Below are 144,179 nucleotides of genomic sequence, written 5' to 3' on the forward strand. Positions count from 1 at the left end.
ACTGCAACAGTCCGCATTGTTTGTTAGTTACAGACTGTCCCGCTCGGAGGACAAGTTGTATCAGCCACACCGACTGGTAGTGACAGACTGTCCTACTCGGAGGACAAGTTGTACCAGCCCGCACTGTCTGGTAGTAACATACTGTACCAGCCCGCACTTTCGTATAGGACAGATTGTTCTAATAGGAGGACAGGCTGTGTTATAATTATATTTGTATATATATATAATTGTTTTGTTGTTCATTGTTACTTTGTATCGGCAATGAGCTAGTGTATATATTTTGGTTCATTGTGCAAAGCATAGATAGTTATAGTTTTTTATACTGCAATCAGCTACTTTACTATAAAGATAAAGCTATACGTATAAACGTTAGCTTTATACGTCAATAACCTCAACTAACCTATAAGCCCCGCCTACTAACCGGAACTACTGTATTTCATCAACAACGTCACGTCACAACCATGACAACGTGTAGTAACAATGGTCAAACTTTTATGTATTTAAACTTGTTATATCTTCAAATTGTTAATTTATATACCATGTGTATCAAATGTTATTATTTAAGTTCATTTTCCTTTTCTTATTTCTTAAAATTTCAATGTCTTACCGTCTGGACTACGCTCATAGGGAAATATCCCAAAACGGTACCCCCAAGAGGGAAATTCCAAAACACTTTTTTTTAACAATATTTGTTACATATTTTTTTATTTTTTTTAATTTTTTTATCGATTTCAGTATAAAAACAATATACGTATAGTGTCTTGAAATATGACATTTATTTGTATTCGGCACGAAACGGGAAAATGCTCGGTAGAACCTCGCATTTTCCCCGTTTCTAAGCCTCATACAAATAAATTACATATTTCAAGACACTATACGTATATTGTCTAATGGTATTGACATATTGTTTGTGGACAACTTGGATCCAAGTATTTACTGGAATGTTCGTTTAAGATGTAAACGCCTGGTTACACGTTACATATTTGGTGGCTAGCGGTTGGGATTCAAGTTGTCTATATACTATTTGATTTATTGATTGATTGTCATTTAATTTATTGTCAGTTGACATTAGTGTTTACGTCAAAGATATCAGTGATTGAACCGTGAGGCATAGTTGTTAGTCACGGCTGAGTTGTAACACGAGTGTATTATTTAATATAAATTGTTTCATTTTGATTACACCAGAGACATATATACATGTGTATATATGTCTCTGATTACACTTTTCTGCAATAAATATGTCAAATATTGACGATCAGATTGCTGAAAAAAGTAGACAAATACAGTCTCTTAGCGAAAGCACAATACAATATGGACAAGGTTTTATATCTTCTACACCTAGAGGTCAGGGTGTACGTCCAAAAGTTGTTGAAAACAAAGAACATGGTTCAGGCGTAGTGACGACAGGGCCGTCTCTATGATATCAACACCTGTAGGATTAGCCGTGGTTGATACCTTTGCCAGATAGGGATATCATGACAAATCCTCAGGTAAATAATAGAAAATCCATAGGGCAAGACAAAATTCAAAATATAAATCCGAAGCAGGAATCAACAAAAAATCGAAGCACTGCTCATACTGTAAGCTCTGGATCAAATGTTGTTAAAATCAAACCTTCAAAATATGATGGCCTTACTCCTTGGATGGATTATTTATCACACTTTGAGATGTGCACCCTTGTTAATATGTGGTCTGAACATCAAAAAGGTTTGTACTTGACCGTGTCACTGATTGGAGAGGCCCAAGCAGTCCTTGGTGATTTACCAAAGGAAAAGAGACAGATATTTACATACCTAGTATTTGCACTGGAGGAACGCTTTGCTCCATCCAGTCAAACGGAACTTTATCGCGTTCAATTCAAAGAACGACGCCAGAAAGCAAGTGAAACTCTACCTGAGTTAGGACAGTCAGTTAGACTACTGTCTAATCTGGCATGGCCTACTGCCCCATTAAAATTAAGAGACACGCTTGCCAAGGAACAATTTTTTAACGCATTAGTAGACTCTGAAATGAGACATAGAATTAAACAGTCCCGTCCTAAAGGTCTCAATGATACTATACGATTGGCAGTTGAGCTTGAAGCTTACAACAAAGCTGAGAGTAGAACAATGAAAAGCATGGGTCACTTACGACAGACTACGAGTGACGAACGCACAGAAGCATCTAATAGTCCGGATACCGTTGTATCAATGGAGAATATTGCGACATGGATGCAGACAATGGAGAATAATTTACAATCTTTAACGAAAGACATGATGACGCTTAATGATTTAAATTCTAAAAAGAAGTTCCAACCACGTGGGAAGACCTATAACACTCAAAGCAACAGAAAAGGGGTGGTCCTTGTTTTAGTTGTGAAATAGGACACTTTGCAAGAAATTGTCACATCAGTATTAAGAAACAAAATGCTCTGGGAGGATATACGAAAGGACCTGATACGGACGGATCGGTCAGGACACAGAGGATGCAGGAATGTATGTCGAGTTACTTATTCATGATATACTTGTCAAGTTTGTAGTGGATACTGGAGCTACATTAACTCTTGTTTCTAACAAAGTGTACGATCTTATTCCTGACTTGTATAGGCCACATCTGAGTGCTACTAAGTCACAAATTAAGTCCGCATGTGGAAACTATTTGAACCTTAGAGGTAAAGGCAATTTTAAACTAAATTTTGGTACAGAAAGGTTTACTTCCAGAGGCCGTTGTAACTGAGCTACAAGTAGATGGCATTCTGGGTTTAGACTTCATGAAGAAAAACAAGTGTCTGGTTGATGTGTCTGAAAACATATTTAACATCGATAACCTAGTAAGTGTTCCTTTAATTTTTCAAGGTAAATTAGGATGTTTCAGGGTGGTTTCTACAGAATCTGTTACGATACCAGCTCGATCAGAGATCGTTGTTTCTGCGAAAGTTTGCTTGTCCGAAGGTCAGACATTGCCAAAAAAAATAAGTTTTAGTAGAAGCAAGTGAAAGTAAAGGGAAAGATTACATTTTGACGGCACGTTCCTTAGTAAAATCAAATGACAGTATACCAGTCAGACTCATGAACGTAGAGAACGAGGCTAAGGCTATATTTCCGGGCACAACTATTGCACAGATGTGAGAAATCAGCCACGTAGCAAAATCCTTGCCTTTTCAGAATGATGGACAAAATAAAAAGGGGTTGAGGTCAGACTTGCATGATCTTTTGAACAGAACATCTGACAAATTATTGAGGTAAGAAAAACAGAAGGTCAAACGTTTAGTGCAGGAATATGAAAGTCTGTTTGCTGGAACAGATTCAGACCTAGGTAAGACTAGTTTAGTCAAACATGAAATAGAAACTGGTAATGTTAGGCCTTTCAAAGAACCTCCTCGCCGTTCACCTTTTCATTTATCGAAGGTTGTTAATGACAATATAGATAAAATGTTAGAGAATAGAGTTATAGAGCCTTCACACAGCCCATGGGCTGCAGGTAGAGTTTTGGTCAAGAAAATGAACGACACGTACCGTTTTTGTGTGGATGCGCGTCTGGCGTATATACTAAATTTAGTCCTGGTATCTATGATGAGTTTATTTACAACCACTGGGTCGATCTCACTGCTGGTGGAGATTTATTTCCCCGAGGGTATCACAAGCCCAGTAGACAGCACTTTTTTTGCTGACATGAATTGTCATTGATATGGTTATATTTATAAATTTACTGTTTACAAATTTTTGGATTTTTGAAATACTAAAGATTTTCTACCTGAGGCATGATTACCTTAGCTGTATTTGGCAAAACTTTTAAGAATTTTGGTCCTCAATGCTCTTCAACTTCGTACTTTATTTGGCCTTTTAAACTTTTTTGGATTCGATCGTCACTGATTAGTCTTTTGTAGACGAAACGCGCGTCTGGTGTATATACTAAATTTAGTCCTGGTATCTATGATGAGTTTATTTACAGGAAACTGAATAGCGTGACTATCAATAAAGACACATATCCACTGCCTACAATAGATGAACCACTTGACCATCTTGCAGGCAACAGCTGGTTTAGTACTCTTGACTGTTGTTCTGGATATTGGCAAGTTGAACTGGTCGAGAAAGACAAATATTAGACGGCATTTGCGACTAGAAAAAATGGAAACTGTTCTAGCAGGGCTCCAATGGGAGGTATGTCTAGCACGTCTACATGACATTATTGTTTTTGGCAAGACATTAGACGATATGTTGGTTAATTTAAGAACAGTTTTTGACAGATTAAAATCAGCAGGCTTGAAGCTAAAGGCTTAAAAGTGTAACTTGTGTGTTACTATGGTTCGTTATATAATGCATATAATTTCAAAAGATGGAATAGCCACTGATCCTGAGAAAATTAAAGTTGTACAAAATTGGCCTATTCCAACAAACCCTATTGAAGTTCGTTCATTTTTAGGTCTGTGCAGCTATTATAGAAAGTTCATTAAAAACTTTGCCTCAATTGCTAAATGTCTGCATCTTTTGACTGAAAAAGGCATAAGGTTTGAATGGATATCTGATAGTCAGCATGCATTTGATCTACTTAAAAAAAGTTGACAAACGCCCCAATGTTAACACATTCTGATTTTAACAAAGAGTTCATCTTAGATATAGATGCTAGTAATGTCGCATTAGGGGTGTCTTATCACAACGTCATGAAGACGGTAAGGAAAAGGTTATAGCATATGCCAGTCGCTCATTGTCTAAATCCGAGCGTAGATATTGCGTGACGCGCAAAGAGTTGCTAGCTGTGGTATACTTTGTGACTATTTCAAAAAATATTTATATGGGAGAAAATTTACGATCAGAACGGATCATAGCTCACTCCGGTGGTTGATCAACTAAAAAACCCAGAAGGTCAAGTGACTAGATGGATTGAGACACTGAGTGCTTATGATATTCACAATCAACACCGACTAGGTACCCAACACAGGAATGCTGACGCACTGAGTCGTATTCCCTGTAAACAATGTGGATATACGTTAGACTGGCAGTCAAAAACGAGCAATGTTTTTCACAAGACTGAAGAAAGTCAGGTTAAAATAGTTACTAGTCAGATGTCCGACCATGATACAGACTGGTCGTTGACAGATATACAATCAAACGACCCAGACCTTAAACTAGTTAAGCAGTGACTGACAGATGGTCAAAAGCCACTATACAATGAGGTATCTGGTAAATGTTTCTTTATAAGGTCATTATGGAGTCAGTTTTTATTAAAATAGTTAAGAACTTCATGACGATTTGTTATTCAGACACTTTTACGACAACGAACGGAAAGTTGCGAAATTGCAAGCTGTAATTCCATTGTCTGAACGAAAACAGGTTTTACACTACTGTCATGATGCAAAGTATGCAGGCCACTTAGGTATGCGTAAAACTTCAGAGAAAATACGCCAGTCTTACTATTGGCCAGGGTTGCAAGCTGACGTTAGATCATGTGTCGCTGGTTGCGATAAGTGTGCTATGAGGAAAACCCTAATGAAAAAGAAACGTGCTCCAATGGCCATTGAAGAGACAAGTAGTCCTATGGAAAGATTAGCTACTGATATTCTTGGGGGAACTTCCAGAAACTGAAAATGGCAATCGGTATATTTTAGTTGTTTCAGACTACTATACTAAATGGACAGAGTCATTCCCTATGTCCAATATGGAAGCAAGTACTGTTGTCAAAATAATTGTAGAGGAGGTTATAGTTCGATTCGGTGTCCCGTCCTCGATTCACTCTGACCAGGGACGACAATATGAAAGTAGGTTGTTTCAAGTGGTCTGTAAAGTACTTGATATCAAGAAAACCAGGACTACACCATACATCATCCTTAATCGGATGGTATGGTAAAAAGATTCAACAAGACATCAGTGACAATGCTTATAGTGCATATGTCCAAGAACATCAAAGAGATTGGGATAAAAATATCCCCTTTGTTATGATGGCGTATAGGGCTTCCGAACATCACACAACTGGACAGACTCCAAACCGTCTCATGTTCGGTAGGGAAAATACAACTCCGTTAGATATATTGTATGAGATGCCGCCATCTATTAAAGGTATACCACAACATAAATGGGCTTGGGAACTAAAAGAAAGATTAGAGGATGCACATTCTTTTGTTAGGCAAAAAATGCCCGGAGAAATGAGGAAACAAAAGAGGTATCATGATCTCAAATTATGATATGAAAGTTTTGTATCTGGAGATCAAGTATATGTATACTTCCCTGTAAGGAAAACGGGAAAATCTCCAAAACTGACTTGTTTTTGGAGAGGACCTTTCACAATTTTAGAGAAAAGTGGTAACCTTACATATAAGGTTGACTGTGGTATCCGAGGGACCCCGCAGATCATTCATGTGGATAGGATAAAACTCAAGCACAAGCAGGTATTGAGAGGGGAAATGTATGAAGGCATTGATAATCCCCAAGTGACAGAACTACGTAAAATTGATGTATTGGATAATGTAATAGATCAGGATGACAGAATAGGATTAGAAGAAGAAAGTGGTCGCCGTGAAAGAAAAAGACCAGCCTGGATGGCCTATTACGTAGTGGAGTGAATTTCAGTTTGTGTATTTTGTTTTGTAATTGTAAATAAATCATGCGGGACGCATGTAGATTGGGACGTGGGCTATGTAATGTTTATTGGTTGTTAAGGTAACAAACAAGAAGAATTTTGTTGTACATATGTATATTTCATGCAGAAGGAAGCGTTGTGTGGATTTAGACGTTTGGCGGCAGAGTCAGTGGTTGGGTCCATTGGTATGGGGGTGTTTGAGAGGTACTCTTGTGTTTGGTATCGGGAATATTTAGAGAACACCCCTATCCAGTAAATAGTGAATTCGCCCTCGAGTATATAAGTGGGTAAGGAAAACAAATCGGGCTCTACCGACCGTGCGAGGGCTGTATAGCCAGTCAAGGTCGTTAAACACTTCCATATATAATCGGGCTCTATCGATGTTCTTACAGAAGAAGACTGGCTTACAATAGAGAGTACGTGACATAGATGTAAGATTGATAGGAGGACAACTTGTACTGGGGACAACTTGTACAGGGTACAAGTTGGTCTAACATTGAAAGTCGGTAGAGCAGATTGTCCCACTGGGAGGACAGACTGCAACAGTCTGCATTGCTTGTTAGTTACAGACTGTCCCGCTCGGAGGACAAGTTGTATCAGCCACACTGACTGGTAGTGACAGACTGTCCTACTCGGAGGACAAGTTGTACCAGCCCGCACTGTCTGGTAGTAACATACTGTACCAGACGCACTGTTGTATAGGACAGATTGTTCTAATAGGAGGACAGGCTGTGTTATAATTATATTTGTATATGTATAATTGTTTTATTGTTCATTGTTACTTTGTATCGGCAAGGAGCTAGTGTATATATTTTGGTTCATTGTGCATAGCATAGGTAGTTATAGGTTTTGGTATTGACATATTGTTTGTGGACAACTTCGATCCAAGTATTTACTGGAACGTTCGTTTAAGATATAAACGCCTGGTTACACGTTACACATTATCACAGTAAACAATTGTTTGAATTACAGACAACAGTTCTTATATCCTCAATGTGTGTTCTTCGATTTACTCGTTCAGTGTATGTTCACTTCTGTTAATATGTCTTTTGATTGAGTGAAGCCATTTCAATTGATATTTTATATTGTGTCTTTCTATGTTGTGATATTACAATATTGTTTTAGATAAGGGTGAAGTTTGGTACATATTAAAACGTTACTACCCGCTTCATTTGTTTGCACCTGTCCTAAGTCAGGAACCTGATGTTTAGTGGTTGTCGTATGTTGATGTGGTACATAAATGTTTCTCGTTTTTTTTTTTATATAGATTAGACTGTTGGTTTTCCTGTTTGAATGGTTTTACACTAGTCATTTTTGGGGCCCTTTATAGCTTGCTGTTTTGTGTTAGCCAGGACCGTACTTTTACCTAACTTGAATGTTTTACTATTAAAAATTGTGAAATGAATGGAGAGTTGTCTCATTCGCTTTCATATCAATTCTTATATCTATGAGCTGGTCATGTACTGAAACTAGCTGATCAAGAAAATTCATTCATATCGCTAAATAATTTTCTTCCCCTTTTAAGTTTGAATATTCTTTATGGTATTTCCTGTTATCCTCTGTAAGGGGCATTATATCAATACAGATCAATAAGTTTGGCCCACATGTTAGTTTAAAATGATACACGAGGGTCTAACTAATTAACTGTACCTTATATGATTTTAACCGGGTTTAAACGTGATGACATTGTAAGCAAAATCTGCTTACCCATCCGGAGCAAAAGAGAGCATCTCCGGTTTTTGATAGGGTTGCTTAGTCTTTGGTTTTCTATGTTGTACTTTGTGTACTTTTCTTTTACTCTTTGTCGTTTTTTGTTTTATTTTTTTCCATGGAATTGTCAGTTTGCTTATAATATTTTCAAGAATCATGAGATATGTATTAAGCACATAATGTCTAGAACTGCAATGTAGATACATTTTTCAAACCTTCAGGATTTATTACAATAATTGAATCTAAAAAAGGACTATAAAAATCAGTTGAAATGAGCTTAACTCATCAGATCGACACACTGTACAAGTAAAGGTACTAATCACAGAAAAAAAATGACACAAAGTACAATTCTGAGAATACTCGCAGTTACTGACAACTAGTACAAAGCAAAAATAACAACCGTAATAAAACATGTAACTTACGTAGATTAAAATATCAAACAGTACACACCCACCATCCAATGGATTTAGTGCAAAGTTGAAACACGTCATTAACCAAAAACATGACCTTATCCAATGCCAAAATACTGTGAATATGTTAGGTTTTTTTTAGTTTCTTTTTTTACTGATAACCAAAACAATATTTGTACCGATAAAACGATATTCAAAGATATACTTACAGTATTGAATTGGTAACATTGTAAAATAAGTTAATTTAAAGGATCGATTAGTTAACCCGGCTTATATCTAAAGTTATTGGCTCGGTAAACAACATCACCGTAAAATTAAGAATGTGCTTTTCGGTTTGAAGCCTTTAGGTAACTTCTAAACCAAGTCTGTGTATTTGGAAGAATTTATTAAAGGTTATAAGTATCTTGTGTTAACGAAAGCGTTGACTTAATATGATTTACCAGTAATATCAAAGACATTTGTTTATAGTAATATATAGCCAGTTAAGATGGCGTTTCGACTATATGAAATCAAGAAGAAATATTTTGCTCTTTAAATTTGTATTTCACGGTAGTCCGGCAAGACCGAACAACAAACTCCACACCAAATGTAATGGTACAAAAGTATATGTTGGTAGACTAATACATCCAGGCACTTCAGTACTTCAGTGCAAGCAGGGTACTCTCAAATAAGTACAAGAGCAAATACAAGGAATAATGAACAAAAAAAATAATAAGCTAATAATAATGGAAACTGGGAATGTGTTAGATAACAGCACAGCCAAAGAGCAGAAACAGGCCAAGGTCACCAATTGGTCTTCAACGCAGCGATGTTATCCCACATGGGAGGCCGGCTTTGGTAGACCCCTAGACAATCATGTATTAGGGTATCGATTAGTGGTACTTCATTTCTGTTTGCTTTGATTTTTTCGCTCATGATTCTTTAACTTTAAAAATAAGGGATATTCTGTAATTACAAGATAACTGTATTTTGGACACTGTTCTCCAAAGTTTCTGTAATCAGTATACTTTGTATTTGGTCTAAGACTACACTTTGCAAAAAGCAGTCGAATTCCGTATCTTCGTCTTTTTCAACAGTATAAATGGGTACTTTTATATTTGGATGCTCGAAATACCGTTTTTAATAATAATAAAAAAAATAATGATTTCATGCTAAAAATGAATAAAAGTATACACTACGGGTTCGTGTCGCTCAGTCTTTAGTTTTCCATGTTGTGTTTTGTGTACTATTGTTTGTCTGTTTGTCCTTTTCACTTTAGCCATGGCGTTGTGAGTTTATTTTTGACTTATGAGTTTGAATGTCCCTTTGGTATCTTTCGCCTCTCTTCTACACAACCCTTTGAAAATTCCTCTCTATCCAACCAAGTAAAAATAATTAATTGTATCTTCTAAATTAAAAGATTTGAAAACTTTGATTTGAAAATTAAAATTTTCAAACTTTGGAAATCTGAATAACCATTTTATATAAAATTATGGAAGTAAAACTTCTATATAGACACCATACAACCACTCATCTTTAATGTCATATAGGTTTTATATTAGAAATAAATGAGCAATCCTAATATGAGTTAAATAGTCCCCAAACACAGAAAATTACAGGTATTTTTAGCTGTACAGTGATATTGAAAACAATATAAGTTGCAAGCCCTTTTATCTATGGGGTAAGGATGGGATTAACAGATTAGATAACAAGGGAGGTGTTGAAAAGAAAAAAAAAGTCCAAATAATAAAGAATACAATGGTAAATAATGGGGTGCCCAAAGTCTCAGACCCTTATATTGGTTCAAGACTTAAAGTTGGGACTAGAATATTAAAATATAGTATTCCTATGATCACGTACACATGAATTCGATCTCGTTAAACAAGACATATGTGTGAGTCCACACTTTCTTCTTAGTTGCAATTATATATATATTCTAATTCTTTTCATACACACTATAAATGTCTCACATATGTTATTTAAAAGATTTGATAGTTACATTTTTATTTCAATATGTACTCTTAACCGCAGTTCGTCGCTAAAGTTTCGATGTCATGACCTACTTGTGTTGAATGTGTGTCAATGGTGTGTACTCAACCGAAGAAGTTCGTTGTGTATTGCTTTTGGAGACTTAACGCATGCGTGGATCTATATTGTAAACAAAATGGCGACGGTGAAGGGAAAGTCGCAACCCCACGGGGGAATCGTTAGAATAGGATGTTACGAAATTGATAGAACCATTGGAAAAGGAAATTTCGCCGTCGTCAAATTGGCTACTCATATGTACACTAAAACGAAGGTAAGATAAGGCGTTACTCAGTAAACAATATATTGATACACATAAAACAGTTAGAATAACATCACTGGTCAGTCATTGGAGAAGGTTCATATAAACACGTTTTGATGCGTTGTTAAGTGTCATTTGGCGAATTTTACAATTGATAAGCCTAGCATTTATAAAGAAAACTCTACGAAGTACAACAAAGATATTACATATTTTATAACCAGAACACGAAGACTTCAAAATCTAAAAAGGTCGACAACCCACATGCCATGGGGCCGAGACAGAATATTGTTTACTTATGATTGACAACTGAAACAATTGTTCATGTTGTAGTCTTATTTTTTTGCAGTATGAAGAAGACATAGACATATATGTCATATTGATTTGAATGGAAACTATTAAATGTTGATACATGTATAATAGGCTAATTTCCCTAAACAATGTAGACCACAAGTTTAGGGAAATTGACCATGTAAGTTTCAACATGTTGATGTTCAAGGGGTAGTGTTTTTTCACAATCTGAATATTTTCTATCACCAAATCAAATTTTCTTTGTCATATCAGGGGTTAAGAAATCTACTAGCCCGACGCCCGGGACTACAACATTTAGACCTCGGGCAACCAAAACTTGTAACCCAAAATGCCCCGACGGACTAGTAACAAAAAATTCTTGGCGTTTCTAAAATTCTCAGATCTGCAGTGACATCACAACATGTAACTGACCAATCAATGATTAGCATTTTTGTTATGTAAACAATGTTGAGAGGTGATGCGGATAAGATTCCTCTAGATTTTCCATAGACTTATTGCAAATTAATTTAATTGATATATATCGTAACCAGTTGAATATAGTAATTTTACTCTTTTAATACTGTTAAAGACACTATATAATATCTCTATTTTGATTTTTAACATACTATAACCTCTCGTTAAAAAATTATCGGCAATATAAATAATCAGTAATCCCCTTCAAATAGATGAAAAATCTAGAGGATTCCGGATGGCATCACCTCCTGACAAATGTAAATGCCAGGATGTCCGGATCTGAGAATTGAAAGGGGAAAATCCCATCATCACTTTTCTATCTTATCCAATCAGATTCAACTACGTCATCCTGGATTCCCAGAATTTGAACTGATTTTGTACAAGTTTTAAAATAGAACAAATAACTCTGGATGGATCTTGTACTTTCAATATCGATGTGTCAGTACAGGGGGTGGTATTGTACATTGCTAATGCAACCTGATTTTACCTCCTTCTGATTGATTTATTGCAATATAAATGTGAATCCCTTTTGACAGCAGAAACCTAACTTTTGTCAGATATAAATTTGAAACATGTGCTGATAATTCTTTTACACAAATGTGATGATGCTATTGTATCTGATAAACCCCCCTCCAATCCTTTTACATACACACGTATATCAGTGGTCAAGACGTGTATCATCCCCAGATTTGGTAAACTCAATATATCAGAATTTTCAGTGAATATTCAATTATCGATTCAATTATCGATTAATTGAATATATATATGCTAATGGAATATTTTTTTGCTAATATAAGTTTTGAATATCCAATTTGCAAAAATCTACTGTACAATGCCGTGAATGGATAAAAATTGTTACGTTTATAGAATTCACTGTTATTGCAGCACACTCTGAATTTGTAAGGCATACTAGGGCTAGCAGGTCAGTTTTGTTGGGCTAGTAGTTCTTCCAACAGGGCTAGTAAAATCTTGCAACCAATTAGCCCTGGGCTCTTGCAACCAATTAGCCCTGGGCTAGTGAGCTATAACAAAATTTCTTAACCCCTGCATATGAAGCATGAGAATTAGTGGTAAAAACTTTCAACAAAAATTTATTATCTTTTCCCCTGATTTTTTCTTAAAATTTGAGAATTGTTGTAGGTTTTTATTTGTGGTACATGTACATGTATTGTCAGAAATTATTTCATTCTATTGTAAATATTATTCAATGAATGACAACTGCAGTGTCATTAAATTTCTCACCAAGTTCTGGGACCCGTTTTGGAACCTGACTGCCTAACAAGTATTGTTACCTGTCCCCAGCTGATGGATTTTTGTTGTTTACTTCAACTTTAAGCACTCATGTCCTCTTATCATGACATGACTGTGAGTGTCCTTTTTAATCAAGAAAGAAGCCAACGTAACTAGACACTACAAGCTTCATGTGCATGTACCACTGGCTATTTTATTCAATTAAGATCAGAGTTGGACACACCTGTAAAAAGTGTAGGATCAAGCTCTCAATATCAGTATAATTTTTCTGGCTAGTGATCACTGCAGTAGATCTTCATGATCAATTGTTCAAAGACAACTTGACCCCAACGGGCTGAGTAAATTGACCAGCAGATTTATTCAGATTCCAAAGTTGGACGAAAGGAATTCAAATATATCTCTTTGCTAAACAGGATATTATTAGTAATGTGCATACTTTTGTATATATACTTTGACAAATAAAAAAGAAGATGTGGTATGATTGCTAATGAGACAACTCTTCATAAGATACCAAATGACACAAAAATTAACAAATGCATGTACATGTATAGGTCACGGTCACCTTACATCCTTATACAATGAACAAAGCCCATATCACATAGTCAGCTATAGAAATCCCCGAAATAACATGTAAAACAATTCAAATGAGAAGACTAACAGCCTAATTTATGTACAAGATAATGAACGAAATACAAATATATAACACAGCAACAAATGATAACTACTGAATAACAGGCTCCTAACTTGGCACAGGCACGTACAGAATGTGGCAGGGTAAAACATGTAAGTGGGTGCCAAACCCTCCCCCTAATCTTTGGAGAGAGGTGCAGCCATATACATTGAGCAAAGGCACCAACCCTTACACCCCTAAGAAATATAGTAACTTGGTCTTCTTCCACCCAGTAGTAAAACAGTTGTCAAAGTTGGGGGTCTGTTTGGCTCTGCAGGATGTACAAATTTGCAGCCACATCCAGTCAGAATGGTGAAGTTTAATTTGGATGCATCATGTGAAGAGAGTGCCAAGCTCATTGCACGTTAAAAACTTTTGCAACAACTCCATGAGGGGTCCCTAGGTGGCCTGTTGCAGGGCAAAATTTCTGTGTCTATTCACTATATTCTCATTTTCAAGTGGCAGTCCAAATTTCCCAGACCATCATCCTTGATGGTCTAGGCCTCTCTATTAACTTGTTCTCAACCTGAACATGCATGAAACATTTGCCACTGGACATAAATCAACCAACAATAAATCATCAATAATTATTCCCCAGAAATATTAAGAAAATAAAAATATTGTGCCTGATATTCATATGATGAAGACATAATTATGCCAGAGGAGACCGGTTGTCATCTATACAAATTAATTTTTTGCTAGTTTTAGAAAGTCCTCTGCAAAGCTTCATGATAAAGACAATTTTTTTTCATACTAAAAACAGTCAAACCTGATTAAACCGGACCCTGAATAAACCGGTTTCCTGTCCATTCCGGCCGAAAATGAAAGTCCCATATTTTTCCATTCAAAGTCTTTGTTAAAGTACCCTTTGTAAACCGGACCCTGTGTATTCCGAATTCCGGTCTTATTATGAAGTCCCAATACTCTTAATTACATTAATTATTACCTGTCAAAACCGGTTTGTCTAATTAATTTCAATGATCGATATGCAATCAAAACATATTTGTTGATACAATATAACTTTTCGTGATAATCAATTAGTCAGGTGTCAAACTGTGAACCTACAATCGTACAGTAGTGAGCTGTATTATTTATTAAAACATTATAAACGTGTCAATTAAACGAAAAGACACACCGAATATATATATCTCGGATTGAACTTACGTTTTAACTTGGATAAACAAATTAAAATCGCGAAGTAAAAAGTTCACATCGTAATTTCGAAATCCTTGGTTCCTTGTTGTGAACCCCTAAACAAATGACCTTGATAATGAAAAACACCCGGATGACAACAATCAATGGATATTGTACACTGTACGACAACGTTTCGAAAGTGATGACATTACGTTTGATAATATTCTGGCTTTTTAATCGGCCATTCCAACATTTCAAATTATTGATCATGGGAGTAAATCGAAACTCTCGTCTTACAATCCAAACAACGCGAGCATTATGATGCAAATGCAAACAATGAAAAACGAAGTGAAAGTATTTTAATTTATCAGATATAATTTACAATCAGAGAGAATTTTTTCATGCAAAATGTCGGACGTCACAAGTCATTAACTTCCGGTCAAAACAGAAACCTGAATAAACCAGCTCACTGTCCAAACCGGCCCTTTTTCATGGTCCCGTAGCCGGCCGGTTTATACAGGTTTTACTGTATAGAAATTATAACTAAAAGATTAGTTCTTCAATGTATTCTTATAATGTACTCCCCAATTGTCATACAAGGCAACTGTATTGCCACATATAATGGCTTATTTAATGTAACAATAAGTTAACACCATGTTAAACAGGCATTTATCATGATTATGATGGGCTTATACAAAACTTTCTTTTTGCAGTTGTTTGATTTGATCTTGATGTATCTGTATCTGTATATAATGTAGCTGTGTTTTACTTGCAGGTTGCCATTAAGATTATAGATAAAACACAGCTTGACGATGATAACATGAAGAAAATTTACAGAGAAATACAAATTATGAAAATGTTGAAACATCCTCACATCATCAGACTTTATCAGGTAAACTACATCATGTACATATGTAAATGATTCCAATTATCAGGTATACGTAAACTATATTTCTAATGCAATTATTTTGTATCAATGATTCTGATTGGATGACAATTAGCGTAAAATTCTCTGTCTCCTTGTCTGTAACTAAGGAAGCCGACATTTTGAATTGCTGAATGTATTGACATGTGTAATACGACAAAAAACTCACATGTTGCATCTAAAAATTTTCTTTTTATCAAATTTTATTATATTCTGAAGGGATGCCAGGTAAACTAAATTTGCGACAGTAAAACTACCGATGGACGTCCTTAAAGCTTCAAATACAATACAGTTATCTCTTAGATATATGCATCCAACAAATACATCCCTGTACTATTGCTCTGTGTTGTTGTTGAGTCACTGTTACTGTTAGGGCCTTAAATATAAGGCACTGTGTCACCCTGGTGCTATATTTTCTACCATGGTGCTACATGTACAATGTATCTTGGATGATTTTATAATAGAATTTATAGTGGCCATTGTTCTATATTTTTTTTGGAAAACCAGTGCTATGTTAATTTCCATGGTGCTACATTTGTATTTGAAAATTCTGGGGAGAACACTGGATGGGTGAATGTTATATTTTTATAAATAACAACTCTACATCTCCTTATACTGGTATAAGAATTTAGAAAAAGAAATAAATGTCAGAACTTCAAAAGACTTTTAATATAACTGGAAAATTATATAATTATATTAGGTGGAGAACTTATTGAACTAGCAAAGCAGTTGGTTACTTGGCATAGAAGTGTCCTATTTTAGCAAGGTTTCATGTGCCAGAAGTTCTGGGTTAAAAGCTAAAGAATTCTGCAAGCTGGGCATATCCTGGCTTTAATTTTCACTTTTGAAGACCCTTTTTTTTAGCTCCTAATTATTGAGTTTTTACACATAAAATTTGTTACTAATTGAGAAATTGTGCTAACAACAACAGACACATATATTCCATACAGCTGCAATTGTTAGAAACACTGTTACAGTGTATTTACAAATTGTTTTCCTGTTAACATGGTTGCTGTAACAGGATTACAGTAGAAGTAGTTATTAGGACATAGGCTTTGTGATAATCAGAGTACAAATTTCAAAATGAATGAGAGCTGACTTAATAATGCGGTATGGGCTTTGCTTATTGTTGAAAGCCGTACAGTGACCAATAGTTGTTAATTTCTGTGTCATTTTGGTGGAGCGTTGTCTCATTAGATATCATACCACATCTTCTTTTTTATATCAGCATAGGTCATAACATGTAAAACATTTTAAACATATTGTTCCATGATCAAGTCGAAGAAATGGTGAAGTAGGTCATATATCCTTTCAATTGGGTCTCGTGAATTTATTATGTCACTGTATCAATTGTTAACTATTTCACATTTTCATCCTCTCAATAAACCAAGTGCAGCATGTTACATTTTATGTAACTCAATTTACTGGTCATGCAAATGGATTTTCATAGTTTAGAGTCAATGACTTTAATAGTAAATGTGTCATGTGCATAACAAAGCTGTTTTAAGCTTATTGCATGGGTTAATTACCAGTTAATTTAATTGTTTTCTTCATAAGGACCAGTTTAGATTTAGGTAACCATGGTAACAGGTTCTTCTCACTCACAGATTTCTTACAGTCCGGTTTGGTATTGTTACAAGTTACAACACACCAGTTCCTAGAAAATTGCCTCTGCTTCATAGTTCTGCTGTCCCTTAAATGAATATATATATATATATGAATGATACAATCATTCAAACAAGCAAACATATTGTTTAAAAACACATTTACATATGTACTTGGACAATATTGGACTCCTTTTGAGTTCAGAGAATACATTGTATATGCATTTGTATTGATATGATTTTTTCAAAACTTGTAGGTTTAAATTAAAGCCCCTTAACAGTTAAAATGTAGTGTAGAATTTGATGTCATATCTGTTGTCTGGTTTTAAATGACAAGACCTTAGTATTTACACGTTCATTGTGCTGATGGTCTATCAGTAGAGTGGACATGATTATCACATACTTTTTGTCTGAAAGTGTAAATTTATACAAATTACATATCTTTACACTTTACAGAGGCTAATGGTCTTTTATTTAAAAGCTAGTTATGTACACCGTGTATGTGTAAATTGCTTCTCTAGTTTTCTTATTTGCCAATGCATGTATAAGTAGTAATATAATATCATAAAAATGATTCTAGATCTGACACGAATATGTGTCATTTGGTCTGGAAAATTGTCTCATTGGCAATAATACATCTACTTGCTATTTTTTAATCGGTATTAAAGCAAAAAAAATAATCTAGACTTTAGTTATACTTATTGGTTTAAATTTGTTTCTCTAACTTGTTAAAGAGTATTATTGCTATTTTACATCGAATGTGATGCTATCTGAAATGATTTTCTGATAGATTTTTTTATAGATATGTGATGCTATACTTTCTAGAAACAAGATGGTATTGCAAAATTCCCTGTGTACATGTACCACGGCCAGGATGCATATGCTTTAATAAAATTTGTATAGAGAAAACTGCAGTCAGTGCCAAACTTGGACAGCAATGATTTTTTGTCACCAATAAATGTATATTTGCAAGGAAAATTATAAGCACAAAACACATTTGGATAAACTTCCTTTTTGTCATGTTCCTGAATTATATTACAGGTGATTAATTTCTAAAAAGATTAATTGATTATTTCATGCAGAAATTTGAGGAATTTTAGCCTTTTTCACTGAGATTTCAATTTTAATTTTTTTTATCCAATTTTGAGTGTACATGATGACTAGCAAATGACATGTGCTACAAATATATATAATTTGAAGCATTAAATCCTTTGTGGATAAAATAAACAAAAGATTCATTTGGGAGCATTTGTCGATAGTTGCACTTGATTTGATGGCCATAAAACTTTATCATGATCATAGATTATCCATGTAATGTCCTTCATCATTGTTCATACAAAAATGTGAGGGAAGAAATTGATTGATTTTTGTTTGCTTAATATCAAGTGGCAAATATCTCCTTAATTATCAGGATGAGTACAAAGTAATAAATTAGGTATGTTCTCCCGTCAGTGGGTTAACATGGTTAATAAACAGGAATTTGAAATGCCATTTAGAATTAGAGACCTGGCTTGTAACATGTAACATACACTCAGATCGATGTTTCAATGATCCTGGAACTTACAGATGGCAAAGGTTCTAGATCTCTTCCAATGAATTAGATATGTTCTGCTGTCAGTGGGTTAACATGGTTAATGAACAGGAATTTGAAATGCCATTTAGAATTAGAGATCTGCCTTGTAACATGTCACATACACTCAGATTGGTGTTTCAAGGATTCTTGAACTTACAGATGGCAAGGTTCTAGATATTGTCTTGTCCTGAACATGCATGAAATATTTGCCGCTGGACCTTAAGCAACCAACAATCAATCTAAATATTTTTCAATACATGTACTGAACACCAGATTAAATATTTACACGTTACTGATACTTACTTGCTTCAACTTGCACAGATAAACTAACTTCCCCTCATCAGCATTCATCTTACCACATGAGTTAAGTCTGGAAGACCCATGTTTACTTTAGGCACCAGGGGTTATAAAAAAAAAGTTTGAATGTTAGACATACAATTTCCAGCTCATGAGCTATGAAATCAGTCAACATAGTATTAAAATTAAACATTTTATGGATAAAACTGCTTCTTTGAAATGTGACATTGACATTTTCAGCTGATATGTTTCTTCTTTTTCTTTCAATACAGAGTCAGACTCTTCATGAGTGTATAATGACTCTTGCTCTTAGGCCTTTCTTCCTCCATTATAAATATTATTAGATATGCACCATTGTTTTTAGTAGAAAATTTGATTTTTTGACAGTCTTATTTTCTTATTTCCATAGGTAATAGAAACAGAGAGAATGTTATACTTAGTAACAGAATATGCCAGTGGTGGTGAAATATTTGGTAAGTCATACATATATATTGGTGTGTTGTTAACTCATAAATTTGTCCACAATATTATCATGATTATATGTTTGTGTGAACCTACAGTTTTGTCCTTCAATGTTTTCCTTAGAAACGTTTTACAGGGCAAGACTTCAAGCATGGTGTTGATTCTTAAGCTCTGGCGGTAAAGTAAGGAAAACAGTGATCAATTATATACTAACATGACCAAATTAATCGTTTAGTGATTATAATTCTGGTATCTATATGATGAGTTTATTTACAACCACTTGGTCGATGCCACTGCTGGTGGAGTTTTAATTCCCCGAGGACATCACCATTCCAGTAGCACAACACTGTTGTGCTCCAGTAGCACAACACTGTTGTGCTGACATGAATTATCATTGATATGGTCATATTTATAAATTACCTGTTAACAAAACTTTTGAATTTTAATATACAAAGGCTTTTCTACCTCAGGAATAGATTACCTTAGCTGTATTTGGCCAAACTTTAAGGAATTTTGGTCCTCAATGCTCTTCAACTTAGTACTAGTCTATAGTTGGCCTTTTTAACTTTTTTGGATTCGACTGTCTCTAATGAGTCTTTTGTAGACAAAACATGCATCTTGGCGTAAATACAAAATTTAATCCTGGTTTCTATGATGAGTTAATTTATATCACAACACATCTTTTTAAAGAGCCTTAGACCTTCTACCTTAGTCACATTCAATGAGAATATTTTCTATACATAAATAGGGAAATTTTAACTTTTTTTCTTAAAAGGAATTGAAAAGGATCAATTTGGAAATGGTATATGTGGCATAAACTAAATGTTCTTTTCAAACCACAGAGATATACAAAAAGAAGAAAAAGTAAAAAAAACAACAGTGGCAACCTCATGAAAATTTAAAGTAAGGGGATGTAATATGATTATGATGAGACAACTATATATCCATGATAGTCCAACAAAGGTTGATGTAAGTAGTTTTAGGTCACTGTATGACTTTCAACAATGAGCAAAACCTGTACCATACATTTAGTTTTAATAATGCACTGACATAACACAATGTAAAATTCAATTGATAAAAGTGGAAGTCTGATTATTGACAAAACAATTGAACAAATATGACAGACTTGAATTAATGTTCACACTCACTGAATTAAAGTCCCCAGACTTGGGACAGGTATTTTAAGAATGTAGTGGGGTTTAACATGTTTATGAGGGCTCAACCTTCCCCTAAACTGGCAAAGTGGGGAATTAGAACAAAGCATTAAAATCAGTTGGAAATGACTTGACTCATCAGAAAGGTAAAAATTACCAAAAAAAGCTCTAAAATGAAGACAAAGGACACATCGTACCGATCTAAGAAATACAAAGGACTCAATGTAAGAGTACTTATCACCATCCAATACTATTAATAGAAAGTACAGTCTGAGGTCCCATGGGTCAAATTTTTATCAGGACCGCTTTTACAATTTTGCAGATCATTTGGTGGCACATGGTAGAATGAATGAAAGAGAAGCAAGAAAGAAATTTAAACAAATCATTGCAGCAGTATCATATTGCCATAGTCGTCAAATTGTGCATCGGGATTTAAAAGCAGAAAATTTATTGCTGGATGCCAGTCTTAACATAAAAATAGCTGGTAAGTTAATAACATTGTTTTGAAAAACATGTTTAAGAATGCCATTGAAAGTGCAAAATTGTTCTACAAAGTATATGATCTAAATGTACAAATAAGTCAACATTGAAAAATCATCAATTATCCCATTATAGGAGTAATTGCCCTTTATTTTTTTGTATGTTCTACAAAGTATATGATCTAAATGTACAAATAAGTCAACATTGAAAAATCATCAATTATCCCATTATAGGAGTAATTGCCCTTTATTTTTTTTGTATGTTCTACAAAGTATATGATCTAAATGTACAAATAAGTCAACATTGAAAAATCATCAATTATCCTGGTATAGGAGTAATTGCCCTTGAATTTTTTTGTTATGATTTTGAAAGTGTTGATGAATTATTCTTATTATTCATGATCAACTTGATGAACAAATGAAAGATGATTGTTATACATTCACTATTACAAATTCTTTTATTTTGTTAAGATTGTATTAAGTCCTTTTCTAAGGCCTTGTCCTCTTCCACTAAGATGTAACCAGGTTGACCACTAAATCTCTACACACTGAAATATAGTTCCCAATACTTCTCGTGTCTATGTAAATATGCATTGTCAGATGAAGGTCTTGTTATATCGTTAATTTAGAGCAGTTATATGAATGTCATTAGTTTGGACTAGTTTGATTAAGTACTAATACAATATCATTATGATTGACTCATCTATCAGAACTCATTTAATCATCTTGCATTTTTGTAATTTCAACATATAGAAAAGTACAAAACCCTTACTAAGGCCAAACAAAAATATATGTCTGTTTCCTGCTGCCAAGGCAAAAAAATCAGGGTCGGTAGGTCGGGATTCTTTTTTTTTTTTTTTTTTTTTGCACTCCCTGTCAGATTTGCAGATGGTTAAATGTCATGTTTGGTTAGGGTCCTGTACCCTAAAATCATTTATTCTCTTTAAAGAAGCTTTAATTGAATAATCCTCCCAATTTTTAAACCTTAATTGTATCACATTTGTGCTGGTAGCAGCCATTTTGATTGTTTGGTTATAGTAAAATACGGATCTGGTTGGACCGGAAACGAATTTTTCCAGACCTGAAACAAATTTTTCCGGACCTGAAACGATTTTTAAAGCAATTGCTTTTATGCCGTCGCGTATGGCCATCTTTGTGACCCAGATCAGAGACTCCGCCCAGATCAAGCCATAGTATTTTGTTAAACAGGCTCCTGGTCAGTCATTCTTTAACACCTATGTATGTTTTCTAATGCAATACATAGCTTGAAACTTAAAAAAAAAGTTAGTGGATTTAAGAAGTTTCAGAATATGTTCTTGTAGATGTATTTTTGTATTTAAAGGGTCAACCGTTTGACTATCAAATAACATAGAAGTCCGAGTGAAAAAAAGTACATTTTTATAAATGACCATAAATGCGATTCCGTTTTCCGCCGTTCGTACGAAGTTTCAACAAAATATGGATTCATTTCAGTTGTTGATTTAGTATTGAAAATTTAACTGAATTATCTCCTAATAAATACGGTTTTTTATGTTTAATTTGTGTTTCTTTAAGAGGTCAGGTGCTCTTGTTCATTCATAAAATTATCGTTCATTCATACATTTATCGTAAAATCAAAATCACTACACAGGTTAATGCGTAGTGTCAAATTATTACCTGTAATCTAAAAATAGACAAACTTTATTTGCGCAAATAATTTAGCGGAACGAAACCCTTGTTGAAAACACATAACAATAAGTTCGTTTTCCTTTTCTGTCAAAACTCCGTAATATTTATCGATCACCTTACTAATGAAATGGACCCGTCCAAACGTAGTAGATGCCAAGTCGGTCCAGATGAAGAGATATTTACAATTTGGAATTTTCTAGTTTATTAATACATAGATTGAAAAAAAGTACGTCTTTTTAAATATCATGATCAAAACTGGGTTTGCATAACAAATGTCAGATGAAACCATTATCCTCGTCTTTTCAGTGAACAAGTCTACTACGTTTGTTGACACTCGACGGTCCACCGTGTTAGCAATTTTATTTCACATGTTTTCGAAATATATATTGAAGATCATTTTTCGCAATGTTTCCTAAAAATTGATAAATATCAAAGCAACGTAGAGCTGTTTGTTCTTGTTCATATAATAAAATTGAGAATGGAAATGGGGAATTTGTCAAAGAGACAACAACCCGACCATAAAAAAACATACAACAGCAGAATTAAGGTCACCAACAGGTCTTCAATGCAGCGAAAAATTCCCGCACCCGGAGGCGTCCTTCACCTGGCCCCTATACAATATATATACTAGTTCAGTGATAACGATTTCATGTCATGTTTGTCTGTGATGACCCCCCTTTTCGGGATTGCATGAGAATTGTAGTTATCTCGTACCCACATGCACTTGTTTCTATCCATAGGAAGGTCGACTATCCATATAAAACTATTTATATGGATAATCGACCTTCCTATGGATAGAAACAAGTGCCTGTGCTCGTACCGCATCAGAAGGACACGTATCAACTGAGCAATAATGTTTGGAACTTAGTTTTAAAAATGATGACAAAGTAACATTATGAAAATATTTTTATTAAGCTGAAATATACATTTATTCTTTACATGTTTATGTCTTGTAAGATATTTTATTTCTTTCCCGTTTTTTAACATTTGCGTCTGGAAAGTTGAAATGTTTTAACTTAATCATTTGTGTTAATGGTTAAATATAAATTAATAATGAAAATTGTTAAAATTAAATCAATAAAGGAAATTATTGCCCAGTTACAAACACTACCAGGGGATAATCCATGATGATTTCTTTTTGAGTTATATGTTTCAGCACATGTATATTTGACCCCAACTTTAGCCTGGTAAACGTGCTGTCTCCTTGTGAAATATAAAACATATTAAAAATGACTTTCTGCTAAAGTCTTTTATTTATATAAAGTTAAAACCTTCTTACTTTTAACTAGACAACACTCATGTCAGGTTTAATTCTTGTATATATGTGGATGAAAAATAAAAGTCCCCAAACATTAACATGGCAGCAATTGCTTTTACAGCCTTTAAGGCTTTGATTTTTTTCGGAATTGAATAAAAAGATCTAGGGTCGGGGGCTTTGAGTCAGTCGGGAAACAGGAAGCAGACATATTTTTTTTTTTGGCCTAAAAACTATGCAATCATCTCCATTTTAAGTACATAATTTGAAAGTAATGTTTTCCTTTGTGTCTTTATACCAAAGTTGATATGGACAATGATTAGAAATATATTACGGACAGATCACCTTATTCAGGTTATATAATTACTTTATCTGGATAATAGAAATTCTCTTTTTTTTTTTTTTTTTTTTACTAGCAGATGTAGATTTGACACATTGAGTTGACAGACAAGTTTATTAGTGATTTGGTGGGTGATAACTGGACACCATTAATTAACACATGGCATTGCCAGCTTTCATCCTACAAATCAATAGTGCTTAATGCTAAATTGTTTTCCTGAAAAAATGATAGGAGTTGATGATGACTTTTTATTTTTATACGACCCCAAAAATTTTTTGGGATCATATAATGGTATGATGTTGTCGTCTGTGTCATCTGTGTCGTCTGCGTCATCGTTTGAAAACACATTGGTTTCCGGATAATAATTTTAGTTTAAGTTAATAGATCTTCATGAAATTTTTCAGAAGGTTCAGTACCACAAAACGAAGGTTGGGATTGATTTTGGGGATGATGGTCCCAACTAATTAGGAATTAGGGGCCCGAAAGGGGCCCAAAACAAGTATTTTTCTAGTTTCAGGATAAAAACTTGTGTAGAAGTATTTCATTTGCTCTGAAATCATACCGCAATGTTTAAAACCACAAGTGGAATGTTTGGATTCATTTTAGGGGTTATGGGGCCAAAGTTTAGGAATTAAGGACCAAAAAGGGGTCAAAACAAGCATTTTTCTAGTTTCAAGACAATAACTTATGTGTAATTGTATGGATCTCTCTGAAATTGTACCACAATATACCATATAACAAAGGGGAGGCTGGGATTAAGTTTTGGGTAAATTGTCCAAAATATGTAGGAATTAGGGGCCAAAAAGAAGCATGTTTCTAGTTTCCAAACAATCATGACAATAACTTGTGTTTAAGTGTATGGATCTCTCTGAAATTGAACTACAAGGTTCAGTACTGCAATGCAAAGCATGGGATTGAGTTTAAGGGTTATTGCTCCAAGGGGGTTTCAAAAAGTTTGGAGGGGGGGGGATTTTTTGTTTACCATTTTTTGAAGAGCTTCCTTTTTTTTCAAAATTTTTCAAATTTCGAATTGTGAAAAGTTTCAAGAAGAAATCTCCAATTGCACAAATAGATTTGTTAGATCTTTGACCACATTAATTTTGTGACAAAAAACTATATTATGTCAAAAATTTGATCACAATCGAAATTCAGACAGAATCAAGCTTGAATATTGTGACTAAATTTGCCCCAACTGTTCAGGGTTCAACCACTGGGGTCGTATAAAGCTGCACCCTGCGGAGCACCTTGTTTTATATAAATATCATAGAATTGTCAATATTTTCTTACGTCGATATTTCTTAGGAGTCATTTTGGGGTTTTTCGTTGATCTTACTACAAATGTAGCACCCATTATATTTAATATTTGTATATCTTTAGAAAAGAGAAGAGTTAACATGTAGATATAAGATACACTTTTTTAATACATAAACCCTGCATATTTTCACTGATCTGCTGAAATATTTCTTTTAGATTTGCCTTCATTTTATGCCCTCATTTACAGTGGAGGGGGAAGGAAAAGTTACCCTTGTCTGTCCCAAAATTGATTTCTGTTTTTTTAACTCATTGTTGCCCAAACCAATTGTTTAAAAACTTATACACGATGCTTATAACCATAAAACACATACATGTATCAAGTTTGAATTTTGATTGCGTCACTTTCACCGTTCTGAAGTTATACCCCTTTCTATCTTTATACGCATGCATGGGGCATCATCTGTTTTTCTGATTGATTAAGTAATGCCTTTAGTCATGAATAAAATAACTAACATCAGTTTTCTTAAATTTGAAAAAATAGAACTGTTGGAGATGACATGATAAACCTTTGGCTTTGATAGAAAAAAGTTGAGTGAGATATTGAATCCATTCCTTTATATTCTATTATCTGTGTTCAATAAATAACAACAGTTTATCTTCTGTTGACATATTGTATAGTCAAAGAAGACAAGTATTGGTGTTATACATGTATAGATCGTTTTATTAAATCTCTATTAGTAGCTGGTATATAAACACATAAGTACAAAAAAGTAATAAGATATTTCAGACATATATAAGATAACTCCTTTACAGCTCAATATCTCTTTGGCAATTTAAAGATATCTCTTGGCTCTTGGATAGTTGCAAGTTTGAAATAATAATTATTAGGGAAATTCCCTCCCTCGTCTGACTAACTGGGTAGGGAAAATCTGTTAAGTTTTTTTTATGGACGTTAAACTTGTCCTACTGTAGTTTGGGTTTCAAAAAATAAACAAATAATATTTGAACTAAATGTAATAAAACTATCTGTCTACCAATTGAACGGGAATTTTTCAGAAACTTCTACATGTTCAAGTTGCCCACAACACAATATTATCTGTCTACCAATTGAATGGGAATTTTTCAGAAACTTCTACATGTTCAAGTTGCCCACAACACAATATTGACTTTGCCAATTTCTTCATCTATAGAAGATTAAAATTATGTAGGCAATCCCATATGAAATTTTAAAATATGTAATATGATTACATTCATTTTGTTCATCATTGTTTATTGGGCTTCTGTTGCCTAATTTGGTAAATATAAGAGTTGGCAACCCAAAACACACCTACCCAGAGTGGCACTTTTATAACTCCTAAACTATTGAATTAATTCCCATGTTTATCTTACACATTATACAGTGAAAAATGATATTGTGTACTTTCTTATTTATTTGTGACCAAATGTTTCATTGGTTGGTTTCTTAAGCTAGATTACTTGATGGAAATTTTGTAATTTATATGTACTGAATCTTGTTTTTCCCAGTTTCTTCTCGACTAGTCTTTATCTATATAAAATGCTGTAGTATATAATCATGTTCTGTGCTATAGTCCTTGAAGGTGGAATAGAATTTGCATAGTTTAGAACTGAAGACTTAAATGTCAAACGATCATTGGAATAAATTATTTCCACAACAGGAAGAGTCTTCTTTGACAAATCAATCCCAAGGCTCTTAAAATACAACAAACATTCTAGGAAGTATTTATTCTTCCTTAAGACAAATGAATTATGAAAAGAATTATCAAAGCTGGTAGCTTTCCTACACATAACTTTTATTAACAATGGGCAAATCTAAGAAAGAACAGACCGTAGAGTTGCTTAATATTCCAAATACAAATTGCAAATTTTTGTGAGGGGTGTAATAAAGGTTTCAATTCAAATCAAGATAGAAACTTGAAAATAATATTTTCCCAAAAAATTATCCATACTTAAATGGAAGATGAAATCAGAGACAAGAAAAATGCAAAAAACAAAAATCTTTGTGAGGGGTGTAATAAAGGTTTCAATTCATATTAAGATAGAAACTTGGAAATAATATTTTCCAAAAAATAGATCTATACTTTAATGGAAGATGAAAATCAGAGACAAGAAAAATGCAAAAAACAAAAATCTTGCGAGCTGTTTTGACCCTAAAAATCGTGAAATTAAAACTCTTCAAAGAATAAGCAACTTTACAAAAATCCTAAATGTTTCCTGGCAAAATGAAATCTCTCTTCATTTGACCCTAACCAGAAACAATCAGCAAGCCTCAACTTGACAATACAATTGTCATTTCCATATGACCCTTGATGTTTGGACATTTAGTTATTTGATATTCTGAACAATGTTTAGTTTTGGCTGAATCAATATTGAATAAAGTTTTTTCTCTCTACAATTGATGGATTGTTGAATGTCCGATATTTTATAAATATCAGTTGTAGGAGGTGATGTAAATTAATTATTATGTGGTGTTTAAGACCGATAGAACAATCCACTACAAATCAAGTTTAATATTTGTGATAGAAGGAGAAGTTAGTTTCCATCTATACATCCGATGTTTATAATCAATAGAATTACATCATCTACCAACCTTGATATTTCAGATAAGTTAGAAGTAACACAGTCTTGTGTAAATTTCATTTTACAAATACAATATTCAAATGGATTCCAAGTGTTTTTTGGTTTAGAAAGTCCCAAGCTTGTAAAAAAGTTAAATCTAATCAAGTCGCGTCACACAGTTTTGCCGTAAACTTTCATTTGTCAATATTCTAAAGGCATTTGGGAGTTTAAACATTTATAATAGACATTTTATAAACAAATTACTTTTTCTATTTACAATTATGTCTCCGAAAATCAAATTTTCAAGCTCTTTTAACTGGTTGACATTTCTGGTGATAAAATCTCAACGTTGTTCTAAATTTTGATGATTGTGTTGAAGAACTTTCTAAGAGGCAATTAGTTCTTGGCATTTCATTGATGAATTTATTAAAAAAAAAGGTATATATGTCCTTCAAAAAAACAAACAAGACAAAGAAATCTTTCATAAGATTGACAAAAGTTTGTCAATTTCAATGATTATAAATTGGTACACAATTTAACTGGGGTAAAAACAGGGAAAAGATACCAAGATATAATTAATAACCAAGAAAAATGTCCCCAGAAAAATATACCAACCCAATTACAGGAAAAAATAAAACTAACAACAGCAGCCCCCAAAACTTATGTATATTTTTAAGAGCTTCAAAGTTCTTTCAATGTATAATTCAAAATTGCAAAATGTTGAAAAGCCTTGTTATGAGATTCTGGATAAATATTCAGATAAAAGTAAAATCTGTAAACCAAAAAAGATATAATTCTACTTTCTATCTCTTATATTGACCTACATATGTACATATGATATAATTCTACTTTCTATCTCTTATATTGACCTACATATGTACATATGATATAATTCTACTTTCTATCTCTTATATTGACATACATATGTACATATAACAACATCTTTCAAAGGTGTTAATTTGGTATACTGTGAATTCATTTATTTTCGTGGATACCAACTTTCGTTGTTGTGGCAAAGTCTGCATTAATTCCTTTAGAAAGTGTGTTATCCATTGAACATCTAAATTCGTGGTTCTTTCGTTCCCACAAAATTAACAAAAATTGGTATCCAACAAATATTGATGAATCTACAGTAATATCTTTTTTTGTCGCTCAAAACTAACTTTGTGAAAAAGGATGTGTGGAACAGTCAGGTTTAGGTCAAACATGTTCACATCCGCATGTTCATGACATCTTGGACCATCTCACTGACCTTTTACTCTAAAGTGTCTAAAGATCATCAAAAAGAAATAGCATGCATTGAAAACATGTGCTATTTTTGTAATTTCAGGGGAGCCATTCAAAATTAAATCATAGTTCCTACTTTGCCCCTCACTTTCCTCAAGATGAAGCAAGTTTTTTTGGGGAAAGACGGCTTGAAGCCGTCAATCTCCTATGGGGTTGACCAGAGTGACATCCCCTCACATCATTCATTTTTTTTTTATAGTGTGGAAACACCCCCCCCCCCCCCCACAAATCTTACTTAGATTGGTGATAAGGAGACACACAAATGAATAGATTGACTATAAACACTTTTTTACTCATTTCCCTTCTGTTTCTCATGAAATTATCGTATATTAAGCACTCCTTTACACTATTTACGTTTCTTTTACAATCCGGAAAAATCAGTATGACGAGATATTCGAAACAGTCTGCACCAAAAACTTTTGAAGGTACTAGTCCAGTGGACTAGTAATTATTTAAATTTACTAGTCCTGAATAATTTCCACTAGTCCGACACCGGTGAGGGTCGCAAAGCGACCCGAACCAGCTAGGGGGGTTTGGGGGCATGCCCCCCCAAAAAATTGTTGAAATGTTAGATACAAAATCCTGCATTTTAAGCACACCTGAAAGGGTTTAAGCTGGTTGAAAATTATTTTTGTTTAGCTAATTTTAAGGATTTTACATTTGCATAAAATTATTAAACAAGGAAAACTTCCTACACTATTTATTTTTAGTCATCATAAGTTCATAACAAAAACAATGTCAGAGTTTCCAAGTAATTTATAGTTTTTTTTATTCCTCATAGTCTTTTAATAATTGCTTCAGTTTTAATTTAAACATCCCTTTAAATAGCAAAATTGGTTTTGTTATTTTCTTTGCAGTACATTCAAAACATTAGGAATTCAGTTCAATTCAAAGTTTTATTGCCATATAAACTTTACAGTTTGTGACATATAACAACAAAAATAAATAAAGACAATAACTAAGTAACTCAATATATATATACAAATTCAGGTAAATATTAAAGGGTCCCCTGTCCTCAGTTCCATTGACTTTTTTATAAAGGATAATAGTTTTTTCACTTGGGTTAAAAGTTAAAGTATATTTATAAATATGTCATTGTCAGTGAGATTAGCAAATGAATTATTTTCTCTGTTAATGCAATTAAAATATGTTAGTCTAATATTTGAATTGTAAGAACAATTTATTAATAAATGTTTTTCATCATCAAGTACTTTGAATTTTTTGCAAAGTGAGGAATTTGAAAATGCCTTCCTTTTTCAATTAATAAATGTATGGTCACTGATTCTAAGTTTTGTAATTAATTTTCTAAATTTAAAGTTTGAGTTAGAGAGGTAAGGTTTGATCAATAGATTTGGATCAAGTCCTTTATACAAATTTAATTTACTTTTATCATCAATATATCTCAACTTATCCATCAACAGGTTGTTGTAGTATGAGTTTATTTATTAAGGATGACGGTTATTCTTCCAACTACAGGAGATCCGAAACCCTCTGGTCCTGGTTACCTCGGATTTTTTGCTTGTTCAGAAACGTCATCATTTGATCTCTTTCGTTTTATAGCCTTTCCTGGCTTTGCCCCGTCGGTACATTGAAGAATGTTTACGTTCTCCGGTCTTTCTAATTACCAAAAAAATCGAAGTGTACCAACACGATGTTGTTAAGATAACTCATAATGACATAAATCTATTTTAATAACTTTATCGATGATGTGAAGTAAACTAGAACATTTTTATAACATTAAAGATATATAATTAATCGGGGGAAAACTTGTTAGTCTTTTCGTTTATAAACAATTGCCGTCATTATTAGAAAATTTAATGTGTCCGTGTTGGTCCACTTTCTACTGGTTATAAGACAGATCGAGTTACCGGAACTATTGCGACTGGTTTTCGTTTCTGTTTCACTTCCTAGGGAAATGTACAATTATCGATCTCGATAGTTTAGACTTCGTTACTTGTCAATTTTAACTTCCAATATGTTCAAATTTCAAATAACATAGAAAGGACGTTATATTTCTTACTAGTCCGGTCGGGCTAGCGATAAATAAAATTTACTAGTCCGAGCTGAAAATTACTAGTCTGGGGCATCGGGCTAGTGGTTAACGACGCAGACTGCGAAATATATCCAACCTACATTATATTATAGTGACATCATTGTTGGAATGCCACACTACGCAGAAGCAAGTATATCCTTCACTGGTTATTTAAATCATTCTCAGAGATCGTGCACTAATTAAAAATTGGTATTTGTTAAATTTAAACATAATTTTGTGTGCTGTAGATGATTCAAACTTCAACATGCAATACTTTAATTAGTAGGTCAACAACTTTTAAAGTAAACAAAGTACGTGGGTATACATGAGAGTGGGGAGAGAAACTATTTTTTTCATTTTTTGTTTGTAAAATGCTGTTTTGAGAATCTTCCTCCAAGTCTGGAGCGCTTTAATTGATGAGTAATTATCCACTAAAATAAAAGTAAATGTATCTGAACAATTAAAATGTGACATTTAGTATATGATTATATGTAGTAGTCTTCCATCAAAACTAAATTTGTGTACCAACATAATCATTGTAATGGTAAAAAAATAATTAGATTTAAAATGTTTCATTTCGTAGTTTAACATGTTTAAACCTATTTATTCATGAAATTTACAAATATTTCAAAATGTAGGATCTGGAAACAAGCTTCTCACAGTTTACATCAATCATATTGGTTTTTTTAAAGCAATTGCTTTTATGCCGTCGCGTATGGCCATCTTTGTGACCCAGATCAGAGACTCCGCCCAGATCAAGCCATAGTATTTTGTTAAACAGGCTCCTGGTCAGTCATTCTTTAACACCTATGTATGTTTTCTAATGCAATACATAGCTTGAAACTTTAAAAAAAAGTTAGTGGATTTAAGAAGTTTCAGAATATGTTCTTGTAGATGTATTTTTGTATTTAAAGGGTCAACCGTTTGACTATCAAATAACATAGAAGTCCGAGTGAAAAAAAGTACATTTTTATAAATGCGATTCCGTTTTCCGCCGTTCGTACGATGTTTCAACAAAATATGGATTTATTTCAGTTGTTGATTTAGTATTGAAAATTTAACTGAATTATCTCCTAATAAATACGGTTTTTTATGTTTAATTTGTGTTTCTTTAAGAGGTCAGGTGCTCTTGTTCATTCATAAAATTATCGTTCATTCATACATTTATCGTAAAATCAAAATCACTACACAGGTTAATGCGTAGTGTCAAATTATTACCTGTAATCTAAAAATAGACAAACTTTATTTGCGCAAATAATTTAGCGGAACGAAACCCTTGTTGAAAACACATAACAATAAGTTCGTTTTCCTTTTCTGTCAAAGCTCCGTAATATTTATCGATCACCTTACTAATGAAATGGACCCGTCCAAACGTAATAGATGCCAAGTCGGTCCAGATGAAGAGATATTTACAAATTGGAATTTTCTAGTTTATTAATACATAGATTGAAAAAAAGTACGTCTTTTTAAATATCATGATCAAAAACTGGGTTTGCATAACAAATGTCAGATGAAACCATTATCCTCGTCTTTTCAGTGAACAAGTCTACTACGTTTGTTGACACTCGACGGTCCACCGTGTTAGCAATTTTATTTCACATGTTTTCGAAATATTGAAGATCATTTTTCGCAATGTTTCCTGAAAATTGATAAATATCAAAGCAACGTAGAGCTGTTTGTTCTTGTTCGTATAATAAAATTGAGAATGGAAATGGGGAATTTGTCAAAGAGACAACAACCCGACCATAGAAAAACATACAACAGCAGAATTAAGGTCACCAACAGGTCTTCAATGCAGCGAAAAATTCCTGCACCCGGAGGCGTCCTTCAGCTGGCCCCTATACAATATATATACTAGTTCAGTGATAACGATTTAATGTCATGTTTGTCTGTGATGACCCCCCTTTTCGGGATTGCATGAGAATTGTAGTTATCTCGTACCCACATGCACTTGTTTCTATCCATAGGAAGGTCGACTATCCATATAAAACTATTTATATGGATAATCGACCTTCCTATGGATAGAAACAAGTGCCTGTGCTCGTACCGCATCAGAAGGACACATATTAAGTGAGCAATAATGTTTGGAACTTAGTTTTAAAAATGATGACAAAGTAACATTATGAAAATATTTTTATTAAGCTGAAATATACATTTATTCTTTACATGTTTATGTCTTGTAAGATATTTTATTTCTTTCCCGTTTTTTAACATTTGCGTCTGGAAAGTTGAAATGTTTTAACTTAATCATTTGTGTTAATGGTTAAATATAAATTAATAATAAAAATTGTTAAAATTAAATCAATAAAGGAAATTATTGCCAAGGAAGTTACAAACACTACCAGGGGATAATCCATGATGATTTCTTTTTATTCCCCACCTACGGTAGTAGGGGGGCATTATGTTTTCTGGTCTTTGCGTCCGTCCGTTCGTCCGTCCGTCCGTCTGTCCCGCTTCAGGTTAAAGTTTTTGGTCAAGGTAGTTTTTGATGAAGTTGAAGTCCAATCAACTTCAAACTTGGTACACATGTTCCCTATGATATGATCTTTCTAATTTTAATGCCAAATTAGAGTTTTTACCCAAATGTCACGGTCCACTGAACATGGAAAATGATAGTGCAAGTGGGGCATTCGTGTACTGGGGACACATTCTTGTTGAGTTATATGTTTCAGCACATGTATATTTGACCCCAACTTTAGCCTGGTAAACGTGTTGTCTCCTTGTGAAATATAAAACATATTAAAAATGACTTTCTGCTAAAGTCTTTTATTTATATAAAGTTAAAACCTTCTTACTTTTAACTAGACAACACTCATGTCAGGTTTAATTCTTGTATATATGTGGATGAAAAATAAAAGTCCCCAAACATTAACATGGCAGCAATTGCTTTTACAGCCTTTAAGGCTTTGATTTTATTAGTACCTGTATTCCTGTTATAAGAGTTGTAACTGGGAACTTAATCATTGGAAATTTAAAACTGAATAGATTTTTCGGTCCCAACTTTCTTGAAAAAAAAATTCAAATCTTAGAGTACTGTCACAAAAAATGGCAAAATCGCCCTAGCCTGCATTTAAGATTTCAAAAAATTGTAGTTGTTGTTAAATGACAGAATTCAGTTGAATTTTAGATAATTAACTATCAACTTAATTGAATATTTAGATTTAGAAGATGTAGATCTCTTCCTTTGGTCCAAATTGAATCCTAAAATAAGGAAAGGAAATTACATTAAACAACAATTGATTTCAATAATGGCTCAACCTGTTCTTTTTTTCATTCTTACCCTCCCCCCCCCCCCCAAAAAAAAAAAAAAAAAAAAGAAATTAAATAATACGGAAACAAGGGCAGTCTTTCCCCTCAGAGCTATTCAGCTCTTTGATTTTTATTGTTTTTGCAAATGGCAATGTTCACTTTTGGCAAAATATGGCCTTGAAACTCTATCATAAAATATAAAAAAAAGTCACAATCTGGTTCTTAAAGGGAAAATTAGTGATTTTTCACTTATCATCTTATTATGTTCATAATACCATAAAAAACATATTCGACAAGTTTTATTTTTATATGAAAACTAATAAAGAAGAAAATTTGGAATTATTAATTTTATTTCTTCAAACTTCCTGACTTATGTGAAGTAGTTTAAGTCCTTTTGCATGCCGGGATTGAAATTAATCTTATTTAAGTCTTGTTCGTTAACCATCTAATAACGCGATTTAAAGCGCATCGTCGACTTTTGGTATAGCTATTAACCAACTAAAAACAAGTGATAGCCATGCGACTTTTAAAATTAGATTGTAGGATTTTTGTGTGGATTTTTTTATACAAATTTTAGTTAAAGTAAATCATACAATAGAACTTTTTAGCTCACCTGGCCTAAAAGGCCAAGTGAGCTTTTCTCATCACTTGGCGTCCGGCGTCGTCCGTCGTCCGTCGTCGTCGTTAACTTTTACAAAAATCTTCTCCTCTGAAACTACTAGGCCAAATTAAACCAAACTTGGCCACAATCATCATTGGGGTATCTTGTTTAGAAAATGTGTCCGGTGACCCGGCCAACCATCCAAGATGGCCACCATGGCTAAAAATAGAACATAGGGGTAAAATGCAGTTTTTGGCTTATAACTCAAAAACCAAAGCATTTAGAGCAAATCTGACATGGGGTAAAATTGTTTATCAGTTCAAGATCTATCTGCCCTGAAATTTTCAGATGAATCGGACAACCCGTTGTTGGGTTGCTGGCCTTGAATTAGTAATTTTAAGGAAATTTTGCTCTTTTTGGTTATTATCTTGAATATTATTATAGATAGAGATAAACTATAAACAGCAATAATGTTCACCAAAGTAAGATTTACAAATAAGTCAACATGACTGAAATGGTCAGTTGACCCCTTTAGGAGTTATTGCCCTTTATAGTCAATTTTTAACCATTTTTCGTAAATCTTAGTAATCTTTTACAAAAATCTTCTCCTCTGAAACTACTTGGCCAAATTAATCCAAACTTGGCCACAATCATCTTTTGGGTTAGTAGTTTGAAAAATGTGTCCGGTGACCCGGCCATCCAACCAAGATGGCCGCCATGGCTAAAAATAGAACATGAGGTAAAATGCAGTTTTTGGCTTATAACTCAAAACCCAAAGCATTTAGAGCAAATCTGACATGGAGTAAAATTGTTTATCAGGTCAACATTTATCTGCTCTGAAATTTTTAGATGAATCGGACAACCCGTTGTTGGGTTGCTGACCCTGGATTGTTAGTTTTAAGGAAATTTTGCTGTTTTTGGTCATTATCTTGAATATTATTATTGATAGAGATAAACTGTAAACAACAATAATGTTCAGCAAAGTAAGATTTACAAATAAGTCAACATGACCGAAATGGTCAATTGACCCCCTTAGGAGTTATTGTTCTTTATAGTCAATTTTTAACAATTTTCATAAAATTTGTAAATTTTTACTAACATTTTCCACTGAAACTAATGGGCCAAGTTCATTATAGATAGAGATAATTTTAAGCAGCAAGAATGTTCAGTAAAGTAAGATGTACAAACACATCACCATCACCAAAACACAATTTTGTCATGAATCCATCTGCTTCCTTTAATATTCACATAGACCAAGGTGAGCGACACAGGCTCTTTAGAGCCTCTAGTTATGATTTTTTTGTTTCTACAAATACTTTAAACAAACATATGAAACTGACATGATTGAGAGTGTATTAAAAATACATGTTTGTATTCTGACCTTTTTGCTTCAGTCCAGCAAACATTTTCTGCTTGTACTGGAAATACAATGTGTACTGTTATGTGACACTTAGTGAATGTTGAATGAGTGGTTAAACTCAAGGTAATTAAAAGATTAGCATTATGTCATTCTGATCTTTTGATCTTCATTCAGTGAATTCTAGCTGTCATGGTTCACCATTCCAGGCAACATTTTGTATGAATGGTAAACAGTAGTCATAATTTTAGACACAGAAATGTAAAAAAAGAATTAAAATTAATTTAGGGGAGTGATAAGGTCGCATAATAACTGGATAGCCGTTGTATATTTTTATATTTTGCACTGATAAGCTCACTTTTAAATGAATTATGACTTCTGATTACTTTTGTAATGATTAAATACTGAATTAATTTAATTGATAATAATAGCCGTCTAAACACGAGTGCATGAACTAAAAATTGTAATATTTTAAATATGAATCGGTAACCTTTAATATTTGAAACAGATAATAAGTCCATCCAAAGCGATCTTTATTAACATGTTCAGTAATAAATGTTCTCATCAAAATATTTTTAAATCTCACAACGCACAAATACTTCAGCTATTTGAAAAAAAACGATGTTTAAAAATTTGACAGGAAATTTAATGATTTTCTTGGAATGGAATCGAAAAATTACGAATAGATATCCTTTAAAGTGTGAAAAACATCAACAGAATTTATACATAATCGGGAATGTCCTTAACAAAATAGTGTTCGTCTCGCAATGTATTATACTTTAGCTATTTTACCACAATGTTTTAAAAAAAAAAACAACGAATTCAATGTCATTTTTCCCAATTTCTGAATGTAATTATAAGTCTGTTTTAACTGGCAAGAAAACCCCTTAAATAGACAAGCAGTTTAGTCTTTAAATTTCTGTTATTGAATATCAAGAAAGAAAATAAATCCTGAAATTGATTTCAAACTTTGATACACAATAGTTTTCCTGGAAAATATTCACATCCCTTAGGGATAATTAGTGTAGGTCCAGTTGCATATATATTACATGCATGTCGGAACAATTGTGATGATGACGAATTTCTTCCTTTATTGGAGAACAATCTAATTGAATTTTTACTATGTTCATAACTTCGTCAATCGATGAACCAAAACAAGTTATATATTGACCTGTATTTAAATCAAAATTGTTCTCTTCTTCTTTTGGTATACAATAGTCTATCGACATTCGATGATTACATACTGGTGGCATACGTGGACTAGGCTATTTACAAAACTTTTACCCTAATTCACTCAAAATGTATGTTTCTTTCTTATATTCAATATATACATGTAGAATGTATATATTTCAAATTGCGCTATAGTTCCGTAATATTCTATCCAGGCGTACAAACAAAGGGTCGACAAGTGAGTAAATTTTTTTTTTAAAAATATTTCTGGTATGTTCCAATCTGTCCTTCAAAGTATATACTCACATTTTCCCAAATTTACCCTTGGAAAAAATATGTAAATAGATTTTTATTTTACCATTTTTCTACATTTTTTGGGGGGTATTATTTAGATTTTTATAAATAATATTCTTTACTTTAGAAATGTTATTTATAAACAAGCGTATGTGTTTAGTAATGACTAGTATATCACTTTCGGACACGCAAGACAGAGATGTATATTATACACCATTCAAAAGAGAAAGTTACAAATTATCAGCCGTGTACACTCCTCAATACCCTCAGAACTGAGCAGTGAAACGATGCATGAACTTGCAAGTCTTGACAGGAAATTGCTTGAATACCTGGACGTGTCACCTCACAATACCTTTGGGAGTAATACCTTTTGCTATGCTGGTGATCAGATAAGGGAAGGTCCGAAATTATTTAAATAAAGTTAATCACATAAAAAAAATTATGAACAAATTAGATTTTCGAAAACAATTTTCTCGGAACACTTATTTATGATTTCAACTTTGACTTTTTAACTAATTCCAATATAAACAGTTTGAAAATGACAGACAACGGTTGTTTAAAAGTTAATAACATTTTCCGTATCAAGTTAGTAAGTCAGATATAACAACTGTACGATTGACAAGATCTAGCATAATAAAACTTTCATATCTATGAATTTAAGCATTTTTGGGATATGAAGTTGTGGAAAAATTGGATGTTACAATACAAATAATACATAACTAAGGTGTCAAAGCTTTGTCATTTATTATTTGTGAGGTGCCAAAAAGAAGTTATTCTCTATCAAAAATATTATCACAATTATTTCTTTGTGAAATGTGGTATATTTTTGCCTGATTTAAAATATGAAAATCTAAGGGCCAAATTTAGGCCTTCGTGATTGGCTCAGTCCTTTTATGCCATTGGCGAAGATGAATCTGGCATGCCACTGATAAACAATTGCCCATCTTAAAGGGGCACTAGCTACGAAATATATAAACAAATCTAATTTATTATTTTTTTGTCTCAATCAATAATAAAATGCAAACAGTGAAATAATAATTTGCTTTTAGCAGATAGTATGGTTTAATTTTGCCAAAATAAACTTAAAAACAATTGATTATGATTTATTCACTTGCAAGTGAATAATTTGACCTCATTGAATCCGTATTCATGTGAACTTCAATTTAATTACTTATCTTGAGATGGATAACAAGTGAATTGTATGTGTAAAGTTATTCAAAGGAAAAGAATGTCAACATTGAAAGTGTAACAAAGGTAAATCATTTGATTGACTGATTCGATCAACAAAAAATCATTCTTATAAAGGTAAAAACAATAATAAACATTTATTATTCATCTATAATATCAAATTAAATAGACCTAGAATAATCCAACAGCATGAGTTTGCTTAATCTATATATATATCTATTTATGTTTACATCTCTTATATGGTCATCAGATGATGTAGAGGTCAACTCGATAATTAATTAGATGGCATCTAGACTAAATTACACCCAAAACGAAGTTACACATTTTCATACCCGTGCCCTGTTAATTGTTTATTTTAGACTTTTAATAGTTTGGATAAATGTTTTACATTGTTATAAATCGAATATGAGAATTTGATTGAAATCGGTGAACATGAATTTGACAGCTAGTGCCCCTTTAAAAAGTTCATAAAATGTTTGGTGTATATATGACATTTTTCCTAAGAATGTTTTTTAATTTAGATTGTTGTACATGTATTTGTTGAGCAGAAGTTTTTTTCAAGCATTAAATCAGAACTGATCACTGAAGTTTTGGTTGTGTATAAATTGTCTGGTATTATATGCATGTTCATATTACAGATTCATCCATTTTTGTGGGTACCAATTTTTCGTGAAATTAATTTGGTGGATTTTTATTTTCATGGTTTTAACCAATTTGGATATATACCTATGAAAAGATTCTGTTTAGTTGAACATTTTAAATATGGTTTCCTTTTACCCTAGAAATCAACAAAAATTGGTATTTCACAAATAATATGGTTACCCAAGAAATCAAAGAAAATCGGTATTTCACTAATAATCTTGTTTCACAATATACATATTGATCCTACCCAATGACCCAAAATTACATCTGTGTCTACTAAATGCTTTATGCACTTCACATATGTTTTACAAATGCATAGCAATAAAAGTGAAGTATGAAAACAAACAAAGTGTTGTGATACATTAAAATGTAAAAGTAATTGTCTGGAACACAAGTGTTGACCCTAACCTTGTAATAAACATCTGCACACAATTTGTTACATATGTGTAAAGATTCTTTGTCAAATCTGCATCTAGTTATCTTCAAAGGAAACTGGTGCATTTAGAGCAGTAGATTATAGTCTGAAGAAAAGATGTGTATAAAATTAATCAAATATTCATAACATGTCGAATTTCTAGGTCAGTCTTATAAAATAAGTTCACAAGTGCTAAACATCTTTTAAAAACCATTATTATAAAAAAAATTGTTTTGTTTTCATTTACCTGTTCCACAGTGTTAAATTTATTTTCCCATTAAAAAGTCAGTTATAATAAAGAAAGATTATACTGAGTAAATATGCAATTAATAATGATAGCTTTTGTAAGCACAGATGCATTCTCTATAGCTGTGGCCTGTGTTAAACAATGAAAGGATCATGGATTTGTTTTGACAGTAAATATCAGTCAAGGTTCTCAGACAATCGTAGTATTGATTCCACAACCAGGTCAGGGATAAATGTACTCCAGTGCGATGTTTTCATTAGAAAATCGTGTTGACACAGATCTGATGACTATACAAAACCACATTGTGGGGAAACTTGCACTCTCAAGTAATTGTCTGGAGTAATTCTACCCCATGTTGACATTGAATTTTATATCCTATACTTTGTGAGGAACTGTGACAGATTGGTGATACAATTTAATCTATATCAATAAAAAATAAACTATGGTTAAGGAAATGACATTCACGTTGGCTCAAATTCAAAAGACTATTGAACAATATATATAATAAAGCATTATGATTTTATGTGGCTTGTCTACATGTATTATTAAATAAAATACATTACATTCCACAAATCTGCTTTTTATTGTTTTATGTTTTATAGGGTCAAACCTTCTTTAAATTATAAGTTTAAAGTACAGCTAAATTTTTCGTACTGGTGAAAAAAATACTTCCTTTACGTAATCTTTTATTTTTCTCGGTTAAATCAGAAGGTTGTAATGCAATTCATGGTCATACATGTACATGTATACTTGTCCTAATCATTATAAAAAATAGGAGTTTGCAACAGGTTTTAGGTGCAGACGTATTACAGAATCGCATAACTATACTGTTCTGCCTTAGCTGATTTGAATATCCATTGAATTATAGATACAGACATTTTAAGATGCATAACATTTCATACATTACAGACATAAGAAGATATACAAAATCTAATTCCTTACAGGTATTATTAGCTGTGGAACCATAGCTCTTAGGCCCTAATGATATTTTGGAACTATTTAAGGACCTATACACGATATAGCTAAGTGCTAAGCTTTTATAAGATCTAGACAATACAAAATCTTATACATTGCAGCCATTTTAAGGTGGAAAAAAATCTAATACCTTATAGCCATTTTGTAAGGGACAAAATCTTGTACCTTGCAACCACTTTAAGATGTACAAAATCTCATACCTTACAACCACTTTGTGATGTACAAAATCTCATACCTTACGGCCACTTTAAGATGTACAAAATCTCATACCTTACAGCCACTTTAAAATGTACAAAATCTCATACCTTACAGCCACTTTGGGATGTACAAAATCTCATATCTTACAGCTACTTTGTGATGTACAAAATCTCATACCTTACAGCCACTTTAAAATGTACGTAATCTTGTACCTTGCAGCCGCTTTAAAATGTACAAAACTCATACCTTACAGCCACTTTAAAATATACAAAATCTTGTACCTTGCAGCCACTTTATGATTACAAATCTCAATCCTTACAGCTCCCTTAAAAGTGGCTATATCATGGGAGGTTTTATTATTAAAATGTTTGTATTTTTCTTTCAGATTTTGGTTTCAGTAATTACTATAATCAGAATTGTTGTTTAAAGACTTGGTGTATTTTTTGTTTCAGATTTTGGTTTTAGTAATTACTATAACAGCAATTGTTGTTTAAAGACTTGGTGTGGTAGTCCACCATATGCAGCTCCAGAGCTCTTTGAAGGGAAAGAATACAGTGCTCCTAAAGTGGATATATGGGTAATTTATTCATTTAATCTCCAATTTTCTTACTTATCATGCTTACAGTCAAAAGAAATTAGAATTACATTTTTCATGTCAAAAACTTACAATAAAAATTTTGCTGTTCAGATAAAGCTGGTTGAATAAATGTACTAATAGCAAAAAATACACAGAAAAAAGGACATCAGATATGCTTCTTTGTCTTTTAAAAACATGAGAAAAGAATTGAAGAAACAGTTTTAGTACAGAAATGAGGCTTTTTCTGGTCAGTTAGATACCGTGTTATATAACTATCAGGAAGCTGATTACATATTGTATAAGTCATGTAAGTATCATTGTTTGTTCATGAATATTATTGACCTTGACATGTGTGGATAAACCAGATTAAATATAGTTGTTATATATTCTTGTGACCAGTCAAAATCATACAAAATTTGATTGAAAAAAACTTCGCTTTTGTCTGGAGAAACCATATATGTGATATTCGCATTGAGATTTGTGACAAGTATATTGAAGGTTATCAAACTTATTTACGGGGACACTCCCATTGTGCCGTTTCTAACCAATTCCATTATGGTTTCAATTTAATACCAAATTTAAGAAGGCATTTGAAGTTAATACAACATGGTTCTATGGTTATGATTCTTTGCATATTGAAATATTAAAAAAAAAAAAAAAATTATGCACAGTGCACAATCAATTGAAAGGTATAATACCTTTTCACTACATTTTTTCATGAAATTTTAAAACAGATTTTCTAGTCTTTAAAATAAATAGCCTTAGCCCTTGAAAATTAGAATTGGTTAGGGGTAGTGAAAATTGATAGAAATATATTTTGACACATTTAAGTATCTTTGTGGGAAAAGTTTTGGTCCTAAAAGGTATATAGTTTAAAAACACCAACTGTTTCTTTGACATAGCTGAAGGTTGTTTCTTGCAGAGAATTTATTCATTTGTTGCTTGCTTAATAACCCAGTGTTAATCATTTCATGCACATTCAGGACAGTTTCTGCAGAAGAAATATGCAGCTTCTTTCTAACAAAACTTATTTAAACTTGAATTGATCTTTTGATGTATTGTTGTTATCTGCAGTCAGTTAATTGTATCATTGATGACTTGGCACAGACTTATGTCCTATCATGGGATTATAGGAGTATTAAAAATGACAACAGTCACAACTCAAAAATTTTATTAAATTTTATTTTGAAAGAGAATTAAAATCTTTATGACTACCATTTATTTCTCTCCAGGCAGAGAAAAGTTTTTTTTTTCTTTTTTTTAAAGATGAATACTTTGATGTCTCACAGATTGTAGGAACTCTCACTTTAAATCTCTCCTTTTGGTGTTTGGTGAATTAAAACCAGGTTTGAGCAGTACATCAAGTAAGCTAACTATTGTCAACATTTGTTACATTGATAGTTGACAAGGTTTTTCCTACAATGTATAATCTACAGAATATAATCTACAGAATCATTTGTAGAAGCTAATTTTGTTTCACCAACCAATGCCATCTGGAAAAGTCTCGAAATTTATTTATTGGTACAAATTGTTTTGTTAATGTAATTCAATTTACTGAAAAATGATTGTTTTATATATATATATATTGTGGTTTTTATACGACCGCAAATAGTATGATGTCGTCTGCATCATCGTCCGAAGACACATTTGGTGTCCGGACAATAACTTAAGTTTAAGTGAATGGATCTCAATGAAATTTAATAGAAAGGTTCAATACCTCAAAAGGAAGGTTGAGATTGATTTTGGGGATGATGGTTCTTACTGTTTTGGAATAAGGGGCCCAAAAGGGGCCCAAAGCAAGCATTTTTCTACTTTCAGGATATCAACTGGTGTATAAGCATTTCAATTTCTCTGAAATTGTACCACAATGTGTAATACCACAGGTAGAAGGTTTGGATTGATTTTGGGGGTGATGGTCCCAAATGTGCAGGAATTAGGGGCCAAAAAAGGGGCCAAAATAAGATTTTTTTTTTAGTTTTCAGTCAATAACTTGTGTTTAAGTGTATAAATCTCTCTGAAATTATACCACAAGTTTTCATACTTCAAAGATATGGTTAAAGGAGGGGGGGTATGGTTCAAATCATCAAGCAATTATGGGCAAAAAAGGGGGGAAACAAGGGCTTTTCTGGTTAAATCTAAAAGCAGTGTAGGGGAGGTAATTCAATGAAATTTTAAAGAACACTGTTATATATATGTTTGATTACTTGATTACCCCTTTACATTGCTTGAAAATTATGTATTAAGAAATGATGATTGTCTTGAGGTGATCAGCTGTAAATTTATATTTAGAAGTTATTGTTTATTAATATTAATTTTTACCATGACTGTATGTCATTTTATTGTCGAGCCTGCAACTTTTGTTGCAGAAAGCTCGACATAGGGATAGTGATCCGGTGGCGGCGGCAGCGGCGTTAGCTAACTTCTTAAAAGCTTTATATTTTAGAAGGTGGAAGACCTGGATGCTTCATACTTTGTATATAGATGCCTCATGTTACGAAGTTTCCGTCAGTCACATGTCCAATGTCCTTGACCTCATTTTAATGGTTCAGTGACCACTTGAAAAAAAAGTTCAAATTTTTTGTAATGTTGAATTCTCTCTTATTATAAGTAATAGGATAACTATATTTGCTATGTGCGTACCTTGCAAGGTTCTCATGTCTGTCAGACAGTTTTCACTTGACCTCGACCTCATTTCATGGATCGGTGAACAAGGTTAAGTTTTGGTGGTCAAGTCCATATCTCAGATACTATAAGCAATAGGGCTAGTATATTCAGTGTATGGAAGGACTGTAAGGTGTACATGTCCAACTGGCAGGTGTCATCTGACCTTGACCTCATTTTCATGGTTCAGTGGTTATAGTTAAATTTTTGTGTTTTGGTCTGTTTTTCTCATACTATATGCAATAGGTCTACTATATTTGTTGTATGGAACGATTGTAAGGTGTACATGTCTAGCGGGCAGATGTCATGTGACCTTGACCTCATTTTCATGGTTCAGTGGTCAAAGTTAAATTTTTGTGTTTTGGTCTGTTTTTCTCATACTATATGCAATAGGTCTACTATATTTGTTGTATGGAACGATTGTAAGGTGTACATGTCTAGCGGGCAGATGTCATGTGACCTTGACCTCATTTTCATGGTTCAGTGGTCAAAGTTAAATTTTTGTGTTTTGGTCTGTTTTTCTCATACTATATGCAATAGGTCTACTATATTTGTTGTATGGAACGATTGTAAGGTGTACATGTCTAGCGGGCAGATGTCATGTGACCTTGACCTCATTTTCATGGTTCAGTGGTCAAAGTTAAATTTTTGAGTTTTGGTCTTTTTATCTAATACTATATGCCATAGGTCAACTATATTTGGTGTATGGAAATATTTTATGATCTTTATGTCAGTCGCACAGGTTTTATTTGACCGTGCTCTCATTTTCACGGTTCATTGCACAGTGTTAAGTTTTTGTGTTTTGGTCTATTTTTCTTAAACTATAAGTAATAGGTCAACTATATATGTTGTATAGAAGCATTGTTAGCTGTACATGTCTGCCTGGCATGGTTCATCTGACCTTGACCTCATTTTCAAGGTTCATTGGTCTATGTTTAGTTATCTTGGTTAATGTTAAGTTTATGTGACAGTTGTTATAAAGATTAGCTTGATACTAAGGACTATCAACATAATATCAATGATTAGTATAGAAGGCGAGACATTTCAGCGTGTGCACTCTTGTATTTTAATATTTTATGATGTACCTTTAAAAATGAGTAGTTATTGTTGCCAACTCCATTAGAAATTTGAATTAAGATTATTTTTAATAAGGAAACTAGGAGGTGAAAAAATGTGGGAGGGGGTAGGGGGTAAGGGTGTAAAATTTTTCTCATGTCAGATTTCAGAAATTTAAAAGAATTTTTTCTACAAATATTTTTTTTGAGGGGATTAATATTCGACAGCATAGTGTAATGCTCAGTAGCAAAAAAAATATTTTAAGTTCATTAGACCACATTCATTCTGTGTCAGAAACCTATGCTGTGTCAACTACTTAATCGCAATCCGAATTCAGAGCTGTATCAAGCTTGAATTTTGTGTCCATACTTGTCCAACTGTTCATGGTTTCGACCACTGTGGTCGTATAAAGCTGCGCCCTGCGGAGCATCTGGTTTTCTAGAGTTTGGGTGTAGTATTATATGTGTTAGTGTGTGGTGCTCTTCCATTTGATTTTCAGAATAATAATTGTCATTTATATTGTGTTATTTTCAGAGTTTGGGTGTAGTATTATATGTGTTAGTGTGTGGTGCTCTTCCATTTGATGGCAGTACATTACAGAGTCTACGGAGTCGTGTCTTAAGTGGCAAATTTAGAGTACCATTTTTCATGTCTACAGGTAAATTTAAAGTACCATTTTTCATGTCTACAGGTAAATTTAGAGTACCATTTTTCATGTCTACAGGTAAATTTAAAGTACCATTTTTCATGTCTACAGGTAAATTTAGAGTACCATTTTTCATGTCTACAGGTAAATTTAAAGTACCATTTTTCATGTCAACAGGTAAATTTAAAGTACCATTTTTCATGTCTACAGGTAAATTTAAAGTACCATTTTTCATGTCTACAGGTAAATTTTTGGATGTTTGATATAAATTTTTACAATATGAAATTGGATATGAAATGGGGACTAAAATAAAAACATAAATAGGACTTTTTGAAATCTCAGCTATGGGTCAGTGTCAAACAGTATTTTTATATAGTAAATACCAGTATGTAATCTGAAATTCTAAAATTGCCTTGAAGTGCCTTCCTTTGGTACTATGTGCATTTAATTGAAACTGCCGGCCTGCCATGATTTTACTGTAAGCTTGAGATCTTCAGTGAAACAAGCAGATAGAACTGTACACACTCTTTATTTTACAATTACTGGCCTTCATGGGACAAATACAATATAAAGCATACAAGCATAGAAGAATGAAAATAAGTGTGATTGATTGATAAAAGTATGACAACAGCATAGAATTAACACATTCACAATACAATTACATAACAGTTGTAACATGTATGGCATTTATTTACTCCTTATAAGAAATCATCCTACATCTGGTCTTCATTGCTCAACCATAATAGTTCTTTAAATCAGATAGATAGATAGATTTCTAACTTATGATGAGATCATAGAAAATGACACAATTATGTTTTCTAACGTTAGCTAAATCTTAAATAGATGCTGTAGTATACATTAGTTTTTGTACACAGAAAAAAGAGCAAATTTTAATGAATATGTTTATTGGATGGCACTTGAGCTCTCACAACCTATATACATAGACCTTCAATTGAAAGAACAAACAAACAAAAACAGACAAAAAGAATAAAGCAATAATAAAAAAATAAATATAAAATTGTAGTACTCATAGGAGTTAGGTTTGACTTAATTTTACAATAATTTTATGATTAAGGCAGACTTTAATCAAATATAAAAAAATGATTAATTGAAAAATAATGCAAAAGAATGATTTTATATCACCCATTTCTTTGGAAAAATGCTATCTGCATCTATTGATAAGATATCTGATCTCCAACAAGACCTTCCCAGACTATGAATGTTAATTTTGATTTGTCAATAAACAAAATAATCTGTTTGCATATACAGTGCACTGTTGTACTGAATAACAGACAAAAAAAGTTAAAAAACTGTTAAAATCTTAACTGCAACAATGAACAGCAAACAGACGTCATGTTTTCTATTGATCTGGATGATGTGCAAGTTTTCAAGGACAGAGATATAATGGAATGACATTATAGCATTCATATGCAGTAAATAAGTCAAATATTTACTGATCTAGATACTCACACATTTCTTTATGCTTCCAGATAAAATGTTTCATAAAGATTTAATTCCTGATATCAAATTTTAAAATTGCATGTCTGTTTGAATCAAAATATAAGACTAACCAAGAACATGGACAAGACAATTTGTTATTTACAATTTTCATCTTAGATAAGAAATACCTTATCTTTCTTTGACTGATGCCACATTGATAAGTGGGGGAATTATTCAAACTCCTCTATTCCAGAATTGTGTCAGTCTTTTTAGCTCACCTGGCTCAAAGGGCCGAGTGAGCTTTTCTCATCACTTGGCATCCGTCGTCCGTCGTCGTCTGAACTTTTTACATTTTTACCTTCTTTTAGAGAACCACTGAATGGAATGAACTTAGTTTAACATAGGACCCAATGGGAACTGCATACAAATGACTTCTTTTAGAGAACCAGTGAATGGAATGAGACCAAACATAGTATGAATGTTCCTTATGAGGTGCTAACCATGTGTTGTGACTTTGTAGACGATCCATCATCAAAGATGGCTGCTAGCGGGGGACTTAGTTTAACATAGGACCCTATGGGAACTGCATATAAATGACTTATTTTAGAGAACCACTGAATGGAATGAAACCAAACATAGCATGAATGATCTTGATGAGATGCTGACCAAGTGTTGTTACTTTGTAGCCAATCCGTCATCCAAGATGGCCACCGACGGCAGGGCACTTGGTTTAACATAGGACCCTATGGGAAATACATACAAATGTCCTCTTTCAGAGAACCATTTAATGAAATGAAACCAAACATAGCATGAATGTTCCTAATGATATGCTGACCAAGTGTTCAAGATGGCTGTCAGTAGGGGGGGGGGGGGGGGGGGGGGGACTTAGTTTAACATAGTACCCTAAGGGAAATACATACAAATTTCTTCTTTTAGAGAACCACTGAATGGAATGAAACCAAACATAACATGAATGTTTCTGATGAGATGCTGACCAAGTGTTGTTACTTTGTAGCCGATCCATCACCCAAAATTGCCGTTTCTGTGTTACATGTAATTCTGAATTAAAATTAAAAAAAAAGTGTGTACTTCAAGTGCACCACAAGCCAGAGCTAAATGAGATGGATTATTCTTATGTTACACCAGTTTTGATTGGATGATGTATTTTAAAGAATTGACAGGGATTGCTAGTTTTGTGTTGAAGCTCAGTGGTTCTTTCCTGCATTTAGTAGACATGGTTGAGCAGTCAGCGTCCTAATTTGTTCTTGTTGTAGAATGCTTGCCCCATTTGTTGTATTTTGTGGGTTTTATACATTGAAAACTTTAAAATTTGTGAAAATTTGTAATTACTGCCTTCAAATAAACATGCCATTAACAAAAAAAAAAAGATTGGTGAAGCTATATTTATGTATTGTTTTAATAAATGATACTGTGGATGTCAGTTTTTTGTGGCTTGAGGAAAAATTGTATTGTCGTCCATATTTGATAACTTCACAGTTTGAATATATAGACAATTTGTATTTTTGATAAACACCTAAATTTTTTGTTTCCCAATACCCATAAATCCTAAAAATCAAGTAACTAATGAAAAAAAATGTATACATTTTGTAATAAAACAGGAAATGATATACACTCCAAAAGGTAAAAACTATTTATTTATAATAAATTTATCACTTGTTCTCTGTTGGAGAGATGTCTTACTAGCAATATTATCATATACTTAGACTAAATAACATATAATTTTTACTGTATGATAATAGCATTAAATTAACGTAAATTCCATATTTTTCAAATTGGTGCTTAGCGGGCTGATATGAAAAGTTTATCACATGCTTCGATTGTTATCACATGCCTTTCCGTAACGTTATCGCATGGCATTCCGGTGTTACTCTGCAAATTCCGGAATATACACCTCAATGAAACGTTTTCAGTGAAAACATCAATTTACAAAGAAGTGTACAAAACAATATTTAGATACTTAAGATTATATTGTGTAAAATAATTACAAACAAATTATTAAGTTTCAAACATAAGTTAGAAAGTTACTTAAAAAAAGTTGACTTTTCCAAACAGTGTCCATTATGAAAATTGTTGAATTATTTATTTTGTCGATTCGTCCATATTAAAATATTTTTCTTCTCTGTTGAGGCATATGATAGAAAGATTTCATATTGAATGAACTAAGTTAGGAGTCCGACGGCCGTGAACTTTACACTCTGTGAACTTCTATTTGGTAACCACGTAAAAGGATCAATTATGATTCTAGCGGTTATTATTCTCCATTGTTAATGCATATGATAAAAAGATCATAACATGTCATTTTTCATATTGCATGTATTATCAGCCCTCGAGCCATGCGGCTCTTGGGCTGATATTGAACCTAGGGATGATAATACATGCGATATGAAAAATGCCATGTAATAATCTGATAATATGACATCTTCTTATTTTTATAAATCACATGTAATGCCATTGATGTATTGATTGACAATAAAAAAGATGTTGAAAATCTATAGAAAGAGGTGACAATTTCATCCTAACAAGTGAAACATTGTCATCGATAACCTATTATTGTATATGGTAAACAGGGATCCATTATCGGTTAATCTGGTTAGGTCTATGTACATATATATAGCTGTTTTATCATTTTACTGAGCTTCCTAAAAATTACATAATATTTTAATACATCTCTGTATAGTTTTGGTCTCCTGGTATGCAGTTTTTTGAACAGATATAATAGAATAATTTTCCATGCTGAAGTTTTTATAAATTTGAAATTTTACAGGACTAAAAGGAACAATTATATTATAAAAACTGTAATTGAAAATGTAACAGTTATATCGCAACAGTGGGTAAAGATTGATATACCACAGTATAGGGTCTTATTTGTAATGTTATTTATTATGTTAGCTAAATATTATGTGGTTTTTGTCCCGCTATGATGATCACACAAAAGTTATACAACATATTTGTCCATTCTGTTGGGAATTATTGTTCAATTTAGTAAGGTTATAAATTTTGTTAAAGAAGGAAGCATTTTCAAAAGGTGTTGCACATATAAATTGATTGATTTTCATGACAGCTTGCGTAAAAGGATTGAAAGATATTTTTTTTACATCACTTTTATCCTGGAAACATTATCACTCATACAGTTTAACAGTCAAATCATTATTAGATATCAGTTTGTAGTGATAATGGTTTAATGGTTTACAAAATCAGTAATCTATAAACTGTAAACTCTGTAAAACTCAACTAATCTCTAACTAAAGAACTGTTAAATTCAGTTAATCTCTAACCAAAGAACTCAAAATGATTTTTTTTTATATAATTGTGAAATTACAAATCCACATAAATCATGTTTATTAATTTACAAAAAAAAATCATGGTATAAACTTCACAAGAAACAGAATATCAGATAGCAAAACATTTCTTGTTTGCCAGACTCTCTGTTCCACTGGTGGCTTGTTATGCCCCACCTACGATAGTAGAGGGGCATTATGTTTTCTGGTCTGTGCGTCCGTTCGTCTGTTCGTTCGTTCGTTCGTTCGTCCGTTCGTTCGTCCATCTGTCCCGCTTCAGGTTAAAGTTTTTGGTCAAGGTAGTTTTTGATGAAGTTGAAGTCCAATCAACTTGAAACTTAGTATACATGTGCCCTATGATATGATCTTTCTAATTTAAATGCCAAATTAGAGTTTTGACCCCAATTTTACGGTTCACTGAACATAGAAAATGATAGTGCAAATTTCAGGTTAAAGTTTTTGGCTTCAGGTTAAAGTTTTTGGTCAAGGTAGTTTTTGATGAAGTTGAAGTCCAATCAACTTGAAACTTAGTATACATGTGCCCTATGATATGATCTTTCTAATTTAAATGCCAAATTAGAGTTTTGACCCCAATTTTACGGTTCACTGAACATAGAAAATGATAGTGCAAATTTCAGGTTAAAGTTTTTGGCTTCAGGTTAAAGTTTTTGGTCAAGGTAGTTTTTGATGAAGTTGAAGTCCAATCAACTTGAAACTTAGTATACATGTGCCCTATGATATGATCTTTCTAATTTAAATGCCAAATTAGAGTTTTGAAGTCCAATCAACTTGAAACTTAGTATACATGTTCCCTTTGATAAGATCATTCTAATTTTAATGCCAAATTAGAGAATTTAGTCCAATTTCACAGTCCTTTAAACATAGAAAATGATAGTGCGAGTGGGGCATCCGTGTACTGTGGACACATTCTTGTTTCCTTCTGCTTTTGGTTGGCTTTGGTGTCTGATATTGATTTTTAAACTTCAGTTAGTTCAAGGTCGTGTAATTCTGCTAGAACCAAAACAAATAGATATTATGTTAAAATACTAATGTAAGAAATAAACACCTGTCATTTATTTCACCTGTCATTTATTAAGTTCAAACATATAAGTAGAGACAGACAAATGTACTTATTACATACATAATAGTGTACAATAACCAACAATAACGCATGGAAGGCCTTGTTATTAGACACAACCGTATCGGGAGGACTAACATATGCAAAAAGATACATGGGTTACTATGGTAAAACAGACAGCCAAAATGGAACTATACATTTAATACTTATATGTCATGTCTATTGAGAAGTTAAAAAACAGTGTAATGAATTTAAGCCTATTCTAAAGACATCCCCCTCCCCCCCCCCCCCCAAAAAAAAAAAACAAACAAAAACAACAAAAAAACAACAAAAAAACAAAACACTTTGAATTACCCTTAGATCATGTAGATAGACAAAATAAATGTGCAACACAAAGAGCATTGAAAATTAGTTTAAATTTAAAAGTTCCTATTAACTCATGTAGAATCTGTTTTCTAAGCAGACCTAAGCTACCTTGTGCATTGCCATGATAATTTGTTATATGAAAAGGAATTTCAGACCTTTGACATTTTGAGTTCTTGTTTAATTATAATTAATTTATTGATTATTATTTCAGAATGTGAACAATTAATTAAACAGATGTTAACAGTTGATCCTATCAAAAGAATAACAATGGAGCAAATTATTAAACATAAATGGACGATACTTGCTGGTGAAGATGTAGACTTTGATGCTTTAATATTAGAAAATAATCGTCCATCAGATGTTGATCCTGACTTAGAAAATCTTAATGAACATATCATAGCTCATATGGAAAGTATAGATCTAAATAGAGAACAAATTTTTAAGGTAATAAAACACATTTGTTTCTGTCCAAGTACAGTGTATGGACATAAATATTTGTCACCTACAATTGTTTCTATTTATATTTTATATAATTACACATTACACAAGACATATTTTGAAGTTGTCACTTGTGAGAAATTGTATCACCAAATTGACAATTCAGAACACAGTTGGCCTTTGTTTTGTTCTTATATACTGTTTATAGAGATATTTTGCTTGCATTTATTCTTTCCAATTTTGAAAAGTGGACTAAAAAGTGAGACAAAATATTGTGATTTTAGGAAAATATCCTTTTAGTTAAATGTATCAATTATCAGAATACGTGTTCTTTTTATTGGTATATTTACCCTAACGCATTATTCACATTTATATTTGCATTTGTCGCAATATTTTCTGAATTTGCAGTATGCATTAGATAGAACTATTTTGTAATCTGCTTGAACTATTGACATACAACAATCCCTCTTGCTTTAATCATCAGACATTTGCTTGTGACGTTAGATTTCAGTGGCGGATCCAGAAATTTTCATAAGTGGGGGCCCGCTCCAGTCACACTTCAGTGATTCCCTATATAAGCAACCAAATTTTTTCCCAAAAAGGGGGGGCCCAGGCCCCCTGGTCCCCCCCCTCTAAATCCGCCTCTGGATTTATAATGGAATGTCAGTGATGTCCGGCAATAACAGGCATATAGCAATAAGGGTAGGCCAATATGAAAGGATAGGGGTATTAATTCATGACTAAAAATCGGTACATGCACAGCTAAAAACATACAGTAAAACAAAGGAACAACACTTTTATTGCTGGTCTTGATTTCAAAGTCAAAGTGAGGCTTCAAAGCAGATAAAAAAAACCCCATAAAAACTCTAACCATACTGCAAGTTTTAGAAGGCCCCCTAACACTGATTTGAGTGGAATTCTTTGCTAAATGTTTGATTAACTTTGTACGATGTATAAACACCACCAAATTTGTCCCCGTCAAAAAGGAACATACTGGAGAGTAGTACATGTATATATTTAAAACAAAATACCTCCTATACATATAAATGTAATCATACAAAAATATATGAAGAAATTCAAAAATTGGGTTTGGTTTATTTTAGCTTACTTCATGTATTTTCACCTGGTAAAGAGTAAAAATTTTCTTTTAATTGTCTAATTAAGAGAATAGATTATGAAAACATATATATGTAGCAGAATAAAAAGTATATATAAAACCTATGCCTATCAAAAAAAAAGGAAAAATTAAAGAAATAAAGAAAAAACTAAATGCTTACATTATTATGAAAGTTACATTTCATGTTTTCTTTGACACTTTTATTTCAGTCTGTGAAAGAGCAGGCTTATGATTACCATAGTGCAATATATCACTTATTACAAGACAAATATAAAAAACATCCAAAGACAATACAAAAGACAATTGTTCCACAAAATCTGCCATTAGCGGTGGTGTCCACAGAAAGACGGTCTAGTATAACTACAGGTATAGGTATGTATCATTATACTTTAGAACCTTATATAGAACAGTTTTCATGGCTGTAAAATGGCACAATCTAGGAGCAACAAAATATCCAAGAAAAAAATTGAAGGTTTTCATTTTGACAGATAATTAATAATTCCAAATTAACAATCTAGGAAGATACTAAAATTGTTGCAACCAAAAAGTTGTTAAAATAAACATATTTTCTGTATAACTGCATAATTACAAGAAAGGAGTAGGTCTGGTAAGGGCCTGATTTTGGCCTCAAATTTCAAGTTCATCTGACGAAAGATTGTAGACACTTTTTAAACACTTAAGTGTCTATTTCAGTTGATTCAATAAGTTTATGTGAAAGATTTTAACTGATTTACTCATTACAAACGCTCCGATTCTAGCTGAAATATGAAAAATATATCAAATATGCCCAAAAATGTCACTTTTCTGATGATTTTTGTCAAAAATGAAAGTGGCCACATCTGTGTTCATCCACAACCTTTATATATGTTATGTATTATCATAAAATACAACTTACATTTCAATATTAAGAATGAACACGAATGTGGCCACTTTCATTTAAGATGGAAACCGTCTAAAATTTAACTAAAATGCTAAATTTGTGAAGATTTCACTAATTTAGCATGACTTAATGATGCTGGCACCCGATATATGTGCATTGTATTGTCAAAAACAGCCCATATTTATGTAGCAGAAGCATTTTACTTTCCAATGAATAACTAAAAATTTACATCTTAACAATTTTGTAAAACTGCTATATTTTGGGGCCAAAAAGGGGGCTTACTGAACCTACTCCTTTTAGGCTTAAATATGAATAATGGAAATCAATATGTGAGGCAAAACACATGAATTGTCAAATAATTTACCCCAAGAAATGTTTGTCAAATAATTTACCCCAAGAAATGTTTGTCAAATAATTATACCTCAAGAAATGTTTGTAACGGTAATTTTCATTGGACGTTGACAAATATTTTGGAGGGTTAAATTCCACATTCTACCAAAGCCACCATTTGAAATTCAATTTGTATGTGAAATCTTACAAAATAAACATGAACGTCACATTTTGAGTCTCAAAATCCTCTTTTTGTCAACGTTAAACCAATTTGAAGCGTACAAAAGGTATAAAAATGTCTAGTGTTCACATTGTGTAGTTGCTAAAGACAATGCAACAGTTTCACAGACTTTTTCATTTATGTCATTTTTAAGCCATAATATTTATTAAGTGGTGATTATTTTGATATGCTGCATTAGAATGGAGATAACTGTATTGTATTTTAAGCTTGACCTGCGTAAAACTTGATTTTACTGTCGCAAATATCCGTTAACTGAGCTCTGCTACACGTCGCTAGGTAAACTCAATTTGCGACACTAAAATCTTCGTTTTACACATGCCAAGCTTAAAATACAACACAGTTATCTCCTAATTAATGTTTGATATTGTTTCTTTATACTTGATTAAATAATTGAATGTTTGTAATTAAAATTATTTTAGTGATACCAGAGTTCCCAGCCACTGATGTTAAAGATACCAAACCTACAACGTTTCCCTCCATTCCAGCACAACTACGATTTTATACACCGGCAGAAGATAGTTGTGTTAGTGAGGTATGATTTTGACGAATTGTCCCGTTTTAGCCAATTATTCTGAAAATTATAATTAGGTTGTAACTGTTAATGACCAAATTTCCACCAATACAAAACCTACAATAAGTCCAAAATGACCAACCATTAACTGTTCTAAATAACTATTTTTGATGTATTTTATGTTTTTGCCAGTTATATCAAGAATATAACCAACAGATAAGAACTGTAAGCAGCAATAAATAATCAGCAATTTGAGATCTACAAAAAGCCATTTGATAAGGCTGAAACAAAAAAATTGTAATTTCCCAGATAAATGTGATTATACTGTATCAAATGCTAAGTTGAATTTATTAGATTACTTAGCTTTTTAAGAATCTTTCCTAAAAGAGTTCATTATGATTGAAATTTGCTATACAACAACGAAAATATTGTAAATTAAGATAATTTTATATGCCGAATTTATGGGCAATATTTTTTTTGCGTCCGTTCGTCTGTCCATTCGTCCATTTGTCCTTCTTCAAGTTAAAGTTTTTCAGGCTAAAGCTTTTGTCAAGGTGATTTTTGATGAAGTTGAAGTCCAATCAACTTGAAACTTCACATATGGTATAATCTTTCAAATTTTAATGCCAAATTAAGAGTTTTGATCCCAATTTCACAGTCCACTGTAGATAAAAAATAATAATGTGAATGGGGCATCTATGTACTGTAGATAGAAAATAATAATGTGAATGGGGCATCTATGTACTGTAGATAGAAAATAATAATGCCAATGGGGCATCTATGTACTGTAGATAGAAAATAATAATGTGAATGGAGCATCTATGTACTGTAGTTAGAAAATAATAATGTGAATGGGGCATCTATGTACTGTAGATAGAAAATAATAATGCCAATGGGGCATCTATGTACTGTAGATAGAAAATAATAATGTGAATGGAGCATCTATGTACTGTAGTTAGAAAATAATAATGCGAATGGAGCATCTATGTACTGTAGTTAGAAAATAATAATGCGAATGGGGCATCTATGTACTGTAGATAGAAAATAATAATGTGAATGGAGCATCTATGTACTGTAGATAGAAAATAATAATGCGAATGGAGCATCTATGTACTGTAGTTAGAAAATAATAATGCGAATGGGGCATCTATGTACTGTAGATAGAAAATAATAATGTGAATGGGGCATCTATGTACTGTAGATACAAAATAATAATGTGAATGGGGCATCTATGTACTGTAGATAGAGAATAATAATTTGAATGGGGCATCTATGTACTGGGGACAGATTCTTGTTTCTTAAATGTTTATCTCTGAAAAAAAAAAGATTGATAAATTAACACAGTATTATATTTTCCTTTGAAATGAGAAGGTAAAGCAGATGTTGATAACATGGTTTGCTCAAACTGTAGCATTTTGTATCAAAATTCTGATTATTGAAAAGAAATTTTTCAATGTATTCGTCCTTGGTTTGATAATTATGTGATGTGATGGGATTGGTTTGATTTAGAACTCATGTGTGTGAAATTCTGATAACCTGATGTGTATGCAGAATATCTATAACCTCAATAGTTAAGATAAAGATGAGGAGATGTGGTATGACTGCCAATGAGACTACTCTCCAAGTGAGACATATAGAGGCTATCAACTATAGTTCATCGTACCACCGTACTGTAATACCCATACTGTATAGCAAGATATAAATGGCCCTAAAAATGACAAATGTAAAACAATTGTATTGAGAAAACTCACAGCGTGATTTATGTACAAAACAATAAACAAAAAAACAAATACCCTATACAGCTACAACTGCTGAATTACAGGCTCCTAACTAGGAGCGGCATTGTTAAACATTTTTTTGCTGGTTGATCAACAATTGAAATTAATAGATAAATATATTACAATTTTAGTCTGAAGACAGTAACAGTCAGAACTCTGATTCTGAGGCAGAGGAGCCATCACCTGAAGCATTAGCCAGATATCTAGCAATGAGACGACATACAGTAGGCGTAGGTGATACACGACATGAAGTTCCAGAAAATGAACGAGTAAAACTTGCCAATCATCAGCCCATTATTGCAATGCCTCAACCCAATCTACTCATGCCATTTAGTTTCTTGCCACATATCAATTTGCCACAGACCAATTTGCCGTATGTACAGAATGAACCAATGCAGAATTATCAAGGCATTGGGGAACAACATTTATTACAGCCACCGGCATTCACAGGTTAGTGATTGGTTGAAATAAACATTGATCAAGGTTATATAACTCCAAAGGTATTGGATTTTACTGAAATTTTTTCAACTTCGTACTTCATTTTTGCCTTTTTAACTTTTTTGGATTCGAGCGTCACTGATGAGTCTTTTGTAGACGAAACGCGCGTCTGGTGTACATACAAAATTTAGTCCTGGTATCTATGATGAGTTTATTTTTAACTTGAATACTATACTTCATGGATATTATTTTTCATTGATTGAGAATTAGTGTAAATTCATAGGATTTTAAAATATAACCTACTTGAAGTAGCATTCAGTGTAAGATTTTCAACATAAAATAATTGAATATATTATATGTATATTAACCTTAACATTTTTCACCTGTTCGTTTGTGTAGGTTTCTGTCATGTATTTTCTTAACACATCAAATTTAAGAGGAAAACAACAAAACACCAAACACTTAACTGTAAAAAAACAAACAAACCCCAACATACATAGAAACAGACTGATAACAACTGCAATATTCCTGACTTTCACTATTTGAGGGGTGGTTCAGTAATAGATGAATATAAGTATGAAACCATATTTATTGTAGAAATGTTACTTGATAAATTACTGTTAACATATTTTATTATAGAAATCATTAAAAAAAAAAGTAGGGGTGTCATCAAGGGTGCGATAAAAGGTAGGGGTGTGATAAAGGGTATGATAAAGGGTGCGCATCAAAGTTGCACAATACGGATTAAACAGCAGGCTATTTATCAAATATTCAAAACTGCTGTATTTACTAAATATATGATAAATATATATATATAGCTACAAGGGTAAAAACATAAATACGAAATATACTAAAGATTCAATAATTGAGATAAGGAAACAATAGCAGTGCTCTTATATTAATCTGTCTCCCTAACTTGATAAATTGTTATCTCTATCAAATATCAACTTAGTTCTTGTTGTTAAGATGAAGGGTTCCCCTTTAATGAAGATAAGTACAATATATTACTTCATGCTCCTTTTTGTTTCATTTCAGGACTTGGTGGTCGGAGGGCTTCAGATGGTGGTGCTAACATACATTTATTTAATCGTCAGATATATGGTAACAGTCTACCTGGAAGTCCGGGAAGTCAAGAAACACTGGCTACTGTGGGGGTAATAAACTTTGCTTAATTATACTGCATATTAATTTCTCTTATGGTTGTGACTTGTTATCTATTTCTTGCATTAATAGATATTTCTCGTACCACACTACATGGAGTGTGATACGAAAAAGTAATACCAAAATCTGTGTAAATTTGATTGCCTTACAAGAAAACATAACAGCATTTCAATTGGCTATTGACAGGTCATTTATGACTTTCAAAGGTTAAGACGATGTACAATTTGTCCATGACAACAGACATATGGGATTTCTTCAATAAAATACAAAACACTTACATATTTCACCTGACAATCTTTTTTTTTTTCAATATCCTGTTTGAAATTCATGTATACCCTGATTGGCATAATTACAGAAATTTATGTAATGAATTCTGAAATTAAATTTAGAATTTAATAACAATTCTCATTACCATTGGATACCAAAAAATATTATAATTCATTGTAAAATTGACAATTCTATTAACTATCAGAAATCAAGAATAAATATTATTATTTTACAAAATGGACAATTTTGTTTTTATAAGTTATATAAAATTATGATTCCAATTCTATAGACCGTCGATGATTTGATGATATTGTGGTTAATTACACTAATGAAGTAACTTATATGAATGTATTGGTTTTACAGTCGCCATTGTCACCCTCTGGTTTACATCTACCTACACCTCCACTGCATGGCTCAATAACAGTAGAGGAGGAAGAAGGTTCAGACCAGGAACCAGATCCTGAAGCAGTTCAAAGGTATGTTGTATAGAAGTCAAGGAAAATCAGTTGTAGACATCTTTAATTTATAGTAAAAATAAATTTTGTTTTGGTACAACAAGACATTTTTAAAATAGCATTGTGACAGATGTATTTTTAGAACTCTGATTTTGATTCATTATACACCCTCCCAGAATGAGCTTTTAGAATCTAATAATTTAGAGGTCTGTGGAAAGAGGCAGCAACCCAGCAACGCAATACAACCAGAAATAATTGAAGTGACCAATGTTGAGGTAGCAATATTCACTTTTATAGTGATGGGAAGATAAGAGCAATGAAAATAAATATTTTTTAATACGGACAAAGTGGAAGGGAACTTTAGGTTTGCACTCTGTCTGTCGGTCCATCTTTCCATCCGTCAGTCCGGCTAATCAGTTTTCCAGACATTTTTTCTTCATGTTTGAAGATATTGATTTGATATTTGGTGAATTGTTTTATTCAGAAAATATTGCGTGCATTTATTATTGCAATTTAAAAAAAAAACGTGCATAGCGGTCTATATATCAGTTATCCGAATGTGAGTTCTTATTTTTGCCATACTCACCAAGTTGCATTATTTGCAATTATAAAAACCTCACATAATAATTTAACGGTATACTGTATCTGCTGAGAAAGCTTAGAATATTGGATAGCACAAATTTAAATATGTGTTTTAACATTATCTCTTCTTACAATCTTGAATTTTTGTTTCTTACTAAAATGGTTTTAGGAATGGTAGTTTGTGAGGAAAACATACATATTTCATGTATTTATTTGTGCTTTGATACAAAACAGTGAAATGATATTTCATATGTTTCAAAATCTTTTGTAGATATCTGCAAAACAGAGGTCACCGGCAGAGACATACACTTGCAATGTCTAACCCTATGAGTGAAATACCTGAGGAATTACAAAAGAAATTATCTCTACAGCAACCGTTACGTTCGGGTCGGAGGGGAAGTCACTTAATAGAGAGACAAGCAACTGTTGGTATGTATGATCCGGCTGGTGAGTCAAAGTGGTACCAAAAACCGTCTATATCTGTGTATAATACCCCCCACCCCAACCGCCACCCTCACCACACCCCAGGAGAGGTAGTCACTTAATAGAGAGACAAGCAGCTGTTGGTATGTATGATCAGGCTGGTGAGTCTAAGTGGTACCATAAACCTTCTATATCTGTGTAGAATACACCCCCACCCTACCCCAGGAGAGGAAGTCACTTAATAGAGAGACAAGCAGCTGTTGGTATGTATGATCAGGCTGGTGAGTCTTAAGTGGTACCATAAACCGTCTATATCTGTGTATAATACCCCCCACCCCAACCGCCACCCTCACCACACCCCAGGAGAGGTAGTCACTTAATAGAGAGACAAGCAGCTGTTTGTGTGTATGATCAGATGTAGATTATAAATATAGAAAGGTGATGAGACAGTATCTTGTATTGCATAAGGTGTTAAAAAAAAATTGTGTTTATCAGAATCATTCAATTATATTTTGACTGATATCCAAAAAGCAGAGATTGAATTACAAAATGTCATATGATTTTCTAACTCAAAGTATTTGTGAACATCATCATAAAAACTAATTCTTGATAACACCATTTCTGAACTGACATTTAAGATATTCACATCCTACTTTTTTATATAAACATAATATTACAGAGAATAAACAGTCTAAAATTTAAATTAAGGACATGTTTGAATTATTATGATATTTCTTACAGTGCTCAGAAATGGCAGGGCTCCTTGTAAGTAAGAGTGCTTATTAATGTGAGTGCTTAAAAAACTAATACACACATAAGTTGGTTGAATATCTATAATGGTGCTGTGTTGCTGTTTTTACTGAATTTTTATTTTTCCAGCTAACACCTCCTACAGTTTTTATGCTAGAACTTGTATATTAATCAGTGTTCTCCCCATGCTGATTTGAAGATGCAGTCCTGCAGTGCATTCCAACTATTTTTGTTGTCTCACAACACTTTCATTGCCTTGAAAGATAATCATGCAGTGTGTATTTAAGAATTGAATGCTTCTTTTTGTAACTTCATTGGAGTGTAAAAGCGTTGACCAAAGTACATTTTTCTGTGCTTCATTCTAAAAATGTGTGCACAGTCTACGCTTTCACACCCCTATGAAGTTACAAAAAGAAGCATTCAATACTTATAATTACGCTTTTTAGCTAGGATCATGAAAACACAGTTTTTATCAAGTTTTTATTTAATATACCTATGCACTTTATAGGGTCATGAATGATAAATTTTATTGTGTAATGAAGTTGCTTAAGGAATAACGCGAGATTGCAGTGTAGCCAATCAGAATAACGTATTATAATGAAACATACATCTAATGTAATTATATCTTCTTGAATACTTTTGTTCAGTGTTTCAGGGCTACAATTAAGTGAAAAGATTTAAATTCAATTATGAAATGTTTTTATGCATGGCTTTGCTGATTGGTTGCTGAATTAAATATCAAATTATATCTGTAACTTAATTTGACCAATGAACATGACGAAAACATGTGCTACCACAACTGAGAAATTTATGAATGGAAGATGTTTTACAGGGGGAAAAAAAAGTAAAATACTAACATTTTTGATAAATTCATATCTATTTATATATATTTTTGATCAATTCAAATCTATTTATATATAAAGCTGTTTGGCACTGGAACCCTCAAAGGAACCGGAGAATATTCTCTTGAATTTACTAAATTTTTAACCATTGTACATACCAAAACACCTAGACTGTCATAAAGCTTTTAAATGTATAATGTTTTTCTTAAGCATTTCGTTGCCTCAAAATTACATAACATAAATGGTTATGGGCTATGAATTTTGCTCCTTCAAAAATTTCTTGGGAGAACACTGTTTATGAGGGTGTTAGTAGATAAACTTAAGGTGTGCATTTTGTCAGAATTTTGAATTTCTTTTAATTTTCAATGAATAACATGTTGTTGAATATTGTAATATTTTGGTAAAACCTACCACAGTTTTCAAGCTTTAAACTTTTATATTAACAAGGGTGTTAGCACTTAAAGAAAGCACATAGGTATAGCGTTAAAGGGAGATACATTGATTTAATGAGGGAATGCACTAACAATTTTAAGCGTGCTTGGTAAAATTTATAACATTTTATGTAGATTAGAAAAAAAACTTTGAAATTTCATTTATTGATAATTGACTTATAAAATCTGATTTTAAATTGATAAATCTTTAAAATATTTGTCAATTTATTGCAGCTCCTACATGTAGTACATTGAGAGAACCAATAAATTCATTGCATTTACCATCAGAGAGATTTTCTCCAGTACGGCGAGCTAGTGATGGTCTACAGAATCTCAGCAAGTTCCAGTCACTTCATTTAGAAAAGATCTACAATCAGACGTTACAGTCTACATCTAGAAATAACAGTTCAACTAGTCTTAAACAGTTACAACATGAATGCCAAGAATTACAAGTATAACATCTTATTTGTAAATTAAAATATTTTTAATGGTCAGATCATTATAAATGTTTGATAACATACAGATGTTAAAATAAAAGTTGCAGGTAAACACAGCCTGTTACATCATACACCCTGCATATTTGATATTTCAAGATGGATATTTTGAATCCCACATAGGGCAGATGCACTCAACTCCAATTTGAATTGACCAGGATTGTTTGTTTTCCTACCAAATGTTGGTAGTTCTTTGGCTCCCTCCATCAATAAAAACTGAATGCTATGGGTAGTAAAATAATATTGAAAATGGCATTTAACACCAATCAATCAACCAATCGATCAAGATGGAAAAAAAATATTGATTCATTTTAGCAAATTATTTTAACATCATGCTTGAGGAAAAACATACATTTACAGATAAATGATTTACTGAATAAACTAAATGTATGTTTTTCCTGAAGTATGAAAATAATATTTATCATCTTTATCTCCCTTTCAATTAGTTGAGAAGCCTTCAAAAAATTAAATGCTTTTCCACACACTTGCAAATTTATAGGTAGATCTTTGATTGTCTATGTTAAATTTATACCAAAATTTTCTTGGCATGTTGTTCTATTTATTGAGTAACTGCTATAGAAACATATCATATATCTCTATATACTAGTAAACTGATGACAAACATAGTGTATTGAATTCAGCTTTTCTAAGAGTTTCACTTGTTTATCCATTACAGCTAATTCAATCGAGTGTGTATGTTTAGGTAATATCTTTGGTTAGCTTGCTTGCTAAGTCATTATTAGGTTAGGTTAACTGCCCTCCTTTAAGAGTAGACTAGTACAACAGATAACAAATCTACCCTCTGTTCAACCAGGCTACTTCGAAAGGAGGATAGCATACCTTACTTAATAATAACTTCTAGGTTCAGCTAGCAGGCAAGCTAACCAAATATATTACTTTTACCTACACACTCAATGTAATCAGCTGTAAATTCTAAAAAAAAATTTGGTTAACCTTCTTGATCGTTTATTTTTCAGAATAATGTAGGGAATCGTGATCCAATGAAAGAATCAGAACTTCAGCAACAGCACTCATTACACAGATTTCATCAATCATTACAGGTGTGTACATATGTGTGGATTATACTTAAGCTTCAGTGTCATCTTTTGTGTCATCTTTAGAAGCATTATAGATATATTTGGTCATGGTGGTCTTGCAAAAGGGATTACACCAAAAACAACCAGGCAATTAAACTGCATTCTGCACAATAAGTTTGTGTTTGTTAAGGTTTTTTCCTACTTATTTTACCTTAACTTTTATATTGAATTTTCCAAACATGAAACATCAAAAAAAATCATATAAATCTATTCCACAGGAACTAGATAAAACAAAGCATCATGAAAATAGATCAGTAAATTTCCCCACCTCAACATTCCCAGTTTTTATACGACCGCAAAAATTTTAAAAATTTTGGTCGTATATTGGTATGATGTTCGCGTCGTCCTCGTCCGAATACTTTTAGTTTTCACACTCTAACGTTAGTAAAAGTGAATAGAAATCTATGAAATTTAAAACAAGGTTTATGACCACAAAAGGAAGGTTGGGATTGATTTTGGGAGTTTTGGTCCCAACATTTTAGGAATTAGGGGCCAAAAAGGGCCCAAATAAGCATTTTCTTGGTTTTCGCACTATAACTCTAGTTTAAGAAAATAGAAATCTATGAAATTTTGACACAAGGTTTATGAACACAAAAGGAAGGTTGGGATTGATTTTGGGAGTTTTGGTTCCAACAGTTTAGGAATTAGGGGCCAAAAAAGGGCCCAAATAAGCATTATTCTTGGTTTTCGCACAATAACTTTAGTATAAGTAAATAGAAATCAATGAAATTTAAACACAAGGTTTATGACCACAAAAGGAAGGTTGGGATTGATTTTGGGAGTTGAGGTCCCAACAGTGTAGGAATTAGGGGCCAAAAAGGGGCCCAAATAAGCATTATTCTTGGTTTTTTGCACCATAACTTTAGTATAAGTAAATAGAAATCTATGAAATTTAAACACAAGGTTTATGACCATAAAAGGAAGGTTTGGTTTGATTTTGGGAGTTTTGGTCCCAACAGTTCAGGAATAAGGGGCCCAAAGGGTCCAAAATTGAACTTTGTTTGATTTTATCAAAAATTGAATAATCGGGATTCTTTGATATGCCGAATCTAACTGTGTATGTAGATTCTTAATTTTTGGTCCCGTTTTCAAATTGGTCTACATTAGGGTTCAAAGTGTCCAAAATTAAACTTAGTTTGATTTTAACAAAAATTGAATCCTTGGGGTTCTTTGATATGCTGAATCTAAAAATGTACTAAGATTTTTTATTATTGGCCCAGTTTTCAAGTTGGTCTAAATCGGGGTCCAAAATTAAACTTTGTTTGATTTCATCAAAAATTGAATAATTGGGGTTCTTTGATATGCCAAATCTAACTGTGTATGTGGATTCATAATTTTTGGTCCTGTTTTCAAATTGGTCTACATTGAAGTCCAAAGGGTCCAAAATTAAACTAAGTTTGATTTTAACAAAAATTGAATTCTTGGGCTTTTTTGATATGCTGAATCCAAACATGTACTTAGATTTTTGATTATGGGCCCAGTTTTCAAGTTGGTTCAAATCAGGATCCAAAATTATTATATTAAGTATTGTGCAATAGCAAGAAATTTTCAATTGCACAGTATTCAGCAATAGCAAGAAATCTTCAATTGCACAGTATTGTGCAATAGCAAGAAATTTTCAATTGCACAGTATTGTGCAATAGCAAATATTTTCAATTGCACAGTATTGCGCAATAGCAAGAAATATCTAATTTCACAATAATTGGAGTTATCTTTCTTTGTCCAGAATAGTAGTTGAATCAACTTAAATCATTGGTTTATACAATATACAATGTATATTCACTTTTACTATCAACTGATAAATTAAAACAATCTTTACCATACAGTGATAACAAGCGCTTTATTTTACATTTTAATATTTTATGATGTATTTAAATGAGTAGTTATTGTTGCAAACTCCATTAGAAATTTGAATTGAGATCAGTTTTGAAAAAAGGGAAAGGGGGAGGGGGGGGGGGTTAAATTTTTCTCATTTCAGATTTCATAAATAAAAAGAAAATTTCTTCAAACATTTTTTTGAGAGGATTAATATTCAACAGCATAGTGAATTGCTCAAAGGCAAAAAAAATATTTTAAGTCTCATTAGACCATATTCATTCTGTGTCAGAAACCTATGCTGTGTCAACTATTTAATCACAATCCAAATTTAGAGCTGAATCCAGCTTGAATGTTGTGTCCATACTTGCCCCAACTGTTCAGGGTTCAACCTCTGCGGTCGTATAAAGCTGCGCCCTGCATTAACATCTTGAAACTTTTAGATAATCATATTAGTAAGCTGACCTGGCCTGTAGTATGGCACTTGTTATTGAAAATCTCCTCTAAAGTCACTAAACCAGTTGGAATAAGATTAGTTTTCTTTCTCTAACTTAGTTTGTCTCAACCAAATATAATGAAACTGCTACACAATCTTATTATCGTGCCTGCAACTTTTGTTGCAGAAAGCTCGACATAGGGATGTTGTCCAGGTGGTGGTGGCGGCGTTAGCAAACTTCTTAAAAGTTTTATATATTAGAAGGTGTAAGACCTGGATGCTTCATACTATGTATATAGATGCCTCATGTTACCAAGTTTCCAACAGTCACATGTCCAATGTCCTTGACCTCATTTTCATGGTTCAGTGACTACTTGAAAAAAAAAAGATTTTTTGTAATGTGAAATTCTCTCTTTAAAAGTAATAGGATAACTATATTTGATATGTGCATACCTTGCAAGGTCCTCATGCCCGTTATACAGTTTTCGCTTGACCTTGACCTCATTTCATGGATCAGTGAACAAGGTTAAGTTTTAGTGGTCAAGTCCATATCTCAGATACTATAAGCAATAGGTCTATATATTCAGTGTATGGAAGGACTGTAAGGTGTACAAGACCATCTGGCAGGTGTCATCTGACCTTGACCTCATTTACATGGTTCAGTGGTTATAGTTTAGTTTTTGTGTTTTTGTCTGTTTTTCATATACTGTATGCAATAGGTCTCTTATATTTGGTGTATGGAATGATTGTAAGGTGCACATGTCTAGCTGGTATGTGTCACCTGACCTTGACCTCATTTTCATGGTTCAGTGGTCAAAGTTAAGTTTTTGTGTTTTGGTCTTTTTGTCGAGCCTTCGACTTTAGTCGAAAAAGCGAGACTAAGCGATCCTACATTCCGTCGGCGTCGGCGTCGTCGTCGGCGGCGTCCACAAATATTCACTCTGTGGTTAAAGTTTTTGAAATTTTAATAACTTTCTTAAACTATACTGAATTTCTACCAAACTTGGACAGAAGCTTGTTTATGATCATAAGAAATTATCCAGAAGTAAATTTTGTAAAAATAAAATTCCATTTTTTCCGTATTTTACTTATAAATGGACTTAGTTTTTCTGTGAGGAAACATTACATTCACTCTGTGGTTAAAGTTTTTAAAATTTTAATAACTTTCATAAACTATCCTTGATATGTACCAAACTAGGACAGAAGCTTGTTTATGATCATAAGATAGTATCAAGAAGAAAATGTTGTGAAAATAAATTTCCACTTTTCCGTATTTTACTTATAAATGGACTTAGTTTTTCTGCGAGGAAACATTACATTCACTCTGTGGTTAAAGTTTTTAAAATTTTAATAACTTTCATAAACTATACTTGATTTGTACCAAACTTGGACAGAAGCTTGTTTATGATCATAAGATATTATTCAGAAGTAAATTTTGTAAAAAAAAAAATCACTTTTTCCGTATTTTACTTATAAATGGACTTAGTTTTTTTGCCAGAAACAAAACATTCACTCTGTGGTTTAAGTTTTTAAAATTATTATAATGTTCTTAAACTATCCTGGATTTCTACCAAACTTAGACAAAAGCTTATTTCTGATCATAAGATATTATTCAGAAGTAAATTTTGTAAAAAAAAAATTCACTTTTTCCGTATTTTACTTATAAATGGACTTAGTTTTTCTTCCAGTTAACATTACATACAGTCTGCAGTTAAAGTTTATAAAACATTTATTAGATTCATAAACTATCCTGGATTTTTTTACCAAACTTGGAAGCTTCTTTCAATCAAAAGACAGTATCGTGAGGGAAATTTTTATTGATGTTTTTCCTCATTTTTGTTGAGTCTGCGATTAACAGAAAAAGTAGGCGAGACACCGGGTTCCGTGGAACCCTTACAAATTTTTATTTAATACTATATGCAATAAGCCAACTATATTTCGTGTATGGAAATATTTTATGATCTTTATGTTAGTCACTCAGATTGAATTTGACCTTGACCTCATTTTCATAGTTCATTGCTCAGTGATAAGTTTTTGTGTTTTGGTCCTTTTTTTTTTAAACTTTAAGCAATAGGTCAACTATATTTGTTGCATGGAAGAATTGTTAGCTGTACATGTGTGCCTGGCATGGTTCATCTCACCTTTACTTCATTTTCATGGTTCAATGGTCAATTTTTGTCGAGCCTTCGACTTTAGTCGAAAAAGTGAGACTAAGCGATCCTACATTCCGTCGTCGTCGGCGTCGTCGGCGGCGTCAACAAATATTCACTCTGTGGTTAAAGTTTTTGAAATTTTAATAACTTTCTCAAACTATACTGGATTCTTACCAAACTTGGACAGAAGCTTGTTTATGATCATAAGATAGTATCCAGAAGTAAATTTTGTAAAAATAAAATTCCATTTTTTCCGTATTTTACTATAAATGGACTTAGTTTTTTCTGCGGGGAAACAAAACATTCACTCTGTGGTTAAAGTTTTTAGAATTTTAATAACTTTCTCAAACTATCCTGGGTTTGTACCAAACAAGGACATAAGCTTGTTAATGATCATCAGATAATATCCAGAAGTAAATTTTGTAAAAATAAAATTCCATTTTTTCCATATTTTACTTATAAATGGACTTAGTTTTTTCTTCGGGGAGACATTACATTCACTCTGTGGTTAAAGTTTTTAGAATTTTAATAACTTTCTTAAACTATCCTGGGTTTGTACCAAACTTGGACAGAAGCTTGTTTATGATCATAAGATAGTATCCAGAAGTATATTTGTAAATAAATAAATCCATTTTTTCCATATTTTACTTTTAAATAGACTTAGTTTTTCTGCGTGGAACCATTACATTCACTCTGTGCTTAAAGTTTTTAAAATTTTAATAACTTTCTTAAACTATCCTGGGTTTGTACCAAACTTGGACAGAAGCTTATTTATTATCATAAGATTGTATCCAGAAGTAAACTTTGTAAAAAGATTACTCCGTTTTTTCTGTAATTTACTTTTAAATGGACTTAGATTTTTTTACAATCATAAAATAGTAACAAAAGGAATATTTTTATTGATTTTTTTCCTCATTGTTGTTGAGCCTCCGATTTACAGCAAAAATAGGCGAGACACTGGGTTCCGTGGAACCCTTACAAATTTTTAGTTTTCTTGGTTAATGTTTAGTTTATGTTTAAATTGTAATAAAGCTTTATATTTAGGACTATTAACATAGTATCAATGATTAGTAAAGAAGGCGTGACATTTCAGCATGTGCACTCTTGTTACCATAAAACACAGATCAAGTTTGAATTGGAGTGTCTTCACTTTTACAGTTAGCTCATTATGTCCCTTTATAACATTATATGCAAGCCCATTCTCCATTTATTTTAAAGATAATTTGTTAAGTTTGGAATATCTTAAAAACACCTGAATAAATGGCTTGTCCACCATCACAACTATTAATCCAATATGTCTAGAGAAATGTAAAATGAAAATGAAAAAAAATGCTAAATTTTTTCTAGGTATCAAATAATTTCCCATTTATAGAAAATAGTCTATATTTTTAAACTTTAAAATTTTTAAAATCTAGTAGTTAGCAATAGAAAAAAATAATCAGTTTCTGCTTTAGATTTATTGTGAAACTACACCTCTAGCTTGCCAAAGTTTATCGGAGACGAGCCTTAAAACATACAAATCTTTAAATGATTATTTAATTTCAGGATATATATATAGATATTGCATCATGTGTGTTATAGTTATGTTCTAATACTATTTTCTGTGTATCATATTTTCATAATTTGTATGCATTTATTTTGAGTTTTTTGTGTGCATTATTATCTTTTGTTTTAAGGACTATGAATCAATCAACAAAAAGTCTTATCCTAAGTATTTGTGACACAGGTTTGTGTTTCATCGTCTCCCGTCTATTTATATTGCATTCTGGAACGTGTCAATCTTTAACTCGACTCAATATCTTAACTTAAAATGTATGTTATCTACAAAAAAAATATATTTGCATTATATTTCTAATCTTTGTATTGTTTAGAAAAGTAAATTGATTGCTTCCTGTCAATAAATATCCTTTGTGACATGTTTATATTTTGTGTCATCACCACTCTGTAGAAACATCTCTTATCTTAAAATCGTACTTATCTTAAAATCTTACTTATCTTAAAATCGTACATAGAAATTCATTCTTAGCAAGTATACCTTGTAGATAAAACTGTATGTCCCTGAAAAGTAGTTTGTTTTCTTTTAATAAATATGGTTGTACCAACAACACATTGCAATTTAAGATTACAATGTGATTTTTATAACTTTGACATTTATACATTTAAAGATATAAATATCTTTCAAACAAATTTCAGAGTTCTTAGCATGTAGATTGTGTTGTTTACTTGTAAACAAATTTCAAATTAAAAATAGAGTAGCAGCCTTACAAGTGCTAACTGTTACATCCTTTTTGATGATACACAAAATGTCTATTAAAACTCAATGTCGGCAGGATATTTAATGTTTACTTTTCGTGAGGTTAAACATTTTCTAGACACGAATAACTTTGTCAAACCAAACACGCTGAAAGTTAATTCAATTACTGCTATAAGATATTGCCACTTTTAAGCACACACACATTGTCATTGTGTTATGATATAAAATATCTCAAGCTATGTAGATATTTGTTTTAAGGAAACAGAAATATAAGAAGACAACATAGAATTTAAAAGCCAGAAAGCTTAGATAAATATCAGTTTGTTGAGGTAGAAAGTTACCACTTTGCATACCATTAATGATTTTATTCCCCAAAATAATCAGGTTCCAGAATGCAATGTAATAAAACTATGCTTTAAGCATGTTCATTGGAAAGGCATGTTGTAAATATTTCACTGCATTTATGTATGGGAAGGTATTTTATAAGATATCGTAAGAAAGAATATTTCTGTGGTGATTATGGGCATGCCAATTGGTTCAGAAAAACTTGTTATTTTACAGTATGATTATGGTAATGGAGTTATGCATGGGTGAAGGTCTTTTATAAATAACTTTGGGTTAAAACATTTTAATTATAATCTATTGTTATGCCTCTACTTTTCACTGCCACATGCGAGTTACTAAAATGACCAACACTATGTTATTTCTTTCTATTTTAGCATCAGTCTTTTCATAAAATGTTGACATTACACACCCATTGTGGGCAATGGTATACCATATATGGCATATATGGTATACCATTGCCTGTCCGTCGTCACAGACAATACCTATAAAACATTTTAACCAATTTTCATGAAACCTTGGTGATTTGTTTATATCCACCGATGTGAGCTCCCTTTCGATTTTTATAAATTTGAGATCTTATGTTTTTGAGTTATGGGGTTTTATACATTTAAAATGGGGATTTCAAGTTTTAGGACAGTAAGTGAAAAGTACTTTGATAATTTTTAATGAAACTGTGGTGAACTATTTATATCTATTGACGTGAGCTCCCTTTATATTTTTTTCTTATATTTCTGAGATCACACAGAGAAGCTATGGAACTTTAGTCTTTGAAAAAGTGATGAGCTTATCATGCGCTCATGTCACAGCTCTTCATTATAATATTTAATAATACACCGAAATGGTTACTTTGAGTAAGTTTATTAGTGTATTGTTATGTGCTGACTCACGGACTGAAGGGTTTTAGTGAAAGGACACGTATACATGTACACATAAATAAAATATTTGGAAAAAAAACATTATTAGTTTCAATTACAATAGAATGCAAAAAAAATTATGTCATCATAAAAAAAATAAATACTAATAGAATCATATCACTCACAGAAATGATTGTTTAGAGTTCATATAATAATTATAGATGTAAGAAGATGTGGTATTATTCCTAACGAGACATCTCCGCCTAAAATATTTATACTTGGGAATTGTGTAGACATGTATGAACTCTTTGGTTGACAGGGCCCTCAGCAATTATGTTACATTTAAGCCATTCACATCATCATTCACATCTTTGGTCACACTTATTCTTGACTAGAACCAAAATATTGTATTGAATTTTGTTGAAAGAGGATAACATTACAATGCATATTCTTTACTTCATTAAAGTTTTTAAATATGTTCTTCTCATGGTAAAATTTCCAGTCTATTTCATCATCAGTTTCTACCTTTCCTGACCTGTGTTCATTTTCCTTTTAAGTCATGTATCATCATTAGACCGTGCCTATATTCACTGGGTTTATTTGATTATCTGTCTATCTGTTCTTCCCTTAGCATGTCTATGTTGTACCATAAGTCAAGATTTCCTCAACAGTTTCATATATTTTTATCGCAGTGTTGAATACCTATAAAAGGAGGTAACTTTCGTTCAATGTTCAATTTTAGTAATAAGTTCTTCTTCTTATACCATACACAATTGATTAACTATATTGATTATTGATAATGTTTATTTTAATGGAAACTTTCATATTACATTTGCAACATAAATTCAATCATAATAAGTAATGCAGATAAGACTTTTCAGGTTGTGCTCTCACAAAACTGAGAAATATATTTTTGTACTTGAATTTCAACTATGATTGATAAATAGGTAAAACAAAATTGATTTTAAGGATGTACTTAAGTGATCGAAGGGTGAATTAAATAAATCAAGAATTCAAAATTGATACTTTAAGCTGGAAGAGTATAATTTAAGGATAGACATAAGCTAAAAATATTGATAGGTCATGGAGCTCCTTTTCGAGATATTTGATTTATTGAATATGGCGGGAAAAGGCTGACTCAGACTTTTACCTTATATTTGCATTGGTATTATTTGGGTCTAAAATCAAAAGAAAGAAAATCAAGAATCTGCTTATATTTTGTCAAATGACCTTTTATGAGCTATTAAGTCTTATGTTTAAAGATAAATAGGTGTTATGGCGCAAAATATTTTACCTTGTATCGTGTGGAAAAACACTGAGGAGTCTGAACATTTGACACTTATTCCAAAACCTCACCTAAGTACATCCTTTAGAAATTTCATTTTCTACAAGGATTTCATTGAACATTGATATATAGGTATGGTATCCTATTTCAAGATGATTCTTGGGGTCAAATTTGTGGAAGAATTGAGTTTTGTTCAAAATGATAAATTTATGAGATTCCTATTCATTTTGGTGATGCATCTCCCTGCATTCGCTTTTCTTTGTGAAGAAACACATACACAATTTTTGCTCAGTGTGTAGGTCTTGCTAAATGGGTTGCAGATTCATATCAAATCATCTTTTATCAACTTCTTGTTCTGATTTGCATGAAATATTTGCCACTAGATGTTAAACACCAATCTATTCATCCATCTATTTTCATCAATCTGAATACTGACTTTTTGTTTGTCATTTTCTGTTGTTTCAGTCAGTTCAATAATAACCCCCCCCCCACCCCCACCCCCAAGACATGTTAAATGTGTGCATCTATTGGGGACATTGGAATGCTATTAATAAGTTATGTTTTATGCGAAGAAATCGAATACATTTCACCAGTAGAGTCTTATCTTATTGTAAAGCAAGACTTACTTGAGTTCACCTTGACCTAAATTTCATGCTTGAGATCATTTAAAATTAGATCACTTTTTTGTCTATGGATGTGTAAATTAAAAATATTACCAGACTCTGGAGGGCTGTAGGTGCACTAACTTGTCTTTTAGATGCAAGGCAAATAAGAATTATCCTTTTAAAAAAACAACAATTTTCATTTGCTTGTAGACTGTGCCAAAAAGCAGTATTTGAAAGCAGTACACACAATATTTGGGTAATTGATAAGAGTAAAAGCTATTAAATATTCAATAGAAAAGCTTTTAGGAATAAACAAGTCATACTTTAGATTTATATGGTAGATACATTTATGTTGTGGAATATCTATGGCATGCCTTTAAAATAAATGTGCATGACTTTTGCGTGAATTTTTTATTATTTTATTTTATACTCATTTTAGGCAAGATATGCTTTAGAAGTTTGCTTTTCTTTTGATTATTTAGACATGGACAGTTATTACGTTATATTTTGTCAAGGAATTTCAGGAATGTCAAAATCTTAAAAGTTATTCTTTACTTGTAACAAGGAGATACCTTTCAGCAGTATATTAGCAGAATCATTTGTTTTCTTTGGTAGCAGTTTTCATTGATTTTGCAATTTTTTTTAAGGATATAATATGTGATTTCCGGCTTTCAAAAGTTTTTATACGACCGCAAAAATTTTAATTTTTTTGTCGTATATTGCTATCACGTTGGCGTCGTCGTCCGAATACTTTTAGTTTTCGCATTCTATCTTTAGTAAAAGTGAATAGAAATCTATGAAATTTTAACACAAGGTTTATGACCACAAAAGGAAGGTTGGGATTGATTTTGGGAGTTTTGGTTTCAACAGTTTAGGAATTAGGGGCCAAAAAAGGGCCCAAATAAGCATTATTCTTGGTTTTGGCACAATAACTTTAGTATAAGTAAATAGAAATCAATGAAATTTAAACACAAGGTTTATGACACAAGAAATATCTAATTGCACAATATTGTGCAATAGCAAGATATTTTCAATTGGAGTTATCTTTCTTTGTCCAGAATAGTAGTTGAATCAACTTAAATCATTGTTTTATACAATATACAATGTATATTCACTTTTACTACCAACTGATAAATTAAAACAATCTTTGCCATTCAGTGATAACAAGCACTTTATTTTACATTTTAATATTTCATGATGTATTTAAATGAGTAGTTATTGTTGCAAACTCCATTAGAAATTTGAATTGAGATCAGTTTTGGAAAAAGGGAAAGGGGGATGTGAAAAAAAAAGGAGGGGGTTAAATTTTTCTCATTTCAGATTTCATAAATAAAAAGAAAATTTCTTCAAACATTTTTTGAGAGGATTAATATTCAACAGCATAGTGAATTGCTCAAAGGCAAAAAAAATATTTTAACTTCATTAGACCACATTCATTCTATGTCAGAAACCTATGCTGTGTCAACTATTTAATCACAATCCAAATTTAGAGCTGAATCCAGCTTGAATGTTGTGTCCATACTTGCCCCAACCGTTCAGGGTTCAACCTCTGCGGTCGTATAAAGCTGCGCCCTGCGGAGCATCTGGTTATATGATGTAACTGCCTAAACTGGTCTTCAAATTAAGGTCAGGTTCAATATTGGTGACTTTAACCAATGCTTATCAAATTGTAGTATGTTGTATAAACATATGACAAATTGAAGGTCAAGTTCGATATTGACAAATATAACTTTTGTTATTCAGAAGTAATTACAGAGACACCAACAAAATGTAATTAAAACCTAGTTTGCTGTCATTTATGACACCACTTGTTTATATATATAGTATCTATACACACCTGTATTACTCAAGCTTTTCCTATAGTTGCAGTTTTATCAATTCAGTTATTGCTTTTTAGGAGTGTACAAGTATAGAAGGTATATCACAGACTACCATAAAATGTCATGTGCTCTTTTTTGTTTTGCTTCATATAGCTTCACAGTTTATGGAAGTTATTTAGTTTGTTTTTGTCACATAAAAATACAATTTTTGTTCTCTGATAGTGAGATAAATGTGATCAGATTTAGTGGAGGTAATCCAAGACAGATATGTTAGTTATTTGAATATCTTTATCTAATGTAAACACAGAATAAGGTAGAGCATTTAGCAGAAACAAAAAAACTTTGAACATTTTGTAAATATTCATATTGAAAAAATCTGTAATAAAGTTATATCTGTTTCTTTTCAGGGTTCATCAATACAGCATTCCCCTATACCCTCACCCCCATTAGTGCCTGGGTCTCCCAGTTTTCAGCGACACAATCAACCTAGTCAAGAACTATATCAACATCTACAGAGACTGCATCTACAAAATCCTAATCGGAATAGTCCACCCTCAGCCAATCAGAGGACAGCAGACTCTCCACCTCAGAGTTATAATCAACTCTTCCAAGTCTTTCCACAGCCAGCTCACCAGAGGAGCAGTCCACCACCAAACTTAGCTAATTTCCAGAATCTGCAATCTATTCGTGAAGATTCACAGGATCATGCTGATGAGTCGCCTCAATGTGAAAGTGAGGATGAAATGCAAGTTCAAGATAATATCTGTGATAAAAAACAGCAAAAATTTACACAAAAGCCGCAAATCAGTATTACCGATACACAAGGTCATGTGACTGATGTGACATCGGATAGTGATCCTTCAATGGAGGACTCAGATTCTCACACAGACACGTCACATAGTTCACCTGAAGGACAGTTTACCACGACAACAACTTGCAGCTCACAGCATCAGCCGTACACAACACAACACAGCTCACAACATCAGCCCTATACAACAACACAGAGTAGATCTCATCAACAGGCAACAACTGTGCATAGTACTCCCGCTCAGCAAACATCCGATCAATGCACAGGGCATTATCAAACATTCCAGCAGTCGGTACCTTTAAACTGTCGTGTATTTGGTAATATTGTAAATACAAACTTGGCAAACATCCCTGCCACAGAACCGGTTTGGGACAACACTCAAATAGCATATCTCCAGCAACTACAGCATTCACCATATATTGATGCCAATAATTTTGTACAGTTTCAAATGAATCAGTTTTACAATGGAGATTTAGTTCATCGCCTTCATTCCCAAGAACCAAGTATCAAATCAAATTCAAACATTAATTTGACTTCAACTCGAACTGTAGAAGACATTCAGTTAGAAATTAAAAGAATCTTATTAAAACGAGAACGAGTCATAGAACGAGAACGCGAGCGAGTCTATCAATGTTCAGACACTGTTTACAAAGTGGAAAACTCTGACGTAGAATTAGAATTAGAGGTTTGTGAGGGGGTTACATATAATGGATTACAGGTACGACGGATCTCTGGCGATAAAGGACAATACACTCAGCTTTGTGAAGAATTATTGTCTGGCATCAACTTATAACAGTAATATACATGTATAACTAAATCATTTAATGAATTATAACAGTATACATCACACAAATCATGTATCCGTACAACTGTTACATTTTTGTTTTATCAATGTCAGTAGTGTGCTTAACTATTTTGAAAACAAAAGGTTAAACAATTTTTTCTGTCATCATTAAAAGGTGGTTCACAAAAATTGGAATTAGTCTCAAAGTTCCATTAAAATCTCCATTTCCTTTTCTCTAAAGAATAAATACAAAGTTGTACATCAGCATTCAATATTTGTCTATACCAGTTACTCTATATCTGATTTTTTGTATTTGAATTTTTGATCTTTTAGTCCAGTATTTTCCTTTATTATTTAAAGCTATTTAAACTAATAGAAAGAACTAAAACTTCTGGAACTCATTCAAAGTTATACAGATCTTATCCTGAGTTTAGCAACCATACATAAGTTAGAAAAATTAATATTCTAATTTCCATTATGAATTTAATGAATTTAATTTTGATCTCAATTAAGCCAAAATTTTCCATAAAATGTTAACATCAAAATTCTTTGTAAATATCATGAAGTTGAGACATATTTTAATAATTTTCATGTGACATGCCTCTGAATCATTCTTTCTTTTTCAAAAATAGTGTTTAAAAATTAAATTGTTTGTTTGTTTTTCTGGGTTTTGTTTTGTGTTAAATTTGTAAACAAAAGTTTTCAGTTTTGAAATATCAAGATTAAACAGTGTTCAGAATTATTCAAAAGTTATTGACGAGTTAACCAAAAATTACTTTCTTATATTTTCATATCTTAACAGTTGAAGATTGTTGGGTAAAGACTGTTGCGTTGATATATTTTCTGATATGAAGAGGCTTTTATGCACTTTATGTGGCTTGCTCAGGTAATTTTTGTCTATGACTAATGTACTTAATACAAATCATTATATAATAGATCTAGCAGTTGTCAAATAAATAACTGCAAAACAGCTCCATCTGGTGTTTGCTAACACTGCTACATACATATGTATGTTGAACATTCCATTTTTCACTCTACAAAGTTTTTTTAATAAATTCCCCCTCATTGCTTATTACTACAGTTTCGTTCCGGTCTGATCTTTAACAATTTATATTTTTATCCCCCCGTCGTAGCGGAGGGAGCGCTAAGTTTTACCCTTGTTTACTAAGGCATTATTTTTGAATGATTTGGTCTGTAACATGTTTCTAGTTCCCTGTTCAGCTAACAACTGTGATGGGTTGTATCTTCACTAACTGCTTTAACACTTGTGTGATAAAATACAAGAAGTTTTGTAAATGAGTGTTTCATATGATATTGAATAAATTACATCATATTTTTTTCAAAGGTTGCTTTTCTTTACCATTGTTTTTTTACGGACAAAGAACAATTGTGTTATGATTCTCTACGTAGTCAGATCTGATCGTTGACAATGGTCATGGTTGTACCAATATTAATCTTGTATATGTGATGTATGTTTTATTGTACTATTGTCTTTCTCAGTGTGAATGTGAACTCTGTGAACATGATGAATAGAAGTGTTATATGATGTCAGCTTTAAAATACAGTAGACTCTTGTTACCTCATACTCAAATTGTCACATAACTCAAATCAAAATTTTGGACTGTCTACTTTTAGATTGATATTACTTGTGAGGATTCTATTTGATTTGATGTAACTAGAGACTGATAATAAAAGCACAAATGAGTGGTCAAAGAATGGACAGTTTTCTTACATATATAGTCACATTATGGATATTTATCAGTGGATTTTATGCAAAGTTCTTGTAATGTTGAAAATATCAGTACTGCCAGCTGTTCAGTAGTTGAAAAAAAAATTATAAAAAATTGAAATTTTTGCTTTTAAACATTTTAGCTCACTTAGCCTAGTCAAAGGTTTTTCATCTCTTGTTGTCCATTGTTTCTCTGTTGTAAACTCTTTCAAAAAGCCACTTGGTAAATGGGAAGCTAAGTAGATCACAATCATCCTGGTGATGATTACTTTTTGATTGGAATTGTATCTTGACAACAACCAACATGATGATCATATCGGAAGCTAGGGGGTTCAAGGGGTTTGTACGAACCCCCCTTGAAAACAAAAAAGCATTGTTAAAGTTGAGTATGATTGTATCGAACCCCCTTGGAAATTCCTAGCTACAGTCCTGATGATTGACATACTAATATTATGTGTAAGGAATGAGGTATTAAAAATGCATTTATGCACTAGGAACACTACAAAAACAGTGCAGTAGTTCCAATACTTTGATTGTTACAGGATAACTATGGCAACAATAAAAGCTCACATTTTAAATTTTGATAGTAATATTAGCCAGGTAAGCCATTTAAGCTCCTTGAAAGTAAGTTATTTTGCTTTTCTTTTTAGAACTTTTTAAGAATTTTGTTGTTAAGCCAAATGATCAAGAAGAAAATAGAGGCCCACATTGAAAAGTAAGAAAATAGAAGCCCACATTGAAAAGTAGTATTTTTGAATCATGGAGAAAAAACTAAATTTGTAAGTGTATAAGTTTAGTTGTCTACATTTACTACAACATTCATGAAATGGACAAATCAAATATTATTTGATAGTTTGGCTTCAGTGCTGGAGAAGTGGTTTTAAGCTTAATTTTTTATATAAAAATGCATAAAAAGTAAAATGATGAACAAGAAATAATGAACTAAAAACTGATTTTGTGAATGAATGTCCACAGCTGGTAAATTATTAGTGCTACCCATATCCTTAGTTATTTATGTGTGAGTGGTGTCAAGTATGCATATTTGTTATTGTTAAACTTTTACTATTTTTATGTAAATTGTTTTGATATATATTGTTATAGAATTTTTGTGCTTGTACAAATATCAAAAGATTCTTTAATTTTAAAGTATTTATTATTGAACATCATTGTTTATTATACAATGAAATATGTGCTGATTCTTCAAGCTTTTGGTACAGGATAGAAAACTTTACATTTGAAAGCTTGCCTTCTAGTCCATTTTTTTGTTTTCCAGGAGTTTTTTCTACATCAAACCTTTTAATTACTTAATGTCACTTATTGGATTAAAACAAGTGGTGGTATTAGACTGAAATATATTTTAATCAATTTCTTACACATAAAATATGGTTTGAATTACTATTATGATGCATAAATATCACATTGCAGACATATGCTATTCTGGGGTTATTTCCCTTTAATTGATAAAATTATATATTATGCAGTTATCTTGAAGAAAAAATAAGTAACAGTTCATACTTTATGCAAGAAATCAGCTGTTAAATTTAGAAAATATTAAGAAGCTTAGGTTCCAACTTTATCCTGTTAGTCTCATTTTAATTGTCAAATACTGATTAGATTATAGATATATTACTGTAGCAGTTTGTGTAGTACTTCTGTGATAAGGTTTATTGATGTAGAATCATACTTCAAAATAAATATTAAGACTGCTCCTGTAAACTTCACCCTTTTCTTCTAGATAAAAAAGGGTACTTTGACAATTTTTGTGGTTAAATCTGATTGTTTCATTTTGATTCTTATGGACAACTAGTAATTTTGGGCCAAAAAAGTCTCCCTTGCTAGCAGGATAATTCCAAAAAAGCTTTGGGTATGGCACTTTGATTCAGATGCAGCTGTATATATATATATATATTTTTTTTTTTTATAAATACAGGATTTTCAATTGAATCTCATCTACTGCTATTATGTAAGTTGAATTCTCATGTGTTATATAGAAGAAAATTAAATAATTCTCAAAAATCTTTGAGCAATGGGCATTATTGGGAAAGTCTGTCCAAATGCTTGAAGAATAAGCAGTTAAAAATTTGTATGCAGTGCATTTAAAATGGATATTTGGTTGCAGTGGTACAAATTTGTGCTTATTTTATATAAATATTTTATTATAAGTAATGTACAAACATGAAATGTATGCATTGAATCTGATAGTGTTTCACCCAAGGTGAAGAAGTTGTATGATTGTTTATTGGCAATATTTTTCTTACTGATAACATTAAATGTGAAAAATCTTTCTTTTTTTCTTTTACTCATTGCATAATCAAGAATTTTTAAACTACACAAGAGTGTTCACGCTGAAATGTCTGGCTTATCTAATGATTGAATGTATGTTGAGAAAATCTGCAATATGAAGGTTTTACTTCAAGTATCACATCAACTTTATATTAATGATCTGTAGTCAAGGTCAGATGAACCATGCCAGATAGACATGTATACCTTACAATCATGCAATACATCAAATATACTTGTCATATGACTTAAAGTACATGAGAAACAGACCAAACTACAAAAACTGAACAATGACAAACAAACCTTGAAAATGATTTCAAGGTCATATGAATCCTGCCAGACATACATGTACATCATACAACCAATATTTACACCAAATATAATTGACCTATTGCCTATAGCATCTAATAAACTGACAAAACAATGATAACTTCACATATACCAATAAACAAAATGAGATCAAGGTCAGATGGAACCTTCCAGTCAGACAAGTACATTTTACAATCTTTAAATACACCAAAAGTGACTAAATATAGTGGCCCTTTTGCTTATAATATCTGAAAATAGATTAAACCACAAAAACTAAACATTGTCCAATAAACCTTGAAAATGAGATAAAGATCAGATGAAACCTTCCAGCTGGACATATACACCTTAGAATCACTCCATACCCCTATATAGTTGACCTATTGCTTATAGTAACCACAAAAAACGTAAACATGATCACTGATCCTTGATATTGGGTCTTTAGGTCAGGTGAACCCTTGCTGGCGGACATGCAGACCAGGCAAAGAACCCATGTACTAAATATACTGGTAGTATACATATTTCACATAACAAAATAACTTTTTCAAGCAAGCAATGAACCATTGAGGTCAAGGTCAATGGACTTACGACATGACAACTTAGCAACAAAAAATATCTGCCTACAAAGTATGAAGCATCCAGATCTTCAACCCAATATAAAGCTTTGTACAAATAGTTAATATTGTCATTGCCACAGTAATATATACAGTATGTCTTGACTTCTTCAACTGTTTTTGCAGCCAAAAAATAATGATGTTCAAATGGAATTTCACTCATCCATAAAAGACGTCTGTTAAGACTAACTTTAGAGATAAATGCTTTTTATTTCCAGCTTGACCTATGTAAAAAGTAGATTTTACTGTTACAAATTTAGTTTACCTAGTGATATGTTTTATAATACAAAAAAGGATATGGGCGTTATCTCCACTCTTATGCAAAACAAACAAAAAATTCAATTTAAGTCTCATTTTTGTCTTGAAAGTTTCCAGCATCAACCATTAACACTTTGAATGGGATATTTAAGGTAACACTGTTGACATATAAGTCTGTAATATTTTATATAGCCTTGTCCTCTATTTCATGTCCCATTGTCTGGTAAATTTTTCTGAAAGTCAGTACTATAGTAGGTTGTAATTGTCTGACATGTCATACAGTGGCGTAACTTGCATGTATGCTCAGATGCTCAAGCATCCACATCATTTTGACAAAAAAAAAAAAATAGCAGCAGTTTAACTCAGAAGTATCCAAATGTAACAAGGCTGAGGATATGAGGATAACGTCCAGTCATTTTCAAAGCTGTATGCCTGGTCTTTCATTTAGGATAATTTAGTTTGATAGTTGAATCGCAGAATAGTGTTTCAAGTTAACTTTTGTTCGTAAAAATAGTCTATGTCATCGGCTAAGGCAAGCGGAGAGGACTGATACGCAGACCCGTGGACATGTTTTATCTGAAATTGAGCCTAGTGGAGTGATGGCTTCTCATTTGACTATAGCAACTAACAACTAAAACACCATATCCTGATATCGTTTCTGGCGACAATGTAAACGACGTGATAAAAAAAAAAATCAATTGGTAATAGATCGTGATAAGTCCTAGGCTTATGAATTCCCGTTTTTATCTAGGTTCAAATACTAATTTTATTTTCAATCAGTAAAGAACAAAGATCCAATGTTCCCCGCCATGCACATTACATGTCATATTGTATGTATCAAATTGTCAAAGACATTGCTTATGATATGAGTTCCACTTAATCTGACAAGAATTTACACGAGAGTGCTAACAAGACCAGACAATCAGACGTCCAGTATTTTTATGTCTCCTGCATGTGTTTAGCTCAGTAATAAAAAACCCAAGGTTGTAGACTCAAATTCCTGGAAAGAGAAGTCACTTCAGTTCCTATATTCCGAAATTATACAGAAGTGCCGCTGTAATAGAGTCCGTTTAAACGGTTTTTGATATGTCAAATATAAGATTGGGTGGGAAACTTTACATCAAATATTTATGAATTGAATGATGGTAGTTTCAAGGAAACAATAAAATTTTGTTAAAAATATAATTATATGAATTGGTGGGTATTTTGAATTTAAACAAAATTCTAACTAGTGTCGGATTCTGGGGGAGTACATGTGCTTAAATAAAAAATATTTTTCTGCACAAAAATTTCCATTTAACATTTTTCGGCTCGCTCCGCTCGGCAAAACATCCACATCATTTCAACCCTGGCTAAGCCACTGTCATAAGTCACTGATGTCATGTTCATGCTTTAGCTTCTAGATAAGGTATGTATCTCCGAAGGATGAATTATTCAGGGTAAGTTCAAATTGTTTAATACATTATGTGAAATCATTACAGATTGAGAATTTGTTGCTTTTTGAGATAAAATCTCCTTAATTGGTAAACTTTAATCCCCCATCTATTTGCCTGTGAGGGGGTCTCCAACCATGCATCCAAAACACATCAATACTCTTGAGACATGCTTGGTAGGATTATTTTTTTCCCTTCAGGATTCTTTATCCTCAGCATGATTTTGACAATTTTATGGGATTTTGACCATTTTTTGGTGTACACAAAATTAATGCTCTTACTAAAAGCTCTCATTTTTGGTAAAAGAGTTTGCCATCATGTGTAGATAACAATACTGTGCTATCATTTGGATAACACTTATGTTTACAAGAGTTATAATACTTGAAACATTTTATTAGTATTGTGAAAATAACACCCTGTACATGTGAACACAACACCTCAGACAATTTAACAGAATGCTCTCATACTTGGTAATTTTGGTTGCCAATATGAGTAGTTGACAATATTATACCTACATTTGTACCCTTGTTGTGGGGACTATTTAGACAATAATATATATGGAAGCAACTACTCCCACATTATTCAACAGAGAGCTTTGATACTTGATACTATTGTTTGTTGTCATTTAATGTCAACCATACTGTAACACTATTGCGGTATAAACATCTTCACCAGAGTAACAAGACTTAAATCATTAGTTGATAGTATTGTAATAACACCTTTTGAATACCTGCTGAGACCATTTTACAGAAACCACTCAAACTGAATAGTAGTGTTTCAATCATATTTTTATAGGAATTAGGGAACTTAAAACCTTATTTTTAATATTGTGAATGTAACTCCCAAGACCATTTGACAGAAAGATGTTGGAATTATTCACAAATCAAAATGAGAATGTAAGCAATTGTTGAGTGTTGACAATCCTCTACTTCAATGTTCAATCAAATCTTTATCACTTGAACTCAATGCTATTTTTGATTTCCTCTGCCAAATCCCTGTTCAGACGAAAACTTTACATCGCAAAGAGATGGTGCATGTTCAATGAATAATTTGTTTTTATTTTTGTTTTCTTTAGACTATCAAAGACGTTTACAGCCTTGTTTTTGTGTCTTTGGTGGATACCAACTATGGATTCATTTATTATTCACTTTGTAGATATTTCTTATTCATGTTTTGCCAATGTCTGAATACAAAATGCTACTGAAACTAATACTGAAACAACAGCAACAATCTGCAACAAGTTCAAGGTTTTAAGATCAGTCAACAGTTTACAGGTTTAAAGGTCAGTGAACAAGTTTGACGTTAAAGTTCAGTCAACAAATTATAGGTTAAAAGTGCTGTCAACCAGGCATAGGTTAAAAGTTCAATTAGTCATCAAATTCAAGGAGATAAGTTCAACCTTCATCAAGTTCTAAGTTTTAAGTTTAGTCAACAAGTTTCAGGTTTTAAGTTCAGTCATCAAGGTTTTTACTATAGTCATATTTTTAACATTTCCATATAAGTGGAAGGTTTGGCTGCCAATAAAATCATTTTCAACCTACCATTTTTTCTTTAAATGTCTTGTATCAACTCAGGAATATAAAAATTGCTATTAGACAATCCATTTCTATGTATGTTGGGGTTTGCTTTTGTTCTTCCATTGTTTTCCTCTAATAGTTAATGTGTTTTTTATCCGTTTTATTTTGTTTTGTTTCCTAGACTACAGACAACATACTATTAATACAAACAAATTTATATTCAACATTTTATTCCTGCAACAATACATTGCATGATAAATTTATTTGCCATAATTTTGTGCATCAACAATAATAAATTTACATTTAAGGGGATACAACCCCTCTAAAGCAACACAACAAATTATGATTATCATTGTACTACTATTGGAACCAAGATATATGTTCATATGTGACTCCCTTTTGCTTATATCCTCCATAAAAAATCATTCTGTAATACTTTAAATACTTCCAAAATTTTGCTTGACACTTTTCTCCATAAAAACTGGAAAAATATTCACTATCGAATTGAAAGAGTTATCAGAGTAAAACATGTATAAAATATTCCCCAAGGAACTGAATCTTAAAACAAACAAAATTAAATGAAATCAACTAAAATTTGCTGCAAAATGGATCATAAAATGTTAGAGGTATTACTAAGTTATAAATTCAGTAATTAAAGGTTAAAGCCATGTAAGAAACTATCAAAGAATAACATATAGCAAATATCAATCTTGTAACACACTAAAATGAATATGCACCAATTTACCCCTTCAATCACACCATTCAAACAAGAGTAGAAAAATAAGTGGTTAATACAGGGTTTTCTCTGTTAAATTAAGGGCAGACCAATTGAAAAAACAAAACATCCTTATATTGCTTAAACCGCTAAATAATTAACTTTTGTACAAGACGAGGAAGTAATAATAAATTTTCTGATCTGTATGCCAGTTGATACACTTCAGTTAATCTCACGATTAAAATTCCACTTATTTTTCTGCAACAATAATGTTAATTTAAATAAAAGACTCAGATTTTAATCAATTGCTTAACAAATTTTTCAAAAATTTTATTCTTCATAGAAATTTTAATCAGCCTGCTCTCTCTCAGATGTTGCTTAACGTACATTTTAACACAAGGATAAAAATAAAAGATGTATGGTCTAGAATAAAAAATATATATTCTCATTACCAGTTTTTACATTCTCTGTTTTGTTTTTAACATGCATTCAAAGATAATCACATGGCGATCACTTGATAGGTTCACACCATTTAGGCACTTTGAAAACAATACTGTGTATCATTGAGTGTATATATTCTACATAGAAAGAATTTTAAAGCTGTTAAACATTGTTTTTATCCCTGATGAAACATCAATAAATAATGGAATGGCTACAAAATAATTTACAAACTTTTATAAATAAATATGCAAACCTTTTTTTCTGAAAGGCAGTCTTCATGTAAAATTGATGAAAAATTGAAAAGTAATGTATTTGTTTTTAGTTATTACTTCCCTTGTGTCAGACAGGAAATTTAGTACAAGTTTAAATACTTTAGACACAAACATAAAAATGGTTCAATAACTGATATAATAATATTTGCAAAATGGGATTTTTTTTAAACTTTTTTCAATACATACATTTGTGTATGGCATTTAAAAGCATCAATATTTAATAACTAAATACATTTTGCTATACTTATCTGAAAAAAAAATTATTGACAGATTTTACACAGAATTTGAAATCATTGCAGAATCGTCTAAATTATTTGCATAAAGCATGACGTCAGATTCATCATCACAGATTTCCTTGATGATCTTTGTTCAATTTGTGCAAAAATTTAAAGAAATCGTCCTTTTTTATAAGTTAAAAAGAAAATGATATGGATTTCAACTTTAAAAGTAAAATTCTGAATAATATTTTAATGCCAGTTTTGAACAGCTTTGTGATGCCACATTTTCTATTCCTTATAGTTTAAAATTCATTTAATTTTTTCCAATTTATTTCACTTCACAGAGGGTATTTACGGGTAAAGTGCTTCATTATTTTTCCCTATAGTTTTTTGTTTGTTTTACAAACCAATTGAAATCTTGTACCTAGAATGGCTTAATGAAACTCAATGTTTATATTGTTTTCATATATACATGTCCTCACAATTCCATAACATTCTGCATATCATGGATAACTATAACAAAACAACACAGTGCATCAACAGCCAATCTATGTCAGAATTTCATACTTAAATAGATCATTTTAATTTTCTTTTACAAAAGTGAGCCACTTAAAATCTCTTAAAGAACGTAAAAGCTGTAGAGAAACACATGTATTTCTCAAAAATGTTAAAAAAAAATATTGAAAATTTACCGACTTTAACAATCCTTAATATGTTAAAACCTTTTTATTGCCAAAAACGGTATATAAAAAAAAAAGACAAATTCTAGATTAAAAGAAAAGAAATGAATAATCATTTAATACAGAATTCTAATAAAGAAAAACAATTTCTTATTATATCCGTCTTAAATCTTTAAAGTTCCTATTGACCATGCAAAAATTCAATTATACATTTCTCATTCTGTTCAACAGCAACAGATAAAAGAGCCAAAATCATTACAAAAATACAATTAAGTAAAATGCTTTTGATTCATAAATTATAACAAAAATATACAAAATACATGAACATATAATGAACTAATATTACAACAACGGAATGACTACTAACATTAAATAGAACAAAATAATATTCAACAAATAGCAAAGTTTTTCTATAAGAGCAGTCAATGAGTTCGACATGACTAGAACCACAAATTTCATTTGTGACCAACATTTACCATGGAGTCACTTAGTCAGATAATTTCATACAACTTACATTAGTATTCTAAATACAAAAGAAATACCAATCAAATTCAATCATAAAAGTTCTCACTATACATGTGGCAAGACTCTCCCTCAATTTTCATACTACACCAATTAGACATATTAAAACATTTTTTTCCTCAATTGTTTCCAAGTTTAAAAAAAAAAAAATAAACCTCAAACAAAACACCTAACAATTGTTAGGGGCAACAAGTTTCTTGTACATGTAATGAAGGTATGTCTTCATTTAAAAAAATGGTCTTTTAATTCTTCTGTTAATGTAATTTTGTTTAATTATATAAAACCCCCTAATGATTGAAAAAAAAAAAAGCGGACAGTTAAAAATTAGAGGAGAAAAAAAACCCAAATAGGAAAAAATATAAAAGATTTTGTATAGCTAGGACTTATTTGAATTTGTAACAGAGGTGAAAAAAAGAGTTTGATTAGATTGAAACCAATTATAGGAGGCATGCTGTCAACATAATTAACAAATGTCTTAACTCTTCAAATCATACAAAATATCCTGTCAACAAATCCATCTGATTGTGGTATCCATAACAACATGAGTTTGAAAAATATGAAAACTTCTTATGATAATCATGATAATGATTAATGACAACAAATGAAGATTTTGAATGATAAATTACTTTAAATAAAACAATCATTGTTTTCCATTTCCTGACCAAGTTTAGCAAAATTCCAACTCTTTTCTTTCTGAGGATATTTCACAATAGTGAAAAACATAGTTTCATAAGACAAATAATTTAAGTCTGGCAAAATATTAGGGGAACATTTTAAAATTCAGATCTTTGAACAATATGAAATCGTATCAGCTAAATTTTCCTTTCTTTTCTATAAAATATGTCAAATTTTAGCTTGGATTGCCTATGATCATAATTTATGTTAAACAATAATTAGGTACAGGATAGCAGATCTAAACGTTTAGTACAGGTTTAGGAAAACAATTTAATATTTTACTTTTTGATCTTAATGAATAATGAAAATTTACAAAATGAGGAGACAAAGCTACGACATATCCATGTCTTCTTCCACGTAAGCCATTTGACTAGGATCAGAGTGGCCTCCCATGACGGACTGATTCTCCTGAGGAGTGATCTGATAGTCTAGTCCTTGAGGAACATAATTATAGGCCGGATTATACTGAGAGGAGGAGGAGTCAAAGGAGGAATCCATCTGAGAATCCCCATGTTTCTGTTCATTAAACTGTTTGTTCTGTTCGTGCTGCATCAATAACTGATGCTGTAACACGGCTATGTCTACACCTTGGGGAATAAAAGCATTTTTACGACTAGGAGTAGTTGGACAGGATGAGGTCTGATAGGTAGGTGCAGAACTAAAGGACAGTTTGTGCTCCACTGCCTGTTTCACTTCTTCACTCGGAGGATCAAATGGCTGCTGTTGTGCAAGTTTGTAAGATATTTTCCTGATGACTTGAGGTCGACCTAGTTGATTTAATTCACTGGTGGTCAACCTCTGAGGCATAGATACAGGCATATAGGTAAGAGTTTGTTGCTGGTCACCTTGTGCATACTGAGGATCAATCTGTAATTGCTGAAATTGATTTTGTAACGGACAGTGAAGTTGCTGTTGAAATCTATGTTGAAGTAATTGTTGTTGTAAAGGCTTGTTACTGAACCCGTCAATCTGCCTTTCTACTTGAAGAGACTGCTTTAGAGCTAACAACCTATGAGGCTGAATGTCAAATGTCTCTGATGGTAGACTCATTCTTTTCATCAGTGGACGGGGCCGTACAATTTGACTAGGTTTAGCACCATCTATTGATTGTTCTTGCTGAGATTGCGGGATATTGTACTGCTCGTACATGTTCTGTACATGAATTTGTTCCTGTTGTATGTCCACCATTCCTGGGGCTCGCATGCCCTGTCTTAACTGTCTGAATGCAAACATACCCTGTGCAACAAGTCCATCAGAAGCCCTTCTCCCTTCACGAAAGTGTACAGGAGATTTTGTTTGACTACGATCTTCTCCAGTTTGTTCTTCTTCACTTCCATTTGATAATTCATTCTCCTGTTTAACAGTACCACTGGCCTGTGCACATGATTGTAAACTAGACATAATATCCGATCCTAATGAGGAATCAAAACTTGCAAACGGAGAACCACTAGTGTTAGTTTGATTGGACGTGGGAGTCTGAGACAAATCACCGTAAGCTGAACTAGGAATCAGACCAATCCCAAATCCATCAGGTACAAACTGATCCTTACTCGAGTCATCGTCATCCTCTAAAATGTCTGCTTCAACTCCTTCATCTATCGATGTAGTTATCATGTGACCCGATATGTATGATTTCACACATGGCTGAGGTAATGTGTCAACCATGCAGCCTGTTACACCGTGAGGCGTTGGAACGTCCATTTCACGATTAAAAGTATTTTCATATGGATTAGGCTGCGGCCGCCAAGAACTACCTGTGTTTTGTGCTTCAGTCTCTGTTGTTTGAACACCGGTTTGACTAGAAGGAACCACTCTTGACATAGCTTGTTCTGCAATAGTGCTAGGTCGCCTCTGACGAGCGTCTATTTTGTTTTCAGGAGGAAAACTACTTCGATGTTGTTTTAATCTATCCATAAGAAGATAATATATTGCTGTGTAATGGTCATAAGAGTCCTTCTCTAATGCCTGAAAAAAGTAAAAATAAATACATTATTGTATAATAAATATGTAGTTCATATTACAAAAGTAATTATAACTCTTTGTTAATACTATTGCAAAGTTAAATTTTTTTTTTAAAAAGAATCTGTACACATGTTCAGCAACATCAAATCCATTTCATCTTTTGAATGTGCTGTAATTTTTCCATAACTTTTAATGTCTAACCTTCTATATTTTCACATTTTAATGTTCTTTGATGACAATTTCCAATATATTATAGAAAATATAAATCTATTTCAGTTTACATCTATATGATACAGTTTGTATCAAGTAACACAAACATGTTCATAATATCTATTACACACACACACACTGCTTCTAAAGTTCCTGTCAATGTTATCATGCAATCACTAAAAATAAATCAGGTAATTTTACTTAGACCAATGCTTAAAATATTGATTCTTGGATACAGCATGTACTTTGTATTGCAAGTTTCATTTTCTCTATTGACAGAATTGTGTGTGATATTGTTTTCTCTTCATTATACATTTGATATTATTAATTTTTCCAGAAGTTGTAGTATCAAATGTGACTGCAGTTAACCATGTGTTCTTTCCTTTATGTTTACATTCATTTTCACGCAATAAAAATATTTTTGGGGAGCATGTACCTTGAAGAGGAATGTATTCCACACTTCAGCAATTTATTATGTTGCATCAGTATACATAAACATGTAAATAATCAATTTTAGGATAACTATCACCTCACCCTTTACCAGCAATTATAAATGTATGATAAAAGTTCATGTTAACCATACCTCTTTTGTTTTCTGTTGATCAATACCTAAACTCTGCATAAGTCTAAGTATCTGTTCGTTGAACTCCCCCAACTTTGCATTGATCCCTAACATGGGACTGGGAGGGGTAGATTTTGGCTGTCCTTCCTCAGACTGCATCCATTTATGCTTCTTAATTTGATTAATAGAAAATCTTTTGTTAGGGTCCAGCACTAACATTCTTCTAATTAAATTCTCACAATCTGAAATTCATGAAAATATAGCAATAAATATTTAATTTTTTGCATATGTTAGAATACAGGTTGCAAAAAATGTAAATATTAATATGAAATATTATTGAATGTTATACTTTTAAGCCTCTTATGCAAATATATTTTCCTGCATTCAATTAATTAAAGATGAAAATACGTATGGATGAAATCATCTATCTACAACCAAGCTGAATTGATATCAATTATTGTAAAGAGAAAAAGTCATACACAAAAAATTCAGCAACGAGCTCAGAAATATTTACACCTTTTTACCAAAAATAGTTGTCAGATCCAGGTAATTAATTCTGCATGTAAAATAATCGATAATAGTTATTTATAATTCCTCAAAAACATGTGCTTTTTTCAAAAAGTACAATCTAAATAGAAATCAGTGTTCCGTGTGAAAACACTGATAAATAGCATATCAATTACCTGCAGTACATTATTATGTTTTATAACATTACTATTCTTTTGTGATTTAAGTCAATTTTATTTCTTTAACCTGATTCAAAAGGATGGACAACATATTTTACAAATTCAAACTATAGAAATATCTACAGTTATGATAGCTCATAAATAATCGTAAATGATAAAATCTTAGTTGATAGTCTTTTACAACATTCTTGCACCCAACACACGTTAACGGTTGTTATATAACTGTCCAGACCTTGACATATATTTTATTACAATAGACTGTTAATAAATTCTTATTACGTGTATTTAGGAATGTATGAATGATTATTTTTTTTGTGTTTTCAAGTTATTTAATTTATTCTCTGGAGTGTACATGTACAGTATTATATTCTTTGGAGGAGAGTGGATGATATGTTCATATATGAATGGATGTCTTTGTATTTTTTTGTGATATATCTATAATGTTTTCCTTTGTTTTCATAGGCATAAGGGTTTAATTGTGCATTAATTCAATAAATAAATAATTCCTGGTTCTTTACCTGTAGTCATAAAATAAGGGATTCTAAATCTCCCGGACAGCACTCTATCACGTAAAATCTGTAAACTCTGACCATCAAATGGTAAAGCACCACATACCAATACATATAGCACTACTCCTAAACTCTATAAAATAAATAAAAAATATATATATGATCAAGCAACACTTCTTTATTATGTGCAATATTGACATTTTAACATTATGTACAATATCGTACAAATTGGTACAATGTTATACAAAACACCTGATTTAAATTTAAAATTATTAAAGTCTCAACCCTTACGAAATCTGTCTTGATCAAAGGATATGTTATCAGACTGACATGTTTATAATTTGTTGAAACAATAACAATGTGTATTACATGTATAAATGTAGGTCAATGCAAACTTTATTCACAGACAACTATGTGACAACATTATTTAATTACAATTTACAAATGGTCAGATCATAGCTAGAGGCAAACTAAACACCAGCAGTGATGTAATAAGATCTGTCAATCATACTGCAGTACGTACATACATACAGAATTACGTCAGACGCACTACTTACCCATATATCAATCTGTGGTCCTAAATATTTCTTCCCTTCAAATACTTCAGGAGCAGCATATGGCGGACTGCCACACCATGTAGACAAATGTTCATTCTTTTTGTAGAAATTTCCAAAACCAAAATCTGCTATTTTTATATTCATGTTGGCATCTAGCAGTAAGTTCTCTGCCTGAAAGAACAAAGAGGGTTACAATTGTTATTACATTTTTCTATTTCTGAAAAAAGCAATTGATTTAGAATAATTATGAATGCTACATTAAAATCAATTCCCTAGATAAAATGAACCAGCATTTAACAGAATAATGTGTAAAGCATACCAAAAAGCTTTTTTAATCAGGGTACCAGGATACTTTACCAACAAGCTTTGATAGTTGTTTAATCAGGGTACCAGGATACTTTTATTTCAGTGTTTTCAGGAAGGCATTTTATTATATAGATTTTAAAAAGTTTCCATATAAAGTTTTGTACACCAGACATATGTTAGATCTACAAAAGAGGGACCAGTGATGCATGAATCAAAAATGTTTACAAGGCTGAACTAAGTATGAAGTTGAAGAGCATGGATGACCCAAACAGAACTGAATTTTGATTTATCAACCTATATAATTATCAACAATAGAAGTTTAAGTAAACTGATTTCTGTCTCTCAATTTATAACTGGAATATTGTTCTCTGGTTTATTTACAAAGTAAGCCTTAAAACTTGTAGATAGAAGCTAAGTTATTTGAATGAGGTCGTTACAAAGAATTAAAGTATAATACAAGGCTGTAACCTATTCAACCTTTCTGTCATCAATAATGGTCAAGTACCATAATGCTGACCAGTCAATAATTCATTAATGGTATTAATAACCCTCCATTTACCAATATTCATTACAATGAATTGGCATTATATGATCGAACTTATAATTATATTAATCTGACAAGGCAAATTCTCTTCAACTTTATCCATATTTATATGTCGTTGCAACTTGTCAGTTAAATTAAGATTTTCTCGAGGAGTTTAATTTTCAACATGCATTTATTTTCAAATATCTCTTTTAGTAAATGAAATAGAACTGACCAATTAAAACATTATATGGAAAATGTTAACCTACAAGCAATCATTATTCACTGATTTAGTAATTATCATTTATTACCTATCAGTATATATTCATGTATTATTTTAATTTTAGTTTCTTGTGTACAATTTGGAAATTAGTATGGCGTTCATTATCACTGGACTAGTATATATTTGTTTAGGGGCCAGCTGAAGGACGCCTCCGGGTGCGGGAATTTCTCGCTACATTGAAGACCTGTTGGTGACCCTCTGCTGTTGTTTTTTATTTGGGCGGGTTGTTGTCTCTTTGACACATTCCCCATTTCCATTCTCAATTTTATGTAGTAAATTACATTGCACATTTACAAATGAAAGAGGTAAATAAGTGTTGTTAAATGTTTCCACCCAGTTGTATAAAATTCATCAACTGCAAATGTTTGCCACAAACATCAGGTGAATCAAAAGATTGTCTTAAAGCAACAATATGGTATCCAAAATCTAATGATTCAATTTTACCACAACAATTTTATAACCTGCCTACATTTGTAATAAATTAGTCATTTCTATGGTATTTCCTTTCATTTTCAGACTAATGCTTACAAGTATATATATCAAGCCTGACTGGAGTTATATATAATCTATTTAAGAATTTATTTTTAGAACTGTTTGGAGAAACAGGTGAAAATGCATGAGATCAGAAATGGTTGATTTTTAAAGACCTTGTTATAACTCCTATATATACATTAAATCCTCATCTTCACCATTAAAAAATTAAACAAAATATATAAATTCAAGTAAAATAAACAAAATGATACAGTTTATTTTTGTATAATGATACAATAAAATTATCTTGGTAAGAAAATTGTTGTACAGATGTAGGCGATATAATTATTTTGTAAAATAAATTTCAACTATTATTTCGTAAAATTAATCTAAACGATCAGTAAAATTAATAACAGATCATTTTGCTGATAAAAAGTAAATGAAATGATGAATTACTAATAAAGTGTACTATTGTTGGCCAAAAATAAATTAATGTCTACTAAAATAAGATGTCAATTTTGTTATCTAACAGTTTTCGTTCTAATTGCCGCTGTCGACGAACACCTACACAAAAGAAGTCATATTTAGACTTGTAATTGTACTGTTTTGTAACTGTATTGGTAAAGTATAAAGAGTTTCAACTACTTTAAGATTACTAGTACAAAGGTAATCAAAAATATAATTTTATCATCAAAATTCCAGGGTAAAATGGGACAAAGTTTAAAAACGACCCTGTATGTTACCCCAATCTCTAAATGTTTTCCAGTCGGTTATAAAACACATTAACTAACAAATAACCTTTGTTACAATGCATTTTAATGATAAATATGCATAAATAACTGTTATAATTTATTGAAAGCAAAAATCTTTTTTTTTTTTCTAAAAAAGTTATTTTCATTTCTGCTTTTGAAATACAGAATTTTATAGTACATGTATGTTTAAGGCTTTACCTGGAATAGTGATATTTTTCATGAAAGAATTTACTTCATGAATAAATCAGAATTTAAGAATTTTAATGGAACATTCATCAAACTGGGACACAGTGAGAAGTTGTTTAAATAGCAAAATATGAATGAAGGAACATTTCAGGTTTCTTGGAAATTTTTCTGATTTATCCTTTTTATGGACTGAGAATTTCATAAATTTAGCGTAAGAAACTTTTTTGCTTCAAAGTTGCAATGCCTCATTGCACAGCTCAGTTTCAGAGTAAATATTCAATATATCCCCCCAACAGATAACATAACACAAAAGGTCATTTGATACGAAGGAAAACAAAAACCCACTCATAAAGGTTAGAAATGAGCACTAGCTGAAGCTGCTACTTGTCATGTTAACTTCTCTCACCGGATGCAACATATTTGATTCAGTATTTATACAAGATATGTTTGTAAACATCATGGATCAATTTTAGTTCACTATCATAGTAAGCCTAACGATTTAACCCAGTATTTAAAACAGGCAATCTCATTTATAGGATGTATACTTTTTATTTCAAAGGGATATGAAACAAATGACTATTATCTTTTAATAATCTATACTATGCTATAAGACCACAGTCCTAGGCTTAAATTGTCCAATGTAAAACTAAAAGATTATTTTTGACTGAACTGTTGACATAGAGATATCTTTTACCTATCATAATAATTGACAAATCTGTAACAGCAGGAACCTCTTTTTACATTTTCTTTGAAGGTGAGATTTAAAGTTTTAGGAAACTAAAATTTTAAAGCATAGATATTTCAATGGCTTTGATAAAGGAAAATATTGTTCTTTTTCTACATGTGCATCTTCTGTAAAAAATAATTCAAATCATGGTCTTTCAAATGTGAAAACCTGTGTTTGCAAAAACTGACAAATTAAAGAAATCAGTTATTGTATGCAGATATTGAACCTTTTGTTCTCTAACCTTTGATCCTCAAATTTACAAGTCTTTATTTACTGACATGCAACAACTTATTAAAACCATAACAAAAACCAGGAAGATTGACTATTTACTTGTACAAAATTCTCTCCCTATCTTTATCATGTTTATAAAAAAACTTTATTTTTTTCATTGTTCATTCATTGGCTGGAAATATTGAAAAACAATGACAAATCTAAACGTCGTCTCACCTTAATGATCTAGTGTGACAAACATAGGGAAAAGTTAAAATGCAAAGCATGTAAAGTGAGGGCTACAATTTGGATTAATTATCTCGTTTGAAGTTACAAGTTATATATTACATCCACCTCCACACATATACAGTTGTATATCTTCCTACACAATTTACAGCTTTATAGAACGAATACCAAGAAATCGTTTATTTGAAGAAATAAAACTTCTTATGTATATATCAAAGTTCACTATTTTAATGGCAAATTCTTACATCAGCTTGAGTTGGATAGTTAAAGTTTGGGTTTAATGCCTTGGTCACAATATCCTCTGATCTTGGTTTTGAGAGATAAAAAAAAAAAGAAGATCCTTTTGAATCACAGTTTTCCTGCCTTCACATACATGTTTACACATTTAACAGTTAGAACAAAGTTCAACAAACAGATAATGTTTTTTAAGTGCATTTGCACTGAGCAGATGTTCTCAATTTCAAAGAACACAAAAAATTAATAAGTCATTTTCTGTGCCTTTCTCATAACATTTATTGAATTATCAATACTCTAGACTATGGTAATTAATTTGACATGACCTTTTAACTATACATATACTGGGTACTGATGCATAAAAGTTATAGCTCATTGAGGACATGTTGTTTTCTGCTATAGATTTTTTACACATGTATTTATTATTTTACTTTTTAGAGATTAATTCAATCCACCTGCATGTTATCTGATATTTGACAACAATGAACGTAATGAATGCAAACAATGCCCTCTATAGGGGATATCTAGTACAGGATAAGGACATACCCTTATTTGATTATTCAATTTAAAGTGGCTTTTATCATACTTCACATAATCAACCGAGTCATAGATATCCCCCAGGAAGATTTTTTACTACTTCCCTACTACAAGTCAACCTAAAAAATATTTAGACAGAACCAAAACCTTCTTTTACAAAGTCTACAAATCTCTGTAATTTTTTGTCCACATTTATTTTTCACTTGATCGACTTCACTTCATTTTATAAACCTTTAAAATTAAACTGATAAGCAGAAATTTTAAATCAATTGTTATGGCCAGTTCAAATCATTATGGAATTTAATGGTCACATTTATATTATTTAAAATAACCTCAGTTTTTTTCTACGTTCGTTCGTTTAAATAGCTTAGGTTCAATTCTTAATTAAAGCACAAGTTAATAACCAGTGTAATATGATGGGCAAAAACCTGATTGACAATTACATTAGATTTTTCTTGTTTACAACATAATATAACTAGTAGATTGACGTCATTCATGACCTTAAAACCAACTGGGCTTGAGGCACAAACAGGGACTATAGGTAACAAAAGCATCAATAATAACAGTTTAAGACTTTTTATTGAAATTACTCCAAGAAATGTAAACTAGTGTTTATCTTTTATTCCCTCATGGTGAATCTTGACTTATATTTATATACACTCGTCAGTCAGACATATATATCTTTTTTGTCTACAGTCAATAAAACTAAAAGATCGACATATGTAAATATTTAAAACTAGTAAAAGGACATGGAATTCTGAGTTCATTTTTTGTTCATTCACAATCGCTTTCTCAAATATTTATATTACTTTTAATAGATAGACACTTGATTATAGAAGTATACATTCTTCCCAAATGAACCCCAATCAAAGGTACTTACATTGCAGAAATATTGGAATTTTAATAACACAAACTTATATATCAAGTTTTTAAAAAGACAAGAAAATATATCTAATTGAGTATGAATTATCTTCTACTAATGTTGAAAATAGTTTTGTAATATAAGGCACATTGATATATATAAAAGTTAAATATATTCAGTTTTAAGTTGAGCTCTTAGTGGATAAGGAAGTAAGCTTATAAATGTACATATATATAGCTGATGAATAATAGAGCGGCTTTACACAGCTTTCACAGGTCAACCTGGATATTATCTCTTCTAAGCCATCATTATTACTATTTAAACCCATCAGTCCTCTTAGTAATACATGTTTTACTAAATATAGCTATCCCTTAAACATCCCCAACTTTACAATTCAAATTTATGGTTTTTTAAATGACTGTAAATTTTGCAAATTTGAAACAAATTTTATTTAAAACAAATTTTATTGATCATATTCCCAGTTTTAACTAGATTCTTACCTGCTTTTAAACTATGTCTATATGAATCATATCAGAAATAACAATGGACAAATTCTGTTAACTTAGCATCCACTTATTTTGAAATGATAATAAAAGTTACTTTTTTCTTTTCATACCAAAAGCAAAGTTCAATATGTGATTCAAGAAATTAACTACAACTTTAAGACAGTTATTGATGTCTTAAGAATTTTTCATTTTATAACATAAATGTAAATGCACTAATCTTGTTCATAATATACATACATTGTATTTTGATAATTGTCAGAAGATAATCTCATACATGTTTTTGATTTGAAAGTTCAGCAATATTATATAGTACTAGCTTTCAAAGTCATGCAGTACACTCAGGGAATAAGATTAACTGGAGCCCAGTAGTCAATACTTCTTGGCTTTGCCCAAAACTTTGAAAAGAATATTCCCATATGGTGTAACAAAATTTTCATATTTTTTCAGTTGGGCCCATGGAGTGAAATATTAAATCTTATTCCCTGAGTCTCATTAAAGTCAAGTTAGGAATTCTTTCAAGTATGACAGCAAATGCCTCTGTGCAGAAATATCCAGAATTGTATGAGGAGAAATTTCCTCAACTTGATGATATATCTGGTACATGGTGTCACTAACCTTAAGATCTCTATGTACAACATGTCTAGTGTGACAATAGTCTACAGCCAGTATTATCTGCCAGAATTTCTTCCTGGCATCCCTTTCAGATAAACGACCATGTTGTGCTATAAAATCTGCAAATACAATTATAAATCATTTAAAGATGGAAAATAAATCACAATATAAGATCTGATGTAACTATCATTATTCTAAAGATATTTTCAGAAGTAATTAATTTTATTAGAAAATAGTAATGTGCAAAGACTGTTTTATAAATTATCTTTCTATGATGTAGATAAAGTTCAGACATTCAAATGTTTCTTAAATGAACAATTGTGTAGCTCTTACTGGTTCTTTAATAAAGCAGTTTACTTCTACTTTCTACAAGTGTGTGGATTAGTGAATTTCATTTATATCATTACAATAATGGCAATACTAAATTTTTAATCAGTAGGCTTATTTTAAAAAGTTTCTAAAAAGGTTTGCATTAAAAAGTTTTTTATGACAACTTCTGCAATTGACAGAAAGGTATATACATTATGAAAATTACTAAGCAGAAGGCTATTTAAACCTGATTTCTTAGGAAAACACTGCGAGTATTCAATGTATTTAGTAAATGCAAAATTTAAGTTCAAACACTTATAACATGTTGGTGATAACGTGCATGCTAAAAAGGTCTCGCTGTATGGACTAAAAGTTCAATGTATAACTTAACTTTTTTCCATTTCTTTTAGCCAATCAAATAAGCTAGATCTCAATTAATATATATATATGTGTGTAACTCTGCATGAAAAAGAGCTACTTTTATTCAAATTGAGATTACTTGCCATAATAATTAGCCTTACTCTACAGAATTTTCCACTTAATAAAGTTTGTTTTTTTCATTATAGAGCTCTCCAATTTTTTTAAAATTAAAAAAATCCAAATCTATTGATTCCTTGGTTCAGCCTGCTATGGCAAGCAAATATTTTAAGTCTGGCCTTAGTTATAAAGTTTATTTGTACCTACCAAATATTTCTCCATTTGGAGCATATTCTGATACTAAATACAACATGTTCTTTGTTTCCATAACCTGCATACAGAAGCAAAAAAATTGAAATTTTCAATAAATCTTTGTTTCTTCAGACAATAATATATTCTACTATTCACGTCTTAAGATAACAACACTGACGCAACATGTATATTCCTGAACAATGCAGGTGCAGAAATGTTAGGAAGTACAACGTAATTGTATATCAAATGCAAGGTACTTGTTTATTTATAATCATGATAATAAACCTATGAAACTATGTGGAGATTGTGCAGTCAACTGGTGCATCCACTGCAAGTCTAAAATACATGTACATATATGTGTATATTATGCAGTGAGTACCAGATTATACTATTCCAGAGTTAAATTAAATGCAACATCTTTGCACATCATAATTGTTTAAGAGAATCCTTTCCCAAATGAAAATTATTTGGATAGAATATAAGTAAAATGATACTGTTGGATATAAAGAATAGAAATTTTGCCTTGCTGCAAGCAAACTACAGAGTCACAGACTCCATAGACTTGTTAAATGGGTAACCTGATTTGTAAAGAGTGAAGCATACCACCGAAACAAACCATCAGATTTAAGATCCTCATTCTGGTCTGATAATCCTGTGAATTAATACACCATGAACAGCCAAATAAAGGCCCCACTTTGAGCCAGCAATTGATCCAGGGATGACAAATGAAATCTACAGATTCTATCTCAGTTAACCCATCAAAAGAGGAAGTGCTGGAAATTCCCTTAATTTAGAATAATGTATAACAAATATAGACAAGAACATCCATAAAATAAAATACATCCAATTGTTTGTACATCTACATATGATACCAAATAAGACATAACATGAACTTTAATGTATAAGGCTGGCACTGACAGAGTGGAAAGGTTTATGTTCAGAATGAGTCATTGACCCATAGCCAGCTGATAACACATGCACATAGGTAATTGAAACTATCAATGTACCTAGTTTCGTGATGGAAATATACATTTTAACACTAGAGTTGCAGGTACCCTGATGGTTGATCATTTTACAAGAAAAATGCTGTTTGCAATATAATGTAACGGTTAATCCCCCCAAAATATGTCAGGATACATGCATCTATTCTACTAGCAAAAGAGAAAAGAAAGTATTTGATTGTGTAATGACCTTACCTGATAGAGTTTGATAATATTTTGGTGATTGACCATTTTTAGGATCTGGACTTCCCTGTATACTTTGGTTAAGTTATCTTCATTTAATTGTGTCTTATCTATTATCTTGATAGCAACCTGAAAATAAAGTATTAAATATATACACACTGAAACACTAATGCTTGCTTGCAAGTCATAAATTCTGCTAAATTTATGAGGAATAATATGGACTTTCTAAGGGACAACATTAAAAAATCAATGAAGGATAAAAAACTTAATTCAAATAGTTTGGGGGTAAAAATTAGTTTTGTTTATCCAAAATTAAAAAACTATGTGAATTCAGTTTTTTATCCTACATTGAACTTTTGATGCCATCCTTAATCAGACAAAGGTCATACATACATGTATATATGCAGTGGTTTTGCAACTCATAAAATCATGGTTTTTCAACACAGAAATGTATTGGTATCAAGGATTCAAATTATTAGTGACTAAGCTATGTAGCCCAAGTCCCTAATTTCAGTATGGGCTTATGACAAATCTCATGCTTGTATAGTCTATATAGGAACCAGAAAATTCTTCTCTGCTACATGTACATGTCCATTGGCTACATAGATTTTTTTGGCCTACACTATGGGCTACAAAAAAAAAAGATTAATACTAGCTTTAGTTCAGCTTGCTAACTCAGGAAAAATACTAAATCTTTATCCCTGCTTACTTGTATTTTATTAAGATTCAAGAGTTTAATGTTAAGTAAATGTGGTTAAAAGTAGATGAATTTTCAACATAAACTTCTTGATGAAACTACGACAAAATCACAAAGGAATCAAACAAGGATTCCAGAATTTTTTTCAAACAATTTAGGTCATTTTTTTTATTTATAGTACTTGAAAGTACATGTACATGTGGATCATTCTTTTAAAATATCAATTCACATTTAAAGTATAATTTATGGAATACCAAACTTTTCTTTTGACTGAAGTAATGCTATTGACTAAAAAGTATAAAGTGAATTAAGCAGAAGTTTAACTTAAAATAACAAATATTTTTTCTACATAATTGAATTAAAGTTCTATATTTAAATCAGAATTGTTGAAAAGTTATTAAAGAATTAAGTTACTTGTCATGCAATTTCTTTACACTACATTTTAAGAGATTAACCTAGGGTCCATGTACCAAAAAATGTTTTTGTATAAATTTCTTTTCACTATAAGCATGATAAGGGACATACATATTAACAATGTGACAGACACACTGTATTCTATATATGTCATATATTTCCTTACAAATGTTCTAGTATTGTGTTGTGCATTGTAAACCATTCATAGCCATTGTTTTCTACCGGAAACATAATATACTTATTTACGCAATTAACATTTCCTTAAAAAACATTTTTTTTAACAATAAATATCAATATTAAAAAATGCAAGTCAGTTTCCTTCATTAATTCTACAGACATATATATAAAGTACATTGTTTCTTCCGGTACTGACAACCACACATGTTTATTAATTCTTAACATACATTGTATTTGTTCATTAAAATATCAACCAATCAATTGTCTTTAAAGTACTATCTTACACCTGTCAAATAGGGAAGCCTACAACATAGGTTTTGGTGCTATATCTCATACATCAATCGACAAAAATTAAACCTCAAGAGTTCAAGCATGATAACACTTTGGTATGTTATATACATGTAGAACATGACGTACATTGTACATGTATATAGTCAGTCAAAATTTGTTTACAAGCACCTACTTTCACATGTACAGTTATTGTACTCAGACAATTAGAGATACTTCTTGAAACAGAGACCCAATTGTGGTTACAACATTCAACTAGTTTTTGCCTATAAATATTGATATACACATAAAATTGAGAATGAAAATGGAGATTATGTCAAAGAGACAACAACCCAACTAAAGATCAGAAAACAGCTGAAGGCCACTAATGGGTCTTCAACACAACAACCCAACTAAAGATCAGAAAACAACTGAAGGCCACTAATGGGTCTTCAACACAACAACCCAACTAAAGATAAAAAAACAGCTGAAGGCCACTAATGGGTCTTCAACACAACAACCCAACTAAAGATCAGAAAACAGCTGAAGGCCACTAATGGGTCTTCAACACAACAACCCAACTAAAGATCAGAAAACAGCTGAAGGCCACTAATGGGTCTTCATCACAACAACCCAACTAAAGACCAGAAAACAGCTGAAGGCCACTGATGGGTCTTCAACACAACAATCCAACTAAAGATCAGAAAACAGCTGAAGGCCACTGATGGGTCTTCAACACAACAACCCAACTAAAGATCAGAAAACAACTGAAGGCCACTAATGGGTCTTCAACACAACAACCCAACTAAAGATCAGAAAACAGCTTAAGGCCACTAATGAGTCTTCAACACAACAACCCAACTAAAGATCAGAAAACAGCTGAAGGCCACTAATGGGTCTTCAACACAACAACCCAACTAAAGATCAGAAAACAGCTGAAGGCCACTAATGGGTCTTCAACACAACAACCCAACTAAAGATCAGAAAACAGCTGAAGGCCACTAATGGGTCTTCAACACAACAAGAAAATCCTGTATTGGTCTATACATATACTCTGTTACTCTTACAATATGTACATGGTAGTGTCCTTCCCAGGGCCTTTTATCACAACAGTCAGTACAATGTACATGTAAAAATTTATCATGGTGCAATATCTCTTCCAGGGATTTACATACATCGAAAAAAAAATTAAAATAGAATGTATAATAAAAATGGTATTATAATTTTAAACTACATGATGAAGAATTTTTGGGAAAATCATGTACATTTATATATACATGTATATATAGTGACTTGCGTAGATCATGTAGATAAACAAACTAAAACGTATGTACATGTAAAATGTACTAAAAAAACCTATCCAAACTTTTTCTTGGAGTACATAAATTTCAAGGTTCCAATTTCACTCAGACCACTTAGCCTGTTCAAAGTAATTTTCAACTAAATGTATCTTGAAACACACATTTCTACAATGTTCATTAGAAATGTTATTTGTTTCTTCTGTTATCATACTTTTTTATTTTACACTTAATCTACAAAAATTATATGGCCAGTTAGGACTGATATGAATTAGTTATATTTTTGACATAAAAAAAAAAGGTTGAATCAATAAATTTTCTGAGAGAAAAAAAATATATCATGCTTGCATTAATAATCTGCATTTATTATCATCATCATCATCATGAGATAATGCTAATGAAATCCCTGATTATTAAAGGATTAGCACGTTAGCATGATTAGAAAATGAAAGAATCATATTCTATGACCTTAATTTTTTCTCCTTTCAATGGGAAACATTAAATTATGACTTATCTTGAATAAATTGTATTTATCAGTGCATTTCATTGCTTTTAACCATAAATCTTTCAACAGGAAGGCAGATATAATCCAAATTTCAAAAACGTTTGACCTGAGAGAGAATTCCATAAAATACCCTAAATAATACATTGATTATTAATAAAAGTTTAAATAACTTCCTGGTCCAATACATGTAGTAGTAGCAAATGAAGTAGCAGTCAAATACAGTCTGCACCATAAACTTACTAGTCCAATAAAATTTTACTAGTCTGGGGCATGGACTAGTGGCTAACTGTGCACTAAAGTAGCCATAAACCATATTTTTATGCCAAGAATTACTGTCTTGCACCATAAATCAGTAGTTCTTGTTACAACTGCAATAGCAGCAGTAGATAATGTACATGTACAGTATGTAGTTTTACTGTTACAGTGTGCAATGTTGTCATTTTGAAGATAGACAGTGTGGCTAAAATTATAACATTATGTAACATCAATTTTGTCTGTATTTTTGTTTTGCCAAATTCCCTTCAGTACAACAATGTACATGTAGTCTGTACTGTTGTGTATTTTTTTTACAATAAAATGCACTTTTATTTCTGACACAAACAATGTACAAAAAAATGTAACGTACATGTACATCATTTCATGCACAAATGTACATGTAAGTGTATTTTTGGCACTGTGTACTGCACCATAAATAAATGTTTTAATTACTGTACATGTATTACTTAATTTAATAACTTTCGTTCAGGTGGGACAGATTTTCGGGTAAAAGGAATTGTTATGAGTTACTGTTTAACGGGACAGTACCTAAATTTTACGGTTTTTACCTACATGTACACATGTACTTGGACAGTTTTTTCACTAATGTTTATCAATGACTTAAAAAAGTTTCTATTATGTGTTTATGATGTAAATGTACAAAAGTATCCTTATTTACATTATAGTACATAGTGATTATTTCCAGTAACAGCATCTATTAGTTTATACTGCATGTGGACACTTTGATTTGTGTCTATATTAGTATTTTAAAATATTTAGCCATGCCAAATATGTCAAATCATAAAAATACGAATTGATTAGTCTCTAAGAGAACTTGCATTGGTGCAAGACACCTTATCGCTATTCCCGGCTGACCCTAGAATCTGTCCCACTTGAACTATTGATGTCATACAACAATCACTTTTGCATTGTGGGGACAGATATTTTGTATTATGATGTAAAAGTTTTACAAGAACCTGTGCAATGTCCAGTAATGGCAGATATATAGCGGTAACAGTAGTCAGCAGCATTCACGTCTAAGTATTGAGTCCACAAGGCGGAAGCTAAATTTTTGGAAAATTTAAGTCCGATTCTGTTGGCTTGTAGAGAAGATTTGAACAGGCCTGAAATCCATTTTTCAAGCCAATGCCATAGGGCTTGTAGTTAGGCGTAAAGACTTGCAGTGTGACATTACAGATTTAGCTTGTTATATTAATTTCTTATCCACAAACATGACAAATTATTTTAATTAATATTTGTTTACATTATTTATAGAACTTTTCGAGAATTGCATGTCCACATCAGGAAATTTAATTGTAGATTTTTTAAGTTTTAATCGGTTTAAATCAAGCAAAGTTACTCTACCAGCTTTGACAGTAGTGACGTCACAACTTCTCTGTGTCAGCAGTTGGCAGAAATAATGGCATCTCTGCTAACTTTACCCAAATTTGTTTGCACAATAGATTTTCATGCAATCGGTTCTGTTAGAATTGTTTAATGCATTCTTTTCATCTGCTTTACCCTGTGGATTAGAACACTCACCTCACTTTTTGTTATCCTGTGTCTTCCTAGTTTCACAACAGCGAAGTTTCCTTTTCCTATCGTTTTCTCGATGTCATAAAACCCCACCCGTATTTGTCCCTTGGGTCTCTCCGCCATGACCATCTTTTAAGTTTTATTTTTAAATTCCTTTTGATTTTCATATGCATTCGAAATGTTATCCAGTGTTTCATAAATCTTGTACAATCCTTCTGTAACTCGCATGGCGGTAATAAGTGCGAGACCGGGTCTGTGACGTGAGCGCTGACGTAAATCTGGTTAGATATTGACCGGTTTTCTTTGAACGATAGTTTCGTATCCTATGTTGCTAAGGTAGCTTCTTCGAATGACGTATTGAACAAAGTGGTCTTAGCTGGTAGTGAATCACAAATATTTATTATAAAATATGATGTGGTGTTGCAAAATTTGAACAACGCTAATTATAGATAAATTACATTTTTTTGTCATAATTTATTCGTCACTGTTGAATGTCTGTAATCTGGTTCAGATTTATTTCATTTATTAGTTATAGATATTTCAGTATGTCGATTAGTCTTAAGATTACATTGTGCAATAGAAAATGTGGTATACAGGAATATTTAGATCGTAGATCTAATACTATGTGGTTTAAGTTCGTTTAGTTGGTAAAATATTTGCTGGGAATATTTGTAAATTTAAAAATCAGCAACTTAATTGATACAGATGTGTCACAAGTTAAACTTTTCCCAAAACTGAATAATTAAGGAAATTTAAGGTCTTTCTTATTTTATGTTTTTTTTTTTCCAAATTAAGGGGTGGGGGGGGGGGGGGAGGTGAATGATAATCTTAAACAATTTTATTTTTATTATTAAGGTATAGATGTACATGTACATCATAACAGAGAGACATGTGTATATATGTCTCTGATCATAATGATCATTATTTGCGTATAAAGACTCTAGAAATTAAACGATACTGAATAGTTCCCTGACATAGACGGTACAGTTTTCGGGATAGTGTCTCGATTTCATTTATTCTTTATGGAAAACGATTTATATTCAATGCAGTTGTAGTGTATTATGTTCCTTGATTCGTTTTTGGTAGATAGAAATGAAGTGCCGTTAGTATTAAAGCTGAACCAATACCACTGGATTCCTTGAAATGGTATATATATTTGGTGTCACGATATCTCAGTAGCATGGGTTCGAATCCCGGCAAGGGAAGAACAAAAAATTTGCGAAAGCAAATTTACAGATCTAACATTGTTGGGTTGATGTTTAGACGAGTTAACTTTGTATATATATATGATATATACATGATACCATCTTCCAAGCTGAGCTTCCATGTAGACAACACATACCCACTACCTATGACTTCTCATCTCTGTATAATGATATAAGTATTAAATTATCTTTAGATTAAAGTTAAAACTCCCACCCAAACGGCCAAAGTTGACCGTACTATACGAATTTTGACTAAAAATATTTTGTTTCAATACCTTATTTATCTTCGGATGATCTTAAATTAACTTTAAAGATTTGGATTTGAAAACCTTGATACTACATACGAGTTGAAGGTATACCGTGTGATATAATGTGCTACTAGCTGATTGCTTTTTATCCCCTTACTGAGTGTGATACTACTCCAATAAATATATTGACTCAACTGACTTAGCCATGGTGTTTGATACTTCATTTTTTTTTCTGATTTTCATAAAAGTATGCTTAAACTACGTTTTGTGAAATATATCTACTGACAAATAGTTGCAGATAATTCCCGTTGATGTTTTTTTTAGTATTACTTTGATAATTTTTTGTTACTGAAATAAAAGGTTAATTTTGAAAAGGGCTTTTGTAATCGCTAAACACTGGCTAAACATTGATATATCTTTTGTTATTTAGCACATGAATAAAGCTTCCATTTTGCATGTAATGTTCTTCGAAGATAAACTATATGAAAAAACATGGACACATGTGGACGATGAACTTGGGTGATATGTGGAGCTACGTCAGAGATCTGTTTATTTACCTTTTGTTATGACGTATATATATGATGTGTCAATATTTGATTCTTCAACCTGACCATGAAATATAGTCTAAAATTATCGTGTTTCTTTGTCCTTTCACGAGGACGTTTAAATATAAGAATTGCACATTTTGCAGTCAAATGTCGACATGTTCTGAAAATATATTTCCATTAAATGTCTTTTCATATTTTGACGTTTTCGATGACGTATAACTTTAAATTTCAATAGAACATTTAAGTTTGGATTAATGTATTAATCCGAAGTTACATTACCAAGAGTTTGTTACTCAGCATGAAAAATGTTGTCTCTGCTGGAGAGTCCTCAATGGAGAGCCTTTATCATTGTTTATTGGAATTCATGATAGACATCTAAATAAGTTACTCATACTTTTTTTTAACACTGTGACGAAATTACATTTTGCCTTGTGGTAGGGGGGGGGGGGGGTTTATGGGTTAGGGTTTTTGTGTCATGATATCTCATGATTGTATACCACTTTTTTTTCCAAATGACCCACCGGGAATCACAAAAAATCCTAAACATTAGTTAAACTGTGAATGCATGAATCGCATCTGGATAAATAAAGACAACAGTAACTGTAGTATACCGCTGTTCAAAAGTCATATATCGTTTGAGAGAACACAAATACGAATTACAAACTAAAACCGATCTAACATTAACAATAAGAAACACTAAGATGCAACAAACGCCAACATACATACAGAAGAAACAAACTATTTGATAACAACTGTCATATTTCTGACTTGATCATGTACAGGACGATTTAGGGAAAAAAATGATGGGTTTAGCCTGGTTTTATGGCTAGCCAAACCTCCTACTTATGTAGCGTTACAAAATATCACTAAAATGACATCACTACGTGACAGAAATACAGCACATACAATTGCAACAACACTCAGCACAGATAAAAGTACACGTAAATAATAGGATTGTCGTTACAACCAGTAAACCGCAAAATAACAAACATCTTCTATTAACGACAGCACAGGAATCACAAACAATGACGTATTTTTGTAATGAATATATAATCTTGAAATCATACAATTATTTTAACAATACTAGTCCAAACAATTATCATGATTATGACGGTATTGAAAGGGTATAGAAAAATAAATGCTGTGACGACGTCATAATTATTTGGATTTACACAATACTTTATCCATGGAAAGAGGAAATTAACTCGACTAAACTGACAAATAAGACATAGCTGAAATTAAATATGTTTATAAGAAGAAAAATGATAACTAAAGGAAAAGAATATTTCATAGTTCAGAGAAAATGAACTAAAGTCTTCAAAACACTACACAGAAAATTAAAGAATAAGCACAAGAAACCTTCAGGTGCTCCAAAATGACAAAATAGTAGAATAACAAAAATCCCGAACTTTGAGGGAAATTTAAAACGGAAGGTCCCTAATCAAATGGCAAAATCAAAAGTTCAAACACATCAAACAAATAGACAATAGCTTTCACATTCCGTACTTGGGTACAGGTATTTTATTATGTAGAAAATGGTGGTTTACATCTGGTTTTATATCTAGCTAAACCTCGCACTTGTACGACAGTCGCATAAAATTCAATTATATTAACAACGATGCGTAAACAAAACAAATGGACATAATAGGTAAAAAAAAATACCAGACCCTGCTCCACTGGAGAACATTTTATTGAACATACGCTATGTACGGTTATTGAAGTTTGCAATTGTTCTGTTTAATCAATGCCGTTCCATTTGAAAGCTAGTTATTTAAAGTCATACGTCGCCAAGACGTGATATAATGATTATGCATCGAGTTTAGGAAGTTGAACCTACGCTCGACAGAAGCACATACACACTTCCACAGGTCACTGAGTAGCGTTTTTGATTAAAAAATATGATTGAAGCTACACAGACTTTAATTGCACGAGTGTAATCCATACACAAAAACACTTTAAAAGAGTTATGAGGAAGAAAAAACTTAAATCGACAAGTCATAAGTTTTACAGTAGCCAGCATGAATTGGTTGACCGATATGATATATTTGCCACAACAACTCACTAGTGAATTGTTTTCGCCGTCTGAAATCTTTAGATTTTAGATTTCAGAATATGCGTCTAATCGTGTTATCATGGTATTATGACTGAATTTTGATTCGTCTGGCGAGTGATGTATCCATAGCAGCAGACGCTTACAATGACGACGTACCCGGTCTCGGTTCTGGTGTGTATTTGAAATATATTCTTATTAATGTATCCACAAATCATTTGGATGTAAAGCCAAATTTTAAAAATGTGTTGGCTAGGGAAATTCAACGAGATCACATTATATTCAGGACAGAGAGGACAATTTTTGTGTTTACACCCGTCGTGTTGCGTTTTGTGATAACAAATCCGGTAAATAGTCTAATTCGGTAGGTCACATTCATGAAAGTGAAGGGGATTGTAGTTACGACGTAAGGAACATATCCGATATCATTTATGAAACGGTTATTCCATAACGGCCAACCAACTCGTGATGGCGTCTGTAAAATTTACGAAGGGATGATTTCAACTTCACCATTTGGAACTCTTGGTTTAATAGCTTCCTTGTGAGCAGCAACCTTCTATCAAGAAAATCATGATAGGAAATGCAAGTACGGGAATATCGTATCAACTGGGAGATATATACCCCGTATGCAGGTGCTGCTGGAATGTTGCTACTTAGAAATGGAAAGTTCACAATTGGAAAGCTGAAATCATCTGTTTTTTCGTAAAGTTTTGTTTTCAACCGACCCTCATACCGCAACTTATAACATTGGCGATATTTTGGCAACTTTTTAGAAAATGGTCAGAAACAAATGCAAGTTCTGTGTATTGTACCAAACTGCTTTAATATACTTTTGTGATACATACGGAGATTTGCTATTAGGCATGGCAATTCAAAACATATTGGAAATAAAAAAAAGTTAAAAGCTTCTATTGATTTCTGGATATTTTTAGTGTTGGCCCAAATCGTTAATACATCAAACTAAAATGAAAAAAAAAAGACTGTTCCAATTATTAACTTTAAAACTATTGCTTATCAAAGGGCTTACATTTAAAGTCCTATTACTTAATCAATTTTTGATATGAGTTTCCTTTATGTAATACAAAGAGCCAGTAAGTAAGTACAACAATAAGAATTTCCGCTTACAAAAAGGGAAAAATGCAATAATGATTGTTAAGATACGTAATATAGACGTAGAATACAAATTTCAGTGCGCAAGTCACGTTTTTCTGAAGTATCCTTATCGTGTAGTAACTTCAATTAACATATTTATCATAATTGCGGTTAATTACATCATGTAATACACACTTAATCACAAGACACAATCGGAAAGTACATGTATATCCAGTCGTGACCGCTTTGCTGTTTTCAAGCTTATTAAAAAAAACGTTTGATATTGATCTCCGTATATACTACATGTGTTTCTAAATAACCTTCACCAGGAACACGTGTAGTGAAGACGGATATAAGAATCATAGGTAAGCTTCGAATGCATTAATAGCAAATCGTGACTGATTTGCTGTTTTCAAGCTTATTTAAAAAATGAAAATTTTGAAATGCAACGTTTGAAAGAGAAGAAGTACGATCGAATCCAGAAGTTGGAAACCCAAAACGTATTATGTTTGGATATACCTGGATTTTTCCAAATCGACAATTAAACATTTACTTAATTGGGTCGCCCGTTTTGTTGTGACGGATGTAGCCACATCCGTTTTGAATGAGGTGGGTAAATACGATTCGTATGGCAAATTGAGTGCCTCACTCCTCGAGCCTCACTCTTTGCATGTTAAAAACCCCCGCAACTATGTTCTGTAGGATCCATGTGTGATATGTCAATATATAAAAGAAGATGTGGTATGATTTCCAATGAGACAACTCTCAACAAGAGACCAAAATGACACAGAAATTAACAACTATAGGTCACCGTACGGCCTTCAACAATGAGCAAAGCCCATACCACATAGTCAGCTATGTCAGTCTGGTCCAGTCATCTCATTGTGTTTATTTATATTTTTTGCTAGTCCAGATAGACCAACGGACGTTAAGTAAGCAATAACCAATTAATCAGTGTTCATGTAATACATTTCTCATTCATTAACATGTGTGAAGTTAAGTTTGAAGAAAAAAAAACAAATGGTGGAAGCATAGTTTATAAAATTTTGTTTCGTATTTGGTTTGTTCACAAACCACTCATGCTAATATTCAGCCTTAACTGATGTCATCACCACAAAGTTTAAAGATCAATCGTTATGAGGGGAGTGTGACACTAAAGCTCATAGGATATATTACAAATAATCCTATATAATGCTGTCAACCTTTTCGAATGAAATAGCATCACTCCTAGTTTTCATTTTGCCTCAGTGAGTGTTCTTATTGCCAAAAGCTGAAATACCTTCTTTCATAATATTGTAAATATTTCCTGCTTCAATATTGAAGAAATATCAATTTATGTTTATACATTGCCGACAATGAAATATTAATATCCAATTAGAAATCTTTAATTTCAGTATATTATGGGTGTCTTTCGCCATCATAGATTATAAATAACAGAGAACTTGAGGTCCAGATTTTCAATCAAGTTAGCAAAATTTAATGCATTACTAAATGGAATGAAACCAAACATGGCATAAAGTTCCTTATGAGGTGCTGACGAAGTGTTTCTACTTTGTTGCCGAGTTACTGTTTAAGATGGCCACAAGGAATTTTGATTGATTGATTGATTGTTGGTTGCTTTACGCCGCATTAGCACAAAAAGGCTATATCGCGGCGAGAGCTAATTCGAATACGGTGCCAATATTAAACAAAATTTTGCTACAATCATTATTAGGGTATCTGTTATGATTTTAATCTATTTTGACATGATTTTCAAAACCAATGTAGAATCAGGTGAGCGACACAGGCTCTTGAAAGCCTCTAGTTTATTAATGCAATTTTGTATTCCTTCTAATCCACATGTATACTTAAGCATGACATGAAGAATAAAGTTACAATTATACCGATAAAATGATGCCAGACAGTGCGCAAAAAGCGCCATCATTCAAGTTAACTGAAACTTTACAATATTATTTTCGTCACGTCGCAACTTAATACCTATAGTGGAGTAGCATATACAAGAGGTCACTCCAGGTTTTTTGTGTGGTTAAATGTTCCTCTATTAGTTCAGTTTTCTATAGACTGTTGTTGGTTTATTTCTTTGTTAGTTAGGCTTATGCTATTTTATTGCCTCTATGGTCCTTTCCAATTTTTTTTACTACCATGTCTTCTGTAACGGTTAAGAAACAGTGTTAGTTTACGCAATTCTGCTTTTTAAAATGTATATTTTCCCTTTGGTTAATCAAGTGCAATAAATTACACTGAATAAAACATCTTATAGAAACCACAAACGACATTGTACATGGTTCATGGTTAATTTCGAATGAAAGTTCATGGTAAGCATTTTAAGAGAACGACTTAACATCCGTCTTTCCATCTGACAATCCGATGTTAAAAGTAGGTCGTTGTTTAGACTTAATCTAAGAGGAACAAAGACAAAGTTTTAATGTTGTTTATATACAGTCAGCAACAAAACCAATTAATAAGAAGCACAATACTCTATTATATCTGTACTAATGACAACAAAACCCCAAATAAAACTTAATTGATACCAAATACTATCGCATGAAAGAATGTACGATTTTATTGGAAGCTAACAGTTTTTTATCTAGGGAGGAGTGGGGTTATTTTGATCACACATTCATACACTCCGATATACGTTGCTGTATTTATTGGAATATTTTATTCAGCGACTTGATTAACATGTCAAGATAAAATATGTTACACAATGTGCAATGTTCTATAGTTTTAGTTTAAAATAATAGGATAATCCTTGTTTTAAAAGTTTTATAAGTAAAGAAAGTATTGTATTCATTATAATAACGTGCGCGCATCAGACAATATGACAAAAACATGTATTTCAATGAGAATATATACTCATCACAGATACATTTTGTTTTACCAGTATTCGAATTGTATTCGCCAGAGCGCGTTTCGTGTGTAAAAGGCTTATCAGTCGCGCTCAATTCAAAAAGATAAAAAGACCAAATAAAGTACGAGATAGAAAAAAAGTATTCCGATATTCCGAAACGTTTTGTAAAATAAAGCTAATAAAGGTAATCTATAAAGAACCGAAAATTATCGTGAAAGAAAGAGAATTTAACATATAACACACAGTAAGTCATAAACTGTGCCATCTCATATATATATATATATATATATTAATATATATATATATATATATATAATATATATATATATATATGAGATGGCACAGTTTATGACTTACTGTGTGTTATATAATTCTCTTTCTTTCACGATAATTTTCGGTTGGTTCTTTATAGATATTGGTCTGGTTTTATTGCCCAGGCAAATTACTTGTTTAAATATTATTTGTCTGTTTTAGTTTACATTTAAAACCGAAAGCTTGTATATCCCACAGCTATGCTCGAGATTAAAGATCAAATATGCGGTCGAATAACGGCATTATAAATGTAAAGCATGCAGTGCAGAAAGGTCAATTTTATCAAGAAAGTTTAAAACGAAATATTTATTGACTTTGGCAAAGAAATAAGTCTCTACACTTGAATGGATTATAAATATTAAATGCAAAGCGTTAAATGTTTATATAAGAATGCTAACATCAATATAATGTATGATGTGTTTTTGTTCGACTTTTTGCGTTTTAAATACTAGTATTCAACTCGTCTTCATAGGAGAACAAAAACAAGTTGGTAAGCAAGAACACAAAAGTCGTATTCATTCGAATACCGACTGTTTCGATTTTGATGATAATTTCTTTGGTGTGCACGAGATATTCTCGATAAAGGGAGTGATCTGTCAGTTTTATAAGAGTAAACAGTTGGTAGAACATTAAAGTTCGGGTAGCATATTGTAATGACCGATTGATGAAAACTCCATATCTCAGGTACTTTTTCAGGTCTTCAATCTTTGGTTCTAATTAGAACGGTTTTAATATCTTGGAAGGCAGCTAGTAAAAATAGTTCAGCTATGTTTTAGATGTAAAGGCAGTGTAGTGATGTTCATTTAATCTCAGGTATAACTAGATGTCTCTCAAAATAATCGGAACCAAACGAAGTGAAATTAAGTGTGTCAACGGAGTAAATAAAGTGTGTCAACGGAGTAAATAAAGGCAAAAGTTGTTTACTGCTGTTCAAAACTCATAAACCGATTGAGAAAAAAACAGATCCGGGTAACAAACTAAAATCGAGGGAAACACATCAACTATTAGAGGAATACAACGGAACAGCAGAACACTGAAGTGCAACAAAAACAAACGGCAATTACACATACATAGACACGAATTATTAGATAACAACTGCAATATTTCTGACTTAGTACAGGACATTTTAAGAAAACATGGTGGGTTGAACCAGGTTATGTGGCTAGTCAAATCTCACGTTTTATGACATGACAAATATACCGTTAAAATGACAACATTTTATGACAGGAATACAGTATAAAAAAAGTAAGAATATCCAAGACAAAGAGATACATAAATGAATAATAAGCATATCTTGCATTACCCGTCAATAGATTTCAAAGTTACACAAGAGCCAAGAACAGAACAAAAGCAATACGAAAGTCAGATAACACCAGTAAAATGTCAATAGCAACAAGTTTAAAAGACTGTTTTACGATCAATCAATATATTATGATGACTGTAGAGGTTGTGAAGTGATGATTTAGTCCTTCTACCTGCATGTGAAAAATTAGTTAACCAGTAATTTTCGAGTTAAAAGTATGGGTAATAAAAATCGCTAGATAGAATATATCTTGTCAACATGAAGCGTATGGTACCGATTTCATTGAAGACTACACAGGTTTATGCAGATTTTGTCGGAGAAAATAAAAAGAAATCACAAGAGAAATTCCATCATGTGATATTTTCCGATTAAAATCTACCCATTTGAATGTCTTGATTTATTTTTATCAGGTTTGTTCCGAGCCACCAAAGATTTTCAATACCAAAAAAAAAAAAATAATAATAAAAACAGTTAGCTCCTTTACATTGGTAGCACAGGAGAAAGGAACAGGTTAATTCTATTATTTAGTCTCTCTTTGAATGACTAATACATGTTCATGAGTGGAAATACTTTATGAGTGAAAACAGTTGTTGTCCATTTGTTTGGTGTGTTTGAGCTTTTGATTTTGCCATTTTATTAGGGACTTTCCGTTTTAGATTTTCCTCGGAGTTCAGTATTTACTTTTTACCCTATGTTGTGTCGATTCCCTGTTCTTTAACGAACACGTCTAGGAATACCGAGTCATTTGAATATTATAAAATGTAAAATTTAGACCAATCCAAACAACTGTTTATTATTTTTTATTATTAATGACAACAGCTTTAGTTATTTGAAATAGTCTTTATAAGAAAATGCCTGTACAAAGTCAGGAATATGACAGTTGTTATCTATTCGTTTGATGTGTTGAGCTTTCGATTTTGCAATGTGATAAGAGACTTTCCGTTTAGAATTTTCCTCGGAGTTCAGTATAATTTTGTGATTTTACTTTTTCATAAATTTTTGAGTTTTGTTGCATAATCTGCCTCGGCACAGTGTAATTGTGTTCAAGGCCGTTTATTACTCGAATTCGATATATTTCGGTTATCGACTTTGAGAAATAACATTGAATGCATGGTTTCGAAATGCAAACTCTGTCCGTGTATCTTGTTTCAGTACGTTTGGCAGACCATGTGTATCAGAATCTTTTGATATTTATCTGTTTGTGTTTTGCCTTATGAGTTTTAAACTAAAGTACATATTCTTTCTTCGTGATTGATAACTAGAGGGTGCTAAGTATTTTAAAAAAATAACTGAAACAAAACACTTACATCTAGATTTCATAATACGAAGGAAAGCAGCGAATCTGATGTACAGACAAATAAAAAAGAAGTATATACGTTCAGATAACTTAAACTAAATTTCTCGAACTATACATTCTTCTTAAAAAATCAGGAAATACATCAGATGTTCTGATCAGATAAGCACATCCTACTTTGCAAACAGATTCCTTCGTGTTAGCCGATGATCAAAGTCGGTTATTACTCGAATTCTTTATATTTTGGTAGTCGACTTTAATTTATAACTTGAATTGTTGTTTTTAGAAAATCTGGAACTTAAATATTCATCACAATGAATTAATCTGACTCACTAACATGAAATATTCATATTAAAATTGGAATATTAACATATATATATATATCAAGGTTATTAAGTACAAAACATTCAGTATCAATGAACATCGGATGTATATATATACATCATTGTTGTATATTAAAGTGCAATTTTATAATACTGGAAGTGTGCTAGAAGATTTCCTGCACATGTGCGTAAAGTTAAAACGGAAGTTGGCAAACGACAACTACTTGAACTTCCCTTTTCCCTACTAGGAGGTTAATAAGTGTGCAGCGATTTCGTATGAATCAAATTCAGTCTTTTTCACTTCACAATGTGACATTTGATCTTATATTAAATAATATATATAAGTATCCGTTTACCTTTTTTTTTAACAAGAAAGGTAATCGAAAGTCATCTATTTGAAATTTTGTTATATAGCTGATAATTTGTCGAGTGGACTGTCTGGTTGACACCAATCTATAAAACATTATTCATTAGTACTGATATGCACTTATAATAGTATCATGAATTTGGTTATCATGAATTTTTCAAAATCTGAAGTAAACTTTAAAAACACAAGTAAAGTATAAAATTTTAGTGAAATATGTGAATTCAAATGCATATATTGTAATTTTTTTCTTTTATTCACATTTTTGTTGTTTGCTCCGATTTTGACAAATGACAATATACCAAGGATCTGTATTGTAAGACTATACAAATCCTTGAATATACTAAATATACATTAACATGTACACTGTCGATGTTTATTGTTGCAATTATCAATTATGTCAATCAATTGTAACTGATATTATGCCCTTTATGTCCCCTGCAATTCGGGAAATAAAAATATTCTAATAGATATTAATTCAAGAATGTTGTACCATGCACGGTTAAATCGGTGTCTACGTTTACATCAATACCGTAAAAGTATCGGTATCTCTACGTTCACTTATGGACTGTCAGTACACATGTAAAGTAGGCGTGATTCGGTATTTGTGCGATTTGAATGAAACGTTTTGTCTATATACGCTTTCAGTTTACAGTTGATTTGGCTTAAACTAAGGCTGTAATTCCATTTGAAACATTTGCCTTGTACAGAATGCAACTCCGTTTAAAATGACGAGATTATCTTGTATGAATGTTTTGTTGTTTTCTGGTTTTAGTTTGTTTTATAAACCTGGAACCTTTAAATAGCTATTATGCGTGTGTTTCTCTGTCCTATATGTTCTCCCATTTATTTGTATTGTAATCCTGCCATGAGATATTGTCATTTTAATGTTATATTTAACATTGTCATAAAAGCGGGAGGTTTGGCTAGCCACAAAACTAGGTTCAACCCACTATTTTTTCGAAAAAAAAGGTCCTGTACCAAGTCAGGAAAATGGCAATTGTTATCGTATAGTTTGTTTTTGTGTGTGTTGCATTGTCGTTTGTTTTTTATTCACTTCAGTGTTTCTTTTGTTTCGTTGTCGTAATGTAGAATATATTGTATTGTTTATTTGCCTAATTCTCTGTCCTGGATGTTCTTGCATTTATTTGTACTGCATTCCTGTCGTGTGATGGTGTCATTATAGTGTTATTTTTAACATTGCCAAAAAAGTGCAAGGTTTTGCTAGCCACAAAACTGGGTTTCAAATCACCATTTTTTTTAAATGTCCTGTACCTATTCAGGAAAATGGACATCGTTATATTGTACTAGTTTGTTAAATTTTAGTGTTGTGTTTCTGTTGTGTTGTAGTTCTCCTCTTATATTTGATGTGTTTCCGTCAGTTTTAGTTTGTAACCCGGATTTGTTTTTTTCTCAATCGATTTATGAATTTATAACAGCGGTATACTACTGTTGCCTCTATTTATAAGGTTTGAAAACATTAATGTCTATTCCGAGTAACTAAACTTTTGCTCTCAAATGTACAATTTGATGGTTACTCTTTTAAAACCACGTCACAAATGTCCATGGTAATGTCTTTAACAAATCCAACAGTATTATAAGTATCCCCCACGAAAAATCATTTAATGTAAATGAGTTCATTCATTTTATACGATAATCACATGGGAGGTAATGACGTTGCTAACGTAAAATGTTACTTTCACGACGTCAAACTGTGACATTATGTATCGGAAAAAGATGCATTTTTCGATTGATATTTATTGCTCTAGCTGATTTAACTTGAAAACGAGTTCATGGAACCCTCTTTTTTTAAAGTTACATTTGGTTTGATAACGCATGAAGATTATTTGTACCAATGTTCATAAAATAAGTCAACACTGGATTTTTATTTTAAAAATTAAATAAATATAGCATACGACAAAAAAAAATCCTTTTTTTTTTATCTAAAATCGTGAAACGCTGATAAAAACCTGAAGAATTAATATACACATATCCGCTTGTGTTTATCTGTTGAAACCAAAAGTTAGGTATGTCTATCCGGAATTGATAGAAATGTAAAAATAAACAACATTTTGAATAAATGTCTACAATTTCGACCAGATTATCTCGTGAAGTAGCACAAGAAGGTATGTGTTTTTATTGCATATTTGAATTGCATCGCTGAAAAAAAGCTTGTATGCAAATTTCTGTCAAAAATTCATCATGCGATCGAAGCAGTATCGTATGCCCTTAGATGATTAAATATGATTTTGATTTTTTTTTTGTTAGTCAAGAATGGTTTTATCGTATGAAATCACGTTTAAGGTATGCAGCAGATGCTTTTTGCGTAAAGCTGTGAGACATTAACGGACAAACGATTAAACACAGCAAATGAGAAAAAAAGTACCAACAGTTTTTATCCACTATGAGGTCAAAAAAATATATATTGTTTTAAAAGTACACATCATATTTTAAATACGCATGACACATATCATGGAAATGCCACAACGAATAGGATAAATTCTTTACAACGTTAAGTGTTTATGACAGTCCTTGTTTTATCTAAATTCTGGACAGACAGTTCTGGTATAAATGTTACATACGCACTATGCTCTTTCCTAAAATACTTGAAAATCTATAACGAGGGTGATAAAGGGATATTTTTGTGCAACGTGTTTTGCCCTTTTTATTTCAAGGGCAGCCGTGCAAAAGGTTCGTTATTCACCGTGTTTCATGAAATCGGTAAAAAGATCAACGTGCGAGCAATTTTTAGTTGTTCGTTCATCGTGAAATTGCAATTCTATTTCGCGTTCTACCGTGCAGATAACCCCCTTTTACGTCCCTCTATAACTATTGGATATCATTAATAAGGTACGCTTCAGGTCAGCATTGGGAAGTGAAATACTAAAACTGGATTTGAAACTCAATTTTAGTACATTTATATATATCTATCAACCGAACATTTTCTATCAAAATCTATTATTTAAATCATGTCAATACCCAAGCACCGATTACTAGGCGGATTGTTTCCCCAGGATCTGTAAGTCTACGTCTACCAGCGGCAGTACGCATCAAGCGATAGTTTAATATTTGTTTGGTAGTAATGTAATTTTGTAACATTATTTTTAGGTCAACACAATTTTCGAAACTTAAAACCGTAAACATTTCGAAGGGTTGACTTCATCTTAACTTATGGTCTTTTTCCACTCATAGCTCTGCTGTAAAAGTTTTTGTGTCAGGAACAAACTCATTGAAGTCCATTTAAAGTGAACATGCACGTACAGAATTAATCTGATATGGTGCAACGGCAATATATGATCCAGATAGCCTGATTTGATACAGGCCCGAAATATCATTTGAAAAAATAATTTATCTTGCATCAACCAACAAGTGTACACATAACAGTCATAACGTAAATTTTTATAAAATTTCATAAATTAAATTATATCAGTATACCATCTTTGTTTTAGGTGGTATTAAAAGCGTTAGTATTTGTTATTATACTGTAAGATAATTTGCCAGGCATACAAGATAACATTAATATTCTATCTCTTTAATAAAATAAACAACCACGTCAGTAGATAACTGTTAAAATACGTAAGCAAAAATTCAAACTGCGATTTATTTCAAAACAAATTTAAATTAATAACAGTTGAAATAGTTGGAAAACAAATTTGTTTTATAAAAGAAAAAGATATGTAACTAAAAAAGCTATTAAAACAGCTATTAAAAAAGTCCATGAGACTTTTTTTTTAAATATAAAGACCTTGACTTTTAATAAATCTAACATAAGAGTCTAAATTTTATTGGTAAGTACTTGAATGTTAAAGTGAAATTTTGAATTTCCGTATTGCAATAAACAAAAAACAAAAACTTTTGGAGGCCAGGCGAGCTTTTCGTCTGCCAAGTCTCTTTGGTGGCTTTTCGTCAAAATAGTTGGATGGCCTTATTTATTAAAACGTTTAAGAGAATTCTAAAAAGAACATGCAAAAAGTAAATTTAGAAATTTGAGTTAAGCCTTCTGGGGTAGAGAACATAAGTGTTTATTTTTTGCGATTTAATACGATATACTAATTATTTTGCATGTATTATCAATATATTTTGTATACTTCTCTCTATATACTCATTTATCACTATGCAGTTATAGAACTATCTAAGGCCGATCTTAGGTGAAATAGATTTGTTTTACATGCAGTTATAGAACTATCTAAGGCCGATCTTAGGTAAAATAGATTTGTTTTACATGCTTAGGCTGTCAAAATAATATAAGAACACTACAAATCAAGTCTTACGACAGATGCGCGTTTCACCTACTTAAACACAGCTTTCGAATAAAAAGAGTGGAAGGTCATATGAACTTCGAAGTTCAAGGGCTTTGAAAACATAACAATTAGAAAAAACAGGTATATTCTGAGTCATGATATTCAAGCTGTACAAAAGAGGGACGAAAGAAACCAAAGGGACAGTCAAACTGATAAATCGAAAATAAACTAACAACGCCATGGCCAAAAATGAAAAAAAACAAACAGACAAAAAAAAGCACACACAACATAGAAAACTAAATAATATGCAACACGAACTCCATAAAAAAAACTAGGGGTGATCTCAGATGCTCTGGAAGGGTAAGCAGATCCTGCTCCAAATGTGGCACCCGTCGTGTTGCTTATGTTATAACAAATCCGGTAGATAATTCGGTAGGTCACATTCCTGAAAGTGAAGGGGATTGTAGTTACGATGTACGGAACATATCCGATATCATTTGTGAAAAGGTTATTCCATAACGGTCAACCAACTCGTGATGGCGTCCGTAAAATTTACGAAGGGATGATTTCTGATCATTTCAACTTCACCAATTGGAACTCTTGGTTTAATAGCTTCCTTGTGAGCAGTATATATATTAGTATACCCCGTATGCAGGTGCTGCTGGAATGTTGCTACTTTTGCTACTGTATAAGGAGATATGTTGTCTCAATATTGTGTGATGGAATACATTCATACTAAAATTTGTCTAGTTGTATCAGTTAAAGAAACAGTATGCGTGATATATACCAATAAGTACTTCCAGTTCGGGAGTATTTGTTTTCAATTTAGATTTTTGGTGTCCGTTCTTTGTCATTGAAGTTTTATTTGGCTTTGATTTGTTCTGACTAAAACTAGTATCTGTCTAACATTGGTGTTTTGTTTGAAATACCCTAAAATAAATGATTAGTTTTGGAGTCATAAATTGGTTTGGTTATATAAATGGGTGTACTAGAAAGACATACGTTACCTGTATTTTCTAAAACATTTAGCGAATACGTTAAAGGCTCAAGTTGAGTAAGTAGTCATTTTTTTTATTAAGATGCAAGCTTGTGTGAACATTTTGAGTCAACTGTTGAACGACTGTTACTTTATGCTAGTATAAAAAGGACAACAGTAAACCGATGTTTAAGTCTCGTTAATCGACAAAAAAGATACAAATCAATGTACAAACAAAATAAAGATGAAATCTTATGAACACCAAAAGGAGTGAGACCGTCGATAGATCATTAGCGTCTCATGCGCCACTCTCCACGAAAATACAAATTCACTTAAAATATCGCAATCGGCTACATTATATTTTATTTTTCATTTTTAACGCCACTTTTAAGCACCGCATTTAGGTTATTTCGTAGCGGTCAGTTTCTACTGGTGGAGGAAGCCGGCGTGTCCTGAGAAAACCACCGACATTTGATGGGAACACAGAAAATCTTAGCCAATGAAGATTGGAGTCGAGTGCATCCGCGCTAGCCGGATTCGAGCTCACAGCCTCAGTGTTAACTGGCTAGTGGTTCGGCCATATTATATTTCAAAGGACTATAATGGTATAAAGGAACCCTTAAACATGTCGCTAGTGATTTGGGACACCGACATACCGATTCGGTAAATTCATTTTTGAAGGTGATGCTTAAAACTAAGTAGTGACCATTTCAGTCGTTCTTATTCATAGTTCTGTTGTAACAGTTTTTGTATTAGTAATAAACGTGTCTAAAATATAAACTGAGTATATAAACGTCATACGATAGATCAGAGGGTGTGTAGCTACTGAGAAATTTGAAGTTGATAGTTTGAAAACAGGGGCGAAAGATACCAGAGGAACAGCCAAATTCATAAATCGACAATATACTGACAACGCCATTGCTAAAAATGAAACAGACAAACAGACAAATAATAGTACACAAGAAACAACATAGAACATTAAAGACTGAGCAACACGAACCCCACCAACAACTGGGGTGATCTCAAGTGCTCCAGAATGGGAAGTTGACAACACCACATTTGTTATAGATTTTAGTTTGATACATCCCGTCATTATATTATTGTGCTATTATTCTTCTTTTTCATTTTTTCTATGTGCTTTGTCTATATAACTTTTTGTACTTCTTTGTTACATATTTGTTTGTTTTTATAGTGATTAATATTATAACAGAGTGTTGACTGTTGTACCCCTATTTTGATATTTTTACCTATTAGTTTGTTTTGTTCACAAATCGTTGTCAATATAATGTAAATTGAAGCGACTGTCATACAAGCGAGCGGTTTATCTTTAATCCACCATTTTCTACATAAGAAAACGCATGTACTGAGAAAAGGAATATGACAATTGAAGTCCATTCGTTTGATCTGTTTTAGCTTTTTATTTTGCCGTTTGATTAGAAACTTTATGTTGTAAATTTCGTCGGAGTTCATTATTTTTGTTATTTTTTTTAAAAGAGTCCTTCTGTGTCAATATAAATGAAAAACAAATCAAGATATGAAACATACATTAAAATTACATTTAATATTCTTAATTTCAAGTTCTCTCGAATATATGATATGTAACCAATTATTGAACGGTGGGTTTTATGAGTGACAGAGCATCATCAATGTGATAAAGAATAACAAAAATACCCAACTCCAAGGGACATTAAAAAAGGCGAAGTTCATAATAACTGATGAACCAATGGAACAAGTGAAAAACAACTCCAATATACCTGACTAGGTACATGCAAGAAAATAGTGGGTTAAACTTGGTTTTATAGTTGACTAAACCCCATCTTGCATTATAGTTGTTTATAGTTCCGTTATATTGACAATATTGGGTGAACAATTTGAAAGATAAACGATGAAAGTACTTTATTCGTGGGGTACCAATTTCCCTGGTTTTCATGAATGGCTTCATCCACGATGTTTAAGTGTCCAACAAAATACAACTATGATTTGACTACATGGACACATGGATACTGAGATACTTCGAATTTCAGCCAACGCACTATAAAGTAAAAACATCAGACCGGATTTCTTTCTCAATTACAAAAAATTGCAACGCACTTTCATTAGAATATTAGAATAGAATTTATTCAAATTAATGAAAATTATATATACACGTATTAATATAATATAAAAAATATAAACATTCACCAGTAATTTAATAGTCCTAATGTTGTAAAATTATCAAAGATACCAGGTTTAAATGATTAAGTGCACCAGAAGCGAGTTTCACCTACTGAAGATACACCAGTGCTATTCGAATGAAAACAAATGAAATGCCACATCAATTAACAAGTTTAAAAAGCTACATGTATACTATTAAATGTCAGCAGCGGGGAATTGCCTACGTGTTTAACCCTTTTTGAAGACTTGTTATATAGGCATATTACTGAAACCATACTGTGCTGCTTGTTTACGAAAAAGTATCCATTTTTAATGTGTTTGCACCTATTCAACTGTTACGAATGTAAAAGGGACAATTTTTGCAAATGTAATTACAATTGCGTTCTTACCATCGCAAGAGTTGTTACAGTACAATAGCTCCTCCATAAAAACAATATGCATATATATAAAATATTCTTCATTTTATAATCATTTCAATTATAGTAATTATAATGATAGTGTTACAGAAAATCAGAAAGTAAAGTCACAAAAATGCTGAACTCCGAGGAAAATTCAAAACGGAAAGTCTCTAATCAAGGGGTCTCATTGGGTGGATCTGATCCCGTATCCCGCTTACTGTTTTGTCAGATTCCCGTATCCCGCTTACTGTTTTGTCAGATTCCCGTATCCTGCTTACTGTTTTGTCAGATTCCCGTATCCTGCTCACTGTTTTGTCAGATTCCCGTATCCTGCTTACTGTTTTGTCAGATTCCCGTATCCTGCTTACTGTTTTGTCAGATTCCCGTATCCTGCTTACTGTTTTGTCAGATTCCCGTATCCCGCTTACTGTTTTGTCAGATTCCCGTATCCTGCTTACTGTTTTGTCAGATCCCGTATCCCGCTTACTGTTTTGTCAGATTCCCGTATCCTGCTTACTGTTTTGTCAGATTCCCGTATCCTGCTTACTGTTTTGTCAGATTCCCGTATCCCGCTTACTGTTTTGTCAGATTCCCGTATCCTGCTTACTGTTTTGTCAGATTCCCGTATCCCGCTTACTGTTTTGTCAGATTCCCGTATCCTGCTTACTGTTTTGTCAGATTCCCGTATCCCGCTTACTGTTTTGTCAGATTCCCGTATACTGCTTACTGTTTTGTCAGATTCCCGTATCCCACTTACTGTTTTGTCAGATTCCCGTATCCTGCTTACTGTTTTGTCAGATTCCCGTATCCCGCTTACTGTTTTGTCAGATTCCCGTATCCCGCTTACTGTTTTGTCAGATTCCCGTATCCTGCTTACACTATGTACGTAAGCAATTCTCATTTCTTTTATAATTTCCCGTGTCCCGCTAGACTTCATTTCCCGTTTTCACGGCATAATGATTTGACTTTCACGTGTCACGCTTCCAAAAAATCGGCAATCCCTCGTCACGCTTAGACCACAATGAGACCCACAATCAAGTGACAAAATAAAATGATAAAACACGTCAAACGAATGGTCAACAACTGTCATGTTCCTGACTTGGTACAGGCATTTTCAAATGGTTTCATAGCGCTTAACTGTTAATTGTTACATCAGCATATTGTTTTAGTTTATTTATAAAATAAAACGAATAATAATAATAATGAAGATAATAATAAAAATAATAACAAATACAAGATTTAAGGATTAAAAAAGAAAAATAGCAACAAAAACTGTCAATGAGATTTATGGGTGACAGTATTATCAAACCTCTCTTGTCTTTGTTTGACTTAAGCCAATATTTTTTTTTCTACCTTTGAAAACACCAAATATAATCCTAAACTAGAATCATACTACCATAGTCAAATTAATCATTTAACAAATTATCTATTATTGGTTATTGGTAGACATGGGAAAAGTTTGACCAAATATTGCACACTTTTCGTTTTATAATTGTACATACTTTACATTGTAGGACACACATAGGAAACACAACACATAGGTTAACTTTTGAGGATTTTTGTTTTGTTTAAATGTTCAAGATTAATACTTAGAAATTCTTCCATTCTATCGATTTGAAAGTTTAAGAAATCTGAAATTAAATGTTTAAAAATATAAAATGACATTATCATGTTAAAATCTTAACTAAGACAGACACACACGACTTTGGGTATTCTAAATGTTAGTAAAGATGTCATGACTTACACATAAATAAACCTGAAATGTGCTACAATTTATAGAATTAGTGGAATATAACCAGCTGAAATATGCCGGACCACATTAATGGTAATGTTATTTGTGTTTGTGAGTAAGCATCTCCCTCAAACAGTAAGTTATCGATGTAAACGTTATTATGTTTGGTGTATATTCCAGGCTTTAGATGCGCCAGAGATGTCAAACGTTGTATTGTCCTTAATAATACAAATGCAGTTTGTAACATTTAAACAAAAATTCCCACTTTCTGACACAAAAAAAAAGCTAAAAAACTAAAACAAATAAAAAAAAAAAATCAAATTTAATAATTGTAAAATTGGAATTCTAGGATTGATGTTTATAATTTAAATTCTTAAGAAATATATCAACGTAACAATGACGTTTCTGTGTTTGTCATATTTAATTTATTACTCGGAGATGAAAATAAATGATATATGAAACGTCAGTAGAAAAATATTTGAATGTCAAAATATTCGTCATTAATAATTAGCACCCTATTTAAACTGATAATTTGATTGCTTATATCATATCATATCATTTTCACATCCGATATACATGTTTGTACAAAGTGATAATCATTAAATGTTAAAACTATTATAAAATCTAAACAATTTCATCTAGAAAAGTGTCATTCATATATAAAACTGCGAACACGAAGGCGTTTTCCAATAAACAGGTGACGTTTAAGTAGGCGTTTCCAACGTTTCAGTAGGAGAACACCTCCACATGTACATGCTCTGTAAAGGAAACGTTCTACAAGGGTCAACATATCTTATGACATAAGAACCATTTTAAAACCAGGAAAAACTAGAACGAATAGGCACACAAGATCCCATTAAACACTAAATAGAAAGACTGAGTAGCATGCACCCCACCAAAACATCGGTGGTTATCCTAGGTAGTTCGGAAGGGAAAACAGTTACTGTTCTAAGAATGACACTCGTCGTATTACGTATCATGAGTGTGATAAAGTCACAAACTTTATGTGATAAGTTTAATTCGATGAAATGACAATCAAGAAACAGAGGACGGGATTTCGTCAAAGACATCAGGAACATACCCGTGATGTTCTGTGACACAGATATGTTATAACAGACAACAAAATCATGATGACGTCCGTATAACTTTCGAAGGGATGCCTTCAACAAAACCTTTAGAAACCATTTTTAAATAGCTGTTTCATGTGCAGCAACCATTTACCAAGAGACAATTATGATAGAAAACGAAAGAACTGTGATATTACGTCAACTAGGAGACAAAAACTCCATATGAAGGCGACACTAATATGTTGCTACATAGAAAAGGAATGCGCACAGATAGAAAGCTGATATTGTCTCTTTTGTCGTACATTTTTTGTTTTCATTATCAATTTCTATATGTCAATTAAGATATGAGTTAGACTTTTGTGTATTTTTGGTATTCCTTATTTCATATTTGCTGGGATCGATGCACTCAACAAAGGCACCAAACTTTGCATTATCTAGTGGAGGGACGACAAATTAAAAGGATAATTGTAGTTTCTTTCTTTTTTCCAGAGAAGCCTCAGCGGAATTGAAGAACACGTCGGCAAAGGAAGTAGTTCCCATGGGAATGCCGATTGTCGGATGAAAAACTCATATTCCAAACGTACCAAATGTATTGTCATTAAAAAAAAACATCTGAATTATGCAAGGTTCTACTAAAAGTTTTGAATGGAAATGGGGAATTTGTCAAAGAGAAAACAACCCGACTAAAGTACAGAAAACAATAATAGGCCACCAATTTTCAACACAGCGAGAAAATCCCGTACCTGGAGGCCTGCTTCAGCTAAACAAAAATGTGTACTAGTTCAGTGACAAATGACGTCATACTTAACTCCGAAATATATCAATGAATTAAAATTGAAAATCAAATAAGACTGACAAAGGCCAGAGGCTCCTGACTCTGGACAGGCGCAAAAATGCAGCGGGGTTAAACATGTTTTGTGATATATCGACCCTCCACCTATACCTTTAGCCAATGTAAAGGTTTTGTTTTGTTCAATGTTTTTTAAGTATCATTTGTATCCTTTCGTAAAACTATATTATTGTATCTGAATTGGTCATTTTTTCAATATCCATAACGGGTAGAAGTCAGTTAAAAAACAAAATTTACAAGAGAAAAGAGACATACTCAATTTGCTCTCGCAGATCTTGTATTTTGTTTTAAAATGGACTGTGCACACCGTCCCACAAGAACGCGCGTTTACAGTTACTCTGAAGCTAAACTTTGATTGCTAATAACACAACCGGTGAAATGGTTGCACGATGCAAATTTCACGGCCTCAGATGTAAATTCTGACAAATGTTTTTGCGTCAGTGTTACCCATGGCTAGAATAATTGAAAATTCAAATACATAAGTCGACAGTACTGAAAAACGAGGCTATTTGGCTTGAGAAACTCAATAGGACTCAGTGGAAGAAAGGACACTAAATGGGACCAACTTTACACTGTTTAAAAATTATGTACCCAGTGATGCTTGAGGCAGAAATGTTCGAAAATACAAAAAAAATTAAAGTTGTAATGAAAAAACGAAAGTAGTGGGGGTAAAAACTATAACAACAATGCAAAAGAAAAACAATCTGCAAATTCGTGTTCAATTAATTTTTCTTCATTAGACCTTTAAAAACAACTTAATAAGTTTATAAAAATGTTGAGCTTGCTAAAGAAAAAAATATTCTAGTTTTTTCTTTCATAAATTGCTGAACTAAGGATAATGGGTAAGTCAGTTCTAAAAATACTGACAAATATAAGGAAAAGAAAAAACTGTTCATTTAAACCAGAAACGTCCTAACTTTTTTTACGAATTGGCCAATGCAAAATAAAAACAAACACAAAAAAACACAAAACAACAGCACTCGTTTGTTAATCATTTTAAGGAGCATGAACATTGGCCTAGTTTCTAGTTTAAGACTCCTTCTGTATGTTTGTGTATTACGTAATTAACAAGTGACAATACTACAAAACAGCAGAGATGCATTTTTTTATAGAAAAAGGAAAAGTCCCCGCAGATAAACCAAAAAAACAATTTTATTTTTGAGTAAAATACAAAAAATACCGAATTCTGTCCAAACTATGTTAACAAAGAAAAACAAAATGGCTTATAGACAAAGAACAATGTAACGTATTTAACATGATAAACAACGTCAAATCTAAACTTCAAGGCCATCATGTATTATTTTCGAAGTTAATTTGGAATATTTTCATTAAGGTCTTGCATTGGCATCTTACGATTAATTTTCTTAGTAAATCACATTACACAAACTGCTTCATAAAGAAATTAGGTATTAACAATTCACTTTAGAAACACTACATATACCCCACTACACTTGATGTTTCTTTTGGAATTCCAACCATGAATGTAGAGCTGGATGTTCCTTCACTGTCTTGGATACTTTTAGTACATTAGTGTTATAACATTGTAATATTATTATGTCTAAGTCCTCTGACAAATATATAAAACATTTGACTTTTCTACCCTAGACACAATTATTGCATACCCAAACTTAAAGATTGGTATTTGGCAAAACGTATAGGAATTATTGATCCTCAATGCTCTTCAACGTCGTACTTTATTTGGCCTTTTTAACATTTTTCGATTCGAGCGTCATTGATGACTGTTTTGTAGACGAAACGAGCGTCTGGCGTAAATATAAAATTTCTATCTTGGTATCTGTAATGAGCTTATTTAGTGTACCTCATATATTGACTTATATCTACAAACTGGCAATGATGATCGGTGGAAAACAAATTTGTACAATAAAAGGGATGATCTCAGATTCCTTTCCTATGCAGCAACTTTCCAGTAGCGTTGTTATATGGAGTATATATATCCCAAAGTTGATGGAGATCTTGGATATTCTATTCTAATTTTCTAAATAGAGGTTGCACTTCTTTAAAATTAGGAATTCCTTTTGCGACTAAAACTGTGTCACTTAAACTTTGAAGGTTCGAAAAATATATCCTAGAATGGAAAGTTGAAATGCACTACTATTTTATTCAAAAGTCAAAACATAGGGCTTTGCGGCATATTTTCAACGTTCATATGCTCCGAACTTCTACGAGTGTAAACTTACAATAAAATTTTTATTCTGTATTACCCCTCCCTTCACTTTTGGTCTTCCAGAATTCACAAACGCTGCTATCAATGTGTATTTTAATATACTGGTAACCTACCCAAGTTATATCTCTATGATATCAAACATAAAGATCATATCTGGGAACCAGTGCGAACACAAAACACAATATGTGAGAATATTATACATATCCATAAAAGAGGCGTGGTTTTTAAAACAGCTGTATTAACAAACTGCAACTTAGAGAGTTGCTGTTTTGAAGGAAGCTTTTTAAGTCAGGAATATGACAGTTGTTGTCCATTTGTTTGATGTATTTTTCATTTGATTTTGCCATTTGATTAGGGACTTTCCGTTTTGAATTTTCCTTGGAGTTCAGTATTTTTGTTGTTTTACTTTTTTTTTTAATTTTTGAAAAAATGTTGAAGTTGATGTTATCACTTTAACTTAACGGACGCCATCACGAGTTGGATGATTGATAGTTTTAACAAAGAGAACCACACATATTATTCAATTGTCGTACCTTCGAATGTTTAATCCGTCGAATATGACTTTCTATCCCAAATTCATGTATTTGGTTATGATGTTATATTTGTTATTCTCATCGGATTTTGTCTAATGCTTAGTCCGTTTCTGTGTGTGTTACATTTTAATGTTGTGTCGTTGTTCTCCTCTTATATTTAATGCGTTTCCCTCAGTTTTGGTTTGTTACCCCGATTTTGTTTTTATGTCCATCGATTTACGAGTTTTGAACAGCGTTATACTACTATTTATAATTCACCGAATTAGACTTATCACATAATTTGACGAAAGCTACATGTGGACCAGGATTTACTTACCCTTCCAGAGCACCTGAGATCACCCCCAGTTTTCGGTTGGGTTCGTTTTGCTCAGTCTTTAGTTTTCTATGTTTTTTCTTGTGTACTATAATTTGTCTGTTTGTCTTTTTCATTTTTAGCCATGGTGTTGTCAGTTTATTTTTGATTTATGAGTTTGACTGTTTCGCTGATATTTTTTGCCACTCTTTTTTTAACTTGCATAAGAAACACGATTGGTGCCACATATGTAGCAGAGTATTTATTTTGTTTTCAGTGTTATTCTTTGTGCTTTTATTTACCCAATGTTTGTATTGTATCTTCCGATTATAATATTGTCTATCATTTGTTTTGAAAAACGTTCGATTTTAAAAAAAGTTTTAGGGTAAGAAAATTTACATGTCCTATTTACAAATGTCGAAGAGTTAATAAGAGTCAATTGCCAATCCGTAATTGATTGATGCCTAATCAATTGATATAACTTATTAAGATACGTGTATTTCACAATTTTGATGAGGTCGAAAAGTTGATTAGAGTCAATTGCCAAATCGTTTTTGATTGCTTTCTGATTACTTGATATAACTTATCAACAAGTTTCATAAGAAAAATACGACTGGTGGCACATGTGTAGCAGGATTTGCTTGCCCTTCCAAAGTTCATGCGTTCCTCCACGATTTATGGTGGGCTCCGTGTTGCTCAGTCTTTGGTGTTTTCTATGTTGTGTTTCAAAAACCGTTTTCTCTTTTGTTCGTTTTTCGTTTGTTTTTTGTTTTGCGAGGGATTTTCTTTACTAAAAACAGACATTTTTTGTGTCTAAATAAAAAAAATGTGCTGTTCAAAAAGGTAATAAAACGGGCAATACACATATCCATATATTTCTCGTTTCTCGTTTTTTTTATATAGATGAAACCGTTGGTTTTCCCATTTTAATGGTTTTACTCTAGCGAATTTTGGGGCCTTTATAGCTTGCTGTTCGGTGTGAGCTAAGGCTCCGTGTTGAAGACTGTACTTTGGCCTTTAATGGTTTACTTTTTAGAAATTGTGACCTGCATGGAGAGTTGTCTCATTGGCACTCATACCACTTCCTCTATAAATTGAGTGGCTTTTGTATTTTATAGTTAAACAATATTTTATCTATAATGTATGTATCTATATTGCAAATTAAGGGACATTCAAACTCATACATCAAATAAACAGAAAACACCATTGCTTAAATAGATAAAGAGCTATAAACAAACAATACACCACATCATATAAAACTAAACAATGAGCAACACGCAATCTCAGGAGCTACATGTAACACCGTCGTGTTGCTCATGTTCTTACAAACACGGTAATCAGTCTAATTCGAAGGTCAAATTCGATGAAAGGGTACTTCATACTTTGTCCTTACTATACCATATATAGAACACTTGCCTAAATTCTTTCAGTGCTTTGAAAATAAGATTTCCATGTTTACATCAATAGTTTCCAATAAAAGCAGTATTTTCATCTCAGACTAGTATATTTGTCACATTTAAGGGAAAATGTCATTTGTTGCAGGTATTTGCTATTTGTTTGATTATCTATACTGAATCTCTTCACAAATGGATCAAATTCTGTTAGATTGAAAGCTTATCCGATTTACTTATCTCTAGATTTCCAAGCGAATGTTTGACATTCCTAATTTAAAACTGAAAATAATGTGCTGTCTTTCAAAATCATTATTTTGTTTTTATCAATTTTTTATGTTTGATGATGTCTGCAAGTCCGAATATCTTTATCTTGCGATAGGCATGGTGAACCAATATATGTTTCTTGAACTTCAATGTAAGTAATGGATGATTAAAAATTTAAGATCATGACACAGAAATTTGCTATACATATATTACTCTTAAATGCAGGATATAGTTCTGATATAATCAAACAAAGTTATATCATTATATTTCTATAATAAAGAAAAGCTTGAATTTTGATTAAGAAAATTATACGATGATAACGATATAGATTTACGTTCTTCATCTGAAATCTATTACACAAAAGGACTCCTGAAGTCTTTTGTTTCAAAAGTAAATTCACAAAATCTTCCTTCCTTGTATAATGCATATAGATATAGAATTGATTGTTGGTGCTTTAATGTCACTTTTAAGAGCCTTTTTTACTATTTCGTGGCGGTCAGTTTTTATGGGGGAATAAGCCGGAGTGCCCGGAGAAAACAACCATAGGGAAAAAATTACAATCCAGGTCAATTAAGATAGGAAACGAGTTCACCCGCATGAGTGGGTTTCGAACTGACAACCTCAGTTTAGACTGTCTAATGATTACTATAGATATAAAAATATGTGGTATAAGTGCCAATGAGACAACTCTCCATCTAAGTCACAACTTGTAAAAAGGTATACCTTTTATCATCATTAATTCTTAAAAATATTAATATCTGTCCTGAACCAATTACTGGTTTGATTTTTGATTTGCTATAAAGCACATTTCAAAACCTAAAAAATGTTATGAATAATTTTCAGTTTTAATAGTCCATCAAAGGCTTTCAATTGTTTAGGTTTTAGGGTTCTTTTGAAGGCAGATCAATTAAGAGAAACTCTCCTGACGTATGTTTATAAAGTGTTATTTTCATTGATTAGAACTGTGTTGATACCACCACAGGTGAACTGAACTCCCCAGTACAGTAGTCAAAGTTGAAACTTGCATGAAATTGGATTAGCTAGCCACAAAACCAGGTTAACACAACCATTTCCCCCCTAAAACCACCTGTACCAAGTCAGGAATATCGCAGTTGTTATCTAAACGTTCATTTAGATGTATGTATCATTGTCGTTTGTTTTTTGTTGCAGTTCACTGTTTCTGTTGTTTCTGTTGTTTTCATTTATAGTTGATGTGTTTCCCTCTAATTTAGTTTATGACATTTGAACAGCGATATACTACTGTTAATCCCCGACTTCAAATGTTTAGGTTTGAGAGTATCTATAGAATATATAAAAAAAAAAGATGTGGTATGATTGCCAATGAGACAACTATCCACAAAAGATCAAAATGACACAGACATTAACAACTATAGGTCACCGTACGGCCTTCAACAATGAGCAAAGCCAATACCGCATAGTCAGCTATAAAAGGTCCAGATAAGACAATGTAAAACAATTGAAACGAGAAAACTAACGGCTTTATTTATATAAAAAAGAACGAAAACAAATATGTAACACATAAACAAACGACAACCACTGAATTACAGGCTCCTGACTAGGGACAGGCACATACGTAAAAAATGTGGCGGGGTTAAACATGTTAGCGGGATCCCAACCCTCCCCCTAACCTGGGACAGTGGTATAACAGTAATAACGAACTATAAAAATCAGTTGAAAAAGGCTTAACTCATCAGATGGACAAAAATACAAGTGGACGTGGCCGGGTACTTATACATCCCGACACAAAAGGACACAATGAACAGATCTGAGAGTACTCGCAGTTATCTGACAGCTAGTTCAAACCCACTAACAACTTATAAAAAGAAATCATGCATCTATGACTAAACTATCAACTCGTACACATCTAACATCCAATGGATTTAGTGTAAAGACGTCATAAACAGCCAGAGAAAAACATGATCTTGTACAATGCCAAGTTACAGGTATCGACAGATTGTAGATCCATGAATATGTATATAACATACTAGTAATATTTAGTTAGCTTTTAATTTACTGATACCAAAATCAATATTTATACCAATAAAAACAATATTCAATGATCTTATTACAGTGTTGTATAGGTAACCTTTTAGAATATTTTGAAGGCTAGTTAAATAAGCGCTCCGGACGCATAACATCCATAGAGTTTAATTTTAAAGATCACCACATAAACATTCACCAAAAAATGGACAAAAGATACAAGAGGGATAGTCAAACTCATAGATCGAAAATTAACTGACAAATTCATTGCTAAAAAGGAAAAGGACAAACAAACAAATATAGTATACAAGACAAAACATAGACAACTTAAGACTAGGCAACACGAACCCCACCAAAAGTCTAGGGTGATCTCATGTGCTCCGCAAGGGTTAGGAGATCCTGCTTCACATGTAGCACCCGTCGTGTTACTCATGTTATTACAAACCCGGTAAATAATCTTATTAGTAAGGTCACATTCGTGAAAAAAGGAGGAGATTGTAGTGACGACATAAAGAACATATTCGATATCATCTGTGAAATGGTTATGCCATAACGGTCAACCGATTCATGATGGCGTCCGTACAATTTACGGAGGTATGATTTCAACTTCACCATTTGAAACTCTTGGTTTGATAGCTTCCTTGTGAGCATCAACTCTCAAGGAAATTATGATAGGAAATACAAGCCTGGGGATATCGTATTAATTTGGAAATATACTCCGTTTGCAGGCGCAGCTGGAATGTTGCTACATAGAAATGGAAAGTTCACAATTGGGAAGCTGAAATCATCAGTTTTGTCTTCAACTTACACTAATTGTCAATTTTTAAAATTAACCCAAGATATGAGGCAGACTTAACTGTATTTGTGTATTCTTTATCTCAAGTTCGATGGGATAAATGCGTTCCACATAGTCAACACATTTTGAAATATTTAGAAACATGCAAAAATGCGGAAGTGGCATGATTGCGTTGCACGCACTCTTCATGTTAATGTCGTTTCATGTTCTCAGAGGAGTAGATGTTCCTACCCAAAATGTAGAACCGATCCTTTAACCCTACAAGTCGAGGTTGTAATGATGTAATCAAACTGATGTTAACGAAAATTCGACCTATTAAAATACCAGATCGTTTTTATTTCAGGTCAATTCTTTGAAAATGACAAGACTACAATGATCAACTGTCGTTAAGTTATATTCAGTTTGAAGTGATAGAGTTGTTCCTTAGTAGAAAAAAAATACGAGATAATAAAACAAGTTTAAATAATGATATATCGTGTGTGTTCGAAATTAGATATCCTAAATAGAGGCTTTTTGGCGATTTGTTAATACATATCACAAGAACAAATCACAAGATTGTTTGGCTTCTGGTGAAACTCATCAATTGTCCTCATTCCAGAATCTTAAAAATGGCTTCTCTCTATTTTTTTTTTATTTCTATGAGTTTTAAGTTAAATCCCAATTGCACCTTGGCTTATTATGGAACTCATCAAATGTGATCATGCCTAAAATTTATAAAGGCTTTTTTTGCTATTCTTTTAATTTCTATCTTTAAAATGAAATTGAGAAAGGAAATGGGAATGTGTCAAAGCGACAACAACCCGACCATAGAGTAGACAACAGCCCATTAATCCTGATATTTGCAACTTGGCGTTAGGCAAGAGGGACGAAAGATACCAGAGGGATAGTCTGATAAACTGACAACGCCATGGCTAAAAACGAAAAAGACAAACAGACAAACAATAGTAGACATGACATAACATAGAAAACTAAAGAATAAGCAACACGAACCCCACCAAAAACTAGGGGTGATGTCAGGTGCTCCGGAAGGGTAAGCAGGTAGTGATCGATCATGAGTACAATTGTGTGTTCCTCAAGGTGAAACTGTCATTCTTTCAATATGATGTGAAGGTCAATTATTAAGTTAATAGTTTTCATTTCATTTTCTTTGTAACTGAAACCAAATGATGTGATCAAAACTTTTTTTTTTTTGGTTGGTGTTTGTTTTTTTTTTTTTTAAGTAGTATTATGTTGAACAACGCATGTTGATCCTTAGTTGTCGATTGATATTGTGTGTCATTTGGTTACTCCTAACTTTGGATCTGCTTACCCTTCCGGAGCACCTGAGATCACCTCTAGTTTTTTGGTGGGGTTCGTGTTGTTTATTCTTTAGTTTTCTATGTTGTGTCGTGTGTGCTGTTGTTTGTTTGTCTTTTTCATTTTAGCCATGGTGTTGTCAGTTTGTTTTAGATTTATGAGTTTGACTGTCCCTTTGGTATCTTTCGTCCCTCTTTGCTGTTGTAAATATAATTTGTTCTAAACTTTTAAATTTTGTAGAGTTATTAACGACAATGTTTATTAAATACATGAAATGAAAATTAAAATTAAAAATGGAATTAGCAAAACAGTGGCATACATCTACGTCAGTGGGTCTGTGGAGAATAGTTGTTTCATTGACAATCATTCCATATCTCCTTATGTTTGTACTAGTGATACAAACGGATATTCGAAGTTTTAAGAACACAATACCACTACAAGTAAATAAATGCGAAAAAACAAGACGGATTTCAAAAATACCCCCAAAATAGCTTATTAAAACAAATATTATAACAAATACACCATGAATTGGATTTTATTGTAGTTTCATTTTTCAGTTAAAACGTTTCTAAACATGAGCTCAGCATATACAAGACTTTTAATCAAACAGCCCAGAGCTTTTAATATTGGAAAATCTCTTAATTATAGAGACATCTGACAAAGGTTAATTGCATATGAAAATAAATATTTTACCGATATCTTTTCTAGTCTTGATTCAAGTTTTTTTCTCTTAAAGATTATTTCAATATTTGAGTGTGTGTTTAAGAGTTTATTTACTGGTCACTTTTCATGTAATGCTTTTACACCGGTTTCTTCTCTTTTGTAAACACTACATCAATGTAATTCTAAATACATACTAAAACTATTTTATGTATGAAAGAACACAAGGATATAAAATGCATAAGCATTGTATAGTTACATTTAGCTTTACAACTGCCGGTCAAATTTCTACCATTATCATAATAACAAAACAAAAAGAATATATTGCTTAAGATAAATGAAAAAAAAGCTCGTATTAATGAATGTTTGAATTTCCTCTAATTATAATCTTTTGCAAAAATTCCCAGCCAGTTTAAAAACCGATGTCGTCTTCAAAGAAACAAGAATAAAATCAAAAACAGAATGGACAAGACAAATAAAATAAGATATAATTGAAAGAACTAATGATGAACTACCTATCTTTACACGTCATTTAATAAAATGCAATATGATTATTCATCATCCGATTTTGAAAATCATAAGATAATATGTTCAATATTGATAGATTCTAACAGCAGCGATTGACGTCATTATGTTTGCCTAAGCTAATTACACACAATAAGCATCATCTACAGAATTACTTCTTTGTAATGCACTTTGTTTAATTAACGACAACATAGAAGGTATTAGTACACGTTATAATATTCCGTATCAGTTCATAGTCATGCATACAACATGGCATTGATTGGTTATGTCTGACGTCACTGTAACTTTATTGTTATACGTTGATAAATAGATATTACTTGGTTTGCAACATTTTGCTTTTTAATCTATGATTCGTAGACTATTAGCTTTGTGAATCAGGGTTACATAGTGGTTATAAATCAAGGTACAAAACGTTAATTCTCTAGCAATGTCAGTGCCTTTTTATTTCTGAAAATATTGCTTCGGGATATTTAACAACGACGTAATCTATATTTCGACTGATAGAAATGTCACACATGATGTACCTTTGTCAGTAGAACAATCCTTGAGCAATGCAGATCTATGATTTCTTTTTTCTGATGCAACCAATACCACTAGCGATGAATTATTAAAATTAGCCCATAGAGCAAAAGGCACGCACGTTCAGTTGCTGGTTGCGGTTAAAGTCATAAGAAACGAGTGACCGGTGAAAAATAATGTTCTTCCAATAATTGAACCAATGCATACAAACATCATAAACTTAGTCTTCTGTTCAAGAATTTTTCAATTTTTTCGCATAAATTTCGTATAATCGTCAATTTTTTTTCAATCGGTCAGTGCTGTTGTGAAAATATGGCAGGTAATTAAAGTTCGTGTTTTGAAGCCGAAGTTTAACGATTGTCACATGCGTATTTTTACGAGATGGGTCACACTGAGGTCACTTTGCATACGGAAAATATCTCGGGGGAAAGCAATCAAGATAAAGTAAACTTCTTCTAAATATGAATAAATTAAAGAATTTTCTTCAGAAAAAAGTACATAAGTTTTATAGTGTAAACTATCCATTGAGTTATAAAAAAACTTATGCATTATTTTTTTTAATTTGATGTTTCTTATGACTTTAAAATAACATTCAACAAATCAGTTGTACCTTTAGATAACAGATTTTTAGTTATATCCTTTTTACTGGTGTTAGAACAAGTAAAACAGTCATAAGTTGTTTCGGAATTTTCGTAATAAGAAATAAGCACTTGCATAATTGTGGTAAGCAAAATTCATTTACTCAATCTCATTGAATCTTCATTTTCTTAAATATTTATTAGGAAAAAAAACCAACTAAGTCTTTGATAATTTATCCAACATATCCATTTCAATATACTAAAGAGGTTAATGACGTCAACCTTTGACAAATGGTGTGCGTCCGTGGTATTTTTCGGGATTTACTTTCAACTAAAACGCTCCCAACTTAAGCTATGCATGCATACCTAAAGGTTGCATTTCTGTAAATATTGACAATGCAATTTCCCATAGGAACTCCTTTTATGGCTAAAACTGTACCACTTTTACTATGAAGTTTTGAAAAAAATCTTATCCTAGAATTGAAAGTTACTTTGCATTACATTTTTTTTCAAAGGTCAAAATATAGGACTGTGCAGCATATTTTCAACGTTTATAAATATGCCCCGAACTTTTCAGAGTTTGAACCAACACTAATTGTCTTAACTAATACTACCCCGAATGAAGGGTTACGACAGATTTCAATGTAAACAATATGCACATGTATATTTACTAGTAACATTCCAAAGTTAAGTCTCTAAGAGATGGAACACAGAGAGCATAACTGGGAACCAGTATGCAAACAAAATAAACAGAATAAATTTTCTATGAATATTCTAAATCTCCCCAAAAGAGGAGTGGTTTCAGAAACAGCTGTATTTACAAAGTGCAACCTAAACTGAAACTTTAGGAGCTGAACAAACAGGACATAAACAACAGAATAGTCACTTCTAAATAGCAAAATACGTAATTGGGAAAGAATATATAAGACTGACTTTCTTATGTATCATGTTTTCTGTCACGTAGTGTTGTCATTTTTCATCATTGCCATTTAAAGTGGGAGGTTTTGCTATCCATTAAACCAATTTCTTTTTTTCTTTAAATATCCTGTACTAAGTCGATAGACTACACAGTAACTAAATACTGAGCAACACAAATCCCGTCGAACACAGAGGTTGAACCCATGTGCTCCGACAGTGTTTACAACATTTGCTACTCCACTGGTGTTGATCGTGGCAAGTAAAGATCCGATGATAATTCGTGTTCGATCGATTTCACTATCGAGAAAAAGAGGATGCGATTGAGGCTACGACACTTAGAATATGCAAGTAGTCATCTACAGCAAATATTCAGTAACGGTGATCTGAATCAGGATTTTAAACTTAAATTTGGAAAAGTTGACTACAACTTTACCGTTGCGATCCATTTGTTCAAAACCTGACTTGTAAGCAGCATTCGTGCTCAGAAATTCCTGAATAGGAAACGCAACCCAAAGATTATCTTTTTAACTGGGAGATAATATCTATACTACTAAAGTTAAGACAAATTTCATTATGATATGACGTATATATGTAGTATTTTGTATAAAATACTGGTACCTTTGATAATTATTGTACCCCCTATTTTTTTCTTTTTAATTTCGCTCATGCTCAGTCGACAAACTGCCAGCGTAATCAAAGTGAAAGTAAGGAGAAAGCATAGAAATAGGACAGTAAGGTCTATAATGATCATGTTTAGTGTTGTAAGTGCATCATCTTGATAAA

General features: G+C 32.2%; 2 protein-coding genes across 8 annotated transcripts; one reads left to right on the top strand and one right to left on the bottom strand.

The window, feature by feature from the left end:
• The first annotated feature begins 10,793 nt into the window (after window positions 1-10,793).
• LOC143078790 (serine/threonine-protein kinase SIK3-like) lies at window positions 10,794-82,526 on the top strand. Of its 6 annotated transcripts, XM_076253766.1 has the most exons (18): window positions 10,794-10,950; window positions 15,531-15,647; window positions 19,564-19,627; window positions 21,093-21,254; window positions 42,451-42,575; window positions 46,827-46,950; window positions 53,333-53,565; window positions 54,886-55,048; window positions 56,547-56,659; window positions 58,548-58,866; window positions 59,890-60,008; window positions 60,646-60,758; window positions 61,591-61,766; window positions 62,484-62,507; window positions 64,000-64,217; window positions 65,237-65,320; window positions 71,437-71,486; window positions 77,331-77,466. In XM_076253766.1, the coding sequence occupies exons 1-17, from the start codon at window positions 10,816-10,818 to the stop codon at window positions 71,479-71,481; spliced, it is 2,334 nt and encodes a 777-aa protein (XP_076109881.1). In that variant the 5' UTR covers window positions 10,794-10,815; the 3' UTR covers window positions 71,482-71,486; window positions 77,331-77,466. The 6 variants fall into 6 exon arrangements, with proteins under 6 accessions (XP_076109881.1, XP_076109876.1, XP_076109877.1 ...); XM_076253761.1 differs by lacking the exon at window positions 71,437-71,486 and having other exon boundaries at window positions 10,796-10,950; window positions 77,331-82,526; XM_076253762.1 differs by lacking the exon at window positions 71,437-71,486 and having other exon boundaries at window positions 10,796-10,950; window positions 61,591-61,748; window positions 77,331-82,526.
• A 7,797-nt stretch (window positions 82,527-90,323) lies between these two features.
• On the bottom strand, window positions 90,324-108,691 carry LOC143078792 (serine/threonine-protein kinase SIK2-like). Of its 2 annotated transcripts, XM_076253767.1 has the most exons (8): window positions 108,434-108,691; window positions 103,291-103,407; window positions 102,110-102,173; window positions 101,120-101,235; window positions 94,662-94,832; window positions 94,114-94,237; window positions 92,931-93,151; window positions 90,324-92,140 (listed from the first exon to the last, which is right to left on the bottom strand). In XM_076253767.1, the coding sequence occupies exons 1-8, from the start codon at window positions 108,554-108,556 to the stop codon at window positions 90,506-90,508; spliced, it is 2,571 nt and encodes an 856-aa protein (XP_076109882.1). In that variant the 5' UTR covers window positions 108,557-108,691; the 3' UTR covers window positions 90,324-90,505. The 2 variants fall into 2 exon arrangements, with proteins under 2 accessions (XP_076109882.1, XP_076109883.1); XM_076253768.1 differs by lacking the exons at window positions 102,110-102,173; window positions 108,434-108,691.
• Window positions 108,692-144,179: the final 35,488 nt, after the last annotated feature.

Source organism: Mytilus galloprovincialis, chromosome 6 (assembly GCF_965363235.1).
Source record: "Mytilus galloprovincialis chromosome 6, xbMytGall1.hap1.1, whole genome shotgun sequence".
Taxonomy (NCBI): domain Eukaryota; kingdom Metazoa; phylum Mollusca; class Bivalvia; order Mytilida; family Mytilidae; genus Mytilus; species Mytilus galloprovincialis.

What these genes read in the sequence shown, in the direction of transcription:
- LOC143078790 (XM_076253761.1), top strand. Translation starts at nt 10,816, where the DNA reads ATGGCGACGGTGAAGGGAAAGTCGCAACCCCACGGGGGAATCGTTAGA. An exon ending in AAGATAGTTGTGTTAGTGAG is followed by an intron (nt 56,660 to 58,547) that starts GTATGATTTTGA and finishes TTACAATTTTAG; the next exon opens with TCTGAAGACAGTAACAGTCA. An exon ending in GATCCTGAAGCAGTTCAAAG is followed by an intron (nt 60,759 to 61,590) that starts GTATGTTGTATA and finishes AATCTTTTGTAG; the next exon opens with ATATCTGCAAAACAGAGGTC.
- LOC143078792 (XM_076253767.1), bottom strand. Translation starts at nt 108,556, where the DNA reads ATGGTCATGGCGGAGAGACCCAAGGGACAAATACGGGTGGGGTTTTAT. An exon ending in GACCACAGATTGATATATGG is followed by an intron (nt 94,238 to 94,661) that starts GTAAGTAGTGCG and finishes TTTATTTTATAG; the next exon opens with AGTTTAGGAGTAGTGCTATA. An exon ending in ATCAACAGAAAACAAAAGAG is followed by an intron (nt 92,141 to 92,930) that starts GTATGGTTAACA and finishes TACTTTTTTCAG; the next exon opens with GCATTAGAGAAGGACTCTTA.